This window comes from Pinus tabuliformis, chromosome 7 (assembly GCF_031772625.1).
Source record: "Pinus tabuliformis cultivar Carrire ecotype Pingquan chromosome 7, CPIR1, whole genome shotgun sequence".
Classification (NCBI taxonomy): Eukaryota; Viridiplantae; Streptophyta; class Pinopsida; order Pinales; family Pinaceae; genus Pinus; species Pinus tabuliformis.
The window spans coordinates 1,420,333,333-1,420,477,511 of record NC_142293.1 but is presented as its reverse complement, the minus strand read 5'-3'; the positions used below and the strand labels follow the sequence as shown (position 1 = coordinate 1,420,477,511).

Sequence of the window (144,179 nt, the reverse complement as noted above, 5' to 3'; positions counted from 1 at the left end):
AACCCACACTCGGAAATTGGTCCCATTATCCCCTGTCAAAGCCACCACTTTAAACAGAAAAAGAGCTATCTTAAGGTCTGGACCGGGTGGTTATTTCGATGTTTCGGCAATAAATTTTGAGGCCACAACACTACTATATATCATTTGTCAGTTATGTTATAGGTGTGTCTATTTTGGAATGGTGCTTTCAAAATTTTATGCTAATTATCAATAATTAATATGTGGATGGTAGGATTTAATCTTTAATAGGGTATCCATGGAATAATTTAGTAACACACACTAATATTGATCTCAAAGATAGTTAGGCCCTTTTTGGGTTTCAATTTAATAACAAAAATATGTTATAATGTTTTTGGCATATGGTATTGTAACAACCCTCAGTTAAAAGTTCATGTAATAAAGTTAATAAAGGTAAAATAAGACCAAGATCATGGGACATGTATTCCAAGTTGAATGTTGCGAAAAACATCCTAATGGGTATTCATTTGGTTTATTATGGTTAAGGAAATTGTCAAAGGAATTTGAAAGACAAACTGGCATTAATTCACATTTTATTGATGAAAATAAAAGAAATTTGGAGAAAAGGGAGGTGAAAGCTCACAAAATTGCATAAGAGAAAAATTTAAGGAAAATAAAGGAAATTGGAGAAAATAGAGGCCTCAATAATAAAAATTCTTATGAGGATTAGTTCACAAGATTTTTTCACTTTTAGCTTGGACCTATCTTCCAGTCTCTCTCTCATATTATTTCACACAATAAGCATTCTTGGTGCACTCTAGCGTTGGAGAAAGAAAGGGAAATGAGGCAAAGGAAAGAAAAGGAACAAACAAGGAAAAGTTGGATCAAGTAGCTTCAACGAGAATACTTGCATGTAATAGGTTGCATGTGTGATTTCCTAACTAGTTGGTGAATGCATGGTACATTCATGTAAGTATTTGGTTCTTTTGTTGTCATGGGCATGGGTTTTTCTAGTTGTGATAGTGGTTTCATCCTTGCCTTGTCATCTTCGGATAGTCATGGTGTGGTGGGTTTCCTTCATTTAGTTAAACTTTTGATTATCAGATGGATTTGGAACTGGGTGAGGTGGTCTCACAAAAATTCTGAAGGGCGTAGGAATCCCTTGATTGTTTTTGGTAGGATTGTAGTAAACCTTGAGGGTAGAGACAAACAAATTTCTAAAGGTATTGGTGAGAAATCTTTGACACATCTAAGCTTGTTTTGGGCCTAGGAATTAATTTACTGGATTTGGTGGGATTGAAGTAAAGCCTGAGGGTGGAGGTGGTTTAATCTCCAGGAACCCTGGTTTTTTTTGTCTTGAGTCCCACATTCATGCTTGGAATATGGAACAAGGGTGATTGGATAAAAGAAATATTTGGTTCAGCCCAATCTATGGTCAAGTAGTATGTGGAAGTCCCTAACTTGATTGACTTTTGCATATGTTAATAAGAGATCTTTTCCTCTTCTATTTCATGAGTAATTGTACTTGTGATTATGTGGCTTTGATGATTGTTCTATTATTGTTATTATTTTGATTATATGCTGGTTATAAGAAATGTTCCATAATAGGTTCTAGCTATGGCTCTTGATGTTTTTTATTTTTTCATTAATGGTTAATGAATGCATGACCTAACAAATGTTATTAAAACTATTATGAGAGGGAATTAATCCTCGTTGATTATTCTCAGATAAGTATCAAACCTCTATGTTTATATATGCATTCATGACCTATAGATTACATGTTCTTGATATGTTTGACGAAATTACTGTCCTAGTTAGGCTTGATTAGGTCAAGTGTTGCTGTCAAATTTATATGCCTAGATTTTTTGTTATGTCATTGATGCATCTAAGAAGTTACAAGAAGTTTTGGGTAGTGGTCTCGAGGCTAACTTAGAATTTAGGCTCAGAATCTGATTCTGCGTGATCCTAATTAGGAAGTTTGGGTTGCAACTACATGGATGCAAGCTTTTGCATGCAGTTGGAGGCTCCCAATCACATCGAGGCCTTGTTTTCAGTGAGGTGAGGGCCTAGGGAAAATATGGAGGGGTACAACTCATGGTTTGGTCTCTTGATATGATTTCTCAACCTCTGTGGGTCCCTATAACACCTATAGGATGTTGTGGATGGTCAGTAAAGTCTCAATTTGTCAATTCCACTTCCTTAACTGTACTTAGGAGGTTGAGTCATGTCATAGTATCGCTTAGCTCAAGTTTACCCTGGTAGGCTGGTGAGAGTTGGTAAATGTGGAAGGGGTGGTTATAGGTTGGTATCAAATTATGGTTCAATACTTGGACTGAATGGGAAGAATGTGTTTGTCGTGCATGCATTTTAGTTTTCTATATGTTTGTTATGCATGCATGGTATCTAGTTGGTGTTATAGTTTGTGACATCATGCATGGAAACTACAATGATGTCGGTATATTGATACAATTATATATATACATGTATCATTCTAATATGGACTAATTTTGCAGATGAAATAGCCTCCCCTAAACTTCACTGAGATATATTTATTATGTTATATTTGGTTATCTGACATGGTATGTTTGTAGGAAGAAGAATATCAGAGATGAATAGCGAAGTGGTGGATCACAGTTCATGAGACTCTCCCTATAGATCATATGAGTAGCCAAGATAGGGGTACTCTCCAGACATAGTAGACACTTTGATAGGTTTAAAGGTAGAAATCATAAGTTGCAAACTAGATAATGCCAAGATCATTCAGTCCTAGGAACGAATTTCTAGGGCACATGAGAAAAAAGCAGAGGCCAATGCAGTTATTCTTCAGATTTTATCAGAATTACAAAGACATGGAAAATCACAGACTAGTTATGGACATAAGGAAAAGACTATTGGCACATATGGTAGTAGATATCATGGTAGTCACAGGTTAGATAGAGATGACATAGTCACAGATGGTAGATTCTTGTATACACCTAGTAGGAGAGGTATTGGATATGGATTTTAGCCTAGTTTTGGTTTAGACAGGTATCATGGTCATCATCACTATCATCCTTACAAGATGAGTGGCAGGGGATACCTTCTGGATGAGTTCAAGAAAGCTAAGCCACCTACATTCGATGGATAGTTGAAGAAACTCAAAGATGCAGAGGCATGGTTACTTGGAATGAAGAAGTTCTTTGAGCTACATGATTAGACAAAGTGCCTGGAGGCCATGATATCTATTTTTGATATCAAAAGGAAATAATACATCCTGTGCGAAGATGTGAAGCATGTCAAAGACATCAAGACATAGGGGTTGAGTTGCCATGAATTCATGAGACTCTTCAGGCTAAAGTATTTGTCAGAGAGGTGCAACGACAGTGAAGCCAAGGACATATATGAGATGAATATGGGACCAATGATAGATGAGGAGTACACATTTATGATATTGGATTTATTGAGGTATGTTCCATATCTTAAGGATGAGAAATCCAAAGTTCAGAGATTTGTCAGCAAATTACTATTGGAATTTAAGGATTGGACTGAGTATGATGGACCTCGGTTGTTGGAGGAAGTCATCGGGAAGTTTAAGCATTGTTATGAGCAATCAAAGTGTAAGAAAAAATATATGTAGGGTTGGAAACATAATGACAATATTGAAGGTAAATGGCCACCAAAGAGAACAAAACCTTAGGATGCATGTGAGAAAGATAATGTTTCTCCTTACAAGAAGTTTAATGTAGTTGAGAAGGGACATGGGTCGTAGCCTGGAGAGCAACATAATAGATGTGATGGTAGGAGATAGTTGCAGTGTTGTATATGTGGCAAGGATCATCTCAAGAATAATTTTCCATCGTATCAGGGTGGTAGGCCTCACATCTACAATGCTTAGGAGGTGCAAATAATTGGGGATGTTGGAAAAAGTATTCTATGGATCTATGCAACATTAGATAATAGGTAGGATGATCATCAGGGATATATTATTGAGATGGAAGGTAAGATATGTGATTGAGTTGTTTATATTTTGATTGACCATGGATCTAATTATAGTTATGTTAATCTTGACTTGGTGGATAAGTGTGGTTTGAAAAAGAAGTGCATGCAGAGTCTTGGTTGATGCAGTTGGTTGTAGGTACTAAGAAAAGAGTCCATCATTGGGTAAGATATTATGCATTTGTGATGAATGGTATGCCTACATCAACGCATCATAATGTGCTTCCATTGGGATCATATAATATACTTCTCGGTATGGATTGGTTGTATCTTCATAGGACTAAGGTGGGTTGCTATGAAAAATCTATTCATTGATTGGATGATAATGGAGAATAGAGAATCTTGTAGGCTAAGAGGAAGGCGTCATCAGCTGGAATGGTTACAACTATGCAGATAAAGCGCAGTCACACGAAAGGGTGTGTATTATTTGTTGTGCATATTTCTAGTGATAAAGGTAAGGATGGTGAGGATGCAGAAGTCTTGAATAGGTATTCAATTTTATAACATTTTTAGGATGTATTTCCAGCAAATATTTTAGAGTTACTGCCTCATAGGGAAGTGGAATTTTCTATTGGGTTGGAAGTAGAGGCAACACCAACATCAAAGGCACCTTACAGGATGACCACTCCAAATATAGTGGAATTGATGTTGTAGTTGAAGGAAATTATTGACAAGGGCTACATTAGGCCAAATTTGTTTCCTTGGGGTGCACCAATGTTGCTTGTCAAGAACAAGTATAGTACTCTCAGGTTGTGAATTGATTACAGGAAGTTGAATAGGGTGACAATCAAGAACAAATACCCATTGTTAAAGATTTATAACTTTTTTGATCAGTTGAAGGGAGCAACAATGTTCTCGAATATTTATTTGAGATCAAGATATCATTAAGCATGCATCAAATAAGAGTAAATCTACACATCTGTTTTCCAGACTACGTATGGGAACTATCAGTTAGTTGTGGTTTCTTTTGGTTTGACTAATGCTCCAACTATTTTCATGTGTTTGATGAATAATGTGTTGTGTCTTTATCTGGACAAGTTTTTTATCTTATTCGTTGGTTATAGACTGATATATTCTAAGAATGAGGAAGAGAATGTTGAATACTTAGAAAAAATATTGATATTTCTAAGAGAGCATGAGTTGTATGCTAAGTTTAGTAAGTGCAGTTTCTTTGAGACAAATGTATATTACTTGGGATATGTTGTTTCCAAGGAAGGCATAATAGTCGATCCGGAAAAGATCAGAGCTATCATGGAATGGGTCACTCCTAAGAATGTGGGTGAGGTCAAATCATTCATGGGGTTAGTATGTTATTATAGGAGGCTCATGAGGAACTTTTCATGGATTTACTATCCTACTGCATCATTGCAGAGAAAAGAAAAGAAATTAGAATGGAGAGAGGAATGTGCATCTAGTTTTGAGCAGTTGAAGTAGATGCTTACAAATGTTCCAATTCTAAATATTTTAGATCTAGATATACAATTTTCAGTGTGTACATATGATTGCAAGAGGTACTTGGTGGATTCTTAAAATAGGAGGGTCAGGTGGTCTGCGACAAGTCAAGGGAATTGAATGTGCATGAGAAGAATTATGTGACACATCATCTTGAGTTGGCAGCGATCATTTATGCATTGAAGTTGTGAAGGCACTATCTTCTTGGAATGAGTTTTGTGTTAATGAGTGATCACATCAAGCTAAGATACTTGTTTGACCAAACATGTTTGAATACTAGGCAAGCTAGAAGGTTGGCCACGCTGAGTGACTCTGACTTCGAGTTTATGTACATCAAGGGAAAGGAGAACCGTGTTGCAAATGGTCTTAGCAGAGGAGAGTAGGTGAATCACATAACAACTATGAGTACATATGGGATAGATTTATAGGATTATATTTTACAGGCAAGACAACATGATGATAGGTACATGGAGCTTAAGTATATATTACCGTAGTAGGTTACATGTGACCAAGATGTGAATTATCAACTCAAAGAAAATGGTTTGGTCAAATTTTGGGACAAGATATATGTGTCGAACAACAACTCAAGAATTTTATCTCGAGGGAATTCCATTTAAAGGCATATTCAGGTCACTAGGGGTATCAGAAGACATTGACAACGATTAAGAAGTTCTACTACTAGCCAAATCTAAAGAAAGAGGTAGTTGAGTTCATCACCAAGTGTTTGAATTGTTAACAAGTAAAATCATAGTGTAAGCATCCAGGTGATTTATTGCAGCTAATTCTGATTCAAGAGTTAAAACGGAAGGTCATTTCTATGGTTTTCATTACAGGTTTCCCAAAGAATCTAGAGAACATGATTCTATTATGGTTGTGGTGGATAGGTTGACTAAGGTATCTCACTTCATAGTGGTTAAGTCTACTTATTTAGCTAGTTAGGTAGCTTACGTCATTATCTGGGAAATAGTGAGATTGCATGGTATTTCTAAGAATATTGTATCTGACGGATATGCCAAGTTCACTTCTAGATTTTGGAAGGATTTATTTTTAAGGTTGGGTACAAAGTTAGCCTTTAGTACAAATTATCATATACAAACAAATGGGTAGATAAAAAGGGCCAACAGGATTCCATAAGACATGTTCAGAATGTATGTCATGCACCTACAGAAGAGGTGGGAGGAATATCTTCCACTAGTTGATTTTTTCTATAACAATGGGTATCCAAAATCCTTGAAGATGAGTCTGTTTGAGGCACTTTATGGGAAGAGTTGTAATGCTCCCATCAACTGGAGTGATTTAGTGAACAAGGTATTAATTGGAACATACATGTTGGTAGATATGGAATAGGAAAGGTAGTTTATAAACAAGAATATAAAAGCAACACAAGACAATCAGAAGAGTTATGTAGATCATCGCAGGGTGTTTAACTAGTTTAAGGTTTAGGAGAATGTGTACTTGTGCATCAAGATCAAGAATATATCCTTGAGGATTGGGTCATGTACTAAGCTCACACCTCAGTATTGCAAGCCTTTCAATATCCTTGAGAGGACTAGACTAGTTTCCTATAGACTTGCACCGCTGTTGAGAATGAAATTCCATGATGTTTTCCATGTGTCATTACTTTAAAGATATGTGAAGGATGTTGATAATTTGATTGACTAGTCTATATTGTAGGTGGAGCTAGAAGAAGAATTCCAACCAAAACCTCAATGCATATTGCAATGGAAACAACTAATGCTTTGAAATAGAGAAATCGAGAAAGTTAAAGTGTAGTGGAAGCAGTTTGGGCCTGATGAAGCTACATAGGAGATGGCTAATTAGATGTGAGCTATGTGTACTTCATTATTTATCAGTTGAGGCAAAGGATTTTCGGTATATGTACATATTTATGTATGGTTTTTTATTATAAGTACCACAATGCAATGTGGTATAAAGCTCCAAATAAGAGATATGGTTGTCATTTTTGTCATGTTGGTTTTTCTTTCTAGTTTGTTGTTCATTGTAAATACCGCATCAAGCTAATTTATAATTCTCCACGGGTAGTATGTTTTTATTTTCAACAGTCTTGTTGATCATAGGTGTCATAGAACACTAAGGATGGTGTTTACCTAAGGGGGATGGGTCTGTAATAGCCTAGGCTTAAAATTCCGAGTAATAAAGTTAATAAAGGAAGAATAAGACCAAGACCATGGGACATGTATTCCAAGATGAATGTTGGGAAAAATATCCTAGTGGGTTTTCATTTGGTTTATTATGGTTAAGGAAATTGGCAGAGTAATTTGAAAGGCAAAGTGGCATTAATTGGTATTTTATTTATGAAAATAAATGAAATTAGGAGAAAAGGGAGGTGAAAGGTCACAAAATTGGATGAGAGGAAAATAGAGCAAATTGGAGAAAATAGAGGCCTCAATAATAAAAAGGATTATGATGATCAATTCATAACATTTTGTAAGTTTTAGCTTGGAGATATCTTCTATTCTCTCTCTCTCAAACTATTGCGCACTTAGAGCATTCTTGGAGCAATCTAGCATTGGAGAAAGGAAGGACAATGAATAAAATGAAAGCAAAGTAACAACTAAGGAGAATTTGGATTAAGTAGCTTCAGCGGGAATACTTGCAGGTAACAAGCTACATGTGTGATTTCTCGGTTCGTTGGTGAATGCATGGTACACGCATGTAAGTATTTGGTTATTTTGATGTCATGGGAATCTGTTTTTCTAGGTGTGATAGTGGTTTTATCCTCACCTTGCCATTTCCAGATAGCCATGGTGTGATGGAGTTTTTTTCATTTGGTTGAGCTTTGGATTGCCAGATTGATCAGGCGCTTAAATTTTAGCTCAAAAATAAAAATTCTCAGATTGAAACAAAACCAAATCACTTGGATATAGCTCATTGTTTTGAATCTGGCACAAATCGTTTCTTTGAAATCTGACTTCATATGAGAAAGTTATGGTGTGCTAATCGTTTGCTCAAACAGGTAAATTTTTTGCAGGTGCTGATAGGGATGCTCACTGGGCATCTATACAACACAGTAAAAAAAAGGAATATTTATGTTATATTCCTATGGTATATTCCTCTATAATATTCTTTTGGAATATTCTTCAGGCACAGTGGCATCACTCTATTTGTCCACATGTTTTGTTTGAGGTCAGTGAGGAGGTGACACGTGGCTAAGCCTGAGGCCGCAACATGTCCTCCTCGTGGCTTGTTAAAGTTTGTTATGGCGGATAGGGTGAATGCCAGGGTCGACCTTGCGGCCTCCCTACCACCATTCAATGACATTACCAACTCACTTGTGTGATTTTTCTTAACCCTACTATGTCACAGGTTACATTTGAAGTTGATTGTCCACAAGATTGGGGGATAGGACCGCCAATGGTTAATTGCTAGTGGTCCGTCCATGTGGCCACTCCTAACAGTTAGTGGAAACCACCAAATGAGACCATAAATAAACCATCCATGTGAATAGTGATAAGTCGTCGGATTTAACCGTTTTATACCACCGCTCGGAGCTTAGTTAGCCTAACCGAGCCATGTGACTAGGGTCACTTACCATTTTTTATGACCACGCAGGGGTTATAGGAAGTTTTAATGGTCCTATGACTTCGCCTGCTTCACACTGAATTTTTTTCCCAGTCAGTGCTTTTTGGGGTGAAATTGTAGGATTGGTGTCGGATTTTGGGCAAATTGTGGAATGAATAGTAGGAAAACTAGGAGAGGCCATAACTTCCTCAGTTTTTGACCAAATTGAGCTCAAAAAGACACTAGGTAGGCACTTTTGAGCATTCTAGACTCATTAAAATAGGTTTCAAAATCAAAGGAGCACTTCTAGATATGATAGTTGTAGATCAAAGTCTATGGGTGCCATGGTCAACCTGAGAGTTGAATTAGTTTATGGAGGAGTTTGAAGATGAAAATGACCTTGCAAGGGATTTCCAACCTCCATGTGATTTTTGCAACAATTATTACATCATTTTTGTATCTTTTATCCCTCCTTTCTCTATGTGTTTTGGAGAAGATACTTGTTTATGTACTTCAAGTGGATTGTAGTATTGTTGATGCTCTTTGAAGTTGGAGTATGGGGTCTTGGTGCAAGATGCCTTTGTTTACTGAAATTTTACATGTACATGGAGTGATAACTCTTGCAAAAGTTTGTTTCTTTGAAGGAGAAGCCAACTAAGATAGAACTAGAGCTAACACCAGGTTGCCTTCCTGCACCAGCTGTGTGTCCAGACATGGTGATGATATGTGGTGAAGCAGGCTTGGAATCAGATGAGGAATCGGATGAACCAAAGAAGAGTCGATAAGGGGACTCAGAGGGCTATGAACTTGAACTCGACGGGGAGGAGTATTATGCCTAAACGGAAACTGGGGGTGAAGGTCTAACAGTCTCCGCGAAAAATTCTTTGATGGCACAAAGGTTGTATGACACACATGACACAAAAATAGTGAAGGGAGATCAAGAATATACCCTTGTCTTGATGATGGGATATAAATTTATTATGTTAAGTGTTGGCTTGGCAGTGTAAACCAAATGCCCTTCACTTAAGGTGTGCTTGTGTGTGCGAGTGTATTTATTGATTAAGCCCAAATCTTTTTTTGTTAAAAAGAAAAAACTTTGCTGAAAGTAAACTTAAATTAACAACATAAAATGAATAGTAAAAAAATTTATTAAAGCCCACCCAAACTGGGTTTGCAAACACTATGCTAGTTGGTGGTTAAATTGACGAAAAACACACTAAAAAGGTCAAGAGATATGATTGTCAGTGTGACTAGGATCAAGTGACACTAGGCTTCTGGAAAGTGGTGTAGCAACATCAAAAAACCAGAGAGGAATATCGTTGCAAAAAGATAGGAATATGAGTGAAAAACATAGGGCAACTAATGGGACCCTAAGGCTAATGACCAAACAAGGTTTAATTTGAAACTATGGATGGTGACAACCTATCTTTATAGATGTGAAACAGAAGGGTACAAATCTAGAAAATATGGCTGAAAGTGCTGCAAAAACTTAGACTACTCAGTCAACTAAACTCCTCCTATAAAGGTGGAAGAGTACTAGAATCCCTAGGGGGGCTAAATTCTACTTCGATGAGTAAACCAGAGTAGATCAAGGCCTAAGTGAGACAGGAGAGAGGTCAAACAACCCAGCAAACAACTCCTGGAAAAACCCAGAAACAGATATGATAAAAACCCAAAAACCCCAAAATCGCAAGTACTCACCTGTTTTCAACGGGGATCACACTTTTTGGGCTAAAAGGTGCACTCTGGACTCTAGATCACACTTTTTGGGCTAAAAAATGTGATTTCTTCTCCTTGATTCTTGGTTGGAAAATCTCAGAAAAAAATTTCATCTATGTCGTGGCTGGTTCTTGTGACATGTGGAAAAGACGAGAAAAATTGCGGAAGTCAAAATTTTAACAGATCTATGGTTAAAAAGTTAGAAAACAAAATTAAGAGACTGAAAAACAAGAAGCCCTAATCTAAAAATGAAAGGTCACCCATGTTTCAAGATCTGAAGTATAAAACTGGTGGAGTCGCCAATTTTGTTTTAGTGTTTTATTCTCAACATTGTACGGAAAGAATCCACTTAAGATTGTGGATGACAAACAATCTCAACAATATAAATGGATGCTAAACATTGTAGATCTACAACAACTGATAGAAACAAAACCTGCCAAAATTTTGATCTATGCCACGATCATATTAAACAATAAAAAGAAATAGTAATAACTCCAATCTTCCAATGGAAACCCAATATAAAAAAAAATAGTTTTTATTATAACACCTATGAAGGGAACAAATAAATGTTACCAGTCCCCCTCTATGGGATGGATTCTTGGCTATCCTCAAACATCTTCAACTTTTGTAGAGTCTCTCTCCTCTATAATGTGTAAACCTAGCAAAAATATGGTGTGCGACAATGAAAATAATCAGAGTTACAACAATGAGTGCAACAATGAAAGTAATCAAAAGTGAATAATGAATGGAAAACCCTTCTATTTATAACAAATATTGAGTTATCCTCGAATAATAAGCAATAATAAAATATTATTAACCCCATTCTTGGAATAACCCCTTGAAATATTTTATTATATTTGGTTAGGAGGGAAAAAGTATTTAAACTTCTATTTAGAAATAATAAATAAATAAATGATTTATTTATCATCTCAAGAAATTGGTAAAGGAATAATAAATAAATAATGATTTATTTAATTATTCCTAAGGGATTTAGTCAAATTTGACAAGGAATGATAATTAATTGCTGATTAATTAATTATTCCTAGAGAAAAATAAGATAATTAATTATTTATCTCTTGATTTTTCATAATTGGGTCAAATATTACAAGGAATAATAATTGAATAATGGTTTAATTAATTATTCCTAGACGAAATTAAATAAATAGTGATTTATGTAATTATTTTTCATTGGTTTAATTATAAATTACTTAACAAAGGTGGTTTATTAAGTAATTTCTCATAGTGAAAGTAATTTTACTATCGTAAAATTTTCTTTACATGGTGTACTTCGATCCATCTAGTAAATTAGGCTAGATGATCAATTTTTGGTGATAACAGATTGCCCCCCAGCATATGAGTGTTAGGAGAAAAGTGTATAATCGAAGTACGTTGTAAAGACACAATCACTAAACAACATGGGGGGGAGGGGGGAGAGACCAATAAAGCTGAAGTGAAAGAGGATAGGGACAGAGGGGGCGAGACTAATGCAAGTCTCCTTTTTGTTCTGGTACCATACCTCAATGAGGCAGGGGAGGCATACCCATACCCTTTGAGATAACTTAGTACAAAAATAATGATCTGCCCAGAAACATAAAATTAAGCAATGAAGTACATGTTGAATGATACATAACAGAGCCAAAAAATAATACAATGTATCCCATACATAATGCATTTGGAAAAAGATCAGCTAAGACTAAATATAATAATATCTGAGTACATCATATATAATATCCCTTCCCTCAAAAATTGGGTGGGAGGGAGGGTGGAATAACTAGAGAATCCCTGTTGAATAGGGAAGGGCTATGAAAAAATGAAGGGATCATCTGAAGGGGACGTGCATGTGATGAACACTGTGATCGGTAGGAACCAAACCCATCAAATATGTGGAACTGAATCTCCGGTTTTAACATAATACGAATGAATCTGAGCATGTGAGGGGCTACCTAAAGGGCCACCCCCTCATGAGGTCTAAGACATCTCACACACACCTGGGAATCACTGGTACAATTTTTTGCATCACTGGACCATCAAGTGTATGGATCACGAACATGAAACAACCAAGTCAGAGGGAAATAATGAGTCCCTATGCTTGATCTGAGGTGCTGAAAGAGAATCGAAGCTGGAACCAAGATACACCACCCTCTAGGCCGCTCTTTTGGAATGAATGAGCTAATGTCAACAAAATAGGGCCTGTGATAGGTGAGGCAATAAGAATCCTCAACTAAGGCATGAGGGAAAATAGTAATGTGACTAATGGACTGAAATGAGGTGTAATGGGGAATGTGGTACTAAGGGACAAAGAGATGACTTCCCTTTTTAGAGCATAAAGTGCATAGTTGACGTGGCAGCGATTGGCTCAAATCTAGAGGGGATGGGGATAGTATGACTAGTGGAAAAAATGGGCAACATAGGATGAATGGTATGCAATGATGGATGGAATATTGTGTCATGATAGAATGGGACTTGAAATAGACTCCATGGATACAAGGGTGACTCATTGTGGATTACTCTAAACAAGGGTGACTCGATGACGCTGCCACATAGAATAAGCCTGGTGGGGACCATGAAAGCATGACTAAATGATGGTACTCATGAAGAAAATCGAAACGTGAGATGACAAGCATTAAGGGAAGGTGGTCCCTAAAGTACAACCATCGTATATGAAGAAATTTGATTTTGAGAAGTGACGAAGTGACACTTCTTGGAAAAATGGCTTCCGGGTGAAGTACCAAATCATCAAAAACTGAGAAATACCCTCTATAACAATCAAAAGTAGATTTCCAATGGTTCTAATGGTTCATCAAATGGAGCTACGATCTCATTGCAATGTGTGATAGAAAAACTGTGGGTTTTCCTATAAAAGGGCATTTTCCGTCCAATTTGAGAGGAGGAGAAGGCCCTAAATCTTGTGGATATTTTAGTAGACAAACCGACCATCAAAATTGGGATTTGCAACTTTCAAGTAAGTGGACTTACTTATCTAGAGATGGACTTAATGCTTCTTGGAACGATGGTTCCTAATGAAGAATTAGGGGAAGACGAAAACGATAAAGAACTACTAGAGGAGGTCTAAAATCATCCTCACCCACAAAGTCAAACATGACGACTATGTGGACATAGAGTATGTGGACATAGAGTAGAATATTTGAAGATATGGTATCAAACATCTATGATATGCAATGTGCATATGGATTATCAAAGAGGATAGTAGGACAAACTATCCAAGGAATGGGAGGATAATTGACCATACCTAGATTCGGTGGGATCTAGGCCGAGACTTAATTGAGAAGATGGCTAGGGGAAAAACATCATGCCCCCAAGAATGGGATATTTCCCGTAAGCATATGTGATGGAGGGGATTGATCTGGTATGTAAAGGTTAGAATGATGCCCGCTATCAGGAGGAGTTTGTGGATCACCATTGTGTTTGAAGTGCTCAAAAAAGGGATTCAAGCATCTCAGCCCAATTTGGCACAAGATCCTCCAAAGGATGATAAGGAGATATAGGGGCCTATGTGCCCCCAATATGTTATGGGCATACTAGATGTATTTAGAGTGGTGGACTCCAAACACTTGTATGTTTTATGTGATACATAATATGATTATGAATTTTATATGACAATGATGGTTCGCCATGTGTTATGTTTTATGGTTGTATTCTATGGTATACATGTAATAAGTGCCAATCTAGAATGCTATTTGCAATCGTATCTACATAGTTAGTTTTGGCTCTAGGAACATGACTGAAAGTAATGGTTTCATATTCACGTACCAACAACTTATTTTGTAGGTATTTCTAAATAGAACTTGGTTATGCACATGATACACACCATTCAATTGCATGACAAGTAGCAAGGAATCTAAAAGAACATGTAGATGAAGGATGCGATGAGTGAGGGCATTGACTAACAAACCTATCACTGCATCATATTCAGCCTGGTTATTGGTGGCAGATCCAATGCACACACCATTCAAAAGGACTAATGTATGCAAGGGGGTAAAAATGGTTCAAGTTGCTAAGGCTATATTCCTAGAGAAGCGACTTGCATCATTGGCATGACCGATATACAGTGTGGAAGATGGATCCATCTAAAAGGTGAAAAAGACAATGGATGAGATGATGCAGCCTACCTAGCTTCATGAAAGAAATAAATACACGCAAATCAAAGGGATATGCTATGAGAAAAATTTATTGAGGTAGAGTGCATTGGCAGAATTAGGAAGGAGATGGCCTTCAGAATCCCCCAAAAAATATGACCCCTTGCCTAAGTGCAAGGGTAATCAGAGGTAGACATAGCTTCCATGACGTCATCATCAGAATGGAAGATGAGTGAACGTGAGGAATATTGACTGCATGATGCGGCGATAGTACGTGGTGTTGGGCAATTTAATTACTTAAATTGCTTTCATTAAATTATCAACTAGGGAAACTCGTAAGCTTGTGATGGTGCCATCAAAATATATGCAGGAGTAGGCAACTAACTCTATGTCTAACTAAATTATTTACGATTCAATATAATATGCAAGGGAAGAGGCTCCTAATTAAGGAGGTCCTGGTTGTCCTTCCCTACGGTATCATAGAGAGATCATTGATTACATAAAACCAGAAACTTGAAATAAAGACAAGAGAATGAACTTTAATTATTGTTCAGATTCAAAGAGAGAGAAAGACTAACTTAGTCTCTTGATTGTCCCCTCATATACTAATCCAAACTAAACTAAGATTCATTCATAAGCATAAGAAATGAAATAACTTGAAACATAAAAGCAAAATAATGAATTTCAATTATCATGCAAATCAAATGGAGAGAGAGCCTAACTTAGACCCTTGGTTATCCCCTCATATGATACTTGAAACATAAAAGCAAAAGAATGAATTTAAATTATCATGCAAATCAAATGGAGAGAGAGCCTAACTTAGACCCTTGGTTATCCCCTCATATGATACTTGAAACATAAAAGCAAAAGAATGAATTTAAATTATCATGCAAATCAAATGGAGAGAGAGCCTAACTTAGACCCTTGGTTATCCCCTCATATGCTGATAAGATTTAAAACTCATTCATCAATCACAAACAAATCCTCAAAAATCTAAGCAATTAAATGAAATAAGATCTATTATGAAATAAAATGTTTCTTTCATCCTTTTAGAGTGAGCTCAATTCTCTTAAGAACAAAGTGACAAATTATTCCATTTACTACACTAAGACAACTTATATCTAAAACTATATAATGGAAATTTATGTAAAATGAAGCTTTATTCTATTCCATCATAAGTTGGATACATGCTCCAAGAGTCCTCTCTTTTGAATGGAGGAGGTACTCCTATTTATACAATGGGATGAGATAACAAACTCATAATGATGATCCACTAATCTCTCTTTAGTTCCATACATTTCTCAACCATCTAGACACATAACCCCCTTTTGTCCTTGATCTTCTCCATGAGATCATGATCTTTTCCATGAGGCTTATCTTATCAAATTCGAATTTGATCTTTCAAGGCCACATAAATATGTCTTGGAAGCTTCCTTAGAACCTACACATGTCACAAAAACAACCCACTTTCCATATATAAAGTAAAATATATTATTTTCTAATATTTAATCAAGAATTTCTCTCAAAAATGCTTAAAAATAAACAATATTTGGAAAATATAAATGAGACCCATTAATGGTGAATAGTAGGGAAAATGGAGTGACAAGGTGGTGAATAGTGAGTGATATAATGGAAGCATAGGTGAAAAATGTATGGTAATGAGTGATATTTGTATGACATTTTTGGAGCCCAACATACTCCCCAACTGAAGCTCTTGCATGTCCTCATGCAAGCTACTACAATGACTTATTTGATTTGATTCTTAAATGAGCTTCCTTTTACAAGATGTTTGGTCCTTGTGTAACAAACATCTTTCAATCATGGACTTCCTTTTAACTTTGCACATCTTTGGATAACTTTTATTTGTTTGCAAAGCATTTACATATTTTAATGATTGGTTCTTGTGTTACAATCATTATTTACTTTGTTGAGATCTCTTTTTAATGATTGGTTCTTGTGTTACAATCATTATTTACTTTGTTGAGATCTCTTTTTAATGATTGGTTCTTGTGTTTACAATCATTATTTACTTTGTTGAGATCAATCATATGCTCATCATTTTGTAGTACTTTTTATTGTGGGAAGACTATGTGGTTAAGATGTAATATGAATGAGGAAAAAAATGAAGTGTGAAATTCCCCCCTCCCTAACTGATGGTTTTTGGAAATTTTAAATGAGAAAGGAAATAGTGAAATAGTGGAATATTTTCCAAATATCATCATTTTAGCATCTAAAAAGAATTTCAAGATTAAAGGTTAGAAAACATCATACCTTACTTACCTAAGGAAGTGGATGAATCATGCATGTTCAGCTGCCACAATTTTGATCTGAAGCTTCTTCTTCAAGTTGTGGATGAAAGATGGATCTGTATTGTCGTATTGGCTGTTGGATCCTCTGCTACTAGATGATGAATCTGAGGAGTCTATTGAACATGGCTGAAAGTCGTATCTGCTGCTGGATCCTCTACTGCTAGATGATGAATCGATGAGTCTTCTGAATATGGCTTAAAATCTGTAAGGCTTGGAAGGTATAAAAAATATCTATAAGTTACATTTCCCCGCCAGCCTTATTTATTGACTTGTCCTCAAGTGATGACAAACTGAAAAAGGAAACTTGGCTTCATCCGCTATAAAATATGGGTCTTCAAGTCTTCAACGCTCGATGGCACAAATCTTACTATGTGATTAAATGTGTCGATGTTGAACATAGCAAGAAGTTATTGACTTAGTGGCCGTTAATGAATGCCTCTAGCCAACACAAGAGCTCCCACCATTAATTCCAATGGGAGTCAGGATGCCTAACACATCTTTGTAGGTACGAATAAATTTTTCGTGGTCGAGTCACCTACAATATCCAACGAAAAAGGGATATTAATGTACTCCCATTGTTCATTGGCAAGAGTACTTGCCATTAAGGCATGCAATCCTCTAGCTGTTTTTACAAAGTTAATTGGACTCTAGGACTTTGACTCAATGATATCCATAGAAATAGGGTTTTATTTGCAGAAATGAAGGGGAATGGTAATGACATGGAAAATGACATTAAACTTGTAAGGAATGGATGTAAGGAAATGCATGGTGTATGAATAATAACTCTTGCTATGAAAAATGGATATGGAAAGGTCATGCTTTATGGTTTGGAGCCCAACACGTGGTGCATCAACCTGAGAAAGAAGGTTCTCATACACATCATCTTGAATGGTAGACGATGAGCTGGTAGATGGAGGATCTATGGATTTTGAGACCTGGGATTCTGTAAAAAAAATGTTTGATAGAAGCATGCATAGAAACCTCAGAAAGGTTTGCCTGTGAGGAACTCAAGGATGATGAAAGGTAAAGGATATTGCCCCTGCCATGGTGTTCGTTATCTCGACATCGGGGGGATGGATCATGATGATGGGACTAGAGTTCCCCTGCTCTGGTTTACTAGTGGTACCATAATCTATGGGTAGAGGAGTAGGTTTTCTGCTACGAGTGGTCTCATATTCACGAAGCATCCCAAGGAAATCACGAAATTCATTGAGATGAGGGAAACAATGGGAATAGTGACAATGATGATCACACTGGGCACAAGGGTTATTTGTGTGTAACGTTATGATTTTCTTGGGTGAACTTGGCAAGTTAACATGGACTTCAGGGATATTTGAGTCAAGGAATGTTTCATGAACCAAAGGTTTGAGATGAGGAAGCTTGGGACAATTATTGGTGGTGTGCCCAACATCTTTACACAAAGTGCATGGAAGTGATGTCTTTGGGGCCTTAGGGGCTGGAGGAGCTTGGGGAGCCTTTCCATTAGGTTCTTTCCTATTAGATTTACCCCCTTGTCTAGATGCTTTCCCAATGGGAGTGGGTTCCTATTGAGGTTGTGATGGAACTGAAGCAGCGACAGGGGCTGTAGGGACTAGGTGAGCTAGGGTCAAAGCATGATAAGGTATTAGCTAATGAAGAAGAATGCTTGCATGGGGATTGATGTAACATACTAGGATACCCAAAGTCATATTAGGTAGGACCAACGAAGCCATTATAGGGATAGGAAACACTCTTGAAGGGGGCATAATAAAGGTATCTGGCCTGCAGGATAATGTCCTAGTGGAATATCTCTTGGACGGTTGAGACTTGGAGGAACAATTCCTGGTGGAAACATAGGAGAGGCACCCATAAATGGAGGAGGTCCTGGAGGGTGGATCTAGAGGGCTCAACTGAGATGGCAACAACAAGGTACTGAGGAGATAGCTGTTGACTGAATGTACCAGACTTATTGAGAGCAACCCATGATGATTGTAACATGCAAACACTCATATAGTTAATCTATGAGATGGGAGGGGGAGGACCAGGGAAAACACCCAACAATGAGTAATATTTATAGACTCTGGGTGAGAAACTAGTGAGAGGAGGTGAGGACTGCTTATCTAACATCAACACGATAATGGACTCAGGGGAGGTCATGGATGCTGGCTCATAGTAAGTCAAATAATCGATGGTAATGATCTTCCCTTCATGGGGGAAGCACATCTTATGGAACACCGCGGATGCAATGACTAGCATGGCATATGTGTAAGTACAACCTAAGAGAATGTTATAATATAAATGGGCATCAATAACCTCAATGTCTACATGGACAGTCTTTCCCACATGGGTCAATAGATAATTACGATACATGCCAAGAGGTTGGGAGGGGTGTCCATCCCAAGCACATAACGTATGGTGGAGATGGGAAAATCAAGTGACTTAAGTTGTTTCCAAACAACAATGGACATCACACAGATGGATGCACCTTCATCAATAATGTATCAGGAGATGATGGAATTACGGACTCGAACTGGTATCTGGAAAGAAACAGATGAAGTTAATGGGGGATGTTCTGATCTATCAATAGGGAAGACAATCAAATGATCACCAGAAGGATCTACTACACCCAAAGAAGTTACTAAAGCTTTCTTTTGAGATGGGCAGGACTGGAGCACTTCCAGGATCGACATGGTGGCAAGTGATTGCACCAAGTCATATACTATACTATATGTATGGGAAGCTCAGTTAGAAGCCACATTACATCGTAATGGTCCCTTGGGGAACTTAGGAATTGCCTCAAATTTAGGTTGAGGGATCTGTAGCGGACCATTTTGTAATGGATTTGACCTGCAAATATATGATAAAGAAAATATACCCAATAAATAACAAGAAAGAAATAGATAAACCTCTGATCTTTATTAATATCAAAAGCCTTAAGGTAGGGTAACACCATACAATCACTCCTTAAGGAAGGAAGGCACTCCATAAGCCATATGCTTATCCATAAAATATTCCTTGACATCTTTCCATGGGGATCCTCTAGCCTCTATATAGGCCTCATACATACAATACCATGGGTCATTACCATGGTTCCCTCAATACCATTTATCTAATACAACGGGCTTATTACATTATTGCTAACTACTTTTGGTCCCTTATATGATACGGGTTAACGAATTTATTTATTACTATGGTCCATCCCATTATTACATTATTCCCTTGGGTACGTCCTTCTTTACCCCATACTATCCCCCCTAGGTATACTACACATTTGGTGTCGTAAGAGGCTCCAGAGATGCTTTGGTTTTGGACTCAGTGGCAGAAGAAGTGGATGGCTTGTCATATTGACACGACCAAGTTTGTAGGTTGATATCGGAGGGATTAAACTCATCATAATTCATCATAAGGATCTGGTAGTCACTAAGACCAGAAGGTTGGGGGATGGGATTCTTAACTGGGTTGAGCTTGAGAAGCAACAAATCCTTGTTGAGGGAAAGGATTTGTGAGCATTTCCATTTGAGATGCTGCAGGATTTTGAGGTGATTGCTGACCTCTAGAAGTTTCTTGAGCTTCCCACATTTGGCACATCTGGGGTAAGACAGGAAACTCATGTGTATAGTGGCCATGTGCACCACAACATGCAAAAGGCTTTTTCATAAGAATAACCTTGTTCTATTTGGGATGGTTGCCTTGTTGCTGGTTGTTGGTGTTAGGCTGGTTCCCTTGGGGTTCACTAGGATTATTACCTTGACTACCCTGGTTACCCTTTTTACCTTTCCCCTTATTCTTTTTCTTCGAATTTTTGGGATTGGTCGCACTTTGCTGTGAAAACACCTGACCCTGAGGGGGTAGTGGTACAAGGGTCCATTTCACCTGCCATGCCACAAGGTCTCATGCCACAAGGGCCCATTTCTTCTTTCCTTCACCTTTCCCCCAGAGAAAGTCTCTTTGAATGTTTCTTATATTAGTAATTACACCAGTTGGTGTTGGAAAGGCAGATATCATATAGATAGGGATACTTTGGAGGATAGCCTTAGTGAGAATCAATCTCCCTACTATATTTAGTGCTCTATTTGTCCATTTGCTAATCTTATATTTTATCTTATTAAGAACAGGCTCCCAGATATCCTTGTGTAACAGTTTGTCAACGAGAGGAACTCCCAGGTATTTTGGCAACAGTGACTCCCTTTGAAAGCCCAAAATTCTGGAAATATTTATTTGTATGGAAATATCAAAACTGAAAAAGAAAATCTTTGATTTAGTAAGACTTGCCTCTATGCCTGTTACTCTAGTAAACTCACTCAAAATCTGTTTGAATGCTTTGGCTTCCTTGACAGTGTGTGTTCCTTGAAGCATAGTATCATCCAAAAATTGTTGATGTGTCACTGTGTCCCCACCTTGAGTGAGTCTCAGACCCTCAATTCTCCCTTCCTCCTTAGCAGCTCTGATTGCTCTCCCTAACCCTTCCATCATTAGAATGAAAAGGAAAGGAGAAAGAGGATCTCCTTGCCTGAGACCTCTAGAAGGCTTGAAGGTTTTGGAAGGAGAGCCATTGAGAAGAATTGAACAGCTGGTAGTGGTAACTAGTGCCATAACCCATTTAATCCAGTTGTAATCAAAGCCATAGGCTTTTAATATTTCTTTTATGTATGACTAGCTAAGTTTGTCATAGGCCTTTGTGATGTCTAGTTGCATTATCATTCCTACCTGTTTGTTGGTAATGAGTGAATGAACCATTTCATGTGCTTGAATTATATTTTCTAGAATTTGTCTTCCTTCCACATAGCCCGTTTGCTCCTCTAACACTAGGGTTGGAAGGAGTGGTTTGAGATGATTGGCAATGACTTTGGATATAATTTTATATATCACTTTTCATAATGCTATGGGTCTAAATCTGTCTGGAGAAGTGGCCTTTTCCTGTTTGGGGATTAAGGCTACGAAATATTCATTAAGTGCCTTTAAGACTATCTTGAATCTTCGAGAGTCTTCCACTACCTCCAGGATGTCATGTTTCACTATCCTCCAACAAGCTTTGAAAAATTCCACATTAAAGCCATCCAAGCCTCGTGCTTTCCCATTTCATATCTCTTTCATGGCTTCCTCAATTTCTTCCTCTGTTACTGGTCTGTTGAGATTGTAACTATCTTCTCTGGTAGCCAATTTAGGAATGTATTAAGTAAATATTTTCATAAACTAGTATCTATCTTCCAAGGTTTCCTCAAAAATTTCCCAAAAATGCTCGAGTAGAACCTTCTCCATCTCTTCATGAGCGTTTCTCTCTATTCCATGCTCATCTATAAGTTTCACAATTCTATTGTTGTTTCTGTGAGCTATGGTGGATCTGTGAAAGAATTTGGTGTTTCTCTCCCCTTCTTTAATCCATTGTACTCTGGATTTCTATCTCCAGAATATTTCCTCTTGGAGACATCTGTTGTCCCACTCCTACTGGAGTGATTCTGCCATCTCTTTCCTTTCATCTGTATAGCCTTCTGTGATAAGAATCTGATTTATTTCCTTTAGTTTCTTTTCCCAATCTCCTTTAGCTTTGAAGACGTTACCAAATTCCTTTTTATTCCATTATTTGAGTTTGCCTTTAATGTGTTTGAGCCTACAATGTAGAAGGAACATCTTTGTACCTTGAAGGTGTAGCTCTTCCTTCCACCATTTTTCAATGTTTATGAGGAAATCTGAATGTGTAAGCCAAGTGTTCTCAAACCTGAAGGGGGTGTTCCTTGGTTTACAAAGAAGATAAGCTTCGAATTGGATAGGCCAGTGATCTGAACCCCCAAAAGGTAGTATGAGTGTAGTAATGCTGCTTCCCCTGAGAAGAAGTTTCTCTAAAACAATAAATATGTCCAATTTGGAGGCTACTTGGGTAGGGCCCCCCCTTTTGTTATTCCAAGTGAAGATTCCATTGCTTGTTTCCATATCAACCAATTTCATGTTGGTGATGAAGTTCTAGAAGGAAATTGAGTCTGTACCGAGTGTTCTAGTTCCTCCTTTCTTCTCCATGAGTGATTTTGTTATGTTAAAATCACCTCCATGAATCCAGGGTAGAGCTGGGTATCTCTTCTTCATATCCTCTAGTGTTGTGAGGAGTTGAATTTTGTCCTCCATTGGCTGTGGACCATAGACATTGGTGATCATGTAAAATTTTCTATCACTCATCAGTTGGAAAATCAGACAAAGGTGATGCCTGGATGCCTCTGCATCAATCACACCAAGTTTTTGTGGATCCCATAGAGTGAGAATGCCACCAGTAGATTTATTTTCATTAACTTAAAGGTATTCATATCTATTTAATCATTTCCTATGCTTTTCATGGATTCTCTCCACTGAGAATTTTGTTTCCTGTATGAATACTATGTCAGGTTTTTCCTCTCTGATCCTTTTACCTAGATTCCTTTGTTTTCTTCGGCTCCCTACTCCTCTAATGTTCCACGTTGTGATTTTCATTGAGGTGGGGTTATAAACTAGTAGTTAGAAAAGTATTTCATCCTTCCAGAGTCAATCATGAGTTTGCCACACTCCAGTAGTAGTTATTTCTGTCATTTTCTTCCCCTCCTCTTGCCTGGATCCTTTGTTAGTTTTCCTGTTATTAATCCTATTGAGGAAGTCCCTTTGTTTTCCTGGTTATCATGTCCTTGTTTGACTCCTGAAGCTGTTTGATGTGACTTGTTAAGGAATATCTGTTGGACCTTGTCAACATCCTCCTGAGGGATGGAATTTACTCCCAGGTTTCCTCTTTGTTCTAGAAACTTTTCCAGCTCTAGGTTCTCCCTTTCCAGGATCTCCTGTAAGTCTTGATCCTCTGTACCACTTTCACTTTGAGTCATTTCCTAGTCCTTTTCTATTTACATGGTACTCAAAGGATCCGTTGTATGTTCATTCTGTTCCTGAGTGAACTCCATGCTGGTCTCTTTTCCTTTCCCCCTTGCTGTCTGATTTTGTATACTGTCTTGATCACCTCCATCTGCGTCTTTTTCTCCTAATATCTCAAAAGTATTCTAACTTTTTGTTTTGTTATCATTCGCAATATGGTTCTTTTGTTTCTTCCTTCCCCCTCCTTTTCCTTTTCCTCCTACTTTGGTGAAACCTATATGGTCTTTCCCTTTGCTGGTATTTAGGGTTTCCTCCCTTCTATTAAGAGGACAGTGTTTGGAGAGGTGCCCATGCTCATGAAATTTGTGACATCTGAACGGGATATGTTCATAGTCAACTGTTTTAATCCATTCCTCGTCATAGACTTCTAGAATGACCTCATTTGGAAAGGCTCCTGATAGGTCCATCTCCACACATATGCAGGCATAGGATGTATATTTTCCCCGTAGAGTTGCCTTTGAAATATTTAAGAAATGACCTAATTTATTGCCTATAGCTTTGAAAGACTCTGGCATTTAGTAATCTAACGGTAAGGAGTATAGTCTAATCCATACCTGTACCGAAGTGAAGGTTTCTCATTCTGGCACGAAGTTCATTGTCCATGGCCGCATGTAGAGACAACAGTTGCAAAGAAGTATGGTCCTCCTTCAAAAATTGTTCTTTGTCTTCCATGTTCGTAAACACCACAGAAAAAAATCCTTTGGATCCAAGATGTATATTTAACTCCCCCTTTGGTTTCTAGTTGTCTTTTATCCAAGTGTACAACACTTTCTGTGATGACCAGATTCCCATAAATTTGCATATCATGGCATAGTTTGCCATGTGATCCCTGTGCGCTTGCAGAGTTGGATCATTCAGAATAACTTGAGGTTTAGTTATGGTCTTGGGTTTACAGGGTCCCATCTTGGCTCTGTTCTCTGTTCCCTAACCTCTGTCTTCATCTTTCTCCTCCTGACAGTCTTCTTCATGGGTCCCTTGATCTGCATGGGTTTTCCTGCCTTCCGCCTTCTGACTTTTGGTGTTTTTTGTCTTGACCTCCAAGGGTTGTGGAGGTTTGTTATTTTTCCCTCCTCTTCCTTTATTTGCTACCATATTACTGTAGGAGGGAGTGGAGCTCCCTCCTCCCCATGCCTCCATGGGTGCCTGTTGCCCTCTGTCACTCGCTTAGTTAAACCCTAGAACTCTTTGTGGACTCCCGAAATTAGTTTCTCATCATTGATGCCCTGAAGACTTTTCTTAATTCATTATGGATCACAGAAGAATAAAAAAAAAAAAAAAAAAATTTATCTTCCTAAACTAGTTTTGAGTCTTGTTGTTGAGTCTTAAGAGTTCTCAAAACAATGAAACATGTATATTCCTCATATGGAAAGTATTGTAAGTTTTTTCCTAAAAAAAGAGGACTAAAAACACTAAATCAAGAAGATAAGAAATAAAAAAGAACCAAATCCATCAAACTTAAGATGCATAAAATACTCCATTAAAAAGATAAGAGCTACAAACCATATGTTATTATCTCTAGTTTTGCTAGAAAAACTGCAAATTGTTGGAATGTTCAAGCCCTCTCGGCTCAAGAGGTATGATATACTCCAAATGAGGAGAAAATTCACAAAAATATGTACGAAATATTAAGGAAACAAACAATATGTAAGCATCTAAATTTTCCCAAAAAATAAAAAAATGTTGGAAAGCATTAGTTACAACCACATATGCAGTATTAAGAAATTTCCAAACTGTATCGTCATCTTAATGGCCTCCTTGAGACTTGAACATCCCAATACAAAGGAATTTTAATGGACAATAATCTTCCTAGTGATCTTTGATAACTAGGAGGCTAGCCATCTTAGTGATCTTTGATAACTGAGAGGCTAGCCATACTAGAAGTTATAAGATCATCAGAATTCATGGCTAATCCAAAAACACAATTTTGTTTCAACTACATCAAAATTTAATATGTTTCATCTACATAAATGTTCAATATGTTTCAACCATATCAACATTCAATACGAGAGCAACACTATCACAATTGAAGAGAGCTCTTCAATCTCATAACAATTGAAAATATGAAAATGATGCAAAAATAAAAATAATAATGGAGTACAAATCATGCTTTCATGCCACTTTTACCTAATATAATTTAGTGAAAAGTATTTGAATGTGTTGATGCCCCGAAAATCGTAGCAACAACATTGGGGAAACCACCCGGTCCGGACCTTAGTACAACTCTTTTTCCGTTTGGAATAGTGGCTCCGACTGGGGATAATGGGACCAGTTTCCCAAGAATTATAAGTCAACGGGATGGATGAGTGACTTATGATATATGATGGTGATAAGCGGACAGCTAAAACTATCGGCGAAACATATTAACTATAATCTAATCCCGGGACTTATCAATTTTTAAAGCGTAGCGTTTGATAATCTGTGCTTTAAGGCAGGCATATAGATGACTCTAACGCTAAAGCATAGATGTTTAAACCATTTAAGATTGCTCTGCATAATTAGTTATGCAGAGCGATAATAGCGAATTGCTACACTTTGTCATTCATATCATTGCTACATGCATGATTAAAAGAGAGGGCATATCACAAAGCATCCAATAGTGGAACGAAATGAAGATTTGTTGTTACAACACATACATGTATTCAACAATAGCAAAAATAATAACACAACAATTCATATAAGAGGAAAGAACACAGATGCAGATAAAAGTACCATGTAAGCTGCTTAACAATCCAGTATATTAATCGCTATGTCGCAGTCCTTCCTTCAAACCAGAAAGCATTCCAAACAAGAGACAATAGTGCGCAATTGTATAAAACAGCCTTCTCGTTAAATTAAGAACTATCGGTCGAGTTTCACAAAAGAATATAGGCTGAAGCACAGTAGTGCAAACTTCAGCCTTTAAGTCTGTTACAAAATTTTACGACCCTTTCCAAAACAATGAAAGGGTCTATAAATACTAAGCTAATCTAAATATCTAAGAAACTGAAAAGCTATTAAATTGGCATCAATAAATATTTCTTCCATCTTCGTTGGTGATCTGGCAGTCGGCAGCAATACTTCATCAGGTGGCCTCTTTGCCTTTAAACCTCAGCTGACATATCGCTAGCATTGGCTCTACTTCCGGTGGAGTGTTGAGACGCGAAGTGAGCTGGGCATCATATGTGGCATCCTGAATGTCGGGGATCAGGCATCCGAGAGCATCTGTTAAACATTTGAGGGCCGACCTTTGAGTGTGTGGCTTGAGTAGAAAGAGCCAATATGCCTCGGAGGTTAAAGTATTTACTCCAGCGATTAACCTTCCCTTTTCCTCCAAGTCATGATAACTTGTTTGTTCAATCATGTTTGCTGTTGTTATGCTTCCATGTGTGCACTGGGAAATCATGTTTGCCAAATAGAGTGCGTTGTTGACTAAATCGATCATATTGCTGGCAATCATTTTACACCTTGAAGCTGCTCTTTCCGCTTTCATCACCTGAGTGTTCCATTCCGTGAAAAGTATGTCCTTGTATGTCTCATAGATTCTAGGCAAGTTCGCTGCTTTCCCTACATCAGAATCTTGCCAATCAAGATATCCGGCTATGTTTTCTTCGGCCTGATCTAGCTCATTTCTGGCTTTCTCTATCTGCTGACATACTGCTGTAGATATTTTGCATAATGGCTTAGCCTCAGTAAGTTGCCGGCATAGGAGTCTAATCTGAGATATTAATGCGTCATTTATTTGAGCTGCTTCTGCTCTGAAATTCTCCACTTTCTGGGTGCCTTTGATGTCTTCAAGCTGCGCTAATAGTTGAGCTATTTGCTCGTCTTTTGATTTCATCATCAGCTCATTCACCACTCTCAACTGTGCCAATGCCTTCGACAATTCTTTCTGCCTCTGGATTGCGCTCTGGTCGATTCTCTATTTTTTAGTCTGCAGTTGCTGGGTTAATACATTGTTTTCTTGCTGTTGTGCCAGCAACTGCTCTTCTACCTGCGCTGCCTTGTTTTTCGCCTCGGTTACTTCTGCCTGTAATGCACAAATCTCCTGGTCCTTAGTCTTCAATAGAAGACTTACCTCCGATGCCTTGTCAATAGTCGCTGCAGAATAGGCTCTCGCATACTGCGACAGCTTTGTTAGATCATCGGAGGGATCCAATTCCTCCTTCCAGACTACATTGCCCGTGATTGTTTGCTCAGGAAAGATAGAAGGTTGATCAAGCCTTCGTCTCTTCCTTGAGCGCTTAACAACGACTTTATACTTTGGGCTGTAGAAAACATCCAGGGGAGGAATATCTTCTACTTGGAGAACAATTTGATCGGAAGGGTCTTTAGTAATTACCTCGACATCCTTTGAAATGGGTGGGCCGCTGGTTCCACTTAGAACCTGAGAAGAAGTAGTATCTGGTACATCGCTTGTCTTAGAGGTGTCTGTGTCTTTTGAGCCTTCTTTTCCACTGATAATGGAATCGAATTGGTTCCATTGTTTAAGCAATTCAGGATCAATGGAGGTCTGTTTATGTTGCTCTGTCTGGGATTTTCTCCGCTCTTTTTCTTGTTCTAACCTCTGCTGCTCCTCTAGTCCTTTTCGCCGCTGCTCCTCTAACTCTTTTCTTTGTCTCTCTTCTTGCTCCCTTTTCTGCCTATCTGCTAGTTCTTTCTTTTGTTTCTCCTCTTCTTCCTTCTTCCTCTATTCCTCTATCTCTTTCTGCTTTCTCTGTTCTTGATCCTTCTACGCCTTTTGTTGTTTTTCTATCTTCTCCTTCTTCTGCCTCTCAGCTTGCTCTTTTCTTTGCTTTTGTACCTGCAGCTTCTTTTGCCTTTCCTCCTGTTGTTTCTTTTGTTCCTTAGTTGTAACAGGAGGTTGGCTCGTCTGTTGTTGACTAGGCTCGCTTGAGGAAGACGCTGGGGTTGTTGTCAATAAATTTAGAGGCAGAGTTTGCAACCTCTGCTCTCTAAGTTTATTGAATTCAGTTAATGTCTCATCATTATATCTCATTCTAGCAAGCTCTTTGGCCTGGCTTATTGTATCGGCGGCGACGAACAGGTCATCAAACATATCCTCTTGATGGTCAACTTTTGTTAATTTGGCCTGTTCTAGGGCAGTGTAGGCAGTTTTATTTGGATCATAGAGTCTGCTTGGGATAGTGGCCAGGGATAAAGCTTGCATCTTTGTTGCCTCTTTTTCTACATGCTTGAGATCACGCAGAGTAAAAACACCAATTCTCAAAGGAAAAGAGGGCCAGCCCCTCTTCTTTTCTTTCTTGAGAGTTTGTGTGACACTCTCGACCATAATCTGATAGGAGATTTCTCGGGCCAACAATTTGTCTGGAACATATAAAGGGAGAACATGCGGCTTGGCCTGGCTCCCAAAAACCCTAATATAGGTAAAATGCTCTTCTCCGAACCAACTTGCTACAGCTGGTAAGTCGAAGGAAGCCAGATAGGAGATTTTGGGAATAGGTCGATCAAAAATGGAATAATGAATGGGAACCATAAAACCATTGCAAATTTGATACAAATGGTCCTTGTAAGAGGACTTCCACAATTTGTGATGGTACACATGAATGGGTGAAGGGTCTTGGGTGGTCCACCTCCAACCGAGGATAGGAAACTCAGAATTAAAGCACAAGGTATCCATAATGTAAGCACTATAATAAAATGGTGGGATTTTCCTTTAGGTGACTACGGATTTGGCTCTAAAGTCACGAACAGCTACGGCCAACTTATCAGAAAGAATGGTGGCCCAATCCATGATTATACTATTAACAGCTGCTTCCATCAGGGGAACCATTTCTATGTCGAAATTAGCAGATTCATGTAACCCCCATAGCCTACACATCATAATTCCCACATAGCAATAGGGAGAAGCCAAAGAGTCGACAGAGTACTTACCCGAGCTTTCGTGCTTGTGTTTGGCCGGATTCTGCCTCCAATCCCGGATGGGTTCAGATTGTACTTCATTTTCGGCTGCAAATTTCTCCACGAAGGCTTTGTTATAGATTTTCTCTGGCTCGGGAAAATGATACATTTGCCTTAGGTGCTCTAGCTTGAACGACCCGAAAATCCTTCCATCCCTTGTGTGAAATGTTCTATCGATCATTGGAATTTCCTCGATTGCCCATCGCACTACATCAGTGTAGGGAAGGACTTGTTCTCTCGCTGCTATCCTGTGGAGGAAGGAATCGGCCAAGTCTTTGAGAGTAGCATCAGACTTCTTCAGTACATCCACACTAGCCTCTGTCACTGTCACTTTCGGTTGCTCAGCCTCTAGTAGATTATATGTGCCTTGCCATGAAGTCCTAGTGAGACCAGTGCACGTAGTGTCTGAAATTAGGCCTTTCTTCTTATCTGTGGCAGCCTGTCCTGCAACAGATGTAGCAGCGGAGCCCGCGGTCCTCTTGGATTTCTTCCCCATCATGCTCAGGCTTCTCTCAACTGATGAATTCTACACAAATGCAAGAGAAATCGTAACAAGGAAATAACAATGACAATCCATAACGGGAAAGATATATCATTTGAAGCGTGGTGAGATTAATTCCCAAAAGTGGCTGCGGATCCAATCACTGGGAAGATATTGCAGATGCATTAATGGTGATTTAAGGCCTGCTACCCATTAAATGACTATTACACCGTTATCCGGCTGAATAACCCCCTTAAGCATGCAACAGATATTTTGGCGGTTAAACGCAAGTGTTCGTTAATCGAAGGGGCAAAGTTTTAAATACACATGCATTACCTTATCCCTGCATTTAACGGCATTTTGAAATTTGCGATTTATCAGTCGGATATCAATATAACTTTAGGACTTCAAGCGATGACTTTTTGAGAATGTCGACCGCTGATGAGCGATATCGCATCGCATCGGGGAATAGATGCTACATAATCATTAGGAAAAGATCCTGCCGAGTGATGATTGCGACATCGCATCGGACTAGCGCGTGGAAACATTACAAAGTGCATATAAAGTGATTTACCGATTTCCAATTGCGATATCGCATCGCATCGGGGGTAAGACCCGAGCGCCTTATCAAAGTGCATGGGATTCTGCCGACGGCCGATAGCGATATCGCATCGGGTCGGGGTTTATAACTTAAAGCGTTTTTTCCCACATGAGGCAGCGCCGATAGCCGATCGCCGATATCGCGTCGCGTCGGGGCGTGAGTTATGTGCCCTTATTAGGTGTGCATGGAATATCGCCGATCGCCGACAACACTATCGCATCGGCGGAGAACAAGGTGCCGTTTTAATATATTTCTCATGTCATTGCGATATGCGATCTTGCGATCGCTTTATCGCAATAGCAAAAGATTGTTTTATTATTGGAATACTATTATTCAAAAAGGCTTAAATACATAAATTCATTTGATTATGATACCTTTTTGAACACAAAAGCATTGATGCCAATTAAATTTTTAAAAGGGACCCATTCCATATGTTAATTTTTTGTGAATGAAAATGTTATGAAATGGGGGGTTGTTGTAGAGCACAACAATTGGCGATTCGCTGGAAGAACCAGTTATCTCTGAAACTAATACAAACACTTAAGCTTTTCCAAAATAGAAACTCAATCAGAAGGGGAAACATCTAATATAACGGGATATTCATGCGTTCTGAACAAAGTGATCTTATTCTGTTAACTTCTTCCCATTTAGTTTCAAGAAAATAAATACATTCTAAGTTTTTAAAATAGGCCTTTATTGGTTTATAATGATAAAATAGAAAACTTTCCCGAATCAGCTTTATAATTAACCCCTCTGTCATAGGTAGAGCCTCTGTTGCCAGCAAACGTTTATAGTCTTGACAGGGATACCTTTTAACCATAGTATTGCCCACTTTTCCATTCACATAAGAGTGTGATTAACAGATTGAATCCAAAACATGTTCTAATATTTTATTTTTCATCTGTTTTTCCTTCTTTGTCATTGGTAAGATAAAAAGTCATTGTCCTGGTTTGGTGGCCAGCTATTGACAATGCCATTCCCTGGTAATAATTTAACTGAACAAGCTGGCTCGTGATGAGACCCCTTGTCTTGAAATTTCAAGCCATTACCCTGTTTTGATAGGCAGTATTGGTAATGTCAGTCAAACTATTTTCCTATGAACATGGTAAGCAGGCTTGTAATAAGACCTCTTATCTTTAATCTTTTATATTTTAGAATTACACTCTGAGTAACCATAAACTTTAGTGAATGGGGTGAACAATATTCTCCTTAAGAGCAAGTGGATGACAGGTGAAGAGTTGAAGATGCTGAAAATGGGTTAGTTTCTATCTTAAAATGGATAACTTTTGGAGACCAGTTTTGAAAACAGAGAATGATTCACAAAATTTTTACATCATGAGAAGAGTCTTCAAAAGTTAGATTGTAGTTTCAGAACACAAGGATATCTAATTTCCTAAAAATTATTCCTTTTGATTGAGGGTTCTACTATCTTAAAAGCAAATATTCTTATTATTTTTGTGAGACAGCTTCTTCAAACACAGCAAAAGGTCAATGGGGATACTCTACAGTTTTATTTCCTACCAATCCTACAAACTACACAAATCTACAAAGAGGAGAAGGATTACCTTCTCAATTAAAGAATTTCTTCAAGATCAGGCCATTAACAGGGAGAGAATCTCTCAACCCTGATAAGTCTTGAAATATAAAGGTTGAATGACCTATCTTCTCACAGATCTGAAATGGTCCAAGCCACATTTTCTGAAATTTGGTATGCTTACCTTTATCTTCATGGGCCTTGTCCCATTTGAGAACTAAGTCACCAACTTGAAACTGTTCGGCACCGGATGAGGCTGAGTCAAAGGATGCTTTGATGATTTGTTGATGTTTGGCATGAGTGATTCTGGCTTTTTCCCTTTCTTCTTCTAACTTGAGAATTTGGTCATGTCTAAGTTGGATAGAAGAAGAAGGAGTCTCTTCAATATATTGTACTAGGGCTAAAGAAGGTAGAACAAGATTGGTAGGCAATACTGCTTCTTTTCCATATACCAGATTAAATGGGGAGGAACCTATAGAAGCCTTTTGTGTTATTCTATCAGCCCATAATGCAAACACTAAAGATTTGTGCCAGTTTCTATGATTCTGTTCAACAGTTCGCTTAATGATTTTGATGAGATTCTTATTAGTAGATTCGGCTAAACCATTTCCCTGGGGATAATAATTAGCAGAATACTTCAGTTTAAACCCCCTCTTAATAGCGAAATCATATATAGCATTTCCTGATAAATAGGAAGCATTATAAAAAACGAGAGCGTTTGGGACACCAAACCTGGTAATGATGAATTGGTCTATGAACTCGATGATTGCCTCTGAATTCGCTGCCTTCAAAGGAATAGCCTCTACCCATTTGGTAAAATAATCGGTAGCAGTGAGGATATACCTATGTTGTTTGGAAGATGGTGGAGTAATTTCCCCGATGATATCTAATCCCCATTGTTCAAATGGCTGTTCAATGTTGACAGGCTGCAGAGGGAAAGCTGATTTCCATTGTCTTCCACTAGAAGTTTGGCAATTGAAACATTTTCTTACGTATTCATGAGCATCTCTAAATAGAGTCGGCCAATAATATCCAGCATGAATAACTTTGTGAGCTGTTGTGTCTACCCCAAAATGTCCTCCTGCTGGTCCATCATGTAGCTCCTGCAAAACCTTTTGAGCTTCAGGTTTCTCAAGACATCTTAACAAGATAGAATCATAATTTTGCCTAAAAAGCACATCATCAATAAGAGTGAAATTCTTTGCTTTTAACCTAATGGCCCTTTTATTTTTGTAAGATAAATTTGGAGGAGCATAACCGTTCTTCAAATAAAATATTAAATCTGCATATTGAGATTCAGAATCAGTGACACTTATCTGATTGATTGATTCAGTCTGATCCATATCGCTTGATTCAGGAATGTTTGATGCTCCTGCCAATATCCTGCAAAAACCTTGGCCCCTTACAATCTTTGCTGGCTTTATTTCTAAGTCATATTCTTGAAGCGTTGTGACCCAATTGGCCCTTTTTTCACCCAGTTCTTTTTGAATTAATAGTTGCCTTACCGCTGGGAAAGGGACTATAACTTTTGTGTGAGTTTTCAAAAGGAAGGGTCTGTAATGTTTGACTGCTTTGAATACAGCAAAGGCTTATTTCTCCACATCGGAATAATTTAATTCGGCACCCTGAAGGTTTGAGCTAAAAAATGAAATGGGTGCTTCTAAGTTGTTGTCATTCGGTTGTGTGAGTACAACAGCATATGAAGAGTTGGATGCGATAGTATACAATGTAAAATGATTGGAGAAATTTGGAGTATTCAAGGCTGGGGCATTGATTATTGATTGCTTGATAACATCAAAAGCTTGCTTTTCTTCTGATCCCCACTTGAAGACTGAATTCTTCTTGATCATTGTTTGAAGTGGTAATACAATTTGAGAAAAATCTGGAACAAATCGTTTAACAAAATTAATCTGGCCCAAAAATGATTGCATCGACTTTTTATTGTGTGGGAAAGGGATTTCAGAAATTTCCTTGATCCGATCAGGATCAATGTAAATGCCATGTTTGGATACGATAAAGCCCAGGAGTTTACCTTGATCAAGAGCGAAAAATGACTTTTTAGGGTTCAGAGAAATACCGTACCTTTTGCATCGTTGAAAGATTTGATTTAAATCATGCAAATGGTTAGACCTCTCTTTAGAGAATACAGTTATATCATCTAAATAGACAACCACTGTTCTATTAATTAACCCTTTAAAAGCTGTATCCATAGCTCTTTGGAACGTTGCTCCTGCATTTATAAGTTCAAAAGGCATCTTCTGATATGCATATGTTCCCCATTTTGTTCTGAATGTGGTTTTAAGTTGGTCGTCAGGATGAACCAGAACTTGATTGTACCCTGAAAAACCATCTAGAAAGGACATCAATTCAGAGCCTGCCACTGATTGGAGAATTTGCTCCATAGTAGGCAATGAGAAATTGTCTTTTAGGCTTGCTTTATTCAAGTTTCTGAAATCAATACAAATGCGAATGTCACCATTTTTCTTCCTGACTGGCACCATATTAGAGACCTAGTTTGAATGTCGGACTGGAAAGATAATCTTGGCTTTCAAGAGCTTGTTAAGCTCTGACTTTATCTGGCTCTCCAAATTTGGATGTATTTTTCTTAACTTTTGCTGAATCGGTTTCTGATCAGGAAGCATAGGAATGGTATGCTGGATAATAGATGTATCATATGTCTTCAAGTCATCATATTTCCAAGCAAAGACCTGTTTGTTTTTTCTTAATAGTTTAATAAATGCTTCCTTTTCTTCCTGAGAAAGTCCTAATCCTAAGTTTATGTTTTGAGGAGCATCGTCAGTGCCTAGATTTATCAATTCAAACCTAAGGGTAGAACTTTGAAGCTTTGCATTAATTACAGGTTTAAACCTGTCTTTGATATCATAAAGGTCTTCAAGCTTCACCACTGGTTTAGGGATTGAATTTTCTTGAGGCGTTTCTTTCATCTGTAGATCATGATCATTTTCCTCAATAACTTGATTGTTATAGGATTTTTCGGAAGTTAGAAACTGCAAGATATCTTCGTCATGGTTAAATACTCTCCAATTAGTGACATTGTCAGGAATTGAAGGCCTAAAAAGTAATTCTACAGAAAATCTATCAAGGTTGTAGTCTTCAGAAGGTAGAAGCTTAGAAGCTACGTTGGCTAGTAGGTCGGCTGCCGAATTTTGTGACCAAGGAATGGAAGAAATGTTGAATGCTGAAAAGTGTGAGGTAAGATCCTGTACTAGCGATTGGTAATGCTTGAGGTGACTTGAAAGACAATGAATCGCATTCCTCATCTGTTTGACAATGATCTCTGAATCGCCAAATACTTTTAGATATCGCACTTCAAGGCCGATTGCTTTATATAATCCCTGGACTAAAGCTTCATATTCGGATGTGTTATTAGTGCACTCAAATTCTAACCTACAAGACATCATTGTCTTTTCTCCTTGCGGACTAACCAAAATGCAACCTGCTCCTGAGCCTTCACTGGACTTAGAGCCATCAAAATATAAAGACCAAAATAAAGGAGTATTAACAAAAATATCTACATTTTTCTCAGCATCATTAAAACATCTGGACTTATCAGTTTTTGAAAAATTTTCAATCTGAGATGTAGAATGATTGACTGAAAAAGGAGATGGTTGGGCAACAAAGTTGCCAAAGAATGGTTCTGACGAATAGTTCCCCAAAATGTTGTTGTTAAATGCTACCGACGGATTTTGTTGTTCAAATTCGGTAACTGTGTGGGTCATATGCTTCTCTCGATCGATCCTTATTTGATTTGGCTTTCCCTTGTAGGGGAGCCACATATGTGACCAATCTGTGGAAATATACCCATGCAGTTTTTTGGACCAATCTCTGCTCAAAATTAAACCATAAAATTCAGGTATGTCGGCAATTAAGATGTCAATCCTCTGTACAATCCTGGGGTCGGCAGACAACCTGATGGTTACAGAATTAATTTCTCCCACAACCTGCACTTTAGTCCTATCCAACTGTACAATATGAATGGTAGACTTCTGGGGTTCAATGTTCAGCTTAGAGCAAACTGAAGCTGGCATTATATTAGATGAGGCCCCTGAATCAATTAAATAGTTGTGCAGGTTTCTATTATAAATCTCATAAGTCAGCAGGAAGGGTGGAGTGTGAGAATTTGATTTATCTCCAATTAGAACTGAATCAGTACCTTCAACCATACCTGCAGGAGGCTGGCCTGAATCGTTGGCAGCTCTTGCACTGGGAAGGGGAGTAGAGGGAACAACATTTAATTCTTTAAGAAGTAATTTTTGTTGATGCTTTAATTTGCTAAGCTCAAACATGGTTATATTTGCCTTAGTTTTCTTCATGTCATCAACAATTTTATATTCCATTGAATCAGATAGCACTAATGTCTTGGATGTTGAAGGAGAATTAGAAGTTGAAGGCTGGTTTTGGGGAACTGCTACAGGCGACTTCTTTGGCGGGGGGACTTTTTCCTTTGCTGTAGCAGCACCTGCGCTCCTCTTCTTTGAAGTTGCTTGGGCAGGTTCAGAAGTACTTTTACTTCTTGTAGTAACCGGAAAGGCTTCTTCTTCATTCTCGGTATCAGAGTTTGGGAGTATAAAATCCCACATTCCGTGGCATTCAGCTACTTCTTCTTCATCATCGGTTTGTGAAATTGTTTCCTCTTCCTCTTCTTCTTGCTCTGAATCTGCGTTAGATATAACATTGGGCGGCTTTGATTCAGTTTTCTTATAAGTTTAAATGGTCTTTTGTTTGAGGTTTCGGCCACCTGCTTCTTTATCTCGACCATTTCGTTAGACAATGTTTTAAGGACCTTTTGTAAGCCTTCCATGTCATACGGGTCCTTTGGGGTTTTCTTCTTGGAATCTTCTTTAAATGAGACTTTTTTAGCTTTTCTATCTTCCAAAGCAGCTTTCTTTTCTAGAGCATTGATGCGCTTTTCAAAAGCAAGTGCTTCTCTCATGTTTTCAGCTAAGGTAGGTTTCCCAGCCCTGTCTACAAAAATAGCTATGTTGGCAGGTAGGGCAGTAATATACCATTCGCTTCGGATTTGTTCACTTGGTTTAGAAGCGGTAGGGATTTTATTCAGGAGTTTATTAAATCTGGCGTTAAACTCCTTTATTGGTTCCCTGTGCTCTATTCTCAGATTGGAGAGGTCGTTTATTAAAGTAGCTAAGGACCTATCATCTCCATATTTGGTAAGAAACTGCTCTTGGCATGTGTTCCAACTGGTAATTGAACCAGAAGGTAAGGAAAAGTACCAGGATCCTGCTGATCCTTGTAAGGTGTAGGGGAAGAGTCTTACAACAACATCTTCTTCTGTCACTCCTTTTAAGTTAACTGCTAACATAAAATTGTTAATGTGTTCTTCAGCCTGGGTTCCATCATCTGGATTAAATTTAGGCAGCCATTTTTCGGGAGCATCTGGTAGATCATGCAATGGTGCAGGCATGTTGACTGCTCCTGGCCTAGTCCATGGGTCTGCCATTATGATAGTGACAGTGGTTGACACTACTGTTTGGATTCCAGATGTATGGGAAGGGATCAAAGATGAGGAGTGAATAGGTTGGGATATTGAGGCCTCTGATACCTGATGGGTGACAATTTGTAATGGGGATGTGGATGGTTGACTTGGCAGAGGAGAAAATGCAATGGAGGACGTGGATGAAAGCTCTTCACTATCAGATCCTTCAGTAATTTTCTTCGCCCTTTTCCTTTTAGGTAAAGGAAACTCAGTGGGTTCAATACCGAGTTTTTCGCTCTGAAGTCTGGTGAGAGGGTGAGTGAGATTGAACTGCGAAGTCGCACTGCTTTCTGATACCTCATATTTCTGTGGTGAAATCGAGAAGCTCTGAAATTTATGGATTAGAGACTGGACTTCAGGTGATTAAAGACTTAATTTTTCTGTGGTATGATGGGTTTGAGCAGTGGTAGTTGATTCCCCTTCTCCTTGTTTGGATACCGGCGAACCAGTATGCAAATGGGAAGGTCGAGGGGATTCGGAGGGGGAAATACTCTTGGAATGGCTTATAGGTTTGGACTTATGTGCCATTCACAGTTGAGGCCCTCCTTCTAGCACCAAAAATGTTGATGCCCCGAAAATCGTAGCAACAACATTGGGGAAACCACCCGGTCCGGACCTTAGTACAACTCCTTTTCCGTTTGGAATAGTGGCTCCGACTAGGGATAATGGGACCAATTTCCCAAGAATTATAAGTAAATGGGATGGATGAGTGACTTATGATATATGATGGTGATAAGCGGACAACTAAAACTATCGGTGAAACATATTAACTATAATCTAATCCCGGGACTTATCAATTTTTAAAGCATAGCGTTTGATAATCTGTGCTTTAAGGCAGGCATATAGATGACTCTAACGCTAAAGCATAGATGTTTAAACCATTTAAGATTGCTCTGCATAATTAGTTATGCAGAGTGATAATAGCGAATTGCTACACTTTGTTATTCATATCATTGCTACATGCATGATTAAAAGAGAGGGCATATCACAAAGCATCCAATAGTGGAACGAAATGAAGATTTGTTGTTACAACACATACATGTATTCAACAATAGCAAAAATAATAACACAACAATTCATATAAGACGAAAGAACACAGATGCAGATAAAAGTACCATGTAAGCTGCTTAACAATCCAGTATATTAATCGCTATGTCGCAGTCCTTCCTTCAAACCAGAAAGCATTCCAAACAAGAGACAATAGTGCGCAATTGTATAAAACAGCCTTCTCGTTAAATTAAGAACTATCGGTCGAGTTTCACAAAAGAATATAGGCTAAAGCACAGTAGTGCAAACTTCAGCCTTTAAGTCTGTTACAAAATTTTACGACCCTTTCCAAAACAATGAAAGGGTCTATAAATACTAGGCTAATCTAAATATATAAGAAACTGAAAAGCTATTAAATTGGCATCAATAAATATTTCTTTCATCTTCCTTGGCGATCTGGCAGTCGGCAGCAATACTTCATCAGGTGGCCTCTTTGCCTTTAAACCTCAGCTGACATATTGCCAGCATTGGCTCTATTTCCGGTGGAGTGTTGAGACGCGAAGTGAGCTGGGCATCATATGTGGCATCCTGAATGTCGGGGATCAGGCAGCCGAGAGCATCTGTTAAACATTTGAGGGCTGACCTTTGAGTGTGTGGCTTGATTAGAAAGAGCCAATATGCCTCGGAGGTTAAAGTATTTACCCCAGCGATTAACCTTCCCTTTTCCTCCAAGTCATGATAACTTGTTTGTTCAATCATGTTTGCTGTTGTTATGCTTCCAGGTGTGCACTGGGAAATCATGTTTGCCAAATAGAGTGTGTTGTTGACTAAATCAATCATATTGCTGGCAATCATTTTACACCTTGAAGCTGCTCTTTCCGCTTTCATCACCTGAGTGTTCCATTCCGTGAAAAGTATGTCCTTGTATGTCTCATAGATTCTAGGCAAGTTCGCTGCTTTCCCTACATCAGAATCTTGCCAATCAAGATATCCGGCTATGTTTTCTTCGGCCTGATCTAGCTCATTTCTGGCTTTCTCTATCTGCTGACATACTGCTGTAGATATTTAGCATAATGGCTCAGCCTCAGTAAGTTGCCGGCATAGGAGTCTAATCTGAGATATTAATGCGTCATTTATTTGAGCTGCTTCTGCTTTGAAATTCTCCACTTTCTGGGTGCCTTTGATGTCTTCAAGCTACGTTAATAGTTGAGCTATTTGCTCGTCTTTTGATTTCATCATCAGCTCATTCGCCGCTCTCAACTGTGCCAATGCCTCCGACAATTCTTTCTGCCTCTGGATTGCGCTCTGGTCGATTCTCTGTTTTTCAGTCTGCAGTTGCTGGGTTAATACATTGTTTTCTTGCTGTTGTGCCAGCAACTGCTCTTCTACCTGCGCTGCCTTGTTTTTCGCCTCGGTTACTTCTGCCTGTAATGCACAAATCTCCTGGTCCTTAGTCTTCAATAGAAGACTTACCTCCGATGCCTTGTCAATAGTCGCTGCAGAATAGGCTCCCGCATACTGCGTCAACTTTGTTAGATCATCGGAGGGATCCAATTCCTCCTTCCAGACTACATTGCCCGTGATTGTTTGCTCAGGAAAGATAGAAGGTTGATCAAGCCTTCGTCTCTTCCTTGAGCGCTTAACAACGGCTTTATACTTTGGGTTGTAGAAAACATCCATGGGAGGAATATCTTCTACCTGGAGAACAGTTTGATCGGAAGGGTCTTTAGTAATTACCTCGACATCCTTTGAAATGGGTGGGCCGCTGGTTCCACTTAGAACCTGAGAAGAAGTAGTATCTAGTACATCGCTTGTCTTAGAGGTGTCTGTGTCTTTTGAGCCTTCTTTTCCACTGATAATGGAATCGAATTGGTTTCATTGTTTAAGCAATTCAGGATCAATGGAGGTCTGTTTATGTTGCTCTGTCTGGGATTTGCTCCGCTCTTTTTCTTGTTCTAACCTCTGCTGCTCCTCTAGTCCTTTTCGTTGCTGCTCCTCTAACTCTTTTCTTTGTCTCTCTTCTTGCTCCCTTTACTACCTATCTGCCAATTCTTTCTTTTGTTTCTCCTCTTCTTCCTTCTTCCTCTATTCCTCTATCTCTTTCTGCTTTCTCTGTTCTTGATCCTTCTGCGCCTTTTGCTGTTTTTCTATCTGCTCCTTCTTCTGCCTCTCAGCTTGCTCTTTTCTTTGCTTTTCTACCTGCAGCTTCTTTTGCCTTTCCTCCTGTTGTTTCTTTTGTTCCTTAGTTGTAACAGGAGGTTGGCTCGTCTGTTGCTGACCAGGCTCGCTTGAGGAAGACGCTGGGGTTGTTGTCAATAAATCTAGAGGTAGAGTTTGCAACCTCTGCTCTCTAAGTTTATTGAATTCAGTTAACGTCTCATCATTATATCTCATTCTAGCAAGCTCTTTGGCCTGGCTTATTGTATCGGCGGCGACGAGCAGGTCATCAAACATATCCTCTTGATGGTCAACTTTTGTTAATTTGGCCTGTTCTAGGGCAGTGTAGGCAGTTTTATTTGGATCATAGAGTCTGCTTGGGATAGTGGCTAGGGATAAAGCTTGCATCTTTGTTGCCTCTTTTTCTGCATGCTTGAGATCATGCAGAGTAAAAACACCAATTCTCAAAGGAAAAGAGGGCCAGCCCCTCTTCTTTTATTTCTTGAGCGTTTGTGTGACACTCTCGGCCATAATCTGATAGGAGATTTCTCGGGCCAACAATTTGTCTGGAACATATAAAGGGAGAACATGCGGCTTGGCCTGGCTCCCAAAAACCCTAATATAGGTAAAATGGTCTTCTCCGAACCAACTTACTACAGCTGGTAAGTCGAAGGAAGCCAGATAGGAGATTTTGGGAATAGGTCGATCAAAAATGGAATAATGAATGGGAACCATAAAACCATTGCAAATTTGATACAAATGGTCCTTGTAAGAGGACTTCCACAATTTCTGATGGTACACATGAATGGGTGAAGGGTCTTGGGTGGTCCACCTCCAACCGAGGATAGGAAACTCAGAATTAAAGCACAAGGTATCCATAATGTAAGCACTATAATAAAATGGTGGGATTTTCCTTTCGGTTACTATGGATTTGGCTCTAAAGTCACGAACAGCTACGGCCAACTTATCAGAAAGAATGGTGGCCCAATCCATGATTATACTATTAACAGCTGCTTCCATCAGGGGAACCATTTCTATGTCGAAATTAGCAGAGTCATGTAACCCCCATAGCCTACACATCATAATTCCCGCATAGCAATAGGGAGAAGCCAAAGAGTCGACGGAGTACTTACCCGAGCTTTCGTGCTTGTGTTTGGCCGGATTCTGCCTCCAATCCCGGATGGGTTCAGATTGTACTTCATTTTCGGCTGCAAATTTCTCCACGAAGGCTTTGTTATAGATTTTCTCCGGCTCGGGCAAATGATACATTTGCCTTAGGTGCTCTGGCTTGAACGACCCGAAAATCCTTCCATCCCTTGTGTGAAATGTTCTATCGATCATTGGAATTTCCTCGATTTCCCATCGCACTACATCAGTGTAGGGAAGGACTTGCTCTCTGGCTGCTATCCTGTGGAGGAAGGAATCGGCCAAGTCTTTGAGAGTAGCATCGGACTTCTTCAGTACATCCACACTAGCCTCTGTCACTGTCACTTTCGGTTGCTCAGCCTCTAGTAGATTATATGTGTCTTGCCATGAAGTCCTAGTGAGACCAGTGCACGTAGTGTCTGAAATTAGGCCTTTCTTCTTATCTGCGGCAGCTTGTCCTGCAACAGATGTAGCAGCGGAGCCCGCGGTCCTCTTGGATTTCTTCCCCATCATGCTCAGGCTTCTCTCAACTGATGAATTCTACACAAATGCAAGACAAATCGTAACAAGGAAATAACAATGACAATCCATAACGGGAAAGATATATCATTTGAAGCGTGGTGAGATTAATTCCCAAAAGTGGCTGCGGATCCAATCACTGGGAAGATATTGCAGATGCATTAATGGTGATTTAAGGCCTGCTACCCATTAAATGACTATTACACCGTTATCCGGCTGAATAACCCCCTTAAGCGTGCAACAGATATTTTGGCGGTTAAACGCAAGTGTTCGTTAATCGAAGGGGCAAAGTTTTAAATACACATGCATTACCTTATCCCTACATTTAACGGAATTTTGAAATTTGCGATTTATCAGTCGGATATCAATATAACTTTAGGACTTCAAGCGATGACTTTTTGAGAATGTCGACCGCTGATGAGCGATATCGCATCGCATCGGGGAATAGATGCTACATAATCATTAGGAAAAGATCATGCCGAGTGCTAATTGCGACATCGCATCGGACTAGCGCGTGGAAACATTACAAAGTGCATATAAAGTGATTTACCGATTTCCGATTGCGATATCGCATCGCATCGGGGGTAAGACCCGAGCGCCTTATCAAAGTGCATGGGATTCTGCCAACGGCCGATAGCGATATCGCATCGGGTCGGGGTTTATAACTTAAAGCGTTTTTTCCCACATGAGGCAGCGCCGATAGCCGATCGCCGATATTGCGTCGCGTCGGGGCGTGAGTTATGTGCCCTTATTAGGTGTGCATGGAATATCGCCAATCGCCGACAGCGATATCGCATCGGCAGAGAACAAGGTGCCGTTTTAATATATTTCTCATGTCATTGCGATATGCGATCTTGCGATCGCTTTATCGCAATAGCAAAAGATTGTTTTATTATTGGAATACTATTATTCAAAAAGGCTTAAATACATAAATTCATTTGATTATCATACCTTTTTGAACACAAAAGCATTGATGCCAATTAAATTTTTAAAAGGGACCCATTTCATATGTTAATTTTTTGTGAATGAAAATGTTATGAAATGGGGGGTTGTTGTAGAGCACAACAGAATGATACTGAAATCAGTGTTCAACAAAAAGGACCAGTATACCATTCATCAAGTCTTCAAGATATTGGAATCCATCATGGGCAAAATGGATGAGAATTGTTATCAATTATAACAAATCTCAGCATAATAATTATAGAATTTTACATGGAAAAAATTTCCAATTCTAAAATTGCATTGTACATGAAAAAACTGATATTATTGTATGATGTTTGTATTTCACTGTGTAAAAATTTTGTGGCTCAATATTTCCAATAGACTTTCCACCCATCAAAGATTATCTTTCTTTCCAAAATATTAAATTATTAAAATATGCACATGTAAAGACCTAGCTGGAGAATAATTCTTACATTAAAAATCAAAATTATATATAGCAACACTGAAGCACAAAATTCTAACACTAACAATTCATAAAGAATATGCTCTGCATTCTGGTAATCTCATCTTATTCAAATTTCCATATTGAAAAAGAATAATTTCCCATCAAAATTTATATTCTGATAATTTGGTCTTATTCTAAATTCTGTGTTACAAAAGAATCATTTTCTGTAAACATAGAATCCTGAATACTGGTTGGAACAGAATGTCTGACCTGTAAATCTCGTCAAACAAATTACAGGAAACTTGTTTTCTCTGCTTAAAAAATAAAATCTTGATAGTATGATATTGTACTCCGGACAGACTGAATTAAGAAGTGTGAAATGCAGGGACCTTTGCTTCTTAATATATTAATTATTTGATTGAAACTTTTCACTACCTAAGGCCACAAAATGTTGTTGGATTCGAAGGTTGCAAGAAACCATTGAAATAATCGCAGGTCCCCGCGAAACCACTCTGGTAATGAAATTTTCTAGGTCGATTTTCACTCTAAGTTGAACATGATAAAAATGACAATGTTTGTATTAATGAAAATAAAACCCACTGGTCAGCTCTATGAAAGAGAGTTTAAACCAGGAGAGTCTGGCTCTACAGAACGCTCTACATTTTTCATGAACATTACACATTAAATAGAACACATAGTTTTAGAGAAGTTAGAACAACATCCTAGGAAATAGAAACTAATTCCTATCCAGAGGCTACATGAACCAACTCTACCTATTCTAGGATATTCTCCATTATCTTCAACACTCCCCCTTAATGGACAACGGGTTCACATATATGCCTAACATCTCCCTAAACATTTTAAATTTTACTTTTCCAAGGAGCTTAGTGAAAATGTCTGCAACATTATCACATGTATTACAATATTCCAGATTAATTTCTTTAGATTGTACTTTCTTCCTTACAAAATGGAATTGAGTATCAATATGTTTTGTGCTTTTTTGAAACACCAGATTGTTGGATAGCTTGATTGTACTTTGATTTTCGCATCTGATTGTTTTTGTGACTGTCAATTCTTCCCCAACATCTTGGAGAAGTCTCCGCAACCAAACCGCCTCGCACGTTCTGCACACATGGCTTGATACTCTACTTCTGCTGAGGACAAGGAGACTTTGTTCTACTTCTTGTTGCTCCAAGTGATCACCCCGGATCCAAGACTGAATGCATAACCTGTTATAGATCTGTGATCATGTACATTTCCTGCCCAATCTAAATCTACAAACCCTGTCAGTCTAACATCAAAAGAGTCAGTGTAAATAATTCCATAATCTAGAGTACCTTGTAGATACCTTAAAACATTCTTCGTTGCATTCCAATGGATTTGAAGTGGCTTAGACATAAATTTTCTTAACATGCTGACTGCATAAGCCAAATCAAGTCTAGTGGTGGTTAGGTAGATCAGACTCTGAACTAGCTGTCTGTAAAGTGTTGCATCCACCGCTTTTAAGCCATCCTCACACTGCAATTTGATGGTCTCCTACAATGGTACCGGTGCAGACTTGCACTGATCCATTCTAAACTTCTCTGACAAGCCTTTGACATACTTTGCTTGAGACAGAAATTTTTGACCTCAATCTCTCCCGATCTTGAGACCTAAATAGTATTTGAGTTCACTGAGATGATTCATCTCAAACATCTGTGACATCTGCTACTTTATTTCATCAATTAGATATATAACATTACCTGTAATTATCAAATCATCTACATATAATGAAATCAACACTATGCACCCTTGTTCATCTTTCATGGTGTAAAGATTAGGGTCATTCTTACTTCTATTGTAGCTAGCTTGCAGAAAAAATGAATCTATTTTCTCATACCATGACCTGGAAGATTGTTTTAGTCCATAGAGTGCTTTCTTCAACCTATAGAATAAATGTTCTTTCCCTTCTGGACAAACCCTTCTGGTTGCTCTAAATAAACATCTTCTGTCAGTTCTCCATTCAGAAATGTAGACTTTACATCTAGTTGTTGCATCATCCAATGTTTCTTAGTAGCTAAGGAAATTAACATTTTGATGGTATTCAATTTAGCTACAGGGGCGAAGGTTTCTTCATACTCTATCCCTTGTTTTTGTGTATACCCCTTTACAACCAACCTAGATTTTAGTTTTTCTATAGTTCCATCTGCATTGATTTTTAGTTTATATAACCATTTGCAACTTATGACCTATTTTCCTCTAGGAAGTTCTACCAATTCCCAACTGTTGTTTCTGATTATTGAATCATATTCCTATTCCATGGCTATTTGATCTCCTGAGTGGTGGGGTGGTGGTTTCAAAACTTATTTCTCCCTGTTATTGCTATTGTTGTTGTTGCTACTGTTGTTGTATCTGTTTCTGTTGTTGTTGTTGTAGTTGTTGTTGCTGTTGTTGTTCCTCCTCTGCCTTTGTTTGCTGCTAACCCTGATTGTTCTCTGCATCTTCTTCTTCAAAGTACAGAATGTTCCATCCATCATAGTGCTCATCAATTTCTTCACCATCCTGCTCATGGAATTTAACATCTCTACTAACAAAGATCTTGTGAGTAGAGGGATTAAATAATTTGTATGCTTTATATGACGAACAATACCCTATAAAAGTACATCTGATGGCTTTTGAGTCTAGCTTCTTTCTATCTTCCTTTGGTATGTGGGCAAATGCTTTACATCGAAATATTCTTAAGTGTTTTACTGTAGACTTATATCCATACAAAGCTTCAAAAGGAGTTTTAAAATCAAGACTTCTTATATGACTCCTATTTTTTAAATAAACTGCAGTACTCACTGCTTCATCCCAAAAACCATTGGAAAGATTCTTACCTTTCAGCATACTTCTCGCACATTCCACCAGAGTTTTGTTCTTCCTTTCTGTTACTCCATTCTACTGTGGAGTATTGGGTACTGTAAAATGCTACAAAATTCCATGATCTTTACAATATCTGATCAACTCATCTTTCCTATATTCTCCGCCTTGATCAGAACGAAGAATTTTTATCTATTTCCCTATTTGTCTTTCAATCATATTTTTAAATTGCTTAAAGTATTTGAATGTATGACTCTTCTTACTTAAGAAATACACCTAAGAAAAATTTGTACAGTCATCAATAAATAGTAGGAAATACACTACACCTCCCAATGACTTTGTCTGCATGGGACCACAAAGGTCTGTGTGCACTGACTCCAATATATCCCTCTGTTTCTTTTATACTCTAACTGGGAATTCTTCTCTATGCATTTTTCCTAAAGTACAAGCATCAGAATCATTATGTACTTGCCTTAGCACAGGAAGAACTCTTACCATTTCTTTCCTCTGTAGTAACATCAAATCATTGTAATTGATGTGGCCGAAGCTCTGGTGCCAAAGCTCTTCTGTAGTCAGGCTCACTGTTGTCAATGCTCGAACGGGTGCAGGTCTCACATCCAACTTGTACAGTCCTCCTGTTCGGATTCCTATAGCAATTGTCTTCATTCCATCTAGCAGATCCTTAATGTAGTAGTTAGATTTAAAGAATTCAACTTTCAAATCTTGATCTGTAATCATTGATACACAAATCAAGTTCTTTGTTATGCCATGAACATACATTACATTATAAATTTGTTTAATATTACCATCAAGTAGAATGACATAAACTTTCCCACATCCTTTGATTTGATGGCTTTTGTTATCTCCTAGGTAAATCTATGCGCCTTCATTGATCTCTTTAAAGTCCTCTAGCAAGTGCTTATTCCCTGTCATGTGTGTTGACACTCCTGAATCTACATACCAAATGTCTGCATCAACATTTTCATCACGTTATGCCATGAACAATCTCAAATTCTACACCTGATCACTGTTCACGAGATGACCTGCATGTCTCTTTAACTTTGGTTGTTCTTCATGATACTTCTTTTTCCTACATTCCCTAGCAATATGACCCAATTTTCTGCAATAAAAACATTTTGTTTTAGAGTAGTTTTTATTCAGATGCATACCTTGAGTGAGATTTGGCCGTTTATGTGAACTTGCTCCATTTTGCTATTGTGGACCTCCTTTCCCTTTGTAGAAGTTCTTCCTCACCACTAATGCAAGATCGGCACTCTAGGGCTTCAGAGTCGATCTCCTCTCTTCTTCCTACATCAATATACCTGTCAGCGCTTCAAAGTGTGGGATCTTCTCTCTGGCATTGATCCCAGTGATGAACATCTGATAATCATCAGTGACACCATTCATTGTAATGGTCACAAGATCTGTATCGTCCATTGTATGACCAATATCTGATAATTTGGTTTTCAGATCCTTGATCCTTGCTACAAATGAAGCAATCATTTCATTCTCCTCCATCTTCATGGACAAAAGCTTACTCTTGAGGAACAAAAAATGATTTGAATTTTTAATTTCGTACAATCCCTTCAAAATTCCTCAGATCTCGTTAGCTGACTTACCTTCTTTGATGTGCAGTATAACACAATCTTTCACTGACATCTTTAACATTGTCATTGCTCTTCTTTCTCCTTTCTCCCAATCTGGGACCGATGCTAATCTAGCCGCGGGCCTCAACTCATCCCCATTCACAATTTGCCAAGCATTCTGTGCTTTTAGCAAAGTCTGCATCTTAAACTTTCAATTTGCATAATTAGAACCATCGAGCTTGTTATGCTCATTCGTGCATGCTTCAAATATATTGTTATTCATCTTGGCAATTTAGAAGAAAAAAATTTCGACAGGTAAAAGATGTTAAATTTACCTCAGATTTGTGACAGAGACAGATCACTGCTGTTAAATCTCACAACACACGCGCAGATCTCTGTGGATTTCTTCTCAACCTCCAGACAACCTCTTGTTGTCAGCTACAACTTTGTTCTTGGCTTCCCCACTTAGCTTCTCTAATAGCTACAGCCTTGTTCTTAGCTCCCTTTGCAATTTCTTTGATTTACACGATCGTCGCTGATATTTTCCCAATATCCGAGACTAGTCACTGAAATACACCAATTTTCTGAGACTAGTCGCAACTGTCGCTGATATTTGCCCAATCTCTGAAACTAGTCTCTAAAATATGCCCAATTTCAGAGACTCGCAATTTTTCATCAATTTTCTGTGACCGTCGCCTCTGTACACTCAAAACCTGCGACAATTTAATAGTGATTATCACGGCTGTGCACTCAAAACATGTGACAATTTCGGTTTAAAGAACCAGCCACCAACTAGTGTATAGGCTCCTCAGCCCTAACACTCTGATACCATGATAAAATGACAATGTTTGTATTAATAAAAATAAAAGCCACTGGTCAGGGCTACAAAAGAGAGTCTGAACCATGAGAGTATGGCTCTGTAGAACGCTCTACATTGATCATCAACATTACACATTAAATAAAATACATAGTTCTAAGGAAGTTAGAACAACATCCTAAGAAATAGAAACTAACCAAGTTTACCTATTCTACAATATTCTCCATTATGTTCAACATAACAAATATACATCCATTTCACTGTCAACCGTTTATTGCCAACAAATGAATCTTCTCGCATTCTGGCATGCATATATCATGCGGTTCATGCCATTCTGCAGCGTCTCGAACATCATTTAATCTCCACATGCGGATACTGCGCTCACGTTTCTCTTCCCGACGTATTAACACCACTTGCCCATCGGAGCCACTTAAATAAAGAAATGCTGGCCGGCGCGGGCTGATACTTGTGCAAACCTCTGGCAGTGTAATTTGTGTCCAACTACTCTCTGCAATATCGAATGCTGCCATGAAATAGATGGCACGCCATGCCATTATCCAATAAAACTTTCTATTTGAATAGAAACCCTTGCCATGAGGATAAATGAAGAAGGGTACTTTCATGGAAACCCTAGTCCATGCATTGGACTCTGAATCATAAATTTGCAACACCATTACATACCCAGTTCGTTCTTTACCAGTAATTTGACCGAGCAAGACAGTGCAACGCCTCAGGGTAGCGTCGAAGTGCAGTGCATTGAAATGCCAATGTGGGTTAAAATCGGCAGGGCGAGGGAGTTGTCTCCAGGTTCTGGTAGCAGGATTGAATAGGGAAAGATTCAATCTGTCTCCATTTCTCATACAGAGGCAGATGCTCTGGCATGAATCCACAATGATTAGGTTATTAATTGGAGAAAGGGCTTTATAAATATTTATATCCGAACCACCACCGTGTGCTAATTCTATGACCCACGGCTCCTGATATAGGGGATCCCAATAGAGTTGAATGAGAAATGCAGGGATTGAATTCACTGAAAAGTTTGGATCAATTCTTTGCAGGGCATCGCCAGGAGGTAACAGATTTTTCCATCGTTTGCAGACAATCCTCATTCTGGCAACATCCCGAACAGGAAGCCTCGCTAAAATCGAACACAGTAAATTGTCGGGCAAGGCATCCCAAATATGCGTTTCTGTTTCCATCTGTTGATTGACAGCACAAAAAAGTTTACTGTTTCCATTTGTTGGTTGATTGCACAATTTTTTTTACTATAAATGATATATCAATCAAGAACAGACGACCTTTAATTGTTCCTTCACCTTCTCAACTTCACAAAATATATATAAGAATGCTGGTGAAAAATAAATACCATAATTTCATTAACAAAATTGGATTTAATTTAAACAAGGTCAGTAAGTTTTAGTGCTATAATAAAAAAAATAATCTTAACTTAATTAGAGGCTTCCATTCCTCGCAAGCAAAAAAAGAATACGCTGAAAAATAAATGTCATACTTAAAAATAATTTCATAAGTTTCTAAACCTAAAACTTAACTTAAACGACATGTAACTGAAACTTAATAACATTATATTTACTATGTTAGGGTAACTACATTATATTTATATTTAGGAGTTTTTTTAGTTTATTTTTTTTTGGATATTTGGTGTAGAATCTGGTGAAATGGCTGAAAATTTTGAGGTGAAATTTTGATTTATGTTATTTAAATTGGGTTTTTCATTATATATCTATTCAGAATTCTGAAAAACCTGAAAGCACTTCAATTGTGCAAAAATTACCCAGCAAACTTGTGATTTCAATAAATTCCTACCAAATTTAAAAAAATTAAACTTTAAAACCCACAAAAAAATACCAAAAAATTACACTAAAAACAACCCATCATAACTTAAACTATATCTAAACCCACATCTTCCTTGTCGAAGGACCTCTCCCTTGCCGAATGAGTGCAGGCAGGCAGTTCTACCTACTACTGCCCGGGCGGCCCGAACGGGCATGCATTGCGTAGTGGCGGAGCCAAACCGAACAGTGAGTGAATGAAGATGAAGCGATATTTATTGGATGAGAGTCCATGTATTGGGATATTTATTGGGGTCAAAGGAGAAAACTATGGACGTCGTCTCACTAGAATTGGATGACTCTGCACATCCTTTCTTATTATTAAAATTTCGTTATTTTTTACTTTTATTTAATTTATTATTATATTATATTATTTTTGAGGGATAATTTAATTTAATTTGTGTAGAATTTATTGCTAAGTATTTTGCCTAGGTTATGAGGTCAGTTTTTTTTGGGGTTAGGCCTCATATATTGGGCCACCTTTGATGGATGAATCACTGCTTATAAATCCGTCACTTATTGCTAAGTACCCTGTCTAGGTCACAAGGTCAAATCTTCTTGGGGTTAAGCCCGATATATTAAGCCATCTTTGATGGATCACTGTGAATCATTGCCTGTAAATGTAGCAGCCACTCAATGACCCCAAGTCATAGTTACCTTAATATATATATATATATATATATATAGATATAGTTATATTTATATTTTCTTATTATATTTGAGCATATAATTAATTGATATAGCCATTTAACTTTTTATATTAATTACTCTCTTTATTATTATCACTAGCATAGATCCATTTTAACTCTAAATCTACTAAGCATCAAGAAGGATTAAATCTTTTTTCACTTTAAAAAAGTTTGTATGTCAATAAATTTGATCCCTCTTGGTAGATCCCAAGTTAAGATGAATCTATGTTGGTTTAATTATTAATTATAATTATAATTATAAATATAAATATTAATTTTGCGTTTTTTATTTTATTTTTACTAAGTCAAAAGGTTAAAGATTACCACATCTCTACCACATTGGGCTCAAATGTTACATAAGAGTTAAGCTTACTTATGAACCTCAAATATAAAGGAATTTTTTAATAGTGAATTGGGTGAGAGGAATTCTATAAAATATAATAATCACGTTGTGGGGAGAAATATTAATTATACTAATTAAAATGTAATATTATTACATTTTACTCAATATTTCACCTCACCTGTGTTAATTTTATGGTTGAGTTTATTTACTTTCAAACTTCAAATATAAAGAAAAATTACAATCAAAAGTGGACCACTTGAGGGGAAATATAACATAAAATGTAATATTATAACATTATATTTTTCCCAATATAACCTAGTTAAAAGTGGATGGGGTAGAAAAAATATTAGATACAATGTAATATTTCCCCACCCATGAATATATCCATACAAACCCCTCGTGAAAACATACCAATAAAAAAGTTTGACCTTTATGGGTTACATGGATTCAACACCATCATTTTCTAAATACAACATCAAACTAAGATGGATCTAAGTTAATTATCATTATGATGGATGCTCTAGTTATATGTCTTAAATTATTATGGTTACTAATGCCAGAAACATATATTATGGTTATACGTATTCAGAGATTTGGAGGGATTACTAATGCCAGAAATACATATTATGGTTATCTGGAGATTTGTTAGAGGGTTTACTAATGTCAGAAACAAACAATATTGAACCTGACACAAACAATATATGCCATATTATGGTTATATGTCTTCAGAGATTTGGAGGGGTTACTAATGTCATAAACACATACTATGGTTATATGTCTTCAGAGATTTGTTGGAGGGGTTATTAATGCTAGAAATACATATTTTGGTTATATGTCTTAGATATTTGAACCTTACATGGCCTCAAAAATAATATATGCCTCTACTGCTTGAGTTCAAATCTTTCAACTTTGTTATTATTTTTTATTACCTTAATGAAATATCCATAATTTTAATTTAATTATTAGGTGGATTGTAAGGATTTAACTTTAACATGTTTTTAGTATTATTTACATATCAATGGTTGAGATTTATCTCAAAAGTAATTATATATTTTCTACCCTTTTAATTAGCTTGATAAATTTTAAGAAAATATATGGAGAAGTCACAAGTGTCATATCAAACTAGCCTAGATCCATCTTAACACTAGATCTATCAAGTGCCGAGAGGGACCTAATCTATCAAGCGCAGAGAGGGATCAAATATCTCGAGGTGAAAACCTATTTTTTGAATGAAAAACTTGAAGAAAGATTTGCACCTCGAGAGATTTGATCCCTCTCGACACTTGATAGATCCGGTGTTAATATGGATCTAAGCTAGTTTCAGGCGTGTGCCATCATACAAAATTTGCTGAACATGTGATTATTTTGATCATTTTAAATATGCTAAATATGTCTAAGATTAATTTGGTCAATTTAAAAAATGATGAAATAAAATTTTTGAGTGCAAAGTGTAAATGTAACAATTTTGATTGATATAAAATGTAATATTGTCAATTACAAACAATCTTCTTTTCTATCAATGTGAAACAATTTTCTTTTACTATTCCTATTGTCACAACCATTACTTTTTCCATTTTCTCATATTGATCATATGAAAAGTGTAGTTGGAATCATAGACCATTCAAATATTTAGCTCGAGCTACTGTAGTAAACAACATATCAAATTTTTAACTAGTAAACAACATAGCTTGTCTCTGTTGTTTTGCAATATTAATACTAGTTTTCTCCAAAGTCAATAATTGTGACTTATGGATTGTTAAACGACAAATAATTTTGAATGGTAGTTATTTTCTATTACTGCCTTTGAATGCAAAGTAATTAACAATGTTGAGTGATGGAAAATGGGAATAATAAGAATGAACCCAATTATAAATAGTTTATAGTTTCATGAAGAAAACATTTGGGGTAAGGAAACATTTTATTTAGGATGAAAATTCAAGTATTGCATTTATGGTTCAATAATTTTTATGTGCTCACATTTAGAGGAAGTGTGTGTGTTTTGCAAGTGAGAAGGAGAGACAAGGGGAGATATAGATCCAGATGGGGGGGAGAGGGAAGAAGAGAGAGGAAAACATAGGCAGGGAGGAAGAGATAAATATATATACGGAGAGAGAAATTTTAGAGAGAGAGAGGGAGGTGAAAGGGAGGAACGAAGAGAGAGATAAATAAATATATATATAGAGAGAGTGTATGTTTAGGGGTTGCGATAGAGAGATAGAGAAGGAGAGACAATGGGAGATAGAGATATAGATGGAGGAGGTAGAGATGTGCTTACACTAAAATCAATGCACACTATTAATCTAACTACTTTGAAATTAATGTACACCATACATCTTGTTGCATGAAATCAAAAATCAACATCTGCACTAAAATCAATGCATCTAGTGCAAATCAACATCTATACTGAAACCAATGCATCTAGTGCAACAAATAAAATAGGATTAGAAATCAATATCTACACTAAAACCAATGCATCTAATGCAAACAATCAAATATGAGTAGAAATCAACATCTATGTTGAAATCATTGCATCTAGTGCAAATAATCAAATAGGATTAGAATCAACAACTATATTGAAATCAATGCATCTAGTGCAAGAAATCAAATAGGTTTAGAAATCAATATCTACACTGAAACCAATGCATCTAATGCAAGCAATCAAATATGAGTAGAAATCAACATCTATGTTGAAATCAATGCAACTAGTGCAAGGTATTAAATAGAATTATAATTCAACATCTACATTGAAATCTTTCCTCTCTCCATCTCTCCTTATTTGTGTCTCTCCCATATATATCTATATGTCCATTTATCTCCCCCTCTTACCCTTCCCTCTCTCTCTCTCTCTCCCCCATCTATCCCTCTTCCTCCCTCCATCTCTTTTCCTCTCTCTTCTACACCGTCCCCCACCCCATATATATCTATATCTACCATTCTCTCTCCTTGCCACTCCCTCTCCAAATTTCTCACTCTATTTATTTCTTCCCCTTCCAACTCCATCTATTTGCCCCCCTCTCTCTCGTCTCTCTCAAATCCTCTCTTTTCCTTCCTCTCTCTCTCTCCTTCTCTCCCACCTCCCTCCATCTCTCTCCCCATCATACACACACTCTCTCTCCACCCTCCTACTCTGTCGCAATATCCCTCCCTCTCTCCTTCCATCTCTCCCTCTCTCTCCCCCCTCCATATCTATGTCTCCACGTCTCTCTCTTCCCCTTCTATCCCTATCTTTATCCTCTCCTTTTATCTCTCTTCTCTCGTCGCCTCTCTCCCTCATTCAATCTTCATCTCTCCCTTGCCACTCCCTATCCTTCCCCCTCCAAATCCATCTCTCTCCCTCCCTCTCTCACCCTCTTCTCTCTCTCACTATGTCTTTCACCTCTATGACTCTCTCCCACACTCAAATTCCCCCTTCCATCTCACTCTCTTTCTTAAATATGATCCCATTGTATTGTATTTAAGAAAGTATCTAAATTAATAAAAAACATAATTGGTTGTAAAATATTAAACCTATATTTCAGATCAATCATGTTAAAGAAAATTCAATAATAAAAAAATTAAAAGAATCATGCGTTATCATTCCTCTATCATTGTTAATCACTTTTCTTTCTCACTTAGCTTGGATCCCTAGTTAAGATGGATCTATCCTAGTTCATTATAATATTATTTATATTATATAAATTTCACATGTGTATATATAAAAATATTCTCATTCTTTAATTTATTAAAAACTCCATTTAATCTCCATGAAAATATTGTTATTAGTCTTGAGGATGTAGGGTTTAGATATACCTCAAAAGTAATTATAACCTTTTTGCTCTTAGATTTCATTAAAAAATGTTATAAAATTAGATTAAAATAAAATATTTGTAAAATATTTTTATTTTTAAACAAGTTATTTTTTTGGGCATGGTATTGATAAGACATGGTATTGACCCATGGTATTGTAACAATTAAAAGCCTAGATCCATAACATAATAATCAAAAGTCTAGTTGGACCATGGTATTGATAAACCATGGTAGTAGCCCATGGTATTATAATTTTATTCCCTCCGCTCCCTATCTATCTTTCTCTTGTGGGTATTAGCCCATGGTATTGTAAAAGAACGTACTTAAAAGTTAATAATATCTATGGTAAATATTCATGATTAAAAATCTTGTCATATTGTAAATATTAAGTTTTTGTTCTTATTAATTAAAATTATAGATGGAACACATCTATATTAATTGTTAGAAATATATTGATTACATAAAATATAATATTACAATATTATATGTTACCCAATATTTATAACCAGCCCCACCTAATAAATAGTGGCTAGGGGTGTGGAGAAATACTAATTAAAATGTAATATTATTAAATTTTACCTAATATTTCAGGTCACACCCAACCCTAAATATTACATTCTACTCAATATTTCCCATCACTTCTACTAATTGTATTGAGCACCTTCCATTATATTGAGTTTACCTTCCTACAACAGAAAACCCTCAAATTTGCGCGATTATTATTATTACAGTGTTACAAAAATCACATAAACCAACCAGAACTCCACGAAATATAAATTTACTGGGTTAATGAATTAATATTGTATTATAATTTCATAACTCACATAGTAAAAAGTAAAATTAAATAGAAAACCAAAAACCTGAACCAACAAAATATAAAATTACCTCATTATTATTATTAGAGATCTCACAACCTAAATAATGGGTATCATTCATTGAGATAAATTTTGGTTTAAATTCATAGGTTAGGTAATTATTCGCAATTCTTTAGCATTTTAGTTTAAAAAACATTAAGAAAACCATTCCAATATCCTTGTAAATTTGTCTCTTTAAAAGGTGAAGAAGGTTTGTAGCGTGAAAAATCTTTTTAAAATGAGATTTAATATACATGTTTTCGTCTTCAATCATCTTAGTATTGTAAAGATGAAAAACTATTTTATCCATGATGTTTTCGAAATTATTTCACACCAAATTTGATTATAGAACTCATGAGAAATTGTTTTTATTTTAACGCTACATATTTTCTTTTTTATTCTAGTATGAATAGAGAGATAATTCCAATCTTCTATGTTAGAGTTGATCACCTCTATATGATATGTTAATTTTCCATCACTAGTGTTTTTCCTTAAATTTTGATGTAAAATATTTTTAATATTATCCATATTCTATGAAATGATCTCTTCCTTTATTGGCCAATGGTTTAGCCAAGACTAGACATCCTTGTGTTATCCTAGATTCTGTTAAAGGTGGTTGTGGCCAAAGTTTGAAGCAATTTTAGAAAACCTCTTTTTTCCATAACATTTAACTTGTTCTTATGCATTAGGTATCTAATCATAGTCATGCTCTTAATGGAGGAAAGAACCACTCAAAAGGAATATTTATTTTAATATTGAGATTATAGGTTATAAATTTATTTTGGATTTGTTATATCTTTCTCCAATATTCTCTGAATATATTTCATCCCCAAACTTCACATCTATATAAAAAATAGGAGTAATGCTAGTCTTAATAGGAGTCACGTGAGCCTTAAAGAGGATCTTTTTTAATCCTATTTGTAAATATTTTCTAATTCACAATTATTTTCAAGTTTGTAATAGACAAAAAATGTAAGACAAAGTAAAGAAAGTGAGATGCAACTCTCAGGTGAGGCACTACTCATGCTAGAGAGGTTTCCCACACACTTTTTCTCACATTCAACATGCCGACATTTGAAAACATTTTTGAATTACAAGGTAGTTTAGTAGTTTGAACAGATTCCTAAATAATAGGATATGAAATTTAAATAAGAGAATCAATCTCAATGAAAGTATAACAAAACATAAATAATGTTTTTCCAATAATTCTCTATTATTATGTCAACATGCCCCCTTAGTGGAGAAATCAATTACATTTTTAGCTTGGAGCACATTCATCTGAAGTCTTTTTTTTCCTTTCTTTTAGTGTTAAATGATGGAACATTGCAAACCCTATGAGATGGATTATCCTAATATGGAAGTGCATGCTTACTCAGTGCATTTTTCCTACCACTGCTTCTAGTGTCAAGCATCTGAGTAAACAATTATTTCCACACAAACAAGGTTTTATCTACTTCCATGTTCTCCTTGTGAGTCACCCCATTAGGGTCAATTCTCCTGGTTGTTCAAGGTGTACAATATGATTTATTTTCTCATCAATAGGTTACTTTGGATATTTGAGATGAAAAAAATTGAGATGATGAGTACCTTGGATAATAATTGTTAGCTCCCGTAAACAAACACTAATTTCCTTTCTATCTCTACTACAGCTTTAATCATTTGTTTGCTTGGTTGTCATCTTGATATTCAACAATAGGTTATTGACCCAATTTGTAATGCCCTTCCTCATGAATAAATAGTATCTCTTTAAGTACAATATCCTGTCGAGCAAACTATAGTTCGTGATACTCATGGTCATCAATGAAACCATTTTGTTTGTCAAAGAATTCTTCTAACACAAAAATACTATTTGACCCAAAAACACTTGCAAATGGACTCGTGAAAAATGGATCAATAAAGGGTCAATGTCAAATATACATGAGAAAATATTTATCCTGCTCATGGAACCAAATGGGTTTGAAAAGAAGACATTTCCTAATATCCTATTTGACAACCATTTACCACACTATCAAAATGAATTCAATACCTCTTGAATTTGACACCACTTGAATGGTTTCAAAAAAATCAAGGAAATTTATTTCGAAACTAAAATTTCCAAGAAATTTAATTATGATGGGGATTAGTGGAAAGTGAATTTAATAATCCACCTTTTCAAGCCAAACTTTCAAATCTTTAACAACAACGAAGATATTTATTCACCTGAATTCCACTAACATGAACACTGACATCAATTAAATTTTTTATTGCAAATTACCATCACTATTCAGCTTGTCCAATGCGAAGCTCCAATAATATGCAACCAATATTTCAATTTCCCTTAATCAAATAGTTAACACACATAGGCATCATACTTCTGATTATGAAACACAGATTGAGAATAGCAAGAGTATTTTTCATGCCTAAAGATTATGATATCAATTTTCACACTCCAATAAAAAATAAAAGAATGACCCAATCTTTATACTTTTTGAAATTATATAGCATGTGTAGTAGAATACAATTTTATGACCTGATAATTACTTCCTAATGATTTTCAAATGATCTTTCTCATGCCACTAATATCATTGAACAATTATATACAAAAAATATCAATAGTAAATGTAGTGGAAATGATAAAGATCATTGAAATAAAACCACACACAATAGAAATAATTTTCTACCTTGGGAGAAACCCAACAATATTTTCTTTAGGAGAAATTGTCTTTCAATATAAAGGTTTACAAATCAGAAATTTGTCTAGAAATATATGCAATTAATACTGTTGGAAATAATACTGAGAGGGGGGCGGGTGAATCAGTATTATCAGATCAATAAAACTTTTACATTTCCATACTTAGATACATATATGCTACTTCATTCAAGGGAACCCGCGTGTATACGCAGCTGTGTCTAAAGCAATTAGCGTATATCCAAAATACTTATGATTCAGTTAATCCATTAAATGTTGATCTTTAGTTAGTGCATCAGAACTTCATTAACCATATGAGCAGTAAAAATAGAACAGATCATCACACACAAGAAGCACGCATGAACACCATGATATAAGGTGGAAACCCAATGCAGGTGAAAACCACCTGCTGCAACTCGTTTCTATCTTCCTTTATTAAGAAACTTCTTTTACAATGTACTGGTGCAGTCCTTTAGCAGCACGCAGGCTACAACCTGCTGAAGGCTACAACCTTCTCTCGTTCTCCAGACCCTCCTAGAAGGGAGCTCCAACCCCCTTTGCTCTTGTACTAGCTAAGATACTAGTACATAGGCGCCGGCCTACAATTTTCTCTCCTCCAGGTACCACGTTTCATACATTTTCATACTGGATACTCCTGAAGCACAACACTATAATCTGAAGGCTGCGTTTCATCAAATTTTCATACTGGACCCATAAATATCATTGAAGGACAAAACAATGAATACTAGCATCATCAATCTCTGAATCACTGAAACCCTGTCAACAACACAGTCACCAGAACACAGAGCAGAACTCTGCAATAACAATCAGAACCAACTGTACCATCAAAATCATGCATCAGAGTGCATACGCTACTTGGAAGTGTCGAAACTGTGTGTATATGCAACTTCATCAAGATGAACTAGCGTATATGTCATTAATCACTTATTCATAACTTTGTTGCACTTCCGGACTTCAGACATAACTAGATCATGACATATACCAGGATAATATATGCGTTAGCACCTAGATCTAGTCCATCAGATCTCATAAATATGAATCATTATGATCCTGATCCTTATTGGTTCTCATCCATCAATACACAATCAACCAACCAAGATATGCAGAATACTGACACCATTAAACTGTCATCAGAACTCATCAACAGTCAGAACCATCTGTAACTTCAGACATCATAGCTCAAATGGTATACGCTACTACAATGAATTCAACCTGCATACATACGTACTTACACCAAAGCCAACCCGCGTACAGATCTATAAATATTCAATCATGACTTGCAGCGATTTCAAACTTAAGTTATACCCAGTTCAGATTATTACAAGCGTCAGTATACAGATCTAGAATAAACATAATCAATCATATAGAGATAGTTCATATAAAACCATTTGATCTCGATCTATCCTTAGATCTTGTTCTCCATCCACTAGTGAGATCCCTCCTTAGGTCAGATCAAGCAATGCATCATCATCCCATATCCTGCATACTGGATCTCATCCTTCATCAGATATTCAATACTTTTCCCATACTTTTTCCTAATGATGTTCTTCTCCTTTTATAGTCTTAGGCCTTGCTCAATACCACGGTCCAAAACCATAATAAATCAATACTAAGAGCCAAATACTTGGGATCAACACACTTGTCGAGATACCATGGTCCAAAACCATAGGTTCAAATACCGAGGACTAACTACCACGGACCAAAAATAAGCTTTCCGACATGTACGCACTTTTCCTTTCATGAAACTGCGTCTATACCCTACTTGGTATATAGCGAACCTACGTATACGCGACTTGGTATATAGTGAACCTGCGTGTATACCCTACTTGGTATATAGCGAACCTGCGTATACGTGACTTGGTATATAGTGAACCTGCGTGTATACCCTACTTGGTATATAGTGAACCTGCGTATATACTCTTCTTTCTTCATTCTTTGTAGTCTGATCATCAATTCTTTGCTACTGACCTACTACACTCTAATTTGTCATCTGTGTGATTTGCCATCAAGGACAACACTTGTCTCATAATGCTAACAAATACAAGTCAAATACTAATCAAACTTGGTTGAGATTTTCTATAGTCAATGATGGTCAAACCAATAAAAAATTAGAAGTCAATGCATTCAATGATGGTCAAAGTTGTCCATGCATTTGATAATTTAGTCAAACCCTCACATGTGTGGTTGTGGTAAAATTCAAACTATGCTCAACTATCTCCAGATGCGGTTAAGGTCAAATAAGTCAAACAATGGCTAGAAGGATCACACGTGCAATCTATTTAAACTTGATAAAGTTATGGTCAACTCAGTTGGTCAAATCAGTCAACCTCCTCACACATGTGGCCTCTTAAAGAAAGATAAAAATGATAAAGATCATTTGTAGCAACATATTTCTCTTTGGCCAAATTTCTCCTCCACTAGAAAAGATTCAATGAGCTTGATATGTTGATGATTTTCCTCTCACATGCTTGTCTATTTATATAGAACTCTAATGTTGAGTGGAGACTCATCAAGGTGCACCTAAACACAAGAAATGCCTTCACTAATGGAGCCTACATCATAGCTCAACATTAGGCTCCAATCAATAAATAATTTAACCCTGCTCTATAAAGAATAGATCACCCCATCCTAGAGTACAATGTGAGCATCATGGGCTAATTTCCCCTAGCTAAATCAGTATGGTACCATGGGAGAAATATGATTTCCCCTGGGCCATTCAACCCTATCCAAATCAACATGGACCCATGGGTGATTGTATCAATCTCCCCTAGTCAAATCAACATGACACCATGGGAGAATGTCTTCCCGATGCTATAAAACCATCAACACTCCCTCTCAATGAGGGAGACATTTTTCATCATGCCAAGCTTACCTTAGAAGTATAACCCCCCCTAGACATAGGCTTGGTGAGAATGCCAACAATTTGTTCATTTGTGGATATGTATTGGAGCTTCATTTCTCCCTTCTAGAGCATATCTCGGATGAAGTGATATTTTATGTCATTGTGCTTTGACCTATCATGAAATACTAGATTCTTCAAAATATTTACACAAATTTGATTATCATAATATATTAAGGTCTTCTCTAGCACCTGATTAAATATCCCTATAAGAAAATTTAGAAGTTGCATTGATCCCTGACTTGTGGCACTGGCTGTGATATACTCTTATCTTACTTTATTAAGCGCAAAAGAAGTTTGATTCCTGCTAAAAAGGGATATCATAACTGATCCCAACTTGAAGTAGCACCTTAAGGTGATAGTTATATCCATTTCACTCCCAACCCATTTAGAATTAACATACCTCTATAGCCTCACTTCAACACATGAGACATATCTCAAACCATATCCAACTATACCATGTAGGTACATCAACATGTGCTTCATTTCAACCCAATATACAAGCTTAGACTAAACCATATACTAGCTCAGGGCATTCACAACAAATAAAATATTTGGCTTGGTGTTAACCATGCACATCAAGGATGTAATCAACTACCCATACATAGCGGGATCCTCCCAATATGAATTTAAAGCAGAATCACTTGGATTATTTAGATTGGTAAGCATAGGTGTAGCCATAGACTTGAAACCCATCATACCAAATTTCCTCAAGATTTGAGCTATGTTATTCCCTTATCCAAAGAAGATCTCCCCAAGTCTCTACCACACCTCCAATCCCAAGGAATAATGCATCAAGCCAAGATCTTCCATCTCGAACTACGAAACCAAGTCCCTCTTACACCAAAAAATGAGCCTCTTTTCCCTGGTATGCAATAGCTCATCAACATACACCACCAAGATCAAAGGATCACCACCAACAACGATGAGGTAAAGGTTAGGATCTACATTACTCTTGGTAAAGCCAAGACTCGACAAGTTTCCATTAATTTAGGAATACCATGCCTTGGGTGCCTACTTGAGTCTATCCAAATCCTTCTTCAATTTGCAAACATGGAACTCCTTCCCATTTATCACAAATCCCTAAGGTTTCTCTATGTACACCTCCTTCTCAATCATACCATTGAGGAGAATGATCATTACATCCATTTTTTGTAACCTCCAACCCATAATTGAAGCAAGAGAAGAAATAATCCTAATGGAAGAGTACCTGACAACTAGAGAAAATGTCACCTAATATTCCTCTCCCTCATTCCAGGAGAACCATCTCACCACAAACCTCACATTTTAATTCTTGATGTTGTCATATCCTACATGTTTGATCTTATAAATCCACGTCTAATTCACTATTGACTTCCCCTCTAGTATCAACACTATCTCACAAACATCCTTCTTCATAATGGACTAATATTCCTCCATCATGGCATCCTTCCAAAGTTGTTGGCTTTTTGCGTACTACACATAACTAAAAGGCTCAAAATCAATGTTGTGGCTCATCAATGGCATATAACTCAAGAAATTTTTTGGTTGTTTTCTATCCCTGAAAGTAGAGTTGGGATATACATGCCTCTCTACATCTTGTTAAGTTTCATGAGGCCAGGTCAGCCTCTTCCTAGTCTCTACAACATCTCTAACAGCTCGCTTGCTTTGTTGGCTCTGCTGACTCCTCTTGATAGTCTGAAGGATGAAATATAAAAAACCTAGGTTAAATTCTCATGTAATAAAGGTAATAAACGAAAAATAAGGCCAAGGTCATGGGACATGTATTCCAAGTTGAATGTTAGGAAAATCACTATAGTGGGAACCACTTTTGGTATATTTATGGCTATGGAAAATGGCAAAGGCATTGGAAAAGGTAAAGATATAATAATTGGAATTTATTTATGAAAATAAAGGAAAGTAAGAGAAAAGGAAGGTGAAGAGACACAAATTTTTATGCAAGGGAAATAAGAGGAAAGATGAAAGAAAATGAAGAAAAAGGAGACATCAATAATAAAAAGGCATAAAAGAAATAGTTCACAATGTTTTTGGTCAGTTTTGGCTTGGATCAGTTTTGAGAGAGAGAGAGAGGGAGCTCCAAGAGGAGAAAGCAAGAAAGAAAGCAAAGAAAAACAAAGGAAAACAAAGTAAGGAAAAGGACAAGCAAAGGAAAGTGAAGGAAAACAAGGAGAAGGTTGGACCAACAACTTCAACAAGAGGATTTTTTATGTAATAGGTTCCATGTGTGATTTCCTAGCTAAGGTGTGTAGTACATGAATTTGTTTATTTGTTTCATTTTCCATAATTGGCATGGGTTTTTCCTGGTTTGACAATGGTTTCAGGCTTTCCTTGCCATTTTCTAGATAACCATGTTGTGATGGGATTGATTCTCGGTTGAGCTTTGGATTGCTGAAAGGTTTTGGAACCCGGTGAGGTGCTCTCAAGAAAATTCTCAAGGGTTAGGGGCGGAGATGAATTTCTCTAGGAATCCCTTGAAATTTGGATAGAGACGGTGAAATTGCTCAAGGTATGGTAAAGAAAATGAGATACATCCATGTTTAGTTTGGTTTTGTGAGCTTGGGACTAGTTTAGGTGACATCACAATAGATTAAGGGTGGAGGTGGTTTAACCTATGGATTCCCTAGTTGTTATGTCTTGGTTTATCCCATGAGATCCCAATTTCATGCTTTCAATATAGCATGGGGGTGACTAGCTAAAATAAATATTTCATTCATCCCAATCTATGGTTGTTTGGTATGTGGAAGTCCCTGACTTGGTTGGATTTTGCATAAGTTAATAAGAGTTATTTTCCTATTGTGGTATCTTAGCACTTGTACTTGTTATTGTGTTGATTTAATGGTTTATTTTTTATGGTTAATATTTTGGTTATGTGCTAGTTATAAGTGTGAATCTATGATGTGCTCTAACTATGGCTCTTGTTCATGATTTGATAAGTATTTGAATGGTTCATAAATGCAGGGGATAACAAGTGTTTTTGCAACTACTTGAGAGGAAATTAAACCTTCTTGGTGACTCTTAGATGAAGTTCTAAGATTTATAATCAAATATTCATTCATGACCTGTAGCTTACATGTCTACCATATGTTTAAAGAAATGTATTTCATGTTCTAGGCAGTATAGGTGAAGTTATTTCTTCAAGTTTGAATGTTTCGCATTGTCATCACTTTAATTATAATTTTGGAAAGCTACATTTAGTTTTGGGTAGTGGTCTGGAGGCTAGCCTAAAAAGTAGCTCAGATATCATAAACACATGCAAATAACTAGAGGATTTGGGTCATAATCACATGGAAGCAGGCTTGTGCATGTGTTTGGGGCCTCATAACTACACTCTTTCATTGTTGTGCATGTGGTTGGGTTTAGACTTGTCACAAGGTAGTTCTAGCTTAGAATTTGGTCATCAAAGGTTGTGGACTGAATTTTGGGTGTGTAGTTCTCTTGAGGGGTATAATAAGTTTTTGAATTGTAGGCCCCACTTCCATAATTGGAACTTGGATGTCGGGTCATGTCATAGTAGCACCCAATCTCTCATTTACCCTAGTAGCTTGTAAAAGTGGTTAAATGTTGAGTGGGGTGTTACAGAGTGGTACCAGAGTGGGTTTCATTCTCTTTGGGTAATAGAGTGGGTTTCATTCTCTTTGGGTATCAGAGTGGTACTAGAGTGGGTTTCATTCTCTTTGGGTATCAGAGTGGTACTAGAGTGGGTTTCATTGTCTCCCAAAACTTTGCAGTATTTCCTCTCAATGCCTATCCCCTCATCTTGTCCCACTAGCTCTCAGAACTACGAAGTTTTTTCCCTCAGTCCTGCCTGAACTATGCATTACAAAATCTCAGGGCTCAAGCCTCATTTTTTGCTGCTTGAAATGCAGAGTTGTGCAGTCACTTAGCCCTCTCTGCTAGCCTGTTACCTAGTTCTAGCTCAGTTAATGGATCAAAATTTATTATCTCAGACTAGGGGGTTTTTAAACTGATGTAGTCTCATCATGATTGAATTGTAGATGTAGGTACTCTATAATACCATGGGAAGATGATGAAGAAGTAAATAAAGGATGGAAGCATGCTGAAAGACACACTTGTAGTTGAACACACAAGCCAATCAATCAAGAAAAGTGAAGAGACACTAGTTTGTGACCACCATTCAAGACTTGAGATCATTGAAGATTCCTTATCACCAAGCCATGCAAAGGTGAAGAGAAAAGCATTCTCAAGAAGACATTTAGCACTCAATAGAAGTAGTGGCTTGACATTGCCACATCATCAAGTAGTCCATGTCAGCAATGTCATGTCATGTTATGTCATGAGTGGTCACATGCCACACCTTGTGGCCAAGGATGTAACATATGTTTCATAAATATATTGTAAATTGAAAGTCCAAAGGACATGTGTGGAATACAACGAGTCATGTAATGTTGGAAGTCAAACAATCATGAGGGTAGATGAAGAGTCACAAGGAAGGTGAAGCATCACCTCCTCATTGTTATTTATACTCCCTCATTATAAGAGCAAAGGACTTTTCGCCTTGGCTGCTCCTGCAAATCATTAGAGAGATAAGTGAGTTCTTTCGTGGGAGAAAGGAGTGGTTCCAATGCTCCACTACTAGATATAGTGATGTTCCTTATATACATGTGCCTTGGAAATTTTACTTAATAATATAAGCCTTCAAGGTCAACACATTATTTATGTGTGGATTATCAATGTTTGTAAGACTATTCTGCGGATGTTTGTACTTCATGCTTTCTTTCACATGTGCTAATATACTTGAACTATTTCAGTTGTTTTAGTAATTATCTTATTGAGAATGTATTTTAATGGTTGTTATTGATGTCCCATCCTTCTAGAATACTCCGTAGGACATAGTCAAAATTTTCTCATTTATTGGTTGTAATGATTGTCACATCCTCGGTGGACTATTCTACTGGATGTTAGATAGATCCTTCCAGTTCATGTGTGTCTCTTCTTGGGTGGTACTACTACCTCTCTCTTAGAGGCTCACTTTCCTCCCCTAGAAGAACTTTGACACATTTACAACTAAGCACTCACCAGGCACACCTTCTTGCTTTTTCAAGGAACCATTTCATCCCTCTCTCTTCCTAACAGTTAGAGCCAAGGAAAACCTCAAAGAGTTTGGAAACTGGGCCTTTATACCGAATGAGACTCCTACACCAAATAGTGTGAGGTATAATTGGGACTTCATACTGAGGAGATCCCCTGAATGTTGATGAGTCTAGCACCGTTAATATTTTTGGTGCTACAAGGAGGGCATCCAAAATTTTATGGCTCATAACACCACGAACCCAAATCTTACTTCCTTTGGTAAAGGTAGTAACATTCCTAGAAACGACCCTATGGACATTCTTGAAGTTGGTAATTCTTTCGAGCCTAGAACTATACAACCTTATGAAGTCTCTTATGATTAGATCTGGGCCATCTGCCCCATCACCCAAAATTTTGCAAGAACTATTGGATTGATACCCATAATCGAAACTCTTCCATATTTTCTGAAGAAGAACCAAACCACCCCCACTGGGATAGTTGTCTCAAAAGTTGAAGAGTTAGTTCTTTCCACCCTTTAATAGTTAGCAAACTCTAAAGAAAATGTAGAAAAACTAGAAAAACCTCAAACCTTCAATGATGGTAATGGTGATAATGTAGTTCTCTCAGATGATACTTTCCACGAGTTGGGTGGAGAAGAAGAAGAAGAAGAAGAAGAAGACTAGTTAGATTCTGAAGAAGAAAGATAAGAAAATGAAGAAGAAATTGCAGAACAAGAGCTAGATTTGATGTCTTAGTGCCCACTAGCACTATTAACTATGCTACACAATATTCCAAGGCATCTAGAAAAGCTCCGAACGAAGTACAACCCTGATAAAATAGTAAAGGAAGAGGATCATTTAGACAACTTATATGTACATATGCAAACAGTTGAGGTATGTTGTGATGATGTTGCATGTAGACTTTTTTTGTGTACCTTAGATGGCAGCGAAAATGTATGGTATCATAGTCTTCCTCTAAATTCTATCTAGAACTCAAGGGGGTTTAAGAAAAATTTCCTCGATAAATTTGTTGATGATAAAACCCCCACCTTGCTGTTGAAAGAGCTGGGCAATCTCAAGATGGAGCACAAGGAAAAAGAGAAAGGTTTCAATTAGAGGTTTAGCCGTATTCTCAATAAGTTCCCAAAAAACACTAAACCTCATGAATCCATCACGATCGATTATTACACTTCTGCCTTTCCAACCAACATTACATAGTTTGTAAAGAGAATTACGAAAAAACTTTAACAAAAAATTGTGAAGAAGAAATTGCGATTGAAAAGGACTTGCACGCTATTAGTGTCATTGTAGATGATGAACCAACAAAAGAATCCAAAGACATGGGTAAAAGGTCTCAAATCTCTGTAATAAAGGCCAAATAAGAGGAAACTTTTGACCTTGAGAGCTTAACTCATACTGTTAAGACTCTACCAAATGAGACAGCAGAGCTAAAACAAAAGTCAAACGAGACCACCGTGAGGAGAAAGCCTCCCAAGTTCAACCTATTTAGAAGGATTACAAATTTTGGCAGTAGAAGCAACCAACCAGCTAAGTTTGTGCAGACATCGAATGTTGTAATGAATATCGAAAGTATGGCATAGACCAATACTATTCATATCATCAAAAATCTCATTCTGATCAAACATGCCCGTAATGAGATCATGTCATGAACATTCTTACTATGCATCTTGTTGATGCAATACTTGTTGATGAGAAAACTGAGCATGTAGAACAAAACTAAGAAGTTTTCACAACCAAAGAGACGCCAAGTGCAGGGAATGTAGTAAACATGTTATATTGCATACTCACATCCCAAAAGAGCATGGACAATAAACAACCTCTGAGTGATGGCCCAACCTAGAAGCAGACCAACCGGTAAAATACGAGAAGCGAAGAGTCAGGCACTATACTAGAGTTGATGAAGTAGAAAATCAATGATGTTTTTAAAAGGGTTAGTCAACCCATTAGCTCAGCTCAAAACATAGAGAAATTATGGGAACATAACTGCAACGAAAAGTGCTTTTGTAAGAAGTAAAAGTAAGACCACCAATCTAGAAGTCTTAAACGATTTCACGTCCCAAGACAGTTCGGAAATCCTTCCTACATTAGATTATGACATAGTTGAACAAATGAAGAAGGTTCATGAGAATATCTCAATGTTCAAACTAACAAAGATCACTAGCTAGTGAGACATCCTCGTATGCGCACTTGGGCAGTCCACTCCAGGTAATGATGCTTCTTCACCAAATGGATTTGATATGACCTCTGATTCCCTCAAATCAGTGCTTAACTCTTTAACAATGGATGCAAATACACTCTGCTCTCAATTCCTGTTAAGTTTTGAAATATTCAATTTCAATGTACACAATTTCTTGGTTTATTTTGGTGCATCAATAAATGTAATTCCATTATTTGTCGCCAATAAAATCAATGCAAAATGGGACAAAACAGATGCACAAATCATTCAGCTAGACATGACTCTTGTCCATAGAGTTGTTGAACTTAGATATGTGATTATCATTTTATCATTCGATGAGCAAGTCCGCCAATATATCAACATAGTGATTGTGGACATTCCGGAAGAATATGGAGTATTGTTGAGTAGAGATTTGTCCAATAAGAAACAAGGGTACTTTTGTACGAACTTATTACATTTATGGAATCTACACAAGGGTAGAAATAGTCATATCTAAGTGAACTCAGGGAGTTACATGGAACATAGGGTCACCCCCTTGAATGGACATAACGAACTAGTGGCTTTCACAGAACTTATCTTTGGCAATTGCTTCCTAGAAACTCAATTGGAGTGTTATCTTGCGTAGCCATCCCCAGTCCCACTAGATACACAGTTGGAGCTCCTTCCCACTCCAACTAGTGAAAATGATATTTGTATAGTTAGTAGTAGTAATAATAATAGTACTATTTTAGTTCATAGTCCTCATACATATGTGTTGTAGCGGCTACAACCACCCTCCAAAATTTTGTTTATGCTTCAACTTTGGAGCCTCCCTTCTCAACCACAACAGCTCAGCTAGCACTAATCTAGGTACTTTTGCTTTGAATGAAACTTATCCTTTTAGTTTGGCTTTTGTTTTCTTATTTAGCTCATTTTCTATCTCACAAGTCAATCTCTTAACTTGGTCCCTTAGTAGTTCTGTGCTTTCCCCAAAAATCTATGAAATTCTTAAGGGAAACTGGCCTTGTTGTTGGGAATTCCATAGTATTTACTGCCAGTGAACCTTGAGCTCTAGAAATGCACAGTGATGAGGGAGTAGCCCAACACTAAGCTCAAAAATTGTGCAACCCTCACTGAGCTCAGAAACTGCACAGTTCATTGAGCTAGAAAGTTGCCTAATTCATGAAACTACATTTCCTTCCCTCATAGTGTGCATGGAAAGTTTCCCTCGAAAAGAAAAATTAAAAAAATCATCCCTTAAAATAGGGATATATTTTTAGTATCCCAAAGGATCCACTTGTGTTATTTTCAGAAACATCTACCAAGTGTCACATTTTCCTAGAATTTAAGCATGCACATCATAAACCCTAACTTGACCAAATCTATTTAATTGATGCCACTAGATATTCTTTGCACACTCAGTCTTGGAACTCTAGCATTTTCGAGGAGATCAAGAAGCCTTAGGTGCAATTGTCATCGCTTTTGTGGGTGATTTTTTATTTTGTCGTCTTTTGCAACTTTTTCTGTCGTTTTTTGTTGTTTGGCTTCTATCAGTGTTATTTTACTTGTTTATGTACATTATTGCTAACATTTTAACTTTTTTTTGGCTTTTAGAAATGATGTTTGAAGTTATAGATTTACTTTGCCAAGTGTCACATGAGTTTTTCTATTTTTAAACCAATGGTCGTTGCTATGATGACTGTCCTCACATGCTTTGTTTTCCTTCAGTTTAATCAATTGTTTCACTTGTTTCACATGCATGCATTAAAGCTTTATCATATCTTCACTCAACTTCACACCATCTTTTCGATTTGCTTGTCTTTCACAATTATCTTGGGAAATTCTAGGTCCCGTTATGCAGATCTCACTTTACACAACTTTCTTCGTGCAATCTAGAGCCTGAAGCCTCTAGCTTGGCTTATAGAATTGCACAGAGCATTGCCTAGTATAGCTTCACTTGCACATTGTGTAGTTCCTAAAGTCCGTCTCCCAGCTTGGCCACTGAGACTGCATAATGTGTATTATCTCTTGGGCCTTGGACTAGACCAAACTGTGCATTGTGGAGTTCCAGTCATCAAGCTCCCACGATAACTACTAGGACTACATATTGCACCATTCCCATAGTTAGTGAGTCAGCCTTGTTAGGAAAAACTGTGCAATCTTTCCCATAAAGTGTTTGGCTTACTGCTTGAACTTTCCTTGGAATTCTTTTGGTTTTTAGCTGACATTTGTTTACAACATGTGTCCTATCTGTCCCAAAGGTACAGTTGTTGAGAATCTCTCCAGTAGTCACAGTTAACATACCATCCAAGAGAGTTGAATAAAAGGAGACCACCAAGAGTACTAGTGGGGAAGTAGTTGAGTAGACATCAGTTGATTTACCAGTGTATGCAGATAATTAGTTGTTTATTGAGAAGGGACAACACTGACATGCAAGCAGATCAAACACACTTTTTCACAAGACTTTAAGGAAGACTTATAAGATGAACATGTTTATCATAGCATCTGATAGCCAAGGTTATACAAGGTTTCATGCAGGTATCCCACCATCCCATGTGTGGACTCATCAGTTGGATTATCTCACATATGAAAGAAAAAGAATATTACAATGAGAAGAGCTAGTTGGACGAAGCTTTCCACCTTTAGGGAAGAGGAATTTAAGCATATGTATCACTTTCCTGAACTGGTAGCTCGTGCATGGACTCACCTTTCTATGCCACCCATAGCTCTGTGAACACATTATACATTTTCAATCACTGGGTGAAAGAGTCGTCGAAGTTTAGAAAGACACCCACTAATGATTACAAGACAAAGTCCCTTAGGAAGGCTTACCATTCTTGATCATCTTTTCTTGCACAATATATGGTCAAGGGAGCACAAAGACCTTCCCCAAAGGGTCGGTAGTCTTATTGGACCATTTGGTAAATGATGGGAGGCCATTCAACTGGTCAGATCTATTGGCTCATCAATTGAAGTTCCATGTGGCTAAGGCTCAGAATCTGCCTAAGAATGAGCAGGAAACGTTTTACATGCCTACATACTTACTGCATTCAATTTGCGCACAACAGTAGTTCCCTGGCATGAGTTGGACTTGGAAAACTTAAGATACTACCGTAAACATCTATTGAAATTTTCTTTCCAACTACAACTATCGAGGAGTGGTAGAAATGTTAACTTAGCACTTTATCATCCAGTTATAAAATATTATATTTGATCAAGATCCACCTTTCATGTCCTGAGAATCAATGGAGGCGATAGTAAGCATTACAGATTGGTATGCCTCATGAGGTGGCACCTTCATTAGATTGTTTAGAAGAGAGAAACCCTTGCATGTCCTACCAAGGTATGCCACCAACAAACTGATCATGCAAGAAGTTTCATACCACCTCGCTACATGGTTGTTAGCAGAACTACATAGGAAGAAGAAAGCACCATGGCCTACTCTTCCTTTGTGAATCAAATTATATCAGATTAAGAGCTTGAAAGATGAAGTTGTTGAAGCTAAGGACATTGCGAAATTCGAGTTTGACACTAAGGAATTTAATATGTATGATCCCCATGGCATTTATAATGACCATTGTATGATATTTTACGTTTGCGGATCCATGGGATATTTCATTGACCAGAGGAGGATCCTTGGAGGTACTTCCACAATGCCTCCAAATTCCATAAGTTGGTCAGTATAGCAAGAAATTAGAAGGCTTCTCTACAAACAGGAGCTTCTATGGCAGTAACAAAAACAACAATAAAAGGTAGTAATCTAGTGCAGGATAAGGGAAAGAGGAAGGTTGTTGATGATCCAAAGGGAGAGCAAAGTGATGGGCCTCTAAATTAGACATAAATTAAGGTCCGTGCCTCTAAATTAAACATAAATTAAGGCCCATCTAACCATCGTTTAGTGCATTAAATCTATATTTTAGAATTAGATAATTTATTTTTAACCTTAATATGTTAATTAGGAAGGTTTATGAATAATTGCATATTTGTGCCTAATATTATTTATTTTTGTGGAATATTATGAGAATATTGGGCCGATTATGAAGATTTGGAGGACGAGATAATTTAGGGACTTGCTCCCTACTATAGGATGATCATTATTAAATAAAAAATCAACAAGATATTATGGAATTATGGCATAAATTGTGGAAATCCAATGAATGAGAAAATCTAGGAATGTGTTCCCTGGCATTTAATGTGGATTCCTAGTATTGGGAACCAGATCCACTAATCAAGGGATTTTGGTGGGGAAAGCTTCCTCCTTTCGTGGGGAATGATTCCTAATCATTTTGTATAAGTACCAAGTCAAATTTTCCTTTAGGTGGATTTTTGTTAGCCTTCTTGTGGAGAGAACTCATACTTTTGCAGCTCCATTGTATTTTCTTGCAGGGATGTAATTTTATTGAAGGAAATAATGAAAATTGGTGTCATGTTCCTTCTAAGTCTTGGTCTCCTCCATAGGACTCTGATTTCCCTTGGGCTTAGCCATCCCAAGAGCCTTAGAGCCCTTTTTTATAATTTGTTTTTATTCTTTTCACTTCTTATTCACATGCATCTCTTGTTCTTGTTTCTTTCTATTTTTACATTTAGTATTAATGATTTCTTATTGTAGGATTGGGTTAAATTGTTGATGTAAGTTATTTTGAAGGATCAAAAGCACAATTTCATCCTTGTAAAATATTTGGAAGGTCATAGTAGCCATTGAGCTACTTGGATTAGTCTTCTTATTCACCAAATCTAGATTTGTGGAACTCCTTTGTAGCAAAGAACAATAAATGTTTGCTATTTTTTAGATCATGATAACGAGCTTCAATCAAGTTGATTCCACTTGAATTAAATAAAAAAGAAATTCTATTTAATAAAAAAATTTATCCCATTGCATTTTCACTTGATTAGGTTAGGCATTTGATACATTTACTAGCTCACTAGTTCTCGAATTTCTGGATTTTAGACTAATAATTTTCCATTATTTAATAAATATTTTCCATTACAGATGAATTTGTGGATAGATGCAAGCAATAATGTGTTTCGTTGAAGGATATTATACATTTTAGGGAGACCTCATCTCGTTCACCTCATCCAATCCTTATCCTTCCATGTCACCAAAATCCAATAAAATCTCAATCCGAGTTCTTATTTTATAAGCAAAAATTGCCATTTCCATTGAGAAAATCCATACATCTTGAAGCCCTTGCTTGAGTTCTGGGTAGTGTCCACCACCTCCATTCCTTATTCTTCCATTATCCACCTTTCCCAATATCCATTCCACCTTCTATATCACTCCCTGAGTTTTCAGCCTGTTCTTGTAATAAAATAGGGGACCCTGTAGGAACCAGTACATCCTATAGGAATCTTGTAGGAAATCCTATAGTAGCCTGTTTTGAGCCTGAATTGAGAAAAATCATCATTGAAGTTGGCCTTAGGTTTCTACTTGACCTGCAAGCCATCAAATCCAATGTATCCCTCTTCCTCCACACTTGTATCCCCTATCAAAGAACAAGGAAAGATTAGCATTTGCATTCATAAAATGAAAAGATAAAGAAAAATAGTTTTTTTTTAATTTCTTAATTAGCACATGCATGCAATAATTAGCACTCCCTAGATCAAATTCCATTCTCAGTTAGTTTAAATCATCACATGTGATAAATAGGGTTAGGTTAGGATTCTTTTACATTTAGTTCATGATCCTTATGAAATTAGAATGTGTTTCTTTCCTTGTACTTTATTTCTTGCAATAGGTTAGGGCTTCCATTTCAAGCAGTTCATTTTCTGCAATTAGTTTAGGGTTTGATTTCAATACATGTACTCCATTACATCATGATAGCAAAGGAAGGACACATTTTATGCTACACATATAGTGCCAATACCTCTTAAGTTTGTACGAACCCCAGGTTGATAATTAAAGTGGTTAGCCTTGGGAATTGTAGCATTCTTGCTAGAATACCGAGGCTCATCAATTTTTGGTGATGTTGCCGGGGAGGTGTCAAAGTATGCATTGTTTTCTTCCCTTGTTGATTCATTTATTTTTTCTTCTTGCAAAAACAAAAACTAATTGCATTAGGCATATTTCATTTCAAAAAAGGAAAAGTGCATTGCATTAGTGTTTTCATTCAATCATAAAAACAAAAAAAAATTCCAACACCAACTCATCCCCCACCCCCATTTGATCACGTGGTGTAGTAAGAGCCACATCACCATTCAATTTTATAGGTAGAAGAAGAAGATGGAAAACAATGTAGAAGAAATAGATGGATATGATGACAATGAGGAAGATCCTCTCGTATTTCCCATTTAGGATATTGATGGTAGTGTGCACATGAACAACATCCCTCGATATTTTCTTCGAAAATTTCATGGTTTAAGGTCAGAGGATCTGGAAACATTTCTCTTTGAATTTGAAATTGTTTGTATATCTTATGGTTACTTATTAAAAACTCAAAAACTGAGATTGTTTCTGGAAACATTGAAGGATGGACCTCTTAAATGGTTCATGAGTTTAAGGACTAATTCAATAAGATCATGGAATTATATGAAAAATATATTTCTAGAAAAATATAAAGATCATGATCTTAAAGAAGAAATATTTATAATGAATCAAAGAGAAGATGAGAGTATAGAGGATCTAATAGAGAGGTTCATGTATAATGTTAAGAGGGAAAAACTACATCGTTTAGGATCAGACACACTAAAAACCCTCTTACTTAGAACAATTAGGGATGAGTGGATTGATCTCCTTGATCTCATGAGTGGTGGTGATGTATACCAACTATCATTTTAAGAAATTTGTGAAACATGCAAACACATATCAAGATGAAGGGCAAGAGTAAGTGAATCAACATCAAGACCAAAAAGTGAAGCTAAACATGGAAATTTGCTTGATAACTTTAAAACATAAATTCTTAGCAATCTAATTGAACAAGTAGAAATGTTAAGAATTTAAAATGAGAAAAAAGAAGATGTTGATATTTGTGTCATCAATGCAAAATCACATGATGTTAAATATTGACCCTCATTACCAAGGTTGAAGGATGTTTACCAAGAGGACAATGGAGCAAGTCAATTGAAAATTCAACTATGTTATGTAGCTCCAAGAGGACCATGGTAGCCTATTCAACCTAGTATGGTGCAAGAACCTAATTCACAATTTCAAGCTTATGCACATCCATCTCAAAGTAATTGGAACACACCATTTCCTTGGCAACATTAGCCATCTCAACCCCAAAACCAATCTTGGCAACAAGGTTGACAAGGAACTTATGGGAACCATCCACAATATCCTCAATAGTTTCCTCAATATCCTCCATACCTAACTCCATTTTATCCCTACCATTCACCTCCACCATAACCACAACCCCAACCACATCCATCTCAAATATCCACTCCCACTCATCTACATGTACAACCGTTTCCAAACTCACATAATGAAGTAGCTTATTCCACTTACAATGCTGAGGTACAAAACTTCCAAATATATCCTTTCGATCTCAATGGTATTCATCTCAGCTCAGGAAGAATATTCAAAAGAAGATATTCTCTTGATGCTATTGAAGGACAACATGCAGAAAAAAGAAGATTCAAAAGAGAAGATCAAAGAATCATGGGCTGCACTTAATGAAGAACAAGAAACAAAATCAGAGATTAAGAAAGCTCCCTCATGTTTACCATCAAATCCTCCATGCGCTTGAGAGAACAATCAGCAAAAAGAGGAAGATTTGAAGGTCATGAAAGAAGAAGACATCCAAGATTATCTAAATCGGCAAGTGGACTAGGGGCATCAATACTATATTGAAATATGGTTCTAGATAGTCATTAAGTTGCAGCAACACTCTCTTCTTCAACTATGCTTCATCCTTCAAAGTCAAATCATTTGGTCTCTGAAATCCACATACATGTAAAATCATATATTGCAAGCCTACACATCAGTTTCTCTGTCATCTTGATGTGCACATGGCTCCATTGGAAGTATTCTTATAGTTGAAAGTAATTTTTGTTCTTCAAGTAGGGTAGAAAAAAAATGAAAAATAAGAGGAAAGGAATAAAATTTCAGTTAAAATATCTTTTGAGGCACCTGATATTGGCTCATTGATTGAAAACCTCCACGAGGCAGTCAATGAGTTAGGAAAAATAGAAAAAGAAAAGATCCTAAGTGAAAACCTCCTTTGAGGTGCCTAGGTAGACCTAGTAGTTGAAAACCTCATTGAGGCGACTAGTAGGCCTAGAAAAAAAGGAGAATAAATAAAAAAATATATAGTCCATGTATTTTTCTGATGAATATAGGTGCCCTCTAACATCTGCAATCAACAAAAACAACTTGGCACCAAGAAAAGAAAAAATAAGTCAAACCTAGTAAAAAGAAGTTAAATTTTCATTTTCTCCTCCTTTGCTCAAATGCTCCAAACTAACCAAGGCCATGCAAATCCATCACCCTCATCTCTTTCTGCTATTCAAACATCATTTACAAGATTCTACCACTAATTTTCCTTGTTGTCCTTAAAAACTATAGGAATGCTTTGTCTTACTACATGAAACATAAATAGATAGAGAATAAAACTATTTTTTCCATATCTTGAAAACCATGCATCCATTTTCAAAAACTGTTTTAAGGGAAGATGCATATGGATTATGGTAACATGCTTAAGTAATTTCAACAAATTCTAGGGCATAGTTTTCAAGAATTAGCCTCCATCACCTACAACCATTTTTTTTTCTCGATATCCGTGCATCCATTTAAAAATTTGATTCATGGGGATATTCATATGGATGATGGTAACATGTCCAAGAAATTTCAACAAATTCCAGTGCATGGTTTCTAAGAAATTGGCCTCCATCACCTCCAACCATTTTTAGTTTTTCTCGAGAATCGTGCATCCATTGGACAAGGTTTTTTTATGGGGAGGTGCATAATTATGGTGGAAATATGCTCAGAAAATTTCTGGTCAATCCATCCTACTGTTTGGAAGATATGGACAAAACAAGTTTGCTACAAGAGGTTGTCCTGAATTACTACATGATATCTGCAGGAAGGTCAAGAGGAAGCTACAAGAAGAAATATGATGGAGAAATGGGTCAAAAGTTTAGGTATTCTTTAGGGAAGGTTGATATAGGTCCCCCAACACTTACACATCAACAAGAAGACAACCCATTGAAAAAACAAGATCAAAAAAAAAGAAAAAGGCAGTCAAGAAGATGTACTTGAGTCATTAGCAACACAACAACATCAACTCAACAACAACATGCATGTCTCTCCAACAACCATCAGGCAGGTAGAGGTATGCAATATTATTGACCTCTTCTCTTGAGCATATTATAGTTAGAAATTTGTTGACAAGGAAAGATATATGAGGTTTTATAAGCTAAGGATGGGTCAATAGTCTTGACCACCTTCAACTAGTTAATTTTAGCTCACTCATTCACTCATGCAATGTGGAAAAGTCAAATTATGAAGGGTGATGATTTCAAGGAATGGGGACAATAGTTAAAAGAAGAAACATTTTCAAAGGCCAAGTCACCACAACACTCCAAGCCCTCCATCCACTTCATATTCACTATCTATCCATCATTCATCCATTCCATTTCATAATTTCAAGAACAAACCATACACTTTGTCTCACCTTGAAAATTTCTTGAAAAAAATCAGAGCATCCTCTCCATTTTCACAAACCTACATTACTCACTCTAAGCCCTATCATTATCCTCCAAACCCTCTACGTCATTTCTCATCACTCCCATATAGTTAAAATACTTTCAAAGAGAAGGAATGGCTGCTATAGAAAGACAAAAGGTTGCTACAATAAGGAAGGAAGGAATAGATGGTGCTAAAACCAGAAAAAAAGGCAATTCCTAAGAGAGACCTAATCAAAACAGAAAACTCCAAGGGAAATCATCTATGCCACAAAATAAAAGAAGAAGGAAAGCTATTGGTCTCAGAAACAATGATTTTTCTATGAACAAATAGATTTTTGGGCTTGTCCTTACAGAACCTACAACCAACATTCTTAAGAGAAAAGACTGAGGAATGCACAAGAGGGAGGCCACCAGGGCCATGAATGAGGCACATTGAGGCCACTAATTTTCTTAGAGGATGAGAAAAACTTTCAGCAGGGGGGTATGATGGGCCTCTAAATTAGACATAAATTGAGGCCCATGCCTCTAAATTAAACATAAATTAAGGCCCATCTAATCATCCTTCAACACATTAAGCCTCTCTTTTTGCATTAGATAATGTATTTTTAACTTTAATATGTTCATTATGAAGGTTTGTGAATAATTGCATATTTGTGCCTAATATTATTTATTTTCATGGAATATTATGAGAATATTGGCTAGATTATGAAGATTTGGAGGAGGAGATAATTTAGGGACTTTCTCCCTACTATAGGAGGATCAATATTAAATAATAAATCAACAAGATATTATGGAACTATGGCATAGATTGTGGAACTCCAATGATTGATAAAATCTATGAATGTGCTCCTTGCCATTTAATGCAGATTCCTAGTATTGAGAACTAGATCCACTAATCCATGGATTTTGGTGAGGAAAGCTTCCTCCTTTCATGGGGGATGATTCCTAATCATTTTTCATAAGTACCAAGTCACATTTTCCTGTAGGTGGATTTTTATTAGTCTTCTTGTGGAGAGAACTCATATTTTTGGAGCTTCATTGTATTTTCTTGCAGGGATGTAATTGTATTGATGGAAATAATGAAGATTGTTGTCATGTTCAGGTTCTAAGTCTTGGTCTCCTCCATAGAACTATGAGTTTCCTTGGGCTTGGCGATCCCAAGAGCCTTAGGTCCCTTTCGTATCATTTGTTTTTCTTATTTCCACTTCTTATTCACATGCATCTATTGTTCTTGTTTCTTTCTATTTCTGCATTTAGTTTTAATGATTTCTTGTTGTGGGATTTGGTTAAATGGTTGATGTAAGTTCTTTTTTAGGATCAAAACCATCATTTCATTCTTGGAAAATATTTGGAAGGTCATATTAAACATTGAGCTACTTGGGTTAGTTTACTTATTCACGAAATCTAGTTTTCTCGAACTCCTTTGTAGTAAAGAACAATAGATTTATGCTATTTTTTAGAGCATGCTAATGAGCTTAAATCATCTTGATTCCAATTGCATTAGATCAAAAAGACATTATATTTAACAAAAAAAATTAGCCCATTGAATTTTCACTTGATTAGGTTAGGCATTTGATTGATTTACTAGTTCACTAGTTCTCGCATTTCTGGATTTTAGACTAGTAATTTTCCATTATTTAATAAATCTTTCCCATGTGTTGAAAATGCAACAAGATGATGGAGCTGAGTGTAAAGGAGTCGCCTTCACTAAGTGAGTCCGCAGGATATTTTTTGGCGCAAAGTCTATTTTTAGACTATGTCTATTTTTAGACTATGTCAATTTTTAGACTATGTCTATTTTTAGACATATGGATCATGGTCTATGAGTTGCAGGATGTTGTTTATGGATGATTGGTCATGTTGGGAAAAATAGATGGACTTCTATTTTTGGTTCACAACAGAGTGATCGGAGTCTATTTTTAGACTGCCAAGCTAAAATTAGAAATAGTCAAATATTATTAGCCCTTAGTAATATTTGGACTCTAAACATTATCTTATTCTCTTGGAACACTTCAGTTTTACCTTCCAAATCTAGTTCTTCCAATGATACGAAGAAGGTTTACAAGTCGAAGGTGAGATGCTTTCGTTGCCATGAGTTGGGCCATTATGCTACTAATTGCCCAAAGAAGAAATCCAAGAAGGGATCCGGGGAAGGATATGAAGGTGAGGCACTTGCTTCACAGTTTGAATTGGATTTCACACTCTTCGCATACATGGTTTCATCCATGGTGGGAAGTGGTTGGTTTCTTGATAGTGGAGCTTCTTTCCACATGACCGGTGACAAAAGTTTGTTCAGTAGTTTGGAGGAGAAAGATCTCCAGATACTCATAGCGATGGGTAATGATGAGAAGTATAGTGTCTCAAGTGTAGGCACAATTATTTTTTAGAGGGAGCATGGAGCTCACCTTACCTTGAACGATGTCAAGTATGTACCAGGACTGAAGAGAATCTTGGTGTTGATCGTGATGCTGGAAGACAGAGGCTATGGTGTAGTCTTCAATAAGGGAAAGGTTTTCCTTAGACACATCATCTTAGACAAGTGAAGTAGATTGGTTCACGGGTCAAGAACCTGTATGCTCTTGAGGTTCAAGATGCATGCAAAGCCTTGAGCAGAGAGGCAACTAATGGAGACTTGGTGGTTGAGAGGGAGCATATATTACCTCTCAACATGCAGAGCTACAAGAAGTCTTAGACGATTGTGGAGGAGCCACGATTGGTGCAACAACTTCAGGAGGTTGTGGAGCAGCCACAACAAGGGAAGCTTAGAGGAGATCGAGTAGAGACATCTACTCATGCAGAGACCTCCAGTAGGGGGAAAATTCGAGCTAGGTGGGCTGAGGGATTACATGCAGTCATACCTCCAGTTAGGAGGTGGGGTGATGTGGATTGATCATCCCAAGGAGGAGGGGCAAGATCCTTGAGGTACCCAACCTCTTGGATGAGACCTTGCTATGGGAGCCCCGACGTGGAGTAGCAGGAACTGATTGATTGGGTAGAGACAGATGCGGATGGAGTGGCAGAGAAAGCGACAGTGTAGGGAATCCCAAGACAGCGCATAGCTAGCAGGTTGTAGCAATGCGAGAGGCACAAGTGTTTTGCACAGTGCTAGGTGGCACAGAGAAGTGCACAATGGTGTGAGATGCATGGAGATGTTGCAGTAGCGTAGATTTCAGAGAGGGAGCACTTGTCAGCATCAGGTAGAGCTTCAGCATTAGAGTATGTTCCTAGCCCAACAGAGTGGTCAGTTGGGAGTGTTTTTGTTCCAAGTGTTGTTGGAGCAAGTGGATCGGGAAAATGTGTTGCATGCAGAACATTCCAGAGGCAGGATAGGGGTTGCTGATAATCCATATCTTGTTGAGAGGGAGTGTTGAAAATGCAACAAGATGATGGATCTTAGTGGAAAGGAGTCGCCTTCACTAAGTGGGTCCGCAGGATATTTTTGGCGCAAATTCTATTTTTAGACATATGGATCATGGTCTATGAGTTGCAGGATGATGTTTATGGATGATTGGTCATATTGGGAAAAATAGATGGACTTCTATTTTTGGTTCACAGCGGAGTGATCAGAGTCTATTTTTAGACTGCCATGCTAAAAATAGAAACAATCAAATATTATTAGCCCTTAGTAATATTTGGACTCTAAACATTATCTTATTCTCTTGGAGCACTTCAGTTTGAGCTACAGATGTGGCACATGCAACTATCAGAAGGAAATACGCTTTCTTTGTGGGTCAGTTGAGCTATTGCATGCAGGACTTCAGTTAGAACCCATGTGGTTGATTTTTGGTGGAGTTGATTGTAGAGTTCATGGAGTTGTGTTCAGTTTGACTTAGTTGAACTAGTTGTATTTAGTCTAACTAAAGAATACACTAGTGATGAGTTGTGTGAATTAAATATTAATTAATTCACTAATTATTAGCTCATAAAGGAACTAAAGAATACATCAGTTAACTCATTGCATGGACAGTTCAACAGAGACAGGTGTTAGAGGTAAGTGAAAGGGTGAGTTGTGACTATCAGTTGTGCATGATATTTGCACATGCAGGGATTGAGTTATGCCAATGAGGATTGTGCAGTGAGGCCAAGGGGCAATTGTAGCCTCTGCTCACGTGATTTCCAGTGTGAGTGATTTTCACAAGGTAAATAGGAGTTTGGATCAGCCATTCATCATTCATTCTCATGCAGGATTGCGCAGTGGAGGCAGGCAAACAGTGGAGGAGATTTGAGGCATCAGATTTGAGCTAGTTTGTGTGTAACAAGTGGAGATAGTACTGAGTACTTGTGAGGAGTATTGTACTATGTATTGTTACATGTTCTCAATCATTATAATATACAAATAGTGTGGGGTTTTCAGCTGTATGCTCTCCCCGGGTTACATACTATGTTAATGTGTGCATGCTATTGATGTTTCATTGTTTTGATGCTGCTAAATTGATGATCAACATAGAGGAGGTTATATATTATGCATGTATTCCGCAATAGTAATCGGGATAATCTCTGTGAATAAGTGTTTATTATTCAAAATTTCTACACCATGTATATATGAATTTTTCGACAGATGTAGACAATAATATGCATTGTTGTAGGATCTTCTACATTTCATTAAGACCTCATCTTATTCTCCTCATCCAAGCCTCATCCACCCATGTCACCAAAATTTACTAAAATCTCAATCCGAATTCTTGTTTTATAAGAAAAAATTATCATTTCCATTTAGCAATTTCATCCATCTTGAAGCCCTTTCTTGAGTTCTGGGTAGTGTCCACCACCTCCATGCCTTATTATTCCATTATCCACCTTTCCCAAGCTCCATTCCACCTTCTATAACACTTCCTAATCTTTCAACATGTTCTTGTAATAAAACAAGGGATCCCTTAGGAACAAGTACATCTTGTAGAAATCCTGTAGGAAATCCTGTAGCAGCCTGTTTTGAGGCTGAATTGAGAAAAATCATCATTTAAGCTAGGATTAGGCCTCTACTTTACCTCAAAGCCATAAAAACCATTGAACCCCTCTTCCTCCACACTTTTCTCCCTTGCAAAGAACAAGGAAATATTAACATTTGCATTTATGAAATGAAAAGATAAAGAAAAATAGTTCTTTTTATTTCTTAATTAGCACAGGCATGTAGCAATTAATACTCCCTAGATTAGATTCCATACTTAGTTATTTTAAATCATCACATGTGATAAATAGGTTTAAGTTAAGTTTATTTTACATTTATTTCATGGTCTTTATGTAATTAGAATATGTTTCTTTCCATGTACATTATTTCTTGCAATAGGTTAGGGTTTCCATTTTGATCATTTCATTTTCTACAATTAGTTTAGGGTTTGATTTTAGTACATGCACACCATTAAATCATGATATCAAAGGAAGGACACATTGTATGCTTCACATATAGTGCCATTACCTCTTACTTTCATATGAACCTCGGGTTGATAATTAAAGTCGGTAGCCTTAGGAGTTGCAACATTCTTGGTGCAATATCGAGGCTCATCACAAAGCTACAAGATGATGGAAGATCCTATGATAGAAAAGGAAACTTTGGTAGTGGAAGCAAAGAGGGAGAAATAGTGAACAAAGCAGAGAAAAGGAAGAGAGAATAGAAGAGGTTGCGGGAAGCAGAATTGAAGTTGCAGAAGATAGAGAAGAATTTGAACGAAGAACAGGAGTGGAGGAGGAGAGGAAGAGAAGAGAAGAAAAAGTAGGAAGAAGAATAAAGGCAAGGTGCGATGATAGAGGAAACAATGCCGATAGAGGTTGATGAGTTGAAACAACCAGCAACTAAGGATGGGGGCGAACAAATGCAGGATCGAGAGCTTTCTCAACTTATTGAGCAATTGATCAAAGTGGCAGACATGGAATTGGAATAGGAGCCAAAAAATGAAGACACTTACCTAAGGCCGAGAGCACCATAGGTCATCCCTCAGTCTCCACCACCTCCAGTATCATAAGAAACCCCCGGCGAGAAAGGATATGATGTTCTCCTTGATGATGATCTAGTCATGGATGTGTACAATCTATCATTTGATGAGTTCGAGAACAGAATTGTACAAGTGCAAAGGAATCACTTTCTGGATGATCACACATCAAATGCATTCATTAAGGAAAGGGTGATAGTGCCAAACACTAGGAAGCATCCAACTACCATTTCCCAAGTAAGTTTGGCCTCTGTAGGAGAAATAAGCTTAAATGTTCAGCATCTAAAGGCCAAGAATGAACAACTGGAAAATAACTTGTACGCTTATAGGAAAGAAGCAAAATATCTTGGAGCATCAACACAGAATGAAGTTTCTACTTTAGGGGAGATGAGGAAAAAAATACTTGTTGAATTATCAACACTTGGTGATACCATGCGAAAGATCTATGATGGATTTGTTAACGTGCATAAAGAAGTTGTTCATTTTCATGGCCTACAACAATGGAGAAAATATTTTTTTCAAACTCTCAAGAACATACATGCTTCCATCACCCATATCAAGAGTGGACAATGCGATACAAAGTGGGCCCGCTCAACTTAGGAAAGAAGATATCGCCACAGGTAGAGATGGAGAAAGAGAAGGCTAGATTTTTGATTCATAACAATGATCAGCTCGCCTTATCCATCGGTAGCACATAGGCCTCATACGTGTGGTTGTATAATAGCTTGGGTGTCTTGGTGAGAAAACACTAGATCCCATCAACTGGTTCGCTCACCAATGCTAAACCCAAGAAACAAGTTTGGCTAGATATCGATGAGTACTTGCAGAAAATAAGATGAAAAGACACCAGAGAAGACTTGGAGTTGAATGCACACAACATGCAAAAGTTCATCGGTGGTGCTGTTAATATCAAGACAATGCTACTCAGGCTTCAGAATGAGTTGGATACAAGTTTCAAGACCATATACATGGATGCCATGGAGGCAAGATTCTGCTTTCAAAAAGGCGCCAACGTATAGTTTGGGGACACCATCACACAATACTAAGATTTACACCGATATATGACCGAGAAGCAAAAAGTGGAGGTTTTTGAGTCGGACAATCCCCAAACTCGAGAAACATAGTGTTGTCTATCATTTGGTTGTCTCTACCCTATTGTTTCTTATATGGGTACATGTAGAAACTGTAATATTATTTTAAAATATGTCGTAAGTTAAATTCCAACTGTCAATATAGGAATATGAAAAGTCATCATGTAATGTAATGTGTCATTTAGTGAAGAAGTTGAAGAGTTATGAGGGAAGTCAAAGAGACACAAAGGGGAATGTCAAGGTCACCCCACCCTTTGTTATAAATAGAACCTCATAACTCATAGAAAATAATTTTTAGGAGCCAAACTTTTGGCTAGGCTTAGTCTTAGAAAAGCCCTGGGAGTACTATGAAGAGCCTTGGTTCTCCATAGCATAGAGAAAGTATACTTATTTGGAGTAGGTGTTCTTGATTGTAATGTTCCACTATTGGGGCTAGTGGTCAACAATGGTTTATGTATGGATGGAACTTTAATTTATAATAATAAAATTAGAGCCAAGACACTTTCATGCATATTTTGTTAATATAGTAGGACTATTCTTGTTGTATTGGAAATGTATGGTATTTAACTTAAGAATATTCTTATCAACTAATTTGTATGCATTTGAACGATTCTCGTTGAATGTGTGTTGTTGGATTACCTCATCACTTTAAATTGTGGAATATTTTGCATTTTAGCTTGTGATGTCATTCCGCCCATGTGTTCCTTTCAAGTTGCATACTATTACAAGCTTCTAAGGGGTGCATATCCTTTTCCCCTCCATGTTTTAGAACCTTCATGCATCGTACTAGACTCTTCGTTGGGTCACACACTTTCTCTCACCCAAAGTTATCATACTTTCCTCTATGTGCTACTATGGTAAAGGGATTATATTTCCACCCACTGCTGGGTCTCCTACTCCAAATGGTGTCAATCGTAGTTGAGACTTCATACTGGGGAGATCCCCTGAATGTTGGTGGGTCCAACATAATCAACATTTATGACGCTAGAAGGAGGGCCAGATGACAAGCTGAGCACTTGAAGTCTGTTTTGCATTTCTGCACATATTTCATGACTTCTTCCAAAATCAAACCCCAACATGTTTTTCCAACTCTACACATTTTGAAGTGTCAGCAAGCATTTTTAATGAATTTTCCATAACTAAGTTGAATGGTGAGGGTGGAATATCCTTGCTCAGACATGCAATTTCCTTTTGTGGTCTTTGTGATAGGCATGAAATTTCATTTGAGGATATTGCCTATGGATTGTTCTCTTTCAAATTCTAAGGGCGTACAAAGCAATGGTGTCAAACATTTCCTGCAGCCTCTATACACTCTTTCCAATATTTCTTTAGTCAATCATGTTGTGTTTTCATTCTTTATGATCGTAAATCCATTAATATAAAAATTTTAAAATTGTGGAAATCAATTGACAAATCTCTTTAATATTTTCATGATTTTTTCCTTAATTAATGTTTTGAATTTCCAGAAGATGAAGTTGATTAGGAATTCTTGGATGAAAGATTTCAATATCTTCACATTTTTGAAAAATCCACACGCGTTCAATTCTTTCAAAACTCTTTGACCATACCTTGGTGTTAGAGCTTATAAATCTAAGATGGACAAGGTTGTTTTCCAATGTGACCCTCTGTCCCCTTCCCATTAGACAACTATAGCTCCACAGGTTGATATGGGAGAATTTTGGAGTCCACATGTTGATCTATCTCCAACTCGTTCTACCCCACCTGATTAAAACTTATGCGCATATTTGGACTATTACTCCGATGGTTTCCATGAAGTGCGATCTCCTCATCCTTCATCCTTCAATCCCTTTGATCCTCTAAATTTTGGATTGTTGTATTCATCTGTCTCAGATCTCACATGTGATTTTCACGAGGATCAAGTTCTGGATGAAGTTGCTGTTGAAAAACCAACATGCGATATCATTTTTGATGAGTATGTGTGGGAATTTGAATAAGAATATGCAGTGAAGGATCACCTCCTTCTGTCTACACCCAATCCACTTTATCTTAATATATTCCATGATTTTGTCATTTCTATTCCATCTTGTGAAAATTCATTTTCAGATGTTTCTACTTTTGATCATTTGTAGAATGCGTGAAATTCCAGTTGTTCATTTGAATGTAGAGAGGATGAATCTGTCTTCTTAAATCCAACTAGTCTCTCATCTCACCTTTTGGAAAACATAGAGGGTGAAATTTCTCATTTTTCATCATCCCCTCTGTATGATTCATCAAATCATGAGGATGCCTCTATTTGTGATCTTGAACTCTCTGATTGTGGCTGTCGTGATCTTTTCATTCATTCATCTGATCACGATTCTGATTTTTCAACTGTTGATCTTTCTAAGCCACCTGTCTTTGATGATCCATCTTATGATGAATTGGAAACTCCTCAAGTTTTTGAGGCACTTCAACCTTAGTTGATGGTTATGTCAGGTTCTCTTAGCCTTGTGGTCAGTTCCACTTCAGATCAAAAATTTGTTGAATCTTTCCAGGCCCCTCATCACTCTTATTCACATTGAAATAAATCTATCTCAGAATTTTTTCATCCTCCACTGCAATCACATGATCCTATCACTCAGTCACTGGAGGAGTCGTACGCTATTGCAAAATAAAAGTTTTATTCTTTCTTAATGTTTGCTCATTTTTCAAGTTCGAAAGTGTGTCCATGCTTGTCTTTCACATGCAACATGTTATGACACCATGATACATCTGCAGACTGCCTCTCATGTGATTTCAATTTTTAATTTTTTGCATATGCATTCAAGCTTGGAACATTTTGGTTTGCATTGTTTTATCTTTCTTGTTTGTTGGTTTACTGGTATATCTCTTTTTTGGTCATTCTCTTGCTTACATGGGCCAACTAATGCCTCGATGACTGCATTGGAAGTATCACTTTAATGAGTTGACCTATGTTTTTCTTAGGTTAGGAGTATGTTGACGATGGCTGAATTGCCAACATGTCAGGGGATCTCCCTGGTAAGAAGTCTAAACTAGACCTCAAACCATTTGAAGTTGAGTCCCAATAGTGGGTAGTAAAGCTATGCCTTGACTTCAATAGTGTGTAGAGGTAAGTATTATATCTTTGTCGAAAGAATGTATGTGACCCGGCAGTGAGTCAAGTGAGATACATGGGGGTTCTAACACACAGAGGGGGAAAGGGAAGTGTGTCTCTTAGAAGCCTGTAAAAGTACACATCCTGAAAGGAACACGTGAGCCAAATGACATCACAAGATGGAAAGAAGAATAGTCCACAATCCAAAATGATAGTTTAAACAAACAAAATGACTTCAAAAAGATTCATACAATCATATACAAAATAGTTCATACAAAAATGTGTAAGTTAAACAAAATACATTGCTAAAGTAACCGGAATAGTCAAACTACAATAACAACATATGCATGAAGATGTGTTGGCTCGATATATATATATATATATATATATATATATATATATATATATATATATATCTATGGTTAAAGTTCCATCCATACATACACCATTGACAACCACTATCACCAATAGTGGAACATTACAGTGAACACCACATGCTCCTCCAAAGAGATGTTCTCACTCTACGCTGTGGAGAAGCCAAGGCTCATCAAAATACTTTGCAAGCCTCCTCTAGGAAATGCCTAGCGAAAATCTTGGCTCCCAAAATCATGTACTGTGAGTTATGAGGTTATATAGATAGCAAAAAGTGGGTTGACACTTGACATTCCCCTTTGAATCATGGACTACCCTCATGAATCTTCATATTACATAGTGATTGTTCAGTGACACTTGGAATTTCAATTACAATACATTACAATAATACAATTTCCACATATACCCATGTGGGACAAAATAGGTTTGAGTCATCCTAACAAGACAAACAACATTGCTCGGGGTCTTGGGGAAATACCAACTCAGTAACCTCCTCGTGGTGATCTTTCGTGGTGAACTGATACCGAGCTTGGTATTGATCTACTATGTCCCCATATTGTTTGATGACATTTCTTCTAAAGCAAACCCTTGCCTCCATGGCTTCCGTGTATATGTTTCTGAAACCTCTATCCAGAGCATCCTGAAGCATGTGTAACACTCTGCTTAGTGTGTCTAGGCAACTGATGTACCTTTGCATGTTCTTTGTGCTGAGATGCAAGTCATCATTGGTGGATACACACATCAACTGCTTTATGTACTTCTAGACATCCAACATGACTTGGTTCTTCCTCATGGCCTGGGTGAGGGTTCCAATGGAAGGGATCTTGCACATTCACACTATGACATCCAAACTCCTAAACAATTGTGCATAGGAAGCCTCGATGCTAGTGATGAGTGGGGGAGTTACTCATAATTCCATATATGCATCCGAATTCATGATTTCTCTATCTTAGCTTGTGGCTTTATCTTCCTGTAAAAGTAAAGCGAGGCTCCCTTGTACCTCATTGTCCATTCTTGCATGTGTGTAATAGCAGTGTGAATGTATTTGAGTGTTTGGGATATCTGCATGCACTGCTGCTGAAATCCATATAAATGGAAAACTACTTTGTGCACGGTGACAAATATTCTATACAATGTCCGCATGCTAGCCTCCAAAGTTGATATCTCTACCACCCTTTCTTTCTTCATCTATATCATGATGGATCCTACAAACTACTCTGCACTCTCCTTGGCCTCTTGTAATTCCTTCACCATTCAATCATTCTTTTCTATCAAGAACTTGACCATTGAACTCATGGCTTCTGCATAAGCCTTAGAATCCTCGCCCATGGTTTCTTCATTCCTATACAATCCTCTATTATGTCTCGTCAAATTCCATATGTACACATTTGTCTCCAGATCATCATTAATGAGAATGACTTATCCTTGCTTGCTCAAGACTAGTTGTGGTTTTGGAGGTGGCAAAGATTGTGGTATGACCTCAGATGCCCTTGGCATGAGATTCTATATTGGTACCCTATCTCATGTTTCATCTCCATGTATGTTACCTCAACCAACTGCTCAACCTACTCGGTAAGTTCCCGAACCTACTCCTACTCACCCTGTTCATCATATGCTGGCTGCTCTGCTGTCTCAACCTGTATCTGCACATTTTTCTCTATCAATGTGCCTTGTCCTTATTCTTGTTCCTATTTCTTCCTTTCTTCACTCTCTCTCCTCTTGAGTTCTTGTTCTACTTTTAGATTCTTCTCTGTCTCCTGCAATCTCCTTTCCATCTCTTCCAAGCCTTTCTTCTCCTTCTTTGTCTGTGCTACTCTCTTGTTGCAATGTCACCTCTTTGCATCTATCTCCAAAGATACTCTCTCAATAGGCGGATCTTATTTGAAATTGTAGCTTTGCTCAGCCTCTAAGCTCTCAATAATATTCCTCTTTCCTTTGTCTTGCATCGGTTTTCTTCTCACTGCTATTGTTTTTGTTGCTTCCCATGGTGCTACTTCCTGCAATGCTACTTTCCTTTCTACAACCATGCTAGCCGGTTCATTGAGCCTAGAGGATTTATAGAAATATCTCCAAGGATATTCCTCTCGATGATGATATTCCCCGTGGACCCATCGGAAGTACACCTTCACATAATGGTTCTTGCATATGTAGTGAAAATCATACAGATTGAAATTCTTAGAGCTAACCTTGAACTTCTTCAAGTCCTTGGTCTCAACATCTGCATATTGCAAGATACATATCTCATACAACCCAATTCGCTAAGGAAGAGTAGGCCATGCTGCCTTCTTCCTCCTTTATAGTTCTATTGAAAACCCTATGGAGATGTGGCACGCAACCTCTTGCATGACCAACTTGTCTGTGGACAATCTCGATAGCTCATGCAGAGGCTTCTTTGCTCCAAACATCCTAATGAAGGTGCCACCAAGTGAGGCATACAAATTTTCAATGTTTAGCATGTCTGCATTGCTTCGTCGGATATGCAAGCTGGGTCTTGTTCAAATATCATCTTGTACACCAGGGTGATGAAGTGGCCAGACAACCTTGTCATGACTCCTTGGTAGATACACTTAGAGAGAAACTTGTAATAAACATTAACACCTTCTTCTAATGGTTTCCATCTACAATCCATGCCAGGGAACTACTATTGGGCACAGATCGCATCAAGAAGGTATGCAAACATATAGAATATTTGTTGTCCATCCTTAGGTAAATTTTGGGCATTTTACACATGCATTTTTACCAAAAAATTCAACATGTCCAACAAGTTGAAAGGCCTTACTTCATTTTCCAACTGATCCAACCTAACAACCCAACTCTATGAGAAGGTCTCCGTGCTCTCTTGACCATAGAAGCAACATGTGAATATGGCCAAGAGTTGGTAAGCCTTCCTCAGTGACTTCATCTTGTAAACATTTTTGGGTGTTGTCCTAAACTTTGATGGCTCTTTTACCCAACGCTTTAAGATATCTCTTGAGTTCACATTGTTGTTGGGAGTGAAGAACAATGCATCCATGAAGTTCATTGGCTACAAAAAGTGATACATCTGATGGTAGTTTTCTGCCTTGAATGTGGAAAGCCTTGTGGCACTAGTGTTGCTCAGTGTCATCATCTTGGGGTCAATATGTGATACAACCCAGTGAATGATATTGGCACATGAGAAGGCAGGGTACCTACATGCAACCCTATACAAGCCTGACTTATGAATGTTGACATAGACTTGACGATCTTCCAGATCTTCCTTGAAAGTGCCTGCAAATATGTCCTTTATCTCTTTCCATGTGATGTTCATGTCCTTCTCTATGAACAACTACATGTCTACATAGATAGGGAAGTTTATTGGAACATGTTCAACCACGTCTCCAATGCTTCTCTCTACAATGTCCTTTGATCCAAATCTCTTAGAAACCATGATGTTTGTACTTTTGAGACACTAGTCGGCAATTGATGTACCTAGAGACAGAGCATACACTCCGACAAGACAATTTCAGTTTAAAAACATAGTGCACTTCACAAATCGATCTTGCAAAAAACTAGGAGACTACGGGGAAAGATTGTGTAGTGGTGACTTCAGGAGGCTAGGGACTATCAGTTGGAACTACGCATTGTGCAGTCATAGTTTCGATTGAGCTTGTTTCTTACTGGAACTGCACAAAGTGCATTCCAGCAAGGTTTCCTATGGACTAGAGACTACACAATGTGCATTTCATTCTGACATGACTACTGGCTAGGAGTGCACATTATGCAATCCTAGTGGGAAATAGTGGGCACTAAATCCCATAACAATGCAGAGCATAGCTAGAGGCTAGTGATAGGTAGTCTCTACATAATTCATGGGGCCAAAGTAGAGCATCAATTTCAAGAATGTGTAGAGCATGCCCATGAAAGCAAGATTTGAGCTAAGGCAATCTAGATCTTCCCAAGGGCAACTTAAAAATAAGTATATTCAAAAGCGAAAGCCATGGATGGTGAATATAGGAGTGAATAATCATGCGTGCAATCAAAACCAATGCAAGAATTAGTGAAATGGATGAATAACGAAGTTGGTGGAAAGGGTCACCGCAATGAAAAACATTAGTAAAAAAATAGTGTTATGCGTGCGACACTTAGGAAAGATAATTCAAAACTTGAAACAACACTTCTACAAGCTAAAAAAAAAAAAACCAAAATTCCAATGTCCGTTCAATAAAACATGCAAAACAACACTCACACAAGCCAAGCAAATAGAAGTGACAGAAAATGCAGCAAAATACTTGAAAAGAAAAACTTACCCAAAAAAGCTCCAGTAACTATGCCAAAGGTTCCCAGATTCACATGCCACAAATCTTGTAAAAAGAGACACTTGGCGAGAAATTTCTAAAATCGACTTTGCATGTAAATCCTAGTGCTAAAAATAGATCACTATTTTTTAGGAATAATTTTTTCTTTTTTCTCTTTTCTTTTTCAGGAAATATCGTCATGGATGCATGGGAAGATTGCACAATTCTGTATGGAACCGTGCATCTTGTCGGCACATCCATCAGACAACAAACTAAGGAATTCTTCTGTGAAATTCATAGGATTAGTGGATTTGGCTACCTCTGATGCTCTTTGCAATTTCATAGCTCAAGAAAACCTACTAGCTAGGTCTACACAATTCTTGAGCCAAATCTCAGTGTCTGGATGTTCTACACAAATTATTTAAGCAAGGTTGCTTGATGGGTTGCTCTGCACATTTTTTGAGAGCAAGGCTGACTGTTGGGCTCCTCTGTGCAATTCCTGAGAGAAAGGTTGGTTTCCCTCTAGGATTGTGTAGTTTTCCAATACAATGCCAGAACCAGATGTGAACAAAGTCACGGGGTAAGATTGTAGTCAGAAAAAAAAAGACAAGTTAAAAAACACAAGCTGTCAAGTGAAAGATAACTTCAAAACAAAAAAACAAGTACTTGAGCAGTGCAAGACATGCTTTTAAGATTTCATGGAGGGAGGCTCCAAAGCTTTGGAGACACAATGGTAGAACTCAAACTCTCTGTATGGACCTCGTTTCGTGAAAAGAAATTCTAACTCCTCCATAAGTGTTGTTTGATTATTTGATCGTCATGGCTTCCTCACTAGCTTGAGTTAAATATATAGTCCCTTCCATTCTCTTGATCGATTAGCACACATGCAAAGCCAAGTCAACTGAGTTGTTTTGATTGGGGATGAGGGGTGTATTGATGCACAATTAATATAATTATTAGATTTTTAGTTTTATCTCTTGTGTTGATTCGCTGCTAGCAATCTTGGACATTACCCTGGTGGAGTCATGCAGGGACACAAGCATCGCTCCACTGCCAACGAGCCTGGCCAGTTCCCCAAAGGAGTTACTTGCATCACCTCTGTGCACAGGAAGCCTTTCTCTTATTTTACCTTTATTTATTTTTCATTTTTCAATTTTTTTTCATTTTTTGAGAACTATGCGTAGGAACTTATTTATTTCATGAGGCAGAAGAGGGATCCTGACTTATTGAGACCAGAAGAGGTTTTTCCTTAAAATAAGTATGTTATATATACCTCTGATATACTTGTTAGGTTTTCTCCCCTCACCTTACTCTACTTGACTGAGCTAACAAGGGGTTAGTTGAATATAGAAAAACCAATTAGTGTAGGTGGTACTAGTTAAAAGGGTAAGTGTTGTGCTTTCACCAAGACTCACTCTGAACAAAATGTATTTTCCATCAGTGTATCATAAACTGAAGACAACAATATCTTCATGAAGAGAGAGTACAACATATAACCAGATTTTGATAGTTGTACAAGTACTCTTGTAATTCACCCTGCTTGTCTCAATAGCCAAACATAGTTTCATGCGAAGCTAAACCTATGGGTGTATAACAAGAAAATGAAGAGGAAAGCAAAGAACAAAATTAAACGAAAGAAAAAAATGCAAGCAAAGTAAACAAGAAAGCAAAGAAAACAAGAAGAAAACACTACTGCTACTCCTATGCTAAATAGTGCATGGGCCTACTCACATAAAGTGATATGTCGAATGTAGCCATCGGTGCATTGGTTGCCCCATGTTGGTGAAGGCATGGTTGACAAGAACAATGAGAAAGTAAACAAGCCCACAGGAAAGGTAAGACAGAAAACACCAACACGCTCAAAGTTTGAATGCATCCACAAAAAAGAAAAGAGTAAAACTGCAAGAAAAAAATTATTCGAGCGTACCATGGTGTTGCAGTACACTATGCATAGATGATGAGCATGTACACTCTTTTGACCATGACAAACAAGAAAACATGAAAAAGGAAGAAAACTTATACTTAGCAAGATTGTTTGTTGTGTATGATTCCTCCAATGCATGAGCGATGGGATCATGTGATTTTGGTGGAGGATGTGAAATATGTGGATGATATTCATCTTCAATGCAAAAATGAGAGTGATGAGGAGCCTCAAGTGTTTCAATAGATTTCTAATACGAAGTGGAACTATCCTCAAGACATTGAGGACCTGACATAACCATCAATGTGATCTAGAGTGCCTTGACTACTTGAGGGGTTTCCACTGCATCATCAGGTAGATCATTCAAGACCAGGGACTTAGAAATATCAATAGAAAATAAATCAACATCGTGATCGAATGAAGGAGTAAATAGATCACGAGAGCCATGATCATAAAATTCGATATGTTCATTGACATCCTCATGATCTAGAGAATCATATAGAGGGGTTGATGAAAAATAGCATTGTTCACCCTCTGAGTTTTTACAAAGAAAAGATGATAGATTGAGAGGCTTTGAAAAGAAAGATGTTTCCTCTCTACAATCAAATGACAAACTAAAATCCACCATATTTTGTGAATGATGGGAACTAAAAACATTAGGGGATGGATTCTCAGAAGACAAATCAGAAATGACAGAATGACCAAATATATCAGGAAATAATGGATAAGGTGCAGACAAAAAGAGGTCATCATTCAGCATGGGTTCTTCTTTGGATTCCCATGCATACTCATCATAAATGATAACGCAGGTTGGATTAGTAATACCAACTTCTTCGACAACTTGATCATCATGAACAACAAGTGTGGAGTGCAGAACGGGAGATCACATCACCATACAATTTGAAGGATCAAAACAACGAGAGGACGAAGGTTAAGAGAACAAGTTTACGTGATAACCAACATGATTGAAGCCAAATCTACATAGATATATAGAGTAGGTGGGGTGGGAGGATGTGACAGTTCAACATATGTGTGTGCACCTTCTCCCACATTGCACTGCAGAGCTAGAGATATTTGATGAGAAGCAAGTGGAGGGTCACTTCTGACAACAGCTGTCTGTCTTGGGTTTAGAAACTCTAACACTGAGGTATGCTGGGAGGGGTTCAAAAGATTATAACACATGAGGATTTTCACAAATGTGAAGAAGATACTGGAATCTTTAATGAAGAAATTTCCAATCAATTTCATCTTCTAGGATTTGAAAACAAAGATTTTGGAAGTGTTTCCAAAATTGTAAAATGGATTCATCAAGTTCTTTCCATAATTCTAGAATCTTTTTATTCAGTTCTTTTTGGTCATAGTGAAAGAAAGCATGAGCCAGCTCTTCAGTCATCTCATCATAAGAGTGTATGGATCTTGTGGAAAATGTGACACACCATTGTCCTTTGTGCCCTCAAAACGTGAATGCGAACAATGGGAAGGTCGTTCCTTTCACAGAAACCCGTGAAGGAAACATCGTGACTAAGCAAGGATACTCTACCTTCACCATCATATGTGAAACATGACAAGTCATTGTAGAGATCCTATGACACTTCAAAATCATGTCCGTGAAACAAACATGTCAGAGGTTGAATTTTAATGTAAGTCATGAAATATGTGGAGAGATAAAAAAAATGTTGAGGACTCATCTTGTCATCTGGCTCTCCCTCTAGTGCCAAAAATGTTGATGGTGCTGGACCAGCCAACATGTCAAGGGATCTCGTTGGTAAGAAGTCCCAACTAGACCTCAGACCGTTTGGAGTAGGAGTCCCAACAGTGGGTAGTAAGGATATGCCTTGACTGTGATAGTGTGCAGAGGTAAGTCTAATATCTTTGTTGGAAGCAATTGTGTGACCCTGAAATGAGAAAAGTGATATGTATGGGGGTTCTGACACATGGAGGGAGAAAATGAAGTGTGTCCCTTAGAAGCTTGTAATAGTATGTAGCCTGAAAGGAACACATGAGTTGGATGACATCACAATATGGAAACCATAATAGTCCACAATCCAAAGTGACAAGTTAAACCAACAACAAGACTTCAACAAGATTCGTAAGTAGAAAGTTATCAAAGGCTAAGAAAAATTATTCAATGACAAACCGCCAAGTGTTCGCCATGGTGTATGTGCTGCAAAATTTCAACCATTATCTGTTAGGAGGGCATTTCAAGATGTACACAAATCATTCTGCTTAAAATACCTAGTCAACAAGCCTTTGTTAGCGAGGAAAATTTGTAGATGGCTATTACTATTTCAGGAATATGACTTTGAAGTCATTGTAATGCTAGTGAGGTTGAATCTTGCACTTTATCATCTGTCGTGAATTGAAATAGGTGAAGAACCTAGTATTTTGGAGGAAGGGTTTCCAAATGCACAACTCTTTTGGTGCACATAGACAATGAAAATTTTGCAGACATTATTCACTTCTTAACTACACAGATGGTTCCAGAAGGATACATAGGCCAACAAAATAAGGAATTAGTAGCACGCGCAGCTGAATTTTCAATCATTGCAGGACAATTGTATAAAATGGGTGCAGATGAAATATTGTGAAGATACGTGCCTGACTTTGAGCGTGATAGAATTCTCACCAAAGCTCATGGGGGACCTGCGATAGGCCATTATGCAGGAAAATCAACCATGCATAAGATTTTACGGGCAAGACTATGGTGGCCAACATTGCACAAGGATTCCAAGGCCAACTATAAGGTGTGTGATGCATGTCAAAGAACTGGCAAACCATCGTAAAGGGACGAGTTACCACTACATCCTCAGGTGTCTTTGCAGGCATTTGAGAATTAAGCGATTGATTTTATTGGGCCAATTCAACCCCCTGGAAAGAAAACGGGCATGCGCTGCATTATCACTGTGAAAAAATATCTAAATAGATGGGCGGAGGAACAACATGTAAAGGATTATATAGGGGCTACGATGGTGAAATTATTTTTTGAATATGTCCTAACAAGATTTAGATACCTGAAAGTGTTGATGAGTGATAGGGGTACAAACTTTTTGAATGAAATGTTTAGCATGTTGACTAACGAATTATATGTCTACCATCAGAAGAGTACACCCTATCACCCGCATTAAAATGGAACCGTTGAAGCTATTAAAAATATTTTGGAGAATGTTGACGAAGATCTATAATGCGCAGCGGAATGAATGGGATGTATGTGTACCTACAGTGCTAGGGGATTCTAGGACTACTTGTAAGAAGTTGATAGGACAAACATAGTTCATATTAGTATATGGGGTTGAAGCTATGATGCCGATGGAATACATTGTGCCTAGCCTACGCATAACAACTTTAACAGATATGGCAAATCAAGAGGCCCTGGAAGAATGGCCCGTACAATTCATGGAACTCGACGAAGACTGATATTTGGTTGGATTCCATCAAAAAGTGCAGAAGGAATGCAAAAAACCATGGCATGATCACCATATGAAGCTTCACACATTCAAGGTGAAAGATCTTGTCCTGTTATATGATAGTAAGTTCACTAAATTTCCAGTTAAATTCCAGACGCATTGATTAGGGCCATATATTTCCAAGGAAATTATGGATGGTGGCGCAGTTCATCTCACAAAGCTGAAAGGGGAACCCTTCCTAGGTAAAGTGAACGGGAGCAGGTTGAAATCATATACAGGGTATCCTATGCAATGACTATATGGAAGCGAGATAGTCTTAGTGCTCTAGGAAGTTGTAAGGGAGTGCAGGACTATAAACTACGCGCCATACATTGGAGGATAAGGCAGCGACCAGGCTGCATAGAGAGAAAAGAAGATGCAACAAATGAAGTTGTGCTCAAGAAGCTTCGCCATGGGGGTAGGTACCGCACAACCCAATAGGAAAATGAGCATTAGAGTCAACGTAAGGGATACAATGACAGAAGTGCTGCAAAAGTTTGAGAAGTAATACATACAAATGCTAGGGAGAATCCAGAAGCATCTGTGCGAGCTGCAGATCCAAACGAGTAGAATACAGGTGGGCATTGGATAAGTGAGCGTAGAACAAGCGAGCCTGGAACTCAGGAAAACCAAGCAGTAGAGCTAGTAAGAACCTTGGATCTCAGAACTATACCATTGCCAAAGGGTCCATTTTCATAGAGTTATTCAATGATCTTATTGTACTTAGTACATTTAAGGATATAGGACTAAATATAGCAGCGATCTCCCTCGAAACCCTCCATGAGCTGCATAAGGAGGTGAAAAATGAGTTGAGAACTAGGGAGCAGCGCACCCTCAACCTCATAAGTGAGTACAAAGTCAATAATGAACAAATGTTCATTGAGAAGACATAGGCTCTGAAGGAAAAGGAAAAACTACAAGTGCGCAGTTTAGGTATGGAGTCAGCAATAGCAAAGGCCTAAAAGACAGTGCCTGAACTTCACATCCCGAAGGATGCACAACTTGAAGCCAAAATCTAGAAATCAGCCGCTGGTGTGCACGAGGCTAAAGAAGAAGTTAGACGAGTAACATTCGAGTTCAACATAAAGATTATAGAGTTCCAGTTGAATTTGCAACCCACGACTCCGCCTGAGTTTCGAGAGTAGTGTAGAATCACAATTAATGAGGGCATGTCTACCTTGGATACCACATTCACTAGCTATGCGACAATGTTTGATAAGGCTATGGAGCTATGGACCAATCTGTAGGAGGATCCAAACTTGCAAACATTGAACACAGAGGTAAGGGAGATGCAACACCAATATGATGAGGTCAGGGCAACTGCATGCCCCTTAGCACCAACGTAGTGCCTTGCCAAGTTATAGGAAGGAAAGTAGCTACAGGCACAAGTAGAGGAAGCACATAATAAAGAGGCCTTGCTAAAGGCCAAGTTGCCACCTTGGTTGGATGAGGCTTATCTGATCACGATCTCCATTCAAGATAAGATTAAGGGACTGCAACAAATGCAACGGACAATGAGGCTGGCAGTACAAGGACCAACCAATGAAAAATTGGTTGAGGAGATTTGACAAGCAGTGGCACAGAGTGTTGCAGAAATTGCAATGATCTAGGTGGAGATCAGCGATCTTCATAGTAAGATCGCAGTGCCAGCAAAGTGACTCGAGGGTGAGTCACAATCTTTGTGTTGGGGTCCTATTGGGATGGGATCCGTTAGGTTAGTTTGGTGTTATATAACCCAAATTTCGGCACAATTTTGTAAAATATGTAATGTCTTTGCGATTTGTGAATGTGGAGTGCGTAGATGAATAGGAGTCAAAGGGGCTTAGCCTCTTATTTTGTGTAAGTTTTCAATTAGTTTTTGAGATTTACCCATGGTTTGCAGTCCATGGAATTATATGAGAAAGACCATAAATAGGTATGTCTTGGAGAATATAAGGGAGGAAGAGAGAAAACGAGGGCTTGGTGGAAGAGTGAACAGCTTAGGAGGACTTAGCTTAGAAGAAGAAACACTCTGCAGCTTAGTGCACAGAGGCTGAGGAAAAGTCCGTAACTGAGTGTGTGGAGCCCTGTAACTATGTGTGTAGGGTAGATCAAGCATGTACTGAGATATTCTGATTAATAAAGATCATTTTGAAGTGATGTTACTCGTAATTATATACTATTTGTTTATCTATTATTTTCTTAACATTTTACATGAATTAATGCTTTATATCTACGCCATTTGGGTTAATTGAACTTTCTTACATCAAATAATATTACTGGATAAGATTCATGAAGTATTAATGGTATTTTAAGTTGGTTTCGGATCAAGAGGATAGGTTTGCGCTACAGTAGATCTACATCTCGCAAGCCCTAAAAGACAGACTTGTATTTGTGCATGAAAATAGCTAATTGTTACCTATTAGCTTTTAAGAATACATTGCATCTGTTTCGCGTAGAGCTGGAGTTAATGGAAGCTAACCATAGGGCTTAGGCTCTATCGGAAGGTTAGGTATACGAGAGGGTAGATCTGGGGTATATAAAGACATCAGAATCATCTCTGGATGCAGAAACTTGGTTCTTGCATCCCCCCATACTGCTTCATGTGAGACTGCAGCCTACGCTATGCAGGTTGTTGCCGAAAGGGCCAGTATTGTATGGTTTTGTTGGTTGGTGCAACTAACTCTGAACCTGGGTCAGGACCCCCTAAGCCAACAATAACTAAACTTGATGTTGTCCACTGATGTGTTGTTCTGATGCCAAGGGAAGGTGTTAATTTTGCTGTGAATGCAAATGTTGTAGTTTATTCTCTTTTCTCTGTGGAGAAGCTTTGTGTTGAATATGATGCTTTGCTTTGGGCATATGGTGTAAAAAAATGAAGGTCGAATTCTATATTTGATTTCAATTAAAGGCCATGTTGTTTTGACATGCATTTTAGAATTGTTCAATTTTGTAATTTTAAAATTAGATACTTTTGACTACAAATACCTTAAGGTACTTGACATGGTACTTGAAGGGATTGCGACACTAGCACTTTGTGTTGCTCTCTGCTCCGTTGTTCATCAACATCGTAGTGGGTCGTTTGGTGATAAGAACCCTGGATGATTATCCGTACCACTCTATGGTGGTAACTCACACACCATTGGGATAAAAGTTTCAACTACTTATGGAAAGAATGGTACTGGGAGATATGTGGCATCTGAACCTTCCGTTTTTTGCAAACATTTTACCTTTTCAGAGATATAAGAGTCTCCCAAAAACTTCGATGAGTCACGGATTCTTGGTGTTGGTAGTTTTGGGAAAGCTTATGAAGGAGAGATCTACAATGGTGGTGTGAAGGTTACAGTTAAGAGAGGAAACCTGCTAGGAAGACAAGGCATCCATGAGTTCCAAGAAAAGATAGAGATGCTTTCTAAGCTCAAGCATCGCCATTTTGTCTCTCTTATTGGTTACTTTGAATAAAATTTTGAGATGATTTTATTTTATGATTACATGGCCAAGGGACCACTACGAGGGCACTTGTATGGTAACAACAATTCGACTTCTTTGTCATGGAAGTAAAGACTAGAAATATGTATTGGGGCTTCTCGAGGTCTTCATTGTCTTCACACATGGGTTACTCATACCACCATACATTGGGATGTCAAGACCACAAATATACTTCTTGATAACAACTTAGTTGCAAAAGTTTCAGATTTGGATTATAAAATATTTGGACAACTCTTGACCATACTCATGTTAGAATTGTGGTCAAAGGTAGCTCTAGATACCTGGACCAATAATATTATCGTAGGTAGTATCTCATTGAAAATTCAAATGTTTATTCATTTGGTGTTCTGTTATTTGATGTGTTGTGTGCTCAACCTATTATTAATCCTTCTCTTCCTAGAGAATAGGTAAGCATTGCTAAATGGGCCCTGCATTACCAGAGAAAGGGAATTTTGGGAACAAATTATAGATCCATATTTGAAAGGTAAAATAAATCCTAAGTCCCTTGAGAAGTATGGGGGACACTGGGTAGCTGAAAAGTGTTTTCCAGAGGAAAGAGTTGAAAGGCTAGCTATGGGAGATGTGCTTTGGAATCTAGAAATTGATTTGAAGCTCCAAGAAACTGCAATAGAGAATAAACTGGTTGGTGACAATGAAAATAACTTTGTGGAGATATCTCCTGAATACAACTCAAACAACATAAAAACTTATGTTGTTTTTGGGCCCAACACTATCAAAAACACTGAAGGCCATAGTTTGGCAAGTGAGGATATGGATGATGTAACTCAAAGTGTTGTTTATTCCAAACTGGTGAATCCACAAGGGATGTAATTGAATTGACAAGTAAGAGTTTCATATTTCTGTATTGGGAGACTATTGTGAGAGCCAGAGCTAGAAAAATTTCTTCTTCTTTCAAGAGATATTGTTGTATATGGAGCTAGGATTTTTTCTTTGAACTTAAAGACATGGCAGCCTAATCAATCTTATTTTGTGATACACGTATCAAAATGATCTTTTTCGTTGTGCCATTGCTGGTAATTCTCTTCCTGGCATGTGCCATTGTGATATTTGTGTTTATTTTTTATCCTTTTTATTAATACTTTAAAGTTATCAACTTCTACTCCCCTTTTACTATTATTTGTTTCAGTTTCCTACCAAGCTTCTCATTGTCTAATGTTTTGTCTTATATTTTTTCACATTCCATTATGTGTCTTTTGTTGCCATATGTGGTCTGTATTCCACTTTTGTTGCCTAATGGTTAAGAACATGTTACAAAGGGGGTAGAGTATGCACACCTTCTTAGAATTTAGTAGTCAATTGTTGCAAAAAGGTGGGTCACTTGTCTCACAAACAAGGGAAAAGTGGGAGAGCAACAAAGAAATCATATTTAAGAGAAGCCAATAGTTAAGAGTTTGTAAGAATAGATAAAAGAGTTCAAATAATATTTGCACGAGTGTAAGAGAACTATGTCATTAAAATGACTAAGGAATCCCCCAAAAGGGAAGCTATTTATGAAATCAAACATGACACTTCTTGTGCACAAATATCCAATATCTTTTTTGCCTGCATGAATCATAGGAAACTGCTAACAACCACATTATGATGCATGTGATAGAGGCATAAAGACATAAACCATCCTAGAAGAAGTGACTTTATAGATAAATACCAAAATCCAAGGTAAGAAGCAGAGAAAAGCAGCTAAAATTTTATTGCAACTTGCATTGGAATTCAGAAAATGTAGTAAAGTGGACCCTGAAAGGCCTAATTTAGGATGCATGAACATACAACTCTGAAGTGGGAAATAAGGACTAAATGGTAAACTGATAAGGTGGAAGCCCATCGGAATTCCCTATGATTTGATGTCTACATGGTCCATGTGTATGCATCCAATCTCAATTGTGATTGCATGAAAAAATATAGGTTTCTCCATTTGACCAACCAACTGATTCTAGAGATTTCCTAGAATAAATACTTGCACAATAGACTTTAAGATTGATTATATGCATTTATTTCAATTGGGTTATTTGAATTTTGTATTCTTTCTACTATTATAATAAAATCTTCATAATGCAAGGAAGAAATAAATGTTGTAAAAGCATTATGTTTATGAATAAACTTTAAGATTGTTCATATGAAACCCATTGGATTGTAGGAGAGCATGCTAGGATATTGGCATGGTACTTGAATGGACTCCGGATTGGAGAAATGGTTACAATGGGAGTGGCTCTTTCTGCTCTCCTTGTGTTCTTGTGGGTCTAATTTTTATCTAAGAAAGGATTCAAAGAGGAAAAGGAATATAGAAAGATGGAGAAACTTCCCAAGAACCAAATATGTATTCACTTTGCAAATTTTAAATGATATATATATATATATATATATATATATATATATATATATCAACAAAATTGTTCTCTTTATTTATTTTTTGTTCTAGGAAATATAAAGTGCTTATCTCTTGATCTGAGGATTGGAGAGAATTTTCAACTCCCTGTTAATCCTTGCCTCCTTTGTAGGTAAGCACTACATTCTAGTATTAATTATTACTTGAAAGGAGGCTAATTGAAAGGTTTTTAAAGGAGAATTCCATTCCAAATTCCTTCTTTATTTATGTTAAATGTGATAATAATTCTAAACATAAATCTCTAGAAAATATGTTCTATGTAAAAGGTATCAAAATGGAAAAAAAATCTCGATCTCATAGATTTGGTAATAATCTTTTCCCACTGCAGTTTGACAATGGTCAGTTTGTATAATCTACTAACAATTGTTTCCTCTCCATACTGAAATTAATCATGATACTATGTTTTCATGAGAGCTCTTAGATCAGTCTATTGATGCCTCTAGAATTTCTACTATAGGTCTAGGATTTTTCATAGAAATAGAGAAATTCACCCACTATTCCTATTTAGATTTTCCTATAAGTAAACATAATCATTTCAAACCATGTGAACTGATTGTGTACTCCAAGTTGCTTTAAATAAAATAATAAGTTTCCTTTGAACCTGTATGCAAAATGAGGCCCTCTATTAGCAACTTTATCAGCTACAAGTATGCACATCACGTGTAAATATATGGAGAGAATGAGATGTCTCTTCTTAGTAGGATCTCTTGAAATCTCCATTATCATTTAGACACAAATATTTCTACGGCATATGATATATGTTAGCATGGTTAGAACCCTATATCCTTCATAAATCAGGTTGATCTAGCCAAGTGAAGGGGTATATCCTTTAGCTTATTTTAACCCATTCAACTAGTATAAATACATTATGTGAAAATTCATTTTTATCACCAAGCCAGATTTCTTCATATTTCTCACAGTAGCAAGTAGAAACAACCAAGAATAAGGAGGAAAATTTATATGGTAGCAAGAGAGAGAGGTACAACAAGAGAGATGGTCGTAGGCCACAAGAGCCATAGGTCACAAGGGCCCCAAGCTACAGGGGCCACAGGGCTTGATGAAAACTTCTAAGAGGATGGGAAAAGGTCTAATGGGTATTGAAACATTGGCTTGATGTAGTTATTATTATTTTCGTAATACAACCCTTTCGAGATCTCAACCAGAGGCAACTTATTTTGAGTTACCATGTTTCAAGTCCATTTATATTAAATAAATTATAATATCTATGGCCTTTTAATGGAAGCATGTGCTTTGCAATGGGCATGTCAGAATGGGATTTTGGGTTTTAAAGAGAATTTACTTTCTTAAAAGATAACCTGGATTGATGTACCTATTTACAAACTTGGCATCTCTCGTCTTTTAAATTCTTTTGATAATACTACTATTCTTTGGTCATTATGGGGGCATTCTGCATGAGATTGCTTCTTCTTCTTTTCCTTTTGTAAGTTTGGCAGTGGTGAGGGTATATCATGGTCATGTCCAAGAATAAGACCCGAATAGGGTGGGGAATTAAACTGATGACTTAATATCAAGGAGTTCCTTAACAACGCACCCAATCACTATCTATCCAAGACCCCATGGACCTGCATGAGATTGCTTCATTTGACAAAGTTGTTTACCTTTTACTTGTAAAGGGCTTTGTATCCAACATGGAGGAGTGGATGGGGGCTTCTGACTGCATAATAATGAAGGTACTCTAAATCCTCCTTTTAGTCTTATTGATATGTAACCTCTAGAGATACAATTTCTAGCAAAAAGGCACAACTAGAACTTGTTCTTGGTTGATGAAAAAAACAATAATATTCACCCATGAGGCAAACATTTGGACAAAAATAGAAGAAAATTACTAATGTAATAAGCCTGAAACCTAATCAGCCCATGTAAGACTGCATTAAGAATTACAATAGATATTACCAAGAATAGATGGAGTTGACATTAGAGAGTAGAACCATGAGGCATTCTTCTTGCATTGTCATCAGTGCCATCCCTTCTTCCCTCATATTAATATTAGTATTGTTCTCACTTACATCAACTTTACTTTCATGCCCCTCATTTTCTGTTTGGATTCCTCTCATTGATTGCTTCATATTCTCTCTTGAACCCCTCATCTACTTTCCTTTAATCTTCTCATCACTCTTTCACTCTTCAGATCCTCTCTCTTGCATGGGATCATCTCTGGCTCTCAGCTATGTTAAGTTTTGTCTCTTCCATCTCCTAACCTTTTATGTCTTTGACTTGATTTTTCCATTCTCTTTACTCCTCTTGATCCTCAGCTAACTTAATAAGGCATGTATATTTTATATGTTTTGGAGTTTTTTTGTTTTTTCTTTTTGTTGAGGCTTTAATTTTGTTTTCATTTAATCAAGTCATCATTAACTTTTTGTAGTACATGGAAATTTTTCCAGTTATATGATTTCAAATGGTATTTTTTGTGAAGTGATCTCCACGGCTTCTCATCACTCTTTCACTCTTCATATCCTCTCTCTTGCATGGGGTCATCTCCGACTCTCAACTATGTTAAGTTTTGTCTCTTCCATCTCCTAATCTTTTACGTTTTTGAATTGATTTTTCCATTCTCTTTACTCCTCCTGATCGTCGGCTAACTTAATAAGGCATGCATATTTTATATGTTTTGGAGTTTTTTTTTTTCTTTTTTTTGGTTTTGTTTTGTTTTGTTTTTGCTCTATTTTGTTGTTTTTTTTGTTTTGTTTTGTTTTGTTTTTTCTCTTTTTGTTTTGTTTTGTTTTGTTTTTTTTTTTTTTTTTTTGTTTTGTTTTGTTTTGATTTTTTGTTTTTTGTTTTTTTTTTTTTTTTTTTTTTTTCTTTCTGTTGAGGCTCTAATTTTGTTTTCATTTAATCAAGTCATCATTAACTTTTTGTAGTACATGGAAATTTTTCCAGTCATATGTTTTCACATGGTATTTTTCTGTGAAGTGATCTCCATGGCTTTAACATTCTAAACATGTGTTTAACACTATTCGTTTTTGTTTCAAGTCTTCATCTTCAGCAATATTGGTGTACCTTGATCAAATTGAAAGTCCTTTCCTTGTCTCAGTTCTAGGTTTATTTTTAAAATAACTAACAATTTTAACTTCCATTACATGAAGTTTTTCTTTGGAAACCTTAGAGAAAACAATTTTCCTTTCAAAAATCCTCACCATATGGCTTAGCTTCTGGTAGGATACCTTTCAAAACCAAATTGCAATCATCATTCCTTATGTAAAGATTATCACTGAAAAGATACAGTTGGCACTCATCTTTCAATGATGGAGAACATCAATTTATTTGAACAAGTCTGCTTGTGATTTTCCTGTTTTCTTTATTATTTTCAATACGATTTATGGCTCAATTATGTTTGTAGGCTGGACCAGGGACTATTGCAGAAGCTATGATTAAGGGAATTCCGATGATTCTCAATAAATTCATTGTGGGCCAGGTACTGTGACAACCCTATAAGCTATCTTTTCATTTGAAATGTGATACATGATATGTTTCACGAGAACCCTGTGAAGCCTTCGTAATTTTTTATGATAATTATAAAATCAGTAGTCTAAGGAATCTACAATCGTAGCAGGCTTTACAACATTTATTGAATTTACTTTAAAATGGGGTACCTCCAAGCCATGATGCGTTGAAGCCTGTATGAACCTCCACCTTCCATATTTGAACACATCTGTTTTGGGTGCAATAGGAGCAACTTGACGGGAAGTAATAAAGAGAACAGGGAGGTTTCCTCTAAAAGGTACTCAAAGATGTAAGTGATACAAACCAATGAGAACTGAAACACATATAGAGACCATAACCAATGAACATAGAACCATAACTCAACCTGAATTTTTCCACTGCAAACAACCCCTAAACGAAGCTCCTTGAGCTACCATTTACAAGTTGTTTGGCTGGCTTATCTGCATATAATACTTCATATTAATTTTTGCACACATTAGTATCCAGTTTATTTTGAATTTAGGGGATCAACCTAAAGTCCATCGCCCTACCTTTAAATAATTTTCCAAGGTTTAGTGAATGGAGCTTCTTGAATTTCCATTTGCAAGGTGTTTGGTTGGCTTGTTTGCGTTGAGTACTTCATATTGATTTTTTTGCACATTAATGTCCACTTTATTTTAAATTAAGGGGGTCTAACTAAATTCCAACACCTCACCTTTATATATTGTTCAAGGGCTAAAGTTTAGAAGCTGACATAGGCTAATTATCTTCCTCCTCATTCATTTCTCACTTGAAAGAATCAAATTCATTTGAAAAGAGAGAGAATGTTGTTTGATTATGGAAAGGAGAGTCTTTCATATATACTTTTCTTGATTTGGTTGGTCCATTGTTGTTTTTATGACAAGATTATTCAAAATATTTTGAGGACCCCATGTGTATTAGGTGTTTCCTATTAGACATTTTAGAGTTTTTGGCTGGAATCTAGCAAAATAATTGCTGGAAAAATCTTGATTTTTATTGATTATACTGGGTTTTCGACTACATATATGGATTTAACACCCTGAAAAACCCCTTGGGAACTTGGATTATGGAAAATTCACAACTCAAAGTTGTGATTCCAACAAATCCTTCTCATATTTTGGGCAAATGAGACCAAAAAATAGGCCTCAGAAAAACCTCCAAAATATCTAACAAATATACTATGGTTGTATACTAGGCTATCTTATTTCCTCTAGGACTGTGAAAACCCACCAGACATGTTCTACCTGGTCTATTAATCTTTCAAACTCAGCCATAATTTTTTTTGTTTTTGGTCTTTTCATTTATGTTTGTCCAGTGGTAGTTCTATGATTCTTTAACAAGAATTATATTTTGTTACAGTTGGAAGCAATTTTCTTACCAGACAAATGTGATTTAATCACAAACTAATGCTTTGGGTTATTATTGGCATTTCCCCTTGTAGTTTTGGTGTAACAGGATGTTTGTGTGGTAATTTGATAGGTGAAATTGATTTTATAAAAGAAATTATTTTAGATATAAAAAAAGATGTTAGTGTAACATATAACAAAAGATGTTAAGGAAACAACTAATGTCCAAATATGGAATACTCAGTCCATCTAAATGACTCACACAACTAGGACTCCAAAGTCGTACATGTTTCTTGCTTGACAAATATTCCGCACATATTTATGAGTAATATCCACCATATTTATGGATATATCTGTGGAAACAATTTCTGTACCATGCATTTAGCTTGCATGACAAATATCCAATTTGTTTAACAAAAATATAATTTTTTTGAATATTATTATCTGCGAGTATTTATGAGTATCTATATCATGCATTTAACATTCTTGACAAGTCTCCAATTTTTTCTACAAAAATATAAAATCTTTCATTTGAATGTTACTGGACTCTGGTGTGGGAAAATTACAAGAAATGAGATTGGAAAAATCATGGGGAGACAATGTAGATAATGTCTTGGATATGATTAATTGGTTGTTGGAGATCCTTCAGGTACTTGATCCAACAACTTTGGAAATGTTTTTAGGAAGGATTCCTATGTTTTTTAATTTTGTGACGCTTTCACCTCATGGTTATATAGGGCAAGCAATTTTAGGAATGCCAAACTCTGGTGGACAGGTAAACATACTTTTTATAATTTCACTACCCACTCCATGATATCCTCTTTTTATTGTTTGATAATATTTTTAAATTTTACTTTGAAAATACTTGGTATCATATCCATTTAAACAACATCCAAAACTTGAAGATAATATTAGTATTATAGTTGTATTGTGTTAAAATATTTTTAGATTCAAAGTTTATAGATATAAAATATAAAAACAAATGTCAATTCCTTCATTTTATTGTTACATGACTCTAATGTGGGCAAGGTACAAAAAATTTGATTGGAAAAATGATGGGGAGACAATGCAGAGCATGGCTTGGATATGATTCATTTGCTATTAGAGATATTTTAGGCACTCAAGCCATAGACTTTGGAAATGTTTCTAGTACGGATTCCTATGGGTTTTAATGTTCTCATTCTTTCACCTCATTGGTTATTTTAGGAAAGAAAAAGTATTAGGAATTCCAGACAAGACATCGATGGACACGTATATTTTCTTATAATTGCAATGTCCATTCCATGATATCGTCTCTATATCGTTTAATTGTATTTTGAACATTTATTTTGATTTTATTTTTCCTTTTAGCTATGAATTGAAAATACTTGGTATCGTGTCCATTTAAACAACAACCAAAGCTTGAAGATGAAATTAGTATTACACAATATTGATTGGAATCATTTTAGTTGTTCTGTGTTAAAATATTTTCATAACTATTAGAAAAGTTTGCTTTCATGTTGTTATTTGAGTACATGTTGTTTATATACTTGACCAAGTTTATGCATTAGAGAATGAAATGTTTTTGTGAATAAAATGACAAGGATTAGACATCACATCTCATATTATTTTGTTTATGAAGTTGTCTACAATTTGATATTTTTAGCATATAACTTAGTTGACATGATTGTACCTTAAGCTTTCCTTGAAGGTTGAATACTAAGTTACCAAGGTGTTCTTTTCTATATGTTTTGTTTTCTTTGTTTATACAGGTCATCTGACCACATAATGGCCACTATCGCCCAACTGAAGAAAACTTGTTCGAGTTTCTTACCTTTATGGGGGAAAATGGCTTTGACTTGCTAATGTTGAGCTATATGTTGTATAAATATTTTATAATCTACTTTAGTTTATATTCTAGTGTTCATCGTCTTTCATGTCTTACATTCACTACTATATTCTAATTTGTTTTCTGAAAAGGAACTTAGAACTCAATATTGATGGTAAGAAGCAAGAGTTGATGAAAGAGGAGAACAATATATATAAAATTGGAGCGACAAAAACAAAAAGAGAGAGAGAAGAGAATTAGTCTAGTGATACCCTTAAAGCTAATGTATATCCCGCATAAGACATAGACATCTAAAATGATGGTCAAGTATTCAGAGTTGGTGAATTCATCTGCAATGCCTTGACAATACAATGATAATGTTTTGAAATGATGAAACAACATTTCACAAATTATAGTCCAACCAATATTAAATTTGAAACTCATATTGTAATATTTGACATTTAATATAATATAATTTATGTGGTTGAAATTATTTATAGTTGCAGTTGATACTGTTTAGGATTGTAATTAACATATGTAACTTTGAGTTTTTATATTAGATGAACATGCACATTATATGATTTTTTTTTTAATTAGTCGAAAAATTACAAAATGATTTATGTTGTCTAATAATGAACACACAAAATTAATCTGAAAGTACTAAATTAGTAGTTTATATTAATAAATAATGAACACAAATAAAATGAATATATGACTAAATTAGTTGTTTATAATGATTATTAATCAAAATAAATGAAATGAATATAAACTACTAAATTAGTCGTTTATATAATGAATATGAAATACCAAAATAAAGATAAATGACTATCACAAATGATAAACTGTTTGTGATTACAAATGATCACTAAATTTTACATATATATGCCTATTAGTAGCCAATTTCCAATATCTTATAACAGGACCAAAATCTAGTCACATTTCTTTGGTCATTAATTGGTTTCAAACAATAAGATTTGCATATATATGACTATTAGCAGCTAACTTATGGTATATTATAACAAGACCAAAATTTATTCATATTTATTTGGTCATTAATTGGTTTCAAATGATGACTAAAATTTGCATATATCTGACTATTAGTAGCTAATTTACAGTATCTTGTAACACAACCAACATTTTAATCATATTTATTTAGTTATTAATTGGTTTTCTCAGGTGACCATATAGTAGTACATTTTGTTGTATATTTGGTCATTAATTGTGGTAATTAATAACAAAATTAATAACAAAATTAATGACCAAATTAATGACTAAGTATACTACTAGACAATGAAATTGAGACAATCAATTAATGACTAAGCTAAAAATGACTAAAATTTGGTCATGTTATAAGGTACTGCAAATTAGCTATTATTGCTCACCAACTGAAAGATGGTCATTTATATGCAAATTTTAGTCATTTTTTTAGTAATTAATTAGCCATTTTGTACTAGTCTATAGATTACCTCACGCGATGGATGGAAGGATTTTTTAATCGAACAAGTGAATGAGTAGAAAGTCATTACCTTCCTTCAATAGAACATCATCTCAAGGTCTGGAGTTCCTGTATCACTTATTTTTTACAATGCAAGTTACTTCTCTTCATTGAAACTGTATGATTTTACATTGCAATATGGTATTGTGCTTAAGAATTAATCTTACTACTTCCCGTAGGGGAATGGTCTTATTGAATCCACAAACAAGAATCTTATTCACATCGTCAAAAAGACCATTTACTTTGAGCAGTGAAATTGGCATTCCACCGTTGTGAATGCACTATGGGTTGACCGAGTTACACTTAAGCCCTCTCTCAACAAATATCCAGACTTCCTTGTATACGGTAAAGAATTCATCCTGCCACCCAATATCTACTTTCCTACTCTTCAGTTATCCAAAGAGTCTTGGGGCAAGTCATGTCTATTGATTCAGCATAGGATGAACACATTATACAAGTTACAAGAAGAATAGATGAAAGAAAAATAAAAATATACACTCCACCAGAACTGTATCAAGAGATAGTTTGATCGTAAGTTTGTAGGGAACACTAGCTTTGTTGTGGGTGACTTAGTCTTGAAATGGGATATACCCCATGAAGACAAATGAAAACACATGAAGTTCCAATCTCTGTGGATTGGCCCGTACACAATTCATGAAAAACTTGGCCAACACAAGTATCTCTTGCAATCACTTGACAGGAGGATTGAAAACCTTCCTGTGAATGGCCAAGATTTAAAATGTAATTTTAAGTGATCTGAGGCCGTACCCGACCCATGTACATAGCATGCTTCCTATTTCTCTATTGCATTGTTGTTTCATTTTCTTGCTTTACTTTCCTATTTTTGCTTTGTTTTCTTTGCTGGGTTTTAGTTGTCTTGTCATTTTTCTTTTTGTAAATAGGTGTTGTCCTATACTGTTATGAATTTTGAATAAGTATGTGGCTAATTTTAAAGAGTCTTGTGAAATTGCATACTTGGCGAGTCCCCTGTCCATCTTCTTTGTGCTTGGTTGTAACTTTTGGCAGATGAAGGTTGGATAGAAGATACGAACCATTTGTAAGGGAAGCTCTAGTCAAACCATGAACTTGTGCCCAAACCGGAAACCCCATGCCTATACTTGGTCTTCTTCTTTGTGTGCTCAAGCTTAATCGAACTAGTAGGAACAGAGAAGGGGAATATAAACTAGCAAACCTAAACCAGAGGTCTTATATGCTTCTCTCGGGAGCAACCTCTTCTGCTCTCAATAAGTCAAGATCCCTCTTCCACCCTAAAAATGAAATAAGAGCCTGTGCACAGTCCCTTTTAAGAAATACAAAGGCGAAAGAAGAGAAAGGCTTCCTACAGAGAGAGGTGAAGCAGGAAAATCCACCAGGGTACTAACTAGGTTCACTCACAGTGGAGTAATGCTTGTGTTCCCCCGTGAATCCACTAGGGTACTATCCAGGCCTACTGGCAGTAGACCAACACCAAAGATGAAAACTTATACTATGTGAATCTTAAGCTCGCGAACCAAACTACCCTTCCTGATTTTGAAACACTATGATCTAGCTGAAAACCTTATTGTGTTTGACTGAGTTGGTACAAGGTGAACCATGTTTGTCCATAGGGTAAATGGGGAAGACCATGTAACCTAAACAACTAAACAATAATTCCTAAAAGGCCAAGGGCCTGTGCTACAAATGAACCGAAATAGAGAAGTTGATATTCAACTAGTGTGTCAACAAGTGTTGTAGTAGCTGCAACACCCTCCAAAATTTTGGTCTGCATCCAAATTTCAGAGCCTTCATTAGTTTTTACCTAGATGGTCACAAACACTCGAGCTCATCCCATGAGCTCTTGTTGAGTTTTCACACCCTCTTCGCTTGATCGATTAACGATCGTATTTTGGCATGTTGATCGCTATGTCATGCTTCTGTGTTTGTTCTAGCATATTGAAGGTCCGTCTTTGTGTGTATGAGTTGATTTCACTTTGTCGACATTGATTGCACTCACACACTAAGTTGTAAACACTATCACACAAGTGTCGTCATGGTTGTTCAAAGACACATTTCAATTGTCATACTTGTCGCTCTCAACCTTCGAGTCAGTATCACTGAGAAAATGTTGTCTTGTTGGTTTGAGGTGTCTTTTCACCGAGTCATGCTAAGTGTTTGATCACATTGTCTTGTCTACACGAGTACACTTGCTTTCAAACTTAGTCAATTTTCCTGAAAAACTATCAACATGACAAGCCTCTGTCATCTAGACCCGATCTTAGTGGCCTTGCACTGCTACCCAAAGCTACAGAAAGCTTGAGGTTGTCCTTGGGGAAGCCTGCTCTGCAGAATTCTAGAATTGAGCCAGCTGACTGAATCCTAAAACTACAAAGAAGTTTTCTAGAAGCTGATCCACTTTGTGCTCCCTACAAGACTTTCCATCAAACCTCCCGTTGGTCAACTAGAGAAATAAATTGAGTTGTGACCCTGGGCTATATTGAGCTCCAAAATTCTGCAGAGTTGTCTTTCCATACCCATCCTACCTTCTCTGCAACCATCTCAAAAAATGTGTAGAGATGTCCTATCCTGCCCTTCCTTCCTGCTTTGCAACCAACCCAGGAATTACACAGAACTGTCATGTCCTTCCAACCCTCCTTCCTTGCTCTACAACCAACTTAGGAATTTTGTAGAGCTGTTGTGTCCAACCCTCCTTCCCTGCTATGAAAACCAACTCAGAAAATGTGGATAACTATCCCGACCTCGACTGTATCTTAAAATTGTGTAATTTTGACCAGGAGCTCCCACAGCGTGACTTTGTGCTCCTCTAGAAAATTGCGTAGATTTTTCTGCCAGTGCCTCTTTCTACCTTCACTGTCCTCCGCAGAGAAATTGCACAGATCCTAGCTAGATGACCTGCCCAGTGCTCGCTTGGAATATTATGCAGATTGGCCAGCAACTCCCTGACACCCCACTTGACCTTCTTCTCGGAAACTGCGCAGTTTTGCCTCGCAACTGTCATTGTTGTCTCCAACTATGAAAACATGTTTCCCAATGACATCTATGGAGTTTTTCCTAACAGTTCTCCACAGCCTTGCATCTCGGCCTGTGTTGTGCTTTCTGCAGTCTCAGTGCCTTGTCCCTTTGTCGGCCACCTGCACCGAAAAGGAAAATAATGTATCATGGTAGACTAGGAGATTTTTGGATTTGATTTCATCTCATCATGAATGGCTGCAAGAGAATATACATCAATGAAACATTGCGTGATGATGAATAAGATGGAAAAGAGGTGCATGCTAGAATAATTTCTCGCAGTCAGACGAACACATGAAGTACAATGAGCAAGCAAGCGAAAGGAGCACATTCACATGCACTGTCAAGAAAATACCAAGACCATTGAAGACCCCACACACTTTGCCATACAGAGGTGAAAACATGTTACACGAAAATCTACCATCACTCAACAACACAATAGTTGGACACAGACACCACAGTCAGTCAATACATGTCAGTAGTGTCATGTCGAGTTGTGTTATCTCGGCCACATCACTACTATGGGCTATACTTGTTGTAATCAATGTAATGTAGAGTGGAAGTCGAAGAGAACCACATATGAAGTTGAAGAGTCATGTAAAATCAAAAAGTCATAGGAAGTCAAACATTCATGAGGGAAGTCGAAGAGTCACAAGGGTTAGTTATAGACCCTTGGTTGTATATACCCCCTCATTATATGAGCAAAAGAATTTTCACCTTGGTTCCTCCTGCATAGCCTTGAGATTCTGTAATCTCTTCTAAGGAGTGAGGAGTGGCTCCAATGTCCCACTTCTAGGACTAGTGATGTATGGTGTATATATGCGTTTTGGAACTTTTTCTTAATTCAAAAGCTTGTCTCAGGCCAACACATTTTCACACATGTTCTATATTTGTTTGTAAGACTACTCTGTAAATGTTTGTAATGCATGTTTGCTTAACCTATACTAAGATAGTTGAACTACTTTGGTTATTTTAGTACCCATATTGTTGAATATGTGTTGTATTGTTTGTCACAGTTGTCTCGTCCTTATGGACTACTCTATCGGACATTAAACAAATTGTCTTTGTGTATTTCTTAGTGTTAATGATCATCACCTTCGTGTGGACTATTTTGTTAGACGGCATACGTGTTTTCCCTTGAACTTTGGTTTTCACGACTGTCGGATCTACTGTGGACTATTCCACTAGATGCTGGACAAACCCTTCTTCTTGTTCGCGTGTGTTTCTTCTTAGGTTGGGACTATTCCCTCTCATCAAAAGGCTCACTTTTACCTCCCCCTTTTGATAGTAAAATAACCCAGAAACAAAGTTTCATTAAGCACTCACCAGGCACCCTTGCTTCGCTTTCTTGAAATTACAAGCATAACACTCTCATGTGCTGAATAACAAAAGCTAAGGAAAATCTGTAAGAGAATGGAAACTGAGCCATCATACCAGATGAGACCCCTACACCAAATGGTGAGAGATCTGTTGGAAATAATACTGAGAGGGGGGGTGAATCAGTATTATCTAATTCTTTTAATAAATCTTCCTTATTTGTTCTGCATGTCAGTACCATAAAATAATGAGCATGAACAAAGAAAACAGATAGTCACACCAAAGAACACAAGATGTAAGGTGGAAACCCAATGTGGGTGAAAACCACCTGCTGCAATATGTCTCTATCTTCTTTCAAATTAGAAACTCCTTTTACAATGGTTTTGTACTGGTGCAGTCCTTTACCAGTACGCAGGCTGCAACCCGCAGAGAGCTACAACTCTCGTTTTCCAGTCTCTCCTGGAAGGGAGCTACAACCCCCTACTTCTTTTCTTACAAGGACCACTTTTCATAAATTTTCAAACTGGATCCATAAGCATCAAATGATCATCAAGTATAAGAGAATCACCCAGTCAACTGTAGTAACCAGATCAACAATAATAGAACCAAACCCAGAACACAGCAATGATAAACAGATATTTTAAGAGAAGTTAGCAGCTTCACTCATGTACTGCCTGCTTACAGTAAGCACCCTGCTCAACTGCTCGCCTACTTACGTACGCACCCTACTCAACTGTTCGCCTGCTTACATACGCACCCTGCTCAACTGCTCGCCTGCTTACATACGCATTGTATCCATTGAACTACCTGCGGACCTCCGCACCTGCAACCCTTCTGTGCCTGCGTACCGGCGCACCTGAAACACTTCGTTCCTGCGTATGTACGCACTTTTCTTTCACTGTACCTGCGTACCTTCGGGCATAGATGATTTCAAGACTTCAGAAATAACCCAGACAATCAGATCTACAGATCTGAACATGCGCCGAAGAGATCTCAATCCATCAGTAGATTCGCCTTATTTAGATCTAGACATTACTCCCAAGAGATCATAATATTTCAGATCTAGCCCTCATAAGATATTCAACACAAAACATGCTCCAGCCAAATGATCTTCTTTGCTTTATATAGGAAAGTTCTTCCTTAAATCATGGATCAATACCACGGGCCGACACCATAATAACACAAAACCGTCAGCTAAATACCAAAGGTTAAACATAAGAAACCCCACGTGTGCTTTTCTCTGCCTTGAAATGTGTGCACTGGACGTACGTACCTCCTGAACGGGATAACTGCGGGTATGTACGCACTTTATGTAACACCGACCTGCGTGTACGCACCTTATGTAAGGTGTACCTACGTACCCCTTATTTTCTTCAATATTTGATACTTGATCATCAATCTCTGCTGCTGACTTGAAGTACTGTGATCTATCACCTGAATGGGTTTCCATCAAGGACAACACTTTAGCCATAATGCCAACAAGATCTAGTTGAGACTTCATATTGAGGAGATCTCGTGAATGTTGGTAGGTCCAACACCATCAACAAGTAGGTTATCCAAATAAATCAAAATAAAAAACATTTAAACTTATAATTAAAAGTTCTAAACTTAGTTTCTTGGGAAGTCATAATTTCGAAGATAAAGAATAATCAACTTTCAACACATTCATAACGAACTCAATACAACAAACATTTTACCAAAAATAGTTTTTTTGGATGGATATAGGATACTCATATATGAAAATTTTGCTGACAATACTTTTCAAAATGCACATTCAGTGTATTTGTACGACTCGTGCTCTCAAGTTTCCACTGGTGCTTTATATTTTCAGGCTATGGGTTTAGATCATCTACCTACTTTTTTTCGGTCTTTCACCGGGGTTCTCTTGTAGATATTGTCGATGGCATCATTCCTCTAATGGTGTTCTTTTCTTCTAGTTGGCCATGCACTGATATAACCAATCGTTAATACTTTTTTATTCCAACGGTTTAACTCTGACAAGGACAAAATGCTTGAGTTGAATCAACTGAAATGTGCTGTTGAATTCTTAGCTTCTTTTACCATAAAAAAATTTGAGCAATTTTTTTATCGTTCTTGCAGAATATCTTAGTTTTAAAAATTGGCAGGTATCTGTTAGATGCAGAGGATGAGGAAATGCTCTGTTTAACTAAGGTCTCAGACACCGTCATTTCAGTTTCCGGAGATGAAGTAGAGAATTACCCTGTTACACCTAAAATTAATAACCCTGTTCCACCAAAAATTAAAGAAATATTCGCTATGCGGTAGAAATGTTCGCACCTAAAAATTTACAAATAACTACAATTAAGTTGAACAAAAATTAAAGAAAAAATATTCTCTATGCTGTAGAAATGTTCGCACCTAAATAGTTACAAATAAAAATAACTACAAATTACGTTGAGCTGGATATGTTCGGGATCTACAACTCTGCATTATTGATTCCTTTTCTACTACACTTATTTTCTCATGCATGCAAACATACGTGTAAGGGCGTTATAATAAAATTATCTCGACCAATTTGAGAAATGGACACCTTTTGTGTAATAATATCATTTATCTCATTCCAATCAAATTTTGAACCTATGTCATTTTATGGGCAGAGAAAAAAGGACAAAACAACATACTGACATATATAGATTTTTGAACAGATGTTACTTTATGTACAAAACATCAGAGGAATATATGTCAATGAAGATAAAAAAAACTAATACTATTTGAAAATAGACACACTTATAAAGTTCATTAGTAAATATATAAAAATTTAATAACTAAACATATAATTAGAAATAAAAATATTTTTAAAAATATGAAATATATAAAATATAAATTAAATTTTAATTTATAAATTAAATTAATTTATATTCATAATTATTAATTTGGTATTTAAATTAATTTAATAAATTTTTAATGATTTAAAAATTAAAATAATATATAAATCAATCTTTCTTTCTTTCTTAGCCCTTTTAACACTGCCCTTCCTTCCTTCCTTTCTTAGCCCGTTTCCAATTCTAGTCGGACAACGCCCATAATTCTGGTCCTTCCTTCCTTCCTTTCTTCCTTCATTCCTTCATTCCTTTCTTTCTTCCTTTCTTCCTTAGCCCGTTTCCAATTCTAGTCAGACAACGTCCATAATTCACGTCCCTTATTTCTTTCTTTCTTTCTTAGCCCTCCCTCCCTCCCTCCCTAGCCCGTTTCCAATTCTAGTCAGACAACGTCCATAATTCACGTCCTTCCTTCCTTCCTTTCTTTCTTAGCCCGTTTCCAATTCTAGTCAGAAAACGTCCATAATTCACGTCCCTTAATTATAGTGACTGCCTTTCACGCTTCTTAATTATAATGACTGCTTTTAACCGACACTGCCTTTTCTCCCACACGGACGGTAGTAGTAGGTAAAACTGCCTGACTACTGTCACAGGGCGAGAAAGAGATAGATATAATGTTAAGTTTCAGTTACATCTAGCTTTTAGGTTAAGGTTTACTTTTAAAAGCTTAATAGTTTATTTTTCACTGGTTTCTATTATATATACCTCTTTTTCTCCGAGTAATAGAAGCGTTTGTGAATTTCCAATTCTAGTCAGACAACGTCCATAATTCACGTCCCTTAATTATAGTGACTGCCTTTCACGCCTCTTAATTATAATGACTGCTTTTAACCGACACTGCCTTTTCTCCCACACGGACGGTAGTAGTAGGTAAAACTGCCTGACTACTCCTGTCACAGGGCGAGAAAGAGATAGATATAATGTTAAGTTTCAGTTACATCTAGCTTTTAGGTTAAGGTTTAGTTTTAAAAGCTCAATAGTTTATTTTTCACTGGTTTCTATTATATATACCTCTTTTTCTCCGAGTAATAGAAGCGTTTGTGAAGCTGAGGAGGTGTAGGACCAATTCAAGGTCTATATTCTTTACAGTAAATTCAAGGAACAATCGAGAGATGGAAAGAGACACAGATATTTGGGATGCCTTGCCTGACAGTTTGCTGTGGTTGATTTTATCGAGGCTCCCTGTTCGGGATTTTGGCAGCATGAGTAATGTCTGCAAGCGATGGAAAAATATGTTACCTCCTGGCGATTCCCTGCAAAGAATCGATCCAAATTTTTCAGTGAATTCCATCCCTGCATTTCTCGTTCAACTCTCTTGGGGTTGGGGTTCTCGACAACAGGAGACGTGGGTCATAGAATTAGGGCACGGTGGTGGTTCGGATATAAACATTCACAAATCCCCTTCTCCAAATGGCCTAATCATTGTGGATGCATGCAAGAGCATCTGCCTCTGTAAGAAAAACGAAGACATGTTGAATCTTTGCCTATTCAATCCTGCTACTGGAACCCGGAGAAATCTCCCTCGCCTTTCTTATTTTAGCCCATATTGGGCTTTCAATGCAATCACCTTCGACGCTACCCTGAGGCGTTGCACTGTCTTGCTCGGTCAAATTAATGTTGAAGAACGAACTGGGAATTTAATGGTGTTGCAAATTTATGATTCAGAGTCCAATGCATGGACTAGGGTTTCCATGACAGTACCCTTCTTCATTCGACCGTATGGCAAGGGTTTCTATTCCAATAGAAAGTTTTATTGGTTAATGGCATGGGATGCCATGTATCTCATGGCAGCATTCGATATTGCAGAGAGTAGCTGGACACAAATTATACTGCCAGAGGTTTGCAGAAGTATCCGCCCGTACCCAGCATTTCTTTATTTAAGTGGCTCCGATGGGCGATTGGTGTTAATACTTCAGGGAGAGAAACGTGGGAGCATCCGCATGTGGAGGTTAAATGATTTTCGAGGTGCTGCAGAATGGCATGAACTGCATGATATATGTATCCCAGAATGCCATAAGATCTATTCAGTCGTAGTAAATAACGGGTGGGTAATGATGGTTGACAACGAACTGGAAGTATATTTGTGTAACTTGGAGCGAAAATCGACGCAGAAAATTTCATTACCAGGGCAGCTTCGCAGCGACCTGAGATTCTTTCAATGGTTTCTTTTAGCCTTCGAATCCAACAACGTTTGGTGGCCTTAGGCAGTGAAAAGTTTCAATCAAATAATTAATCTCTTAAGAAGCAAAGGTCCCTGCATTTCACACTTCTTAATTCAGTGTGTGCGGACTCGCATTATATGTTTCGCATTCAGCCTTCAATTTTACTTTTCGAATAGAATATGATAGCGTCGATCGTTTCTTTTAATCAGAGAAAACAAGTTTCCCGTAATTTGTTTCACTGGTTTTAGAGGTGAGCCATTGATTCTGCGAATAAGACAAAATTATCAGAATATAGATTTTGATACGAAATATTCTTTTTCAATATTGAAATTTGAATGATGAAATATTTTGTGTGTGAATATTTAGTGTCAGAATTTTATGTAAATTTGACTAATTTATTCTAGATTAGATTAGAGTGATACTTGAAATTTTTATCATAAATCTAATAAAATATAAATTATTTTAAAAACTATTTCAAATTTATATATTTTAAGTAAGTTTATAATAACGTCAGTAATTATTATGTTCTTAGTATTTGCTTATACATGCACATTAACATAACATAAAACATGTTTATTTTTAGTTAACTTTATGTAATTACTTTAAATCTATAAATTTTAAGTAAGTTTGTAATAAAATCAATAATTATTATGTTGTTATTATTAACTCATACATGTACATTAATATAGCATAAAGCATGTTTAATTTTAGTTAGCTTTAGTGCTTGCATATGCTGTACATGCACATTAACATAGAAGAGAACATATTTAGTTTTAGTTAGCACAAATCACTCTTAGTTTTAGCTAGCTTTAATGCTTGCATGTGGTATACATGCACATTAACATAGCACAAAACAAACTTAGCTTTAGCTAGCTTTTGTTCGTGCATGTGGTGTAGATGCACATGAACATAGCGCAAGGCACACTTAGCTTTAGTTAGTTTTAGTTTTTGCATGAAGGTTAGCATTGATCACTAGTAAATATACAAAATTCAATCTCTCATCCAATTTTTCTCAATTCTTACAAGTTTATGAAATTATTCTAAAACTGGATTCTTACCTATGCATACTCTAATAATCTAGCAATTTGAAAAGAAACCGAACATTTGATAGGCAGAAATCCCATTGAAAATATTGAGCTAAAAAATTTATAAACAATGAAATACAGACATCATACAATAGTATCAATTTGTTCATGTATAATGCAACTTTAGAATTGGATGTTCCAGAAAGCAAAAGCTATAAAATATAATTTATTTTAAAATTGTTTCAAATATATAAATCTTAAGAGTCTATAATAAACTCTTATTTCTTTGTTGCAATTTGTTGTCGTTATCAATAATATTTTCCATCCTTTTTTCACCTCATAATAGTTTTCATCTGTTTTCCCCATGATGGATTCCATTATCCTGAAGAGTTGATGACTAGTATACTAGTTATGTTTATTGAACATTAATTTTAGCATCATTCAAACACGTTTCACTAAATCATAGTGTGAGATGTTTTATTGGGTAAAAACTGAATAAAACCATGATTTGTACTCCATTTATGCTTTTGGTTTTCCCATTTTGCATTAATTTCATATTTATTATTGCTATGAAATTGAAGAGCTCTATTCAATTGTGTATTATTTTCATACTGAATGTTGATGTGCTTGAACCATATTGAATTTTGATCAGTTGAAATAAATTGTGTTGTTGGATTAGCCATGAAATTTGATGATCTTATACCATTTAATATGGTTGTTCTTCCATTTATCAAAGGTCACCAAGAAGGTTATTGTCCATTCATATTCCTTTGTATTTGGATGTTCAAGTTGCAAGGAGGTCATTAAGATGAGAATACAGTTTGGAAATCCCCTAATATTACATAGATAGTTGTAGTTGTAGCTAATGATTTCCTACAACTTTTATTTGAGAAAAAAAATAGAGATACTAACATATTATTTGCAACTTTTTAAACATTTCATGGACATTTGAGTGAAATTCATCCTTCTATGGAGTATATAATTCCTTTCGAGCCCATAGGGCTTGGACTTTCTAGCATTTTGTAGTCCTTCCAAGAAAGCTAGAGATATTTCCATATAACTTGTAGCTTTGTGGATATTCTATACATATTTTAGTTTTGTGGATATTTTAGCTGGATTGTTTTTGAAGGAATATAAGAATATAGATGTTTAGATGTTTCACTATTGTATGTTTAGATGTTTCAGTATTCTATGAACTGTTCAGCTTTTCAGAATAAAAAATAGGGCTTAAAGCCATTATAATAAGGCTCATCATACGACACATTGAAATGAGTATGATTTTTTTGAGAGAACAACATACATATTCATTTAATTTAGTGAATAATAACTTATTAATACAAATCGAAAAATATTTTTAAAAACATAAACCAAAATTTGAAATAATATCATTCTAAATGTCAGAATATTATAAACCAAAACTTGAAATTGTATCCCTCAAACGAAAACACAAAACTATATGAAACTAAAAGCCAAACTAGTGAAAAACATATTTCAAAAATGGTAAACTGAAAATAACTAACATGAATTGTGTCCCTTGAGCAAGAAAACAAAACTACACTAAACCAAAAGCCAAAACGAGTGAAGAAAATATTTTAGAAATTTAAAATTGCGAATAAACAACATAATTTTTGAACGAAAAAGGAATTACTTGTCTTTTTGACAAGTCTTATCTAATCCTTTAATAAAAAATTAAACATTACCACTTCATTAATTAAACATTGGTATAGAGCATGAGCAATGAATTGTATCATTTAGGTATTGATGGTTGATTATGTAGATTCATAAATAAATTTGCAAAACATCATTCATTTATTTTGCATTTTTTCCTCAAGATAAAAGTTATGATTTATATCCATCTAATACTTTTACCAAAATGATTGATTATCTTTAAATATTGAGAATTGTTTTTTTTTTTCTCGGTAAAAACTATGCTAATATATTATGTACAGTAGGCAAAATTTACATCATGACAAAACAGAGAGAACCAGGCTCTGGGAATATCATCCAGGAGCATTTGAGGCTAATAAAAAAACTAGCCCACGCAGGGGCGCCAAACAGAGAAGCTAAACCATCCACAAGAGCTAGCCCACGCAGGGGCGCTGACCAGAAATCCGAATTATCCCACGCAGGGGAGACTAACAATAACCAGCCCATTAACGAAGTTACAAGGACATAAACACAAAGCACTGATGCCAAAAACAAGCCAAAACAGACAACAAAAGAGACCAGAAGACCAGATAGAAGAGCCATGTGAACCTTGAGCTCGGGCATCGCTATTCGTCCATTTGCACCTCCTCTACCCGGCACCAACCGTAGGCCTCCCTTTCAGCAGCAGTGGGGGCAGTGTCTTCTGCTTCGCTGGTCTTCTCCCTCTGATCTAGCCTGCTTTTCGTGACATTTTCCAGGTCTGAGGCAGGATCTTTAACTTCCTTCTCCGGGTCAGTTTCAGGAACCTTTGCTTCTTGCATCTTGTTGTCAGCTTTCCTCTGCCCATGTTCATCCAGGGAGTTATTGTCTTCCTGGGAATTTTCAATGAACAGGACCGAAACATGCGCACTAATCTGCGGGCTGTTCATGGAACTGCTAAAATTGAAGATAACAGAGCCGAAGGCAGGCAAGGCGGCCGAGCTCGATGCACCAGCGTCCATGAATTGACTGGAGTGAAGGGGATTAGCTCCAGTGGAGCGTAAGTTATTGCAATGACAGCAGTGGACAGAATTTTCTGCATCGTGACTGCGTGAGGTTCCTCCTCTGGAAGTGCCTCGATGGCTCAGCAGACGCGGTCGAGGTCTCAGCATCCTTACAGGGGTCAAGGAGAGGAAATTCAAACAGACCACACAATAATCCAAACAACTAGCTGCCGGAACAGACTGCGGAGTACCCCAAACAGACAACGAGGAGATCCCAGTGGAGATGGAGAGGCAGGGCAACCGTATTTGCAGAGACCTGCCAGAAGGAAGAACCACCAAAATTCCCTGACCATATGCAGCGACATGGTTTATAGCCTTAGCTGCCTTACCTTGGAGCGCACCCGCCATAACTGTAGCCTCCGCTTGAGCCGAATTGCCATGCAGGGCATTTACTATGCTCTGCTGCAACACCTTATACCAGCCGCTTGCAACGCCTGTGCCTCCAACGTCTGCCACGTGATGGCATATGGCTGACATGTGGCCTGTCGCCCACTCCCGTCCCATCCTATCTAACACCTGCATCCGGGGAAACTGCATCTTTTTGGACCAGATGTGAGCATTCTTGACCTTTGTCATGTATTAGTATAGTATTGAGTTGCCCTGTGATTAGAGAGTGGTCATTCTCCACCCCCACATTGGCCATGAAGTCGGCAACCTTGTTATCTTCCCTTTTTGTGTGAGTGAAGGTGATAGCTCTATTTCTGTGGAGCTCAAGTTCTATGGCCTCCAGTCTTGCTTCGAGCCTCCAGCTGGTGGCTATTTTCCTGGCGTGAGATCCATTTAGGATATTTTTGGCCATATTTATGAGGATCTGAGAGTCTGCTTCCACCTCGAGTCCCTTCCATAGTCCCTATAACTCAGCTGAGTTATTGGTGTCCCATCCAATGTTTCCGTAATACAGCATCGGGGGTTCACCTTCATGATTCCTTATTATTCCTCCAAAGCCTGTAAGTCTGGGATTCCCTTTGGAGGTGCCATCAAAGTTGAGTTTGAATGTATGCTTTGGTGGGGGAGTCCATGTGACTTTTTTTTTAGTATTGCTTTCAGAATGGTCTTGCTTGTGAGATCCTTGATTAAGATGTATTTGCCAGTTTTCCATAATGGCTTTCTCATTATCTAGAGTAGGCCAGTCCTCCTCCTTCCAAGATCTTAGCGTAACCGTCTCTTGAAGATTTCTACAGAGCAGGTTCCAAATATTGTCTATCGAAGAGCGCTGATTTTTGAAAATGCACTTATTTCGTTCCTTCCATATGCTCCATAGGACTAGCCCGGGAACTAGTTTCCATAGATGATTGAGGATTTCACTCTTGTAAGGGTCCCTTTGCCACTGACGTATTGAGTTAGTGATTTCATTCTCAAGTCTACATATTCTTTGACATCTGAAGCTTGCCTTTTCCCATAGCTGATTGGCCAAGGGACATGAGTCCAGTAGATGTTGGAGAGTTTCCTCGTGGGCGCTGCAATTGAAACAAATGGGGGGGGCATGAAAGTTTCTGCTCCTGAGCTTGTCCCAAGTTAGAATTCTCTGATGTCCTACCAACCAGAGAAAATGGCAGATTTTAGGCCAGGAGCCAAAACTCCAGATTTTGCTCCAGATTGGGTCCTGGGGATCGAAATTATTGCAGATGATTTTGTAGGCCTCCAATGTGGTGAAGGCTCCTTTCGGCTGATATCCCCATATTAGAATGTCTCTGCTTTCATCGTACTTGATTCTTCTTTTGCTTAGTTCCCTATCCAGTTCCCTGATAATTTGGTGATCTTCATTTCTGATTACTTGGTTTCCCGTTTCCAAATCTTGAAGCCCTTCTCAGTTTACTGGGTCCAGTACTTCCCAATCTTTGCTTGCTGTTGCTCCTCCCTAATGGTGTCCGATAGTAGGTTAAGTACATGGCTGAGAAGAGGCATTTGATTCTAGGCATCTGTCCAGAATCTAGTGGTGTTGCCATTTCTTACCTCCCAAAAACTGTGCTTTTGGATCATTTGGTAGTGTTTTATGGCTGCATTCCAAATTAGCGATCCTTTATAATTGGGCGTTAATCTGATGAGCTCTTCCTGGGGTCGGTGATTCGAATACTTGGCCATCCATAATGTGACCCAAGGTTTTCCTGCGCTGGTGAGCCATTGCCACCATATTTTGGCTCCCATGATGGCGTTGCTATGCTCGGGATCTCTAAGGCCGATGCCTCCTTTTTCTTTGGGCTTGCAAACTGTGCTCAACTTTACCAGGGCCCATTTGCAGTGCTTCCCCATAGGAATCCTCTTTGAATATTCCTTAATCTTTTTAGGACCCACTTTGGCACAGCAAGGATGGAGAATAAGTACAGCGGCATTGCATGAAGGACAACCTTTATGAGCACTGCGCGACTAACTAAGTTCAGAGCTCTGTGCGACCATTGGTTGAGACGGGATTCGAGCTTTTCAATTAGGTTGCACCATGAGGAATGCTTGATGGCTGAGATAGTTAGGGGGGCTCCAAGGTATTTGGAGGGAAGGGTGGGAATAGGGAATCCCAAAATTTGGACTATTGCAGACTTGACAACAGGAGGGGTATTGAAGAAAAAGATCTGTGATTTTGAACAGTTGATGCTAGTTCCAGAGGCTTCGGCGAAGTCATTGAGCACGACTTTAAATCTAGAGTCTTCTTGGACGGAGGGGTAGCCGAAGAGCATAGTGTCATCAACAAACTGCTGATGAGCGATGGCAGGTGAATGATGTATGGAGAGGCCTTTGAGCTGATTTGCGTGAAGGGCTTTTTTAATGTGACGTCCCAGGCCTTCAGCCATTAATACAAAGAGGAAGGGAGATAGGGGGTCACCTTGCCTTATACCCCGGGAGGGGGAGACGGGGCGAGAGGGGATCCCATTCACGAGAATGGAGAAGCAAGTGGAGGAGATTAGACTCATAATCCAGCGGATCCATGTGGGACTGAATCCGAAAGCAATTAGCATTTGTTGTATGTAAGTCCAACTAAGCTTATCAAATGCTTTGGAAAGATCAAGTTTTAGGAGCATACCTGCCTGATTTGAATGCTTGAGAGTGTGTATGATCTCATGCGAGAGGATGATGTCGTCAATGATCTGTCTCCCTTCCACATATCCAGACTGTTCCTGAGAAATGAGCATTGGCAAGAGGGGCTTTAACCTGTTTGCAATGACTTTAGAGATGACTTTGTATATTACGTTGCAAATAGAAATCGGCCTGAATTTGTCCGGAGTGATTGAGTCCTCCTCTTTAGGGATTAGGGCGATGAAAGTGGAGTTAAGAGAGGGAAGCAGCCAATGATATGCTCGCGATTCCTCTACCACTTTCCAGACTTCCAACTTTATCAGCTCCCAGAACTTGTGAAAGAAAGTGGTGGTGAAGTCGTCTGGGCCAGGAGCTTTTCCATCTTTAAGCTGAGCCATAGCAATGTCCACTTCCTAAGTTTGAATTGGACGGAGGAGGAGTTCATTGTGCTCCTCCGTGATTAGTTTTGGCACATTGTGTGTGATTCTGTTAATTGCAGGACATCTGTTGATTTTAGGCTCTTGATGGACTTCCTTGAAGTGATTGAGGAATTCCTTCTCAATTTCCTCATGCTGTTCAACCCTTTCCCCTCCTTGTTTTTGTATGAAAGGGATGTTATTGCGCATTCTTCATTGAAAAGTGGTTCTGTGGAAGAATTTAATGTTTCGTTCTCCCTCTTTCAACCATCTGATCCTGGACTTTTGCTTCCAGTATATCTCCTCCTACTTTCTTCTCTCCTCCAGCTGATTGTGGATGTGTTGCTCCTGCTCGAGGGTTCTTTCTGTGTGGCCTCGTGTGCTTGTTTCTTGCTGCAATTCTGCCAGGGCTTTTTGAAGATCATGTTGCACTTTGAAGATGTTTCTGAAGGTCTCGCTATTCCATCGCTTAAGGTTCACTTTTAGATGTTTGAGTTTCTGTTGGAACTAGAACATCTTGGAGCCTTCTGGCGGGCAGGAGGTTGTCCATGTTGTGTGAACAAAGTCTTTGAAGGAGGGATGGGTAAACCAGAATTCCTCGAAGCGAAAAGGTCTTCTTGTGGTGCTGCCTGGACGTTGCCATTGAAGAGAAATAGGCCAGTGGTCAGATCCTAAGTGTGGAAGTATGGCCGCTGAAATGTCTCCCCCTAGATGAATCGAGTTGTATGAAATTAGAAACCGATCTAGTTTGGAGGCTATTTGATGCTTGCCTGCTCTTCAGTTGCTCCACGTAAAAGTGCCATTATAGAAATGCAGATCTATCAGAGATGCGTTTTGGATGAAGTCTTTGAAATGGGTGTTTTCCTGTTCCAGCCTGTTTCTGCCCCCAATCTTTTCCTCCAATTTTGTTATCATGTTAAAATCCCCCCTATAATCCAAAGCGTTTGACTTATATTGAAGTTTAGAGCTTCTAAGGTGTGGAGGAGAGCAATTTTTTCTCCTGCTTCCTGAGGGAAGTAGACATTCGAGAGATTCCCATGAATATTAGTGCCTATAATGTGGAATGAAGCTTGGATTAAATTGTGAGAAGCGTGAAAGTCTGAGAGAGTAAGTTCTTGAGAGTTCCACGCAATGGCTAGCCCTCCAGATGCGCTAGATGCATCCACAGCCACTGATTGACATCCTGGCCAAGCCTTAGAGAGGATAGTACCTAGAGTTGAGTTGTTACATTTTGTCTCCTGGAGAAATCATATTTGCGGCTTTTCCATTTTTATCATATTTTTTAACGTTATGAGTTTTCCTGGGCTATTGAGCCCTCTTAGGTTCCATGAAATGAGCTTCATGATTCACTATTGGTGGAGGGCTTATAGTACTTCGTAAGCTTAACATACCTGCCTGAGTCCACTAGGACTTTCCCTATCGCTATTGTCCTTTGGAGGTCAGTTCTTCTTCCCCTTTGTTTGGATTCTTTTGGGGTAGGGCCTAAGTCCCATTGACTTCCTGATTGGATGCCGAGCTGATACTATTGGTAGGCTCAGGAAATGACCACTTCCAGTTTGTTAAGCTGAAGCTCTGGGATACTTTCATAGGCTTTCTTTTTGCATGCTGCTTCTAGTTCTAATATATCTAATCCATTTGGATCTATGCTTTCTGCTTCTTCCTCCATTCGTTGCACCTAGTTATTTTCTACTAATGGAATATTTGAGCTTTGGAGGGGGTTTGAAGATCCGTTTACCTCCATTTCATTGTCTTTTTCTACCTGCTTCTCTTTGCTTTCCATGGGGTTTACTAGGGTGTCTTTGGATGGTGGGGGTTTAGAGGAGGGGGCTGAAGGAGGTGGCTGGGTGGAGGAGGAGGGGAGTGCAGAGTTGGGTATTGAGGATGGGTTTTTCTCTTCCATAGATTGAGCTAGGATTTCAAAGCTATTTTTGACCGCTGGATCAGAGGTGTTGATTTGCTGGGGTTTCTTCCCTGTTGTTGGTTTTTTATGCGCTCGTTTGCGGGTAGGGGCTTTGGTGAAGCCATCATGGGTCAGAGAGTCAGAGGGGGCAGGAGCATTAGCTTTGACATTTAGGGGACAGTCTCTGAAAAGATGCCCTATGGCATGGCATTTACGGCATCGAAAAGGGACATGTTCATAGTCTAAGGGTTGAATCCATTCCTAGTCACGGTGAGAGAGACTTACCGATTCTGGCAGAGCTTTGTCCAGGCACATGAAGACGCAGATGCGGGCGTATGATGTGTATCTACGCATTTTTGTTTCTTCTGCTGCCTTTATGTATTCCCCTAGACCATTTCCTATATTTCTTAGGATATATTCATCCCAGTACTCATCTGGAAGTGAGTACAGTCTTATCCAGACCCGTGCCCAAGTGAGGTCCTCCTTATCGAGGTTGAATCTAGGTGTCCAGTCCCTTAAGTACAGGCCAGCTGAGTTGAAGAAGTAGGGTCCCTCAACCAGGATTCTGTATTTTTCCTCCAGGCAAAAGAAGATCGCTGTGAAGAAACCTTTTGGGCCTAGCTATAGAGTCACATCTCCTTTAGGCTTCCACTTCGCTGCTATCCAGCCGTATAGGGATTTTTCTGTCAGCCATAACCCTATAAATTTTCCAATGAGTGCATGATCTGTCATAAATTGGATGCGTTCTTCTATTTCTCTCCCGACAGTTCGATTCTGGGTCGATCTGTTGCTATTGGTTTGCAGGTGGTCGAGGAGACCTTTGGGGTTCCGTCTGGTCGGTTATTTCGTCCTGGTTCTTCTTCTGTCTGGTTTTCCAGTTTGTCTTTTCGAGTGCGCTCGTTCCGGCATGGGATCTCCTGGTTGATCACTTCCTCACTGACCGAGCCAAATATTATCGTCTTTTCAGATTTGTGCTGCAGATTACTTGCTTTGGGGGAGGGCGTTGAAGCCCCCCCTGGGGATTGTCCATTTGCCCTTCGATCCTTCACAGAGCAGTTAGGCAGCGTCAGGGCAAGAGGTCAGGTCCGTGATGGCTGTCTGAGCAGAACAGACTGTGCCGTCTGAGAAGAGTATAGAACCCTAGCAGTCGAGTTCCAGCACCAACCATCAAATGTCCTGGAAAAGCATATCATACCTGCATATATTTATTACACAAGACTCTGGTTCACATTGCATTTTATATATATATACACTATAAAGTAGAAGCAACACAAATATTGAGAATTGTTATTAGTGTGCTTTCCCTATAATTTAGTACAATCAAGACTTTCATAATTATTAAATATATATTAATAAAAAAATGATATGCAAATAAATTGAGAGTTGCACCTAGCATAAAGTAATTAAAGCATTCTAGTGAAAATTCCTACTATCTCTATAACCAATTGATAAACAATATTCATGCAATTCATTGAGCCATTGATGGTTTCTTTCTCATGCTTATTGTTGCTACATACTTTTAAAACCTTTTGTTGTGTTAATAATGTTATAGTTTGGGAAGAAAGGGTTTATAAATTTTGCTAATCCCTTACCAATAATATAATTTTCCTTTGTATCTTATGTAGCTAGACATTATAATAGATATGACGAGTGTTGATCATTTATATCACAATTTTTCCTTTAGCCTTATGTTATTTTCCTCCATTGTATATTTATGTTTTGGACCATGTGACCATAAGTCCCGCTATCCCTCTATTGTGAGTAGGCCATGGTTTTCTTTATCTCTTTGTCATGGGATCAACGCCACACTGATTAATTATGTCAAAATCAAAGTCCTGGTTTTTAATTAGGAACTTACAATCTTTATCATCACACATATTTTATATAGCATATATAATTGAAATATATATAATAGTATGTGTGTGTGTGTGTTACTATAGGTAATAACATATATAAATAAAATATATACACTATATGTGATATATCTAAAAAAAAAAGAGGGCAGTAAATAAAATATATATCAAGAAAAATATGATTCTCTGTGAGTGCTTCCATCTATGAATTTCACTTCCTCAACATCTATATCTGCACACCCATAATGATGGATAACATCTCTATCATGTGTTTATGGATTTTTTTTGAAATATGTTCTTATAACATACATTTTGTTTTTACTTTGTAAGAACTATTTATGAATGCATTTCAATAATAATGTCATTGTAACCATAATATTTTTTTTTATACATGACCAAATCACGATAAATAAATTGAATTTTTTGATTCTATAGAGGTCGCTGAGATGATAAAGGAGCATTTGGCTCTTGTTATGGGAAACCGTAATGTGGTGTCAGAATCAAACATTGTTGTTGAAAGTATTAATTTGTGAGTGGGGAAGTCTATGCAACATCCATCATGTATGGATACTTCTTGAGAAGAGTTGATAAACAGTTCCAATTAGAGAAGAGCATGAAGATGCTTCCTTTTGCCTCAAATGGTGAAATTAAAGCTGAGCAATTGAATTACACCCTCCTATAATTGGAAGGTGGAAATTATCAAGATAACTTAATTATACAAGGTTATGTGGAAATTACAACAATTATTGTTGTGACGGATGATGCATCAGATCCTAAAGGTCAAGACTTCAATCATGTAAGTTGAGGGCCAAACCATGTAAGTTGAGGTCTTATGTTATGTCCTTTCATCTAGAGACCCTATAAAGGTATGCTACAATGTGGTCGAAAGGGGGAGTGGATATTATTGAGAGGCATGCAGAGGTTCTGTTTGGGAGGCCCAAAATTCTTATCACCCCTGATGCCTCAATGGAAGTTATAGATGAGGAGATATTAAGGATAAGTTTCACAGGTTTAACGAGTTTAGTTTTCGAGGTTGTCACCATTGGGATATTCTTATTGAATTTGAAGAGTCATGTTGATTCAAGGTACCACTTTGTTAGAAAGTAGTTTGAATAATCATGTTGATACTTTTTCTAACATGTGTAGTCCATGGCTTCTATTGATATATTAGTTGGTAGTTCCAGAAACAAGCAATAGTTAGTTTTAAAATGAGAGATATATTTCTTAAGAATACACATCCAATCTTGTAAATCGATATTGGGAGAATGTTTACCTTTTCACCTTATTGTGTTCATGCTAACTAGTGATTCATATTAGAATCCACTCCATTGCAACTTATTACCCTAGAAAATGCTTTTGTAAATATCTCATCAAATTATAATGATAATGTTTTCCCTATCTCCTTTCCTATTTCTCTCAATGATTGAAGGGTTAAGTAAGCTTATGAATGATGTTAGATCTACATGGGAGATGAGTTAAAGGCATCCCATTTTGAAATTGTTTGACATCTTTTGTTTTCTTATGATTTTCTTCTATTAAGTGTAGGTGCTCATTAGGAATTTGTTGTTTTAAAGAAATTATGAATCTGTACTATTCAACAAGGATAGAAATAAACATGATCAAATCATGTCTCCTTTTAATTTCCGTAGAGAATATCAACAAAATAAGTATGATTTATTGTTATCCTATGATTAAAAAATATGGACGAAGGTATAAAGTATATTGGTTTATGTTCAAACTAAATGCACATTTCTTTTAGGATTAGCTTTGATTATATTAAAAAAGTGTTGACTAGATATCAGTATAAGTAAATTGGTGGTTATGAAGAGGTGGGTGTTTGGTAATTTTAAAATTATTTTTAGAAAACATCCTAGCTATTCGACTTCAATAACTAAGGTCCAAAAATATATAGTTACAAAATTTGAAACTCCATCTTTCACATTCTTTGAACGGGGTGTAGGAAATAAAATTGGATTCCTCTATTTAGGTGATCCTAAATTAGTCAACTATGGAGCATGGGGCATTGGGAGATTCAGGATATTTCTTTTAGTCAAGAAATTGTAAGTAAAAATCTATGGGAGCTTACTTATATCAAATCGTTTTGGGGAAGATTGATGACCATAAAATGTATGGGTGGTATCTCTCTTGAAGAATGGTTTCATATTCCTTAGACTTTAATTAAGAATAGTTCCAATATTTGGAAATCCTGTGGATGCTTTTCCATTGATTTGTCCCTAGAGAATATGGTAGATTGGGAATGGAAAAGAGGTTCATTTAGGGGAAGACCAGTGGATTGGGGTAAACACAAATTATAAATTATTTTGGGATATTATCTCTTGAAAACATTATTTGAAATTTTACAAAAATTGGGATATTAAATGCCCTATTCATGATTGTTTAGCTAGAATAAGTTGGTTATCTACTAGTCATATAGGCCTTGAAGGTCATTTGTCTAGTGAGTAGTCTGTATATGTTGGTAGGTTGGTTTGTAGTTTTATTAGGATGGATGAAGGTAGTAAAGAAACACTACACTCCTTGAAAATTTCCTCAATACGAGTCTTCATGGATAAGCTTGGATAAAGGGATCTGATTGAAGTATAATTCCAAAGGAAAAAAGAAGAGGCAGTGGGAACAAATGAAAAAGGCCTATATCTCTTCATAATTTAAGTATGGAATGCTATAGTAAAAAAATTTACCCCAAAGCATATTGGGATACCCATAGTTTAGTAGTAAATATTAAAATATGACATTGTGATGCTTTTATGCTTTCTTTCAACTCTCTCCCCTTTTCCTCCACGTAGTTTATTTGGTGGGTTCGTAATATCTTTATTTTTCAGAATAAATCTATCCCAATAGAAATTGTTCCAAATATCATTGCAATGCTAATTGAATCATGTGAATGTAATCCTAATCAGAGAAAAAAAATATGTGATCCTATTATGCCTCTAGATTTTAGAATCACATGGGGGCACTTTTTAAGGGGCCAACCAGGGCCATCCTCCTAAATGTGGAATGGGAGTGATTCTTAATACAAATTTCTCTTATTTTTTCATATCCATTATTCTCTAGGATTTGGAACAAATATGAAGGTAAAATTTGTTTCTTTATCGACCTTTTTGCATCATGCAAAACAAATCAGCTTATCTGTATCGTAGATTCATGGGGTTTCAAAAGTTTTCATTGAATAGGATAAAGATAAATTCAACATTTATAATGTTCAACCTCAATCTCTATTGCGTCAAATCTAGGATTATATTCAATGTTTTCAATTGATCTCTTTTTCTCATATTTCCATGGAACTAAATACTAAGGCTAACAAAATGTCTAAGGAAGTTGTGTCCCTCTAGGAAGGGGCTTTTATCTCTCAAGAATTCCTAGATTGTCCTTTCATTCAAAATTTGTCCTCCCTTTGATAAATTTATTTTTTTCATCCATAAGTTTTTTTGAAGATAGACATGTTAGATATATCTATTTTCTTTGTTTTCTTGAAGTATCTATCAATGCATGGAGAATAACAATAAGAAGAATAGGAAAATGCACCAATTGTTCAAGTTTTGGAAAACGTGTAGTCAGGCACCCTTGCAGGGGCTTTGAAGTATAAGAATTTTTCTCCTCCACACACACATATATATATCTTATTTTGTTCTTAGCATAGACCTTCTTATCCCTAAATTTGTTAAACTTCAAGAATAATTATTACTGTATCTCTTACTAAGGTATGTACTTTAAATCCACTTTAACTCTAAATATATCAAATACCTGATAAACATTATTTGATAAAATGCATAATATGGATGCAAATTCATGGTGTTCTCTACCAATAACATCCACATGATTTTCAGATATTATGGCCCAATTGAATGTTCCACCAATGGAAACCTCTACTATATAGTACAACTCTTCGATAGGATATCAAATTTTAATAACCCATCTTTAGACATACCCATCGAGTTTTCATAATAAATATCAACATATATGGTTTCCATGTGTCATTGGTACCCATGACGTAAATAACTGAGTCACTACCAAAAGCGTCCAAGCATGTGAACCTTGTTTCTCATATGGAACTAATAAAAAACTTTGCATATAATGATCTCTTCAAAACCATTTTTCCTTTAAAAAAACAATTGTATCAAAGTTTGGAACACTGTATAATTGAACAACATCATAGTTCTTATATGTGACTTCTAAGGAGAAAGCATATATTTTTAACCATGAAGTTCATTTAAAAGTAAAATATCATTAGATACAGGGAACAATCTATATTTTATTTTCATTCATTCATTTGAACCTTGAATATTCTCACACATAACATTTCATTCTCTCTCACACACAGTCATATTATCATAATAATCACAATAATAAAATGAAAAAATAATTAATAATAAAAAAATTTATCATTTAAAAAATAAAAAATCAAATCTTATTTCTTATAATAACAAATATTAATAGTTTACTTTGGTTTTCCTTAGATATTAATAGTGTTATATGAAATATGAATGATTTGAATTTCCATTATGTAGTTTTAAATGTATCATTACATATAACAATCAAATATAAATGGTGATTTATGAAATATTAATGGTTTGAACACACTCTATAATTTTTTTTATTTTATTCTAAAAAAATTCAATTCAATTTTTATAAATTATATTGTATTAATAAAATAAAAAATAATTAATAAATAAGAGCTTTATCATTTATGAAACAAAAAATCAACTCTTATTTTATTAAATATTAATAATTTGCTTTGGTTTTCCTTAGGTATGAATAGTATTATATGAAATATCAATGATTTGAATTTCAATTATGTAGTTTAAAATATATCGCTAATATGACAATCAAATATATATGATGACTTATGAAATATTAATAATTTTGAATATCTACTATTTTATTTTAAATTTTCATTACTTATACTATTAAACTATTAAACACAGGGGGAGAAATTCAATTGGGAAATACTATTTTTTGAATTATTTTTTGTTTTACCATGAAACAAACATTTCTTTATTTAATTTTAGTTTTCCTTTTCTTAATTAAAAGCTATATAGTTTTTTCTTTTCCATCTATTTTCCTGTTCAACATCAATCCCAAAGAAATCATCAATATTCAAAGGAAATTTATTCATAAATCTAAAATTAAGTAGAAGATTAATTGGTAAGTACTTGAATTCTATTGTTGATATGTATTCACCACTGCAAGATCTACGTGCTGGCTAGGCAAGTTAATTGTAAGATTATTTGCAGTGTAATAATACTTTTGTTGATGTGTATCAATACCCAAAAGATCTACTTGTGTTGACGAGACAAAAAGTTAACTTAAATACTTTCGTTGATGTGCATCAACGGCTACAGAACCTGCTCGCTGACTAGACGAGTTAACTCTAAGATCATCCGGTGCATCATTATTTTTGTTGACGTGTATCAATACCTACCAAGCCCTAGTTGACTAGACAATAAGTTAACGGTGACTGTAAGCTCAACTGGCATCAATCAATATCTACAAGACCTACTTACTAACCAGTCAAACAAATCACTGGAAGTGATATCAAATTTATAATCAAGTTATAGTAATAAAATTAAATGACTCAATTCAATCACATTAGTAAAATGAAAATAAAAGAAATTAATAACACAAGTCGATAATCCAAATAAATAAATATAAACATCAATTGCATCACAACATGTTTTGCAAAGAGGTCTCCCCTAACCTCCTACCCAAGGGTATCTATTGGATATATTAGAGCAACAATCAAAGATGATGAGATATAATTCAGGAAGCTAAAAAAAAAGACCCCAACTTCTTTACACAAGAACTTTATTGAAATCATTATAAATAATAAACATATGCATTTTTTCAAAATTTTGAAAGTTTTATATATATAGTCACAATTTTTTTAATAGGATCATTATTTTAATTTACAAAATTAACATTAAAATAAGTTAAAATAAAAAAAATGGATTTAATATATTATTATTATTATTATTATCTATTTTTCTTTATTCTTTCTGATTTTGAAAATAAAACCTTACTCATATTCTTAATCACAATGCCCAAATGCCCAAATGAATTATATATTCAACATAGTTATACATGAATGACCCTTTTCTGCATTTCCATGTTTTAGGAATGGTTTTCAGAATTTGAAATATCTCTGAGAACTTCAACATAACAAAAATGTAAATTTGCAAATGAGTTTCTCATATAGAGCTTTAAATTAAAGCTTTGTTTTTATTATTAATAAAGATCAATTCATATATAGAATATTATTAAATTAAAATACAAATACTTTTATTACCAATATTTTATTGGTTATAAATATTTGTATTATGTTTATTTAAAATATTATCCTAGGAAAAAAACTAAAATATACACAAAATAATAATAATAATAATTATTATTATTATTATGATAACGAGTAGACTTTAGTTGCTATTTTTTTTGAATGGGAGATTCATTGAAATTACAAGTTTGATAGGTGAATTGTTCAGAATTGAAGTGCCCCGGTTTAAACAACAGATATCAATATTTGACTACAAATTTTTTTTTGATGCTTTGCAATCCCATCAACCGAATCCCCCACATGTTAGCCACCTAATCCATTAGGGTTCTGGTGGGCAGTGAATGCATCTCTAAAAAAACATGGAAAGTGAATCCAATGATTTCATGTACAATTTACATCATTCATACAGTGAATGCATCTCTAAAAAAACATGGAAAGTGAATCCAATGATTTCATGTACAATTTACATCATTCATAATATACAGTTGAATTCATTTTCCAAATTGTGATTCCAATAGTGGTATTAGAGCAAAGGTTTATCTTTGTTGTTGAATACATTTAGCCAATAGTTTTGTGGCATTCCTTTATCCATGGCATTGAGAGTTAGTGTACGGTGGTAGGTGCAGTTGTGGAAAGTTTGTTGCTGCATATTGTTGTTAACATTGAGTGCTCCACATACAGTAGAGAAATGAGTGGATGCTTGCAAAACTGACTAATAGAAGCTCCACTTGTTCTGGGTCAGATTGGCTTGAATAGATATGACCAACACACAACACGAAGGAGAAAACTGATATTTTTTTCTATTAATTTTTAATGCTCAGTTCTGTGTCGTCTTAAAGGAACTTTTAGTTACATCGACCCTTCTTTGTTTGACAATCATAGTAACATCTACCAAAAGACTGCTTGCATCTTGCAATATACTAGAGACATGTACAGACATGTACCTGTCGTAAAACTAGAACCATGTGTAATGTTCTTCACGTGCAGAATGTTTCCTTAATTTCATAGACTGTAGAGGATTTTAATTTTTCTTATGTTAGTACATGGGATTGCTGTGCCTTCTCTACCCCCGAATCGATCATAGGGAGAAGCAATGATGGTGTCAGTTGGAATGTGTTGAAGGTCATTAATGCTGGGTTGATAGCCACGCAAGTTATTGCTCCAATGAAGTTGGAATGTCAAGTTATTTTTGGAAGTTTGAAGATTAATTTTTATTAAATTCATATGCCTTCTTATTCTGAAAGTCGATCACTACACTGATCTCTTGAGTTTCATATGAGATACTGGTTAGTGACTAGCATTAAGATTTGAAGTGAGAAGAGAATCGATCTCTCTAAATCTCTGGATTAGAGATAGTTCCATTCCAGAACTCGATGATAGAGAGCCTTTAGATATAATGAAATATTGCAATTTTTGGTGTTTAGTTAACTCAGAATGCGCTGGTGGAGGTGGCCATCAAGAATGATAAGTATTGTTGATGGTACCGTGAAGGCCGAGCGATTTTTGATTTAGTTGTTTCCCAGTTTTAATCTTACAATTTACATTTAAGGGAAAATTGAAAAGTGGTTGTGGGAAGGTTGTTGACCATTCATTTGGTTTTATTTGTTTTCCTTCACACGTGGTGTCTAGGGTTGTGTCTAAATTTATTGGATGCCCGTGGCCCGCCTAAGAGTTGTTTGTGAATTAATTCATTGAAATTGAATTATTAGTAATTTCCATTATTTATATTTATTGGACATGAGGGTAGTGTGACCAGGGCGTAGTTTTGTTCAAAATAGCACAGGGAGTGGAAACCTCAAAAGTGATAAGAATGATTTATGAATTGGGTTGGGAAAAGTGAATGAAGTGAAAGTTTTTAGCTTTGGACAAGGGGTGTTTTGTATAAACAATTATTCTTAATTTACTTGTTGAATTACATTGTAAACATACTCATTTTCTATTGAAGTCAAAACGAAGTCAAAACAAAGTTGATTGCAATATTTTTTTTTATAGGAAGATGGAGAAAATGACAAGACTGAATGACTTGTTAGAGTTATTAAACACTCTTATGTTGTCTATTATTCATAGCAGTGTCCAAATCAGTAAGGAAACTCTCTTTGACATTTAAACCTATTTACAAAATGCTCAAGACAAGATTGAATTTTTGGAACTTGAGTCTCAGCTATAATGAGACGAACTACAAAAGGAGAGTTGTAATTCTAAATGGGTTCTTGCTGAGAACAACTCCATATTTGAGCCTGACTCCCATCAGTAGTCAAAGATTGATCAGAATAATGGGTCCATTTCAAGAGTGAATTTGCATGCATATGTGGAGGTTCAATTTACAGTTCCCAAGACCTTCATCAAACCTTGGGAAGAAGTTGAGAAAAGCAAGAATAGAACTAGACTTAGATATGACAAGGATGTTTCCTTTCATATTCTATAATATTCCAAGCCAATGTGGTTTCACAACACTAGATTTCTTTACGAAGATCCGTCGTCACTTGCTCCTATTCCAAGAACACAGATTATCAATTTCCAACATTATGATTGAGTTGGAAATATGAAATATCAATGTTTTCAACTTTATCCTTGTGAAAATTGTTGTAGGTACAGTCATCATTTAGATAGATGTTCTAAAAACAAAACCCTTGCAAGAACGAAGATTTACCTTGGATGGATCGCTTCTTGGAAATGGTCTTGAACAACCAAGAAGATATACTGGTCATACCATAGAATTTGTTCTCGAGTATTGGGTAATCGTGCAACGAAGACTTATTCATCTTCTCACCTTGTATCTGATAGGGGGGATTGATAGTTAGTTAGAAGCTTCAAAGATTCATTATTCAAATATTTATCAAGTGAGCTTGAGCCACAACCTAAACCTATTTTCTGAGTGTACAACCAGAGATTACCATATCTAGATTCATAGTTGTAACCATAGGTAGAGAAATTCCCAACAAGCATGCCTTTAGTTGATTTGGTTGGTGTAATTTCTTAAAGCACCACCTGTAGAAGATTTTTGTTTCTGCTAAAGTTTGTGTTATAGAGCACTTCCACTAGCAAAAGACTTCAAATTCTATCCAAATTGGGAATTGTACCAAGAACAATTTCGATAGTTCCAGAGTTGGCGGTCAACCTAAAACCACCACTAGTTAAGACCTCGAGTTCTCATACCTTTTCTCTTGTTTGTGTTTTTATCTTAAGAACTCTCATTTCAGAGAGCTCATTCAACCATTGGTTGTCATGCATTTTTTCCTTTTTTCTCTCTTCGTGGACTCTCATATATACCCCTTTATATTAAAAGGGAGAACGTTAGCCACCTAATCCACTAGGGTTCTGGTGGACAATTGATGCATGTCCAAGAAACCTGGAAACTAAATCCAACAGTTTCATTGTTGTATTTATACATGTACAATTTACATCATTCATAATACATAGTTGAATTCATTTCCCAAATATGTGATTCCAACACATCTGCCACATATTTTTGTTATAGAACCACACACAAAAAATTGTCATAGAAACATAAAGATATAGGTGGTAATTGAAATGGAAACTCACATATTACAACACTATATTATAAATGATTTCTCACTTTGGCCAAGGTCCGTTATTAGCACTTAGGTGTGTACTGAAAATTACGAATACAACATAATATCACCTTAATAGAAGACTAGTGTTGCAGAAATTTTATCTGAAATAAGAAGCAAACTAGGATGACTAGTTTGGCTATATAAGCTTAGCTTTACAATCAATCCTGACAATTATGCGTAAAACGTAATTTAGGATGAACATAATATCAAGGTTACTCTCATTATAATTTGATGAGATATCTACGAAGCTATTTTCTAGGGGAATAAGCTATAATGGAGTGGATGTTAACATGGATCACTATTCAACATGAATAAAATAAAGGGAAAAGGTTAATTCTCTCGGATTATAGATTTACAAGATTGGAAGGGATATTCTCAAGAAATATATACCTCATTTTAAAACTGACTATTGCGTATGTCTGGAGTTCACAACTAGTATATAAACATAAGCCATGGATTACACATGTTAGAAAAAGTATCACCATGATTATTCAAACTACTTTCTAACAAAGTGATGCCTTGAATCAACATTAATCTCCGCATCCCATAGAAAGGTGCCAAAGGTGAAAACCTCCAAAAACCAAACTAGTCAAACCTATGAAACTTATCCTTAATATCTTATCATTTGTACCTGTCATTGATCCATCAGGAATAATATGAATTTTAGACCTCCCAAATAGAACCTTTGGATGCCTCTCAATAATATCAACTCCCTCTTTAGACCTCATTGTACTACACCTTTGCAATGTCTCTAGATCAA

General features: G+C 36.9%; 1 protein-coding gene and 1 pseudogene across 1 annotated transcript; one reads left to right on the top strand and one right to left on the bottom strand.

Moving 5' to 3' along the window:
* Window positions 1-49,625: 49,625 nt before the first annotated feature.
* LOC149252992 (putative F-box/kelch-repeat protein At1g12870) lies at window positions 49,626-116,338 on the bottom strand. The gene is made up of 3 exons (XM_089454329.1): window positions 116,233-116,338; window positions 115,863-115,918; window positions 49,626-50,561 (listed from the first exon to the last, which is right to left on the bottom strand). The coding sequence occupies exons 1-3, from the start codon at window positions 116,336-116,338 to the stop codon at window positions 49,626-49,628; spliced, it is 1,098 nt and encodes a 365-aa protein (XP_089310455.1).
* Window positions 116,339-133,980: 17,642 nt separating this feature from the next.
* LOC149252991 (UV-B-induced protein At3g17800, chloroplastic pseudogene) lies at window positions 133,981-134,665 on the top strand (annotated as a pseudogene).
* Window positions 134,666-144,179: the final 9,514 nt, after the last annotated feature.

Coding starts and splice junctions, on each gene's coding strand:
- LOC149252992 (XM_089454329.1), bottom strand. CDS start 116,338: ATGACAGTTGCGAGGCAAAACTGCGCAGTTTCCGAGAAGAAGGTCAAG. Junction 115,919..116,232: donor TCCAAGCGAGCACTGGGCAG/GTCATCTAGCTA, acceptor GTTGCAAAGCAG/GAAGGAAGGGCAGGATAGGA. Junction 50,562..115,862: donor TTGAGATGGTTGCAGAGAAG/GTAGGATGGGTA, acceptor GTCAATCAACAG/ATGGAAACAGAAACGCATAT.